General features: G+C 39.7%; 2 protein-coding genes and 1 long non-coding RNA gene across 23 annotated transcripts; 1 reads left to right on the forward strand and 2 right to left on the reverse strand.

Annotated features, from left to right (window-relative positions):
* Nucleotides 1–5,584: 5,584 nt before the first annotated feature.
* Nucleotides 5,585–107,242, reverse strand: ARFIP1 (ADP ribosylation factor interacting protein 1). 21 transcript variants are annotated; one of them, XM_021100361.2, is made up of 10 exons: nt 107,111–107,242; nt 90,168–90,247; nt 74,095–74,196; nt 59,511–59,619; nt 54,370–54,465; nt 52,796–52,908; nt 48,738–48,959; nt 40,915–41,072; nt 32,384–32,558; nt 5,585–7,453 (listed from the first exon to the last, which is right to left on the reverse strand). In XM_021100361.2, the coding sequence occupies exons 2-10, from the start codon at nt 90,243–90,245 to the stop codon at nt 7,298–7,300; spliced, it is 1,209 nt and encodes a 402-aa protein (XP_020956020.1). In that variant the 5' UTR covers nt 90,246–90,247; nt 107,111–107,242; the 3' UTR covers nt 5,585–7,297.
* On the reverse strand, nt 38,454–40,336 carry LOC146400904 (uncharacterized). The gene is made up of 2 exons (XR_014812799.1): nt 40,198–40,336; nt 38,454–39,534 (listed from the first exon to the last, which is right to left on the reverse strand). It is a non-coding gene; the product is annotated as an uncharacterized LOC146400904 (long non-coding RNA).
* Nucleotides 107,243–116,201: 8,959 nt separating the features above from the next.
* Nucleotides 116,202–118,296, forward strand: TIGD4 (tigger transposable element derived 4; the record flags this gene model as incomplete). The annotated part of the gene is given in 1 exon segment (NM_214164.1): nt 116,202–118,296. A coding segment is annotated over 1 exon segment (969 nt).
* Between the last annotated feature and the right edge of the window lie 25,883 nt (nt 118,297–144,179).

Genomic DNA, 144,179 nt, shown 5'->3' on the forward strand with positions numbered 1-144,179 from the left:
TTTTAATAACTCTTATTTTCCGTTAGAAAAGGTATCTTTAATTTTTATCATTAAAAATTTCAAAAAAGTTAAAGCTAAAAGACTAGTACAATGAGGGAGTTCCCACTGTGGCTCACGGGTAATGAACCCGGCTAGTATCCATGAGAATGCAGGTTCCATCCCTGGCCTCGCTCAGTGGGTTATGGACCCAGTGTTGCTGTGAGCTGAGGTGTAGGTCACAGACGTGGCTTGGATCCTGGTTGCTGTGGCTGTAGTGTAGGTTGGTAGCTTGGGGGCTTCCATATGCTGCAGGTACAGTCCTAAAAAGCAAAAAAAAAAAAAAAAAAAAAAAAGCAAGAAAAAAAGACCAGTGGAACGAAATCCCACACATCCACCACCTGTGAGGACTGCAAACTTATTTAACATGTCTTTCTCTCCTTCCTTTTCTCTTTTCTCCAGCTTTCTCTCAAAATATGTTTGTACGAATGGATATATTTTTGCTGAACCATTTAAAAAGATTTGCAAACATCACGCCACTTCACTTTTAGATGCTTTTTAAGCATGCATTTCCTATAAGGCTATTTCCCACAGTACTGCAATAGTAGACCTAAAAAAATTAATGAAAAGCCCCTCCTCGCATCAAATACATGAATTAATCTGTTGCTCTCAAAATGTTTTCTAAAGCTATTTTTTTAACTGTAATCTAAAGTCTCTTTTATCACAAATTTCTAAGACATTTTTTCTTCTGTGACTGATTTTTTGAAGAAGCCACACCAATTATCTTGTGGAAAGCCCCAGATTCTGGGTTGGTCTGATTAATTCCTCACGGTATCATTTAACTTGTTCTTTCTTCACCCCCCGTCCCGCGTGTGCCACAGTGTTTTCTGTTCACTGGAATTTAAGGCCAAAGGTCTGACTAGATTCAGGTGAAACAATCTCAGCAGGAAGATCTCATAAGCGCTGTTGCGTAACTTATACTGCATCATATCTGCAGGCACATGATTATCAGGCTATTAGCGATGCTAACTTTGATCACCTGACTTAGACGGTAGACACAAAAATCTTACAAATGGCACTTTTCTCCCTTTCACATTAAGATGTAGGGTAATACTTTGTATTATGGACATAATCTGTTTTCCTTCCATTTCTAATGATTTTAGCATCCACTCGTGATCTCTGTGTGAAACAAAATTTCATTAGGGGTTCCAACTGGTGATTTTTCTGTCTGCCAATATCACTACATTAAAAAAAAAAAAAAACAAAAAAAAACAAGCCATTCATCAGTAAACATCCTCCTACCGTAGGTAACACTCTGACCTTGATTTAGATTAAGTTATAAATTCCTTTACAACACAAATGAAATGGCAGTGCAATCACCAAATGCAGTGGCTCCGGTGGAGCTGTGGCTCAGGCTTGATCCCTGGCCTGGGAATTTCAACATGCTGCAGGTGCAGCAACAAACAAACAAACAAACAAACAAAAAACCCCAACAAACCAGATGCATCTTTCCAACACAGCTCCTTTGAGCTAAGAACTGCAAGGAGTTGGGATGCAGGGTGAATAAAAGCATACCCTGTGCCTTTCTCAAGAGCTGAGTCTAGCCGTAATAAGCACATCTATATTCCTCAAAGGAAAGAAGTATAATTATCTGCCTAAAACTTTAGGGAGTTTTTCATAAAAAGCTCCCTAATATAGAATTAGAAATCATTTAGGGGGCGGATCAAAGTCACATATATAAAAATATATTTATAATAAAATACATACACACACACATATATTTATTTGCTTTTTAGGGCCGCACCCAAGGCATATGGAAGTTCCCAAACTACGGGTTGAATCGGAACTACAGCTGCTGGCCTACGCCACAGCCGCAGCAATGTGGGATCTGAGCGGCGTCTGCTTCCTACACCACAGCTCATGGCAATGCTGGATCCTTAACCCACTGAGTGAGGCCAAGGATTGAAGCTGCATCCTCATGGATCCTAGTCGGGTTCATTAACCGCTGAGCCACAAAGGGAACTCCCAATTTTTATTTATAAAAAAGTTTTTATTTATAAAAATAATTTGAGTACTTAGTTCATGATTCTAAAAATTTCATAATTTTAAAACTTTTCAGCAAGCTCCACAGGGATAAAATTACCTTTCCTCTCCTTACCCTGTAATACCGTCCAGACCTTATTTTTACAGTGAGTTTGCTTTTTCTTTTAACTCCAATGACAAAACTCCAAGAAATGGTGAAGACTCATGGTTTACATTTTCCTTCCTTGTGTGCCCTTATGCCAGTGAGGTGTACGTTTCGCTCCTAAGATATTTACACAAACATACGCCTGTACCAAAAGCAAAGCAATGTGACAGTTTAAGCTATGGAAAGTTTCTTTTGTGTCTAGGATCAACAAAGTGGTATCATGTTCTTCATGCATCTTCCTTTGGACTCAGTAACTCGTGATAAACCATAGTTGCAAAAATATCAGTCTTTGACAGAGGACGCTGATGGCAAAGCCTGGCTTGGGCCCAAACCAAACTATGGTTTTATTTTAATTTAATTTTTTACGTTTCGTGTGCCCTTTTCATTCCCATATGTCTTCAACATTCACTCAGTCATTCAACAAACATTTATAGAACACCTGTTATTCTTCCGGCACTTTCCCGGGTTATGGGAATTCAACAGAGTATGAGATGCAAACTACACCCTTTAGAATCTTTTAGTCTGCTGGGGAGAAACACATTATTATTATTTTTTAATGGAAGTTTCATTTGTAAAAATGTCACTGACATTTCCAGCTCTGAAAGCATAGTAATCAATTAAGTGCACAGGACAGAGTCATGGCTGCCAGACCGGGCCTAATTTCCTTCTTCCTATGCAGTCTCCTCTTTCCATATTAGAGTTACGACCAGAATAACAAATAGTTCTCAATATACAGAAACTGCTAAGAGTTAGCCTTTATTCCAGGAAAACAAAGCTGAACTTGAGTTTTCTGTACATTAGGAGAACTTACTTGGCGATTTATTATAAAGGCCCATTTATGCCAGGAAACCTGTCAAACAGGAAACCTTCAAGTGGGAACATAGAATTTAATGAAAGTCCTCAAAAGAGGAAATTTGTTTGCATTGCCGTTCTATTTTAACAGGTTTTGCTATGCTATAAAAATAGCTAAGGACCTGTTGTCCTTGGAAAAGCTTTGAACTAATGAAAAATATACTGGCCTTTTGGTCAGAAAATAGCCTATTCATAACTGGATAGTCTTAGCCAATAAACAAATCTTTAGTCTTACAGGGGGAATACTTTTTTTCTTTTTAAATGTCTAAATTTGGTGAGAATTGAGTGATGAGGGGTCTCAGGAGGTTTCAAGTCTCCCAGGCAACTGAAAAGCTCAAGAAAAGAGCTACTGGCAAAAGATATTAAAGAATATTACTACAAAATACAGGCATTCTTAGTACTTTGCAAAAAGTGTATAAATTATATATGTGTTAACACTGAGTTATCCCATTAAATTATTTGCTTTTATTTTCCACACCTAGAGTTTTCTCCAGGGAAAAGGAGACTGGGCACACGAGATACTTACATTGCTCTTCAAATTCACAGTCCCATGATTAAAAGATTTATCTTTTGCTTTCTCAATATGCATTATTCTACTTTATATAGCCCTTTTCAGGTTCATGATTTCTTTTTCAAAATTCTTTGAAGATCAATGGGTCGTTTATACTTTGAACTCTATTAAATATGAATCCTTTTGGGTTGGGGTTGGATTTTTTTCGGCTAAGAAGACATTTATACACGTAGTACTTCAGTAGAAGAATGACACTTTTTTTTTTTTTTTGTCTTTTCTAGGGCCGCTTCCCTTGGCATATGGAGGTTCCCAGGCTAGGGGTCGAATCAGAGCTGTAGCCGCCAGCCTACGCCAGAGCCACAGCAACACCAAATCCGAGCCGCGTCTGCGACCTACACCACAGCTCACGGCAACGCCGGATCCTTAACCCATTGAGCAAGACCCGCAACCTCATGGTTCCTAGTCGGATTCCTTAACCACTGCGCCACGACAGCAACTCCAGAATGACACTTTTGACACACTGATTTAATTATGCATTTGAAGTGGCAGGATCTCAAGGGGAATTCATGCTTCGTCGCAAACACTCATCTGGCATCACATTTGGAGATGGGGCTTGGCTAAGGCAGTTTAACTTAACGTTTTTTGCGCCTTTGGGTCTTTGTTAAAAAAAGGGAGGGGCTAACCATAATCTCTAAGGAACGTGCTAGGGGATAAACTTCAGTAACCTTATCAGTGCGCTTCGAAATGTGGATAGAAGGCTTCTTCAAGTCTAGATTTTAGCTCAACTATTCCTGTGAACCCAGGTTCTTCCTGGGTTTGGGGAGCTTTGGGATTGAAATTAATTAAACAAGGAGGCCACTGGACTGTGTTGGCTTTAATGCCTTTGCAAGCTAGCTTCCGGAAGCCAACCAAAACCCAAGGCTGAAATGCCTCAAGGTTAAGAAATCAAAACCTAAGGACAACCATACACGAACAATCAACCAGGCTTTTTCCAAATAAGCAATGCTCAAGCTACAATCAAATCATTCTCCTTTGCTCCTACTTCTTCTCCATAAAAGGATCCTCCGAACCCAGCTCCCTATAATTTTCCCCTTTCTGCTTAAACATTTTTAAAAAGTGATGTTCTGCAGGTTACACACCTGATGTCCTTTCATGTTCACTCACTTAAAAAATATGCTCACCAGGCACATGCATGTAAACTGGCAAAAATCTGTCTTGAAAGCCAGTAACATAGTCTTAGAAGTATATTTTCACTTTAAGAATCTCAACTATGGGAATAACCTGCTAAGAGTGCAGGTTAAAGGATATTCAAATTAGAGCTTATGACAGAAAAAACTGATAACTAAAGTAACTTCAGCAGGAGTTAGGGGGTCGGTCTCATGTCGTATTTATTGATTTGGGAAGTTATTTCTTTTATCCTCAATTTTTTTGAGATTATCTTCAAATTTTTTTCCTACAATGAATGCGAATTATTTTCCTAAGTAAATACACCACTGGCTAATATGTTATTTGTTTTGCATATATACCCACTACTCAGAATCACTGATCTTTTTAGTTTAATCTGAAAAATCATCAATCCATGAACTATTTAATTCCTCAACTTACAACTGTTATTGAAATGTACTCAGTGGACTTGTTCGCCTGCCATGAGATTCCAACTGAGGGAAGAAGTAACTTACTAAATAAACAACTGTAAGTGACAGAAGCACCACCATTTTTATTTTTTTTAACTTTTATTTTATTTATTTTTTGTCTTTTTTAGGGCCGCACCAGTGGCATATGGAGGTTCCCAGGCTAGGGGTCGAATCAGGGCTGCAGCTGCCAGTCTACACCACAGCCACAGCAAATGTGGGATCCGAGCCACATCTGCATCCTATACCACAGCTCATGGCAATGCTGGAACCTCAACCTACTGAGACCAGGGATTGAACTCGTGCATGGGTCCTTTACTGCAGAGGCACGATGGGAACTCCTCCATTGTTTTTAAAGACCAATCCCATGTCCTCATTTTCTCCAAATAACTGCTTCTCATTTTAAATTATGAAGAGCCAAAGAAATGAGTGCTGCAGCAAACACTTTTAATAAGAATACAAAATTCACACCAGAGGCACATTCTGGGGAATGTAAATGAACTATCACAAGTAGTAATTCTGCTGGAAGAATAAAATAAGGCTCTCAGAGTACAAATATACAGGAGGGAATGATTTAAAATAGGTTTGTGATTTACAGTCACATGACACTGTGTTAAGCACTGGACACAGGCATATTAATTAAAAAGCCAGCTAAATGGCATCTGAACATATATAACAAATCTTACAGTCCACGAAGGTCATGTATAACAGTAATTTTAAGTACTTCATTTCAACACAAAAGAAATGAACAGGTACAGAGATACTTCTCAAAATAATAATTCATGTCTATGACAAAAATCAAGAGAACTTATATTGAAAAAGGATTCCATTACTGATAAAAACCACACAGCAGACAGGCCAACCACACAACACAAAACCCACAGTGCTGAGCAAATGAAGCAGTACTGGCCTCTCCAGCCCCTTTCTTCTTGCTACCCCCACATGGACACACATCACCCTTTCTTTACACAAGTGAAAAGTCCTCGTCTTCCCATTCCACGAAAGGAATGAAGAAAAACCGAAGAGCGAATTCAAAAGCTGATTTCTTCATAAACCTTAAATGTGGCTTAACGAGTACATAGAAACTCAACATTTATACACAGTGCTCCTTTCCCAGGAAGGAACAGACACGTCAAACATTATCTGAAAGGGGCTTCTTTATGGATTTATGTACATTGGTTGAATGAGAATTACTTTATCTGAGAAGGCACATATTTGTGATTTAAGGCTTAACCGGTATTGTTACACATGGAAGTCAATGAAAGGCGTCTAGGAATTCACGTCTGTCAAAATGGAATTTACCCCAAACTAGCTTTCAAAGCATAGGTTTCTACTCTAGGAACCATCAAGAATTTCTATTTCCAAGTCCACCTGTCAAAAGAATTCTTTTAAGCAGGTTTCATTACGAATCAAAAGAAATTGCTAACAGAACCGTTTCATGACTTTGGGTGACACAAATTCGTAAGCTCAAAAGCCTCACAGAAATGACAGTGTGATTTCTGTCTTTAAGAAAAAGCCTAAACAAAACTACAATGGTACAGATTCATTTTTAAAAAGGTATTTGCCACAACTCCACCAGCCCATCAGTCATTCGTCAGAGCTGCCTCCTTTATGTGGATGCTGCAGGAACACCATATAATTTTACTCTGCAAAATAGTTTCTTTTTTCCTTAAGACAATAGATGAAAATGACTCTCTTAAAGATGTTTAATATGTTCATATATAAAATATCTGATGTTGATACAAATCATGTAAACCTCCCTTGAAAAGTTACGACTGGTCCTCACCTGTGGGACCAAAAACCTCGAATTTTTATCTTGTCAGTGCAAATCTATATTAGGTGTTTTCAAACTAGAGAAATAGCCATCAACCTTCACAATACAAAAGGATTTCTCAAAATGGAGAATTATTGTGTTCAGATTATAGAAATTATGTTTAGATTAAAACACCCACCTTCCCATCAAATTTAACAGTTCAATTGTTAAAGTATGAAATAGGGAAAAATTAAAGCTGTTTGTGCAAGAATCACTATAATGGCTGTCACCCTTTCCCTCTTCTCCCATTTCCATTTAATTCTTATTAGGTTTGTTTAGAAATATAACAATATGACTTCCTTTTCTTTCTTTTCCAGGTGTGATTTTTACTGTTCTTCAAGCCAAGATGGGGCGTCCACTCCAGGGGTTTTCAATTTGATATGGAACTGTTTAAGTGTCTGTTCAAGCTGCTTCTGATTCCCAGCAAAGTAAGCGGCAATGGCATTGTGGAAAAGGACCAGCTGATTGTGCAAGACTTTAACCTGTGAACAGGGCAGAGTTACAAGACCACGCATTAACACCAGCGACAGTGAAACGTATGGTGACTGACCATGTGCCTTTAAGAGGGAGGGTATCTCTCCTCTGGAAAAGCTGTTTTGACAAAGAGCGCCACACACACACCAATGACACATAGCTCTGCCAAGCTACAGAGCCTCCGATGACTTTTTAGCTTCCCCGAAGGGAAGAGATGAGTTTAAGAAACTGCAGAGCATACCTTAATGAAAACTATCAGTAGTATGGATTATGTACTAATACATCATAAGCATATTCAAAACCAAAATTTTGAGGGGAAAACTGCACATAAGTAATTACTCTATGATATACGATCTATACCAAGTATGGACGTCGTTAAGGCCGCCCTCTGAGTGGGCAGGGTACTTTTAAACACTGCAGTTCTCTGTAGAGACTGAAGAAGCGGCACCAAGTGTTGCCCAGAAGCCAACTTACTTACAGTTCAGATGCCTCTCAGTCATTTTCAATTGCTTATCGCTTTTTATAATGATGTCAAGAGCAGTTTTTAACCAAGGAACACGACCTCTATGACTCTTAGAGAAATCAGTAAAGCATCACAAAGGTTTTATAAATAGAAAGCGTTTCCTGAGCTCTTACTTATAACTGCAAAATATTCAACGATAAAGTATAACATAAACTCTACCCATCCCGTGCAATATTCATTAAAACTACGCTTTAATTAAATGTTTTCATTAAAACATTAAGCAATAATTTTTAATGATGTAATAAACATGACTGAAATATGGTGCTAAGTGAAAAAACAGGATATAACATTTTATCCAGGATATGATAGCTGTCTTCACCAGTAACACACATCTCTTCTTCCATACACTTCTATAAGGGAAATAACACTAATATATTTATATTGGCTATTTCTGATTTGTAAAGCCTTTAAGAATTACAATATGATAAAAACAGCATATGTTCAAGATTATAAAGTAAAATCTCCTGACCCACTCTGCATTTCTTTGCCTTTCCTTGCCTGAGAGAATCACTGTTAACAGTTTATTATGCATCCTTTGAGACATGTGCTAGGTTTACAGATAATATTTAAACATGCAAATGGACTGCTCTATGCACACCGTCCGTAACAGATCTCTACTTATTTGAAGTAACTTTTTATTCCACTCATTTATTCATTCCACAGCTATTAAGTCCCTTCTAAGTGCCAGGCATTCTTCAAAGAGATGATAGAAGGAAATCCCTGCCCTCCTGAGCTGACATTCTTAGGGGGAGGAAAGGGAGGCAAGAAACCAAGTAAGTGCTGACCCCAGGGAAAGAGTATCTCAAGATTTGAGAAGAAGCTGGGTTAACATTTAGGGCATCTGAAGCTGCTTGTTCATTTCAAGTTGTTTAAAAAATAAAAGGCATTTTTTTCTCTCTTTCTGACAAAGATAAGAAAGTTACTGGCAGGGAGATAATTTAAGAGAACCAGATAGCATGAAATGACGACAATGAAAAAAATGTCTGTACGAACTAAAAAGAGTATCTTGAATTCATCTGGTCAGACATTTAAGTCCTGCAACCTTCCCAAATGAAAGCCTTAAAAGGACGACACGAAACCTTTAATGCTGTGTATCAGGGCTGGTCCTAAGGATGGAGAATACAAGGATAAGTCAGCGGGCAGTAGAAAAGAATCATTAATATGATAAGTGGGCAGTAAAAATATATCCTGTTAACTTAAAAAAAAAAAAAAGGCACTTGTGGGGGGAAGTGGGTTTTCTCAAGAAAGGGTGGAGGCGGGCACTGGAATGGGAGAAGGCGGAGTCCCCTGCCCTCTGGTTCTGAGGTAAGGGGAATATTTCAAAGGAAGATGAACTTCCACCTACAGTCAATTATTAAAGAAACAAGATAATCATAGGAAAAGCAGGTTTCTAGAAGGCAATCAGGAGGTGAGCAGAGTATACTAGTATAATGACTGTTACAATAGCGGCCCCAACCAGCCCTCTCAATCCATACCCTTGGGGAGGCTTCCGCAGTGAAAATGAGCTTGGCCTGAACCTCTGGAAAAGGAGACCTGACAGCTAGTGCTGGCCGTTGTGAGGCAGCGTGGGGAAGGAGCGCCCCAAGGGACAGAGGCCCGGTCTTCCCAGCCGCTCCCAGGGCCCAGCAGGCCTGCGGCTCAAAGTGAAACCCCAAGAACCCACCTTCCCAACATAGGCAACCGCAGGAAAGAACACATCACTGTTGTTCCGGGGGCACTAAGTTTTGGGTGCTTTGTTATGCAGCAAAAGACAAGAGAAACATCTACGAAAACAATTGAGAATGCGGTTTCCTAGGATTGAATGAGGGTTTAGAAAACACTATGAAAGGGAGAAAAATCTAAGGGAGGTGGACAGGCTCAGAAGGAGGAAAGGTAATAATACCCTGGGTGGTTGCGATAGAGAAGAGAAACTGAGAGAGAAAGTGGCTGAGGAACAGAGATTCAAACAAGCGGCAAAACTGCTCCTGAGCAGCCCAGACCTAACTCAGTGCAGTGAGGAGTACACGCGCTGCTGGATTTTTGAGAACTCTGACATCGCATTTTCTGGGAAGACTTGCATCGGGTAAGGCTTGCTCCTGGTCACAGCCTCCCTAAATCTGTACGTTTCGTTGCTCTTCTGGGTCATGAGTAAAACATCCCCATCACTAGTACTGTTCCTCTACAGAAAAGGCCGGAAAGAGCTCTGGAATCGGGAGGCCTTCCTGCCCATCTCAGCTGTACCACTTTCCGGTTTTCTTCTTCCCAGGCTCAGGGGACTTCTACCCACTGGCCACAGCCTTTATCAGTTCCTCCGGGATGCTGCTACAGAGGGAATGTGCAGGGCTGCTGTAAGGGTTAAATGAAACAAGATGCTACCTCGCACACTGTCTTGACACAGAATAAACACTCATTCCATTTCAGAGGAATCTTAGAATGACGTTGACTTTTCTTAGTAAAATCAAATTTCATTTGTTTAGAACCCACTGATGTGGAACGTGTAACAAGTAAGATTGTGACACTGTCATTTATAGTGAGAGACACATGTTTTGGTCTTCATCCCCATTCCAGGCGCAGCGCTCCTAAAACGCTTGTTAATTCCTGAGCGATAAGGGCCAAGGGAACAGCTCTTTTGGCCATGGGGCAGGGGGTTCCCCGGAACATCTTTGGTTGTTTTGTTTGGTCTCTGGTCCTGTTCCTGGAGGTGAAAGGAGGGTCTTGTGTTGTTCCTAACAAACCCTCTTCAACTGTACCTGACTCTGGGTTAGCGAGGAGATTCTGGAAAGCCCCTAGATAACCAAAGCCTGGGGGCTGGTTGCCAGGGGAACTCAATTGTGCTTAGAGGGTGGGAATTTTCAGCCTCACCCCTAACCTCTGGACAATGGTTTAATCAGCCATACCCATGTAATGAAGCCTCCATGAAAACCCCTCAAATATGGGGTTTGGAAAGCTTCTGGGCTGGCTGAGGCATTCACCACCAGACCCCATGGGGGCAGAGGCTCTGGTGTCAGGACCCTTCCAGGCCTTGCCCTGTGCACCTCTTCATCTGCATCCTTTAATATTTTTTGTAAGGAACTAATGATCTAATAAGAGCTTTGTGAGTTGCTCTAGGAAGTGACTGAACCTGAGGAGGAGGCTGAACCACTGATGTAAAACAGGTCAGTCAAAAGCGCAGGTGACAACCTGGACTTTGAATGAATGGCGTCTGCAGGTCATGGAGAGGGAGCCCACGTGTCAGGACCGAACCGAATTGTAAGATGCCAGCTAGTGTCCAGAAAATCAGAGAGCTGGTCTGTGTTGGGGGGAAAAACCTACAGATGTTAGAGTGTTTAAGAAGAGCTGTGGGTGAAAAAAGAAACAGAGAAACTGATGTGAAGTTTACCTCAGCATAAGGAAAATGAGATGTGGGCTAAGCAAATAAATTTTGTTAAGATTGCACAGGCAGCTGGTTTACCAACACCGCCTGCCTTCAATCCCAGAGCAGAGGTGCTGCAGAAGGAATTTCTCCGCCTGATGATCATCTCACAAGAAAGCTTAAGGGTCCCTTTACACCCTACAATTCTGTATTTTTAAAATCAACAAATTTTTGGAGTTCCCACTGTGGCTCAGTGGCTTAAAAACCGAACACAGTCTCTGTGAGTATGCAGGTTCAATCCCCGGCGTTGGCTTAGCAGGTTAAGGATCTGGTGTTGCCTTGAGCTGCAACATGTCGCAGATTGGATCTGGAGTTGCTGTGGCTGTGGTGTAGGCTGGCAGCTGCAGCTCCAATTTGACCCCTAGCCTGGGAACTTCCATATGCCACAGGTGTGGCCCTAAGAAGAAAAAATAAAAATAAAAAATAACATGAACAAAAAAATTTTTTTTTTTTTTTTGGTCTTTTTAGGGCTGCACCCTCGGCATACGGAGGTTCCCAGGCTAGGGGTCTAATTCGACCTGCAGCCGCCGGCCTACACCACAGCCACAGCAATGCCAGATCTGAGCCACATCTGCCACCTATACCACAGCTCATGGCAACGCCGGATCCTTAACCCACTGAGCAAAGCCAGGGATCAAACCTGTAACCTCATGGTTCCTAGTTGGATTCGTTTTCGCTGTGCCACAACGGGAACTCCACATGAATGAAATTTTTTAAGCACCAAGAAAGCACCTAATTTCTTCCAAATTCATTGTTTAGTACTATTCAAATTAACAGTATTACACTGAAAATTTGCTTAAATATTCTTAACACAGACCTTCATTAATTTATCCTGATGTCTTTTTCTGTGTCTAGACAGAAAGTTTTTGCATTGCAATCACTTTTACAACAAGCTTTAAAATAATAAACTGATTTGTGTAAGTATCTACTAAGAAAAGGTCAAATTATACTAATTAAGCAAATTATAACCAGGGTACACCTTACATGTTTGGAGTTTGATTTCAGGATCAAATCTCTTTGCTGTAAGACACTAGAGTCAATTAGAATTATGCTAGAAAAAATAAGTAAAATAAAATAAAACATTACAGGCTGGCTTTCATTTGATTTCTATACACATATACGTTTTCTCAAATTGACCTCTTCTCAGTGCCCTCTGCCAGGGTGACCGAGTTTCAGATTTCCTCTGGCAAACAGACTGTTAGGGACTGGTCAAAGGAAGGTTCCGAGGGCAGTATGTTTTAACGGAAGGGCAGTATGTTTTAACGGTTTTAAGGAAGAACCTGATAGTGAAAATACAAGTTACAAACTGGGGAAAGGGGTCTGCATTACAGGACTTGAAAATGTGAAGAACTCCCACAAACCAACAACTCAACTAAAAAAAGAAATAACCTGGATGGGCATTTTACAGAAGGGGAGACAAGAGTGGCCAATTAAATCTGAAAAAAGCACCCGGCCTCATCAGAAAACAGGAAAATGTAAATTAAAACTGATGTGGGACGCTCTGCTATACCCTCTATACTAGGACAACTTAAAACAATGAAAACTGTACACTGCTGATTGGTGTATACATTTGAATAATTACTTTTGAACACATTCTGGCATTAACTAGGAAAGTGAAAGCTGCATATACTCTAGGGAATAGCAATTTAACTAAGAAGAAGAAACTTGCACTTGCATTCCATAAGGCATGTACATAAAATCATGTTCACAGCAGCACTATCTTTAGTATCAAAAGAAATAGGAAACACCCCCAAATCTGTATTTACAGGAGAACTGATGAATGAACTGTGGTCTCTTGATGCAATAGGGATACTGGGTAAGAGAGGAAGTAAGTGACTGCAGCTCCATGCGTTAACACTGATGAGTCTCAGGAAGAACAGACAGAGCAGGATCCACTTGCATCAAGTTCAAGAACACACCTAACGAAATGAGACATTTAGATGTGGTGAAGTTATAAAGAAAACCAATAGGAACAATATTCGAAACTCAGAGGAGAGGTTATGGCGGGAGAAGAGAGCAAATGAGGTAATAAGGGAAAAGCACAGAGAGGCTTCGAAAGTACTGATGGTTTCGTTTCTTGACCTGGGTAATGGGAGCGCAGCTGCTATTAGCTGTTGTTACCCTTTATGTTTTGTCTAAATGTTAAACATTCCTTTGAAGGTGTTTAACATTTTCATTATTAAAAAAAGGAAAAGGTTCTGAAAGATAAATTCTGTCTATATCATAACTTTGCTGAGGATCTGTATTATTCATAGTGTTCTAATGAGATCCTCAGTCCTATTCAGAGAAAAAAAAATAACCACATCAAAAATGTTACTTATGTTCATTCATTCAGTAAATATTACCAGGGTCTGGTGTCAGGCACTACCCTAGGGGCTGGAATGCAAGCAATCAGCTAAAAAGACAATTCTGCTCTCAGGTGCTTACAGTCCACTGGGGAATAAATAGCAAAATATGCAGTGTGTCAGATGATGACATTTGCTACAGAGAAAAACAAAGCAGCAATGGGGATTATGAGATGTGTGTACAGGAGAGATGTCTCAATGTAAATAAGGCTAGAAGAGGTCTCACTAAGGTGACATAAGCATGCAGATGGCAAATAAGCTCATGAAAACATGACCAACATCTTTAGTTATTAGGGAAATTCCAACTTAAACCTCAGTAAGATGCCACTACATATCCGCCAGAGTAGCTAAAATTAATTTTTTTTTTTTTTTGGTCTTTTTGCCATTTCTTGGGCCACTCCGGCGGCACATGGAGGTACCCAGGCTAGGGGTCGAATCGGAGCTATAGCTGCTGGCCTATGCCACAGCCACAGCATCGCAGGACCCGAGCCAAGTCTGCAACCTACACCACAGCTCACGGCAACGCCGGATCCTTAAACCAATGAGCAAGGCCAGGGATCGAACCTGTAACCTCATGGTTCTTAGATTCGTTAACCACTGTGCCATGACAGGAACTCCCTAAAATTGAAGATTTTAAACCATACTTTATTGGTGAAGATGTGGAAAAACTGACCTCTCAAATACTACTGGTCGGAATGTCGAATGATACAACCATCTCGGAAAAGTGTGCCAGTTTCTTAAAAAGTTAAACATGTACCTACTGTTCCCATATGTATGTATACATACAATCCAGCTATTCCGCAACTAGGTACTGGCCTGGGAAGAATGAAAGCGTATGCCGCAGAGACACCTGTATATAAACCTTCACAGCAGTTTACCTGTATTAAGAGCCTCCAACTGGAAACAACCCAAATGCTTAGCAATAGGGGAACAGCTAAACCTTGCTATTCCATACAATGGAATACTACTCAGCAACAAAAGAAACCAACAATTGATAAACACAACATGGATGAATTACAAAAACACGTGCAGTGAAAGAAGCCAGAAACAGGCGTTCCTGTTGTGGCTCAGCAGGCTAAGAACCCAATATAGTGTTCGTGAGGATGCAGGTTCAATCCCTGGCCTCACTCAGTGGGTTAAGGATCCAGCATTACTGCAAACTGTGGCATGGGTGGCAGATGTGGCTCGGATCCCATGTTGCTGTGGCTGTGGTGTAGACCAGCAGCTGCAGCTCTGATTCGACCCCTAGCTTAGAAACTTCATATGCCACAGGTGTACCCTTAAAAAAAAAGAGAGAACAGAGAATAAACTATTTGATTCCATTTATATAAAATGTAGAACATGCAAACAAATCTATGGTAACAGAAAGTAAATCAGTGGTTCTCTGGTAATGAGGATTTGCATTACAAAGGGGTTTGAGGAAATTTGTTGTATGTTTCGGGTGATGAACATACATACTGTCTTGTTCTGGTGATGATTTCATGGGCATCCACATGTCAAATTGTACCTAAACATGTGCAGTTATTACATGTCAATTATCCCTCAATAAAGCTGTCGGGAAAAACAATGGTGCTGGGAAAACTGTTGATCCACTTGGGGTGAAAACTGGATCCCTAACTTACATGCTGTTGGTGCGGTTCCAGGAAACAACCCAAGTACAGACACCAAAACCCAAGGCTGTTCAAGTCCGTTGTATAAAACGGCTCAGTCAGTCCTCCGTATGCAAGGGTTCCGCATCCACATTTTCGACCAACAGAGAATTCTGATCTAGAGCTGGCTGAGCCTGTGGATGTGGACGGTGGATATGGGATCTGCAAGTAAGGAGGGCTGCTGACTGCCATGTAAAGAAAGCAGCTCCAGGTGCATTCTCAAGTGTGAAAAGAAAAAAGAAAAAAAAAAAAATCCTAAGGCTTTTACAAGAAAATACTGTATAACCAAAATCTTATAACACTGGATTGGAAAAGATTTTTTTAAAGATATACACATAGTACAAAAAGATACTAACAACTAAAGATGGATAATTTGAGTGAAATTAACAACTTCAGTTTGTCAAAAGCCATTGTAAAGAGGGTAAAATCATAAGCCACAAATGGCAGAAGATATCTGTACCAAATAAATAAGCAAAAAAGTATACACGACTTCTCACTGTGGTGCAGTGGGTTAAGGATCGAGCATTGCTGCAGCTGTGGCTTAGATTTGATCCCTCTCCTGGAAACGTCTGAATGCCATAGCTGTGGCCAAAACAAGAAAAAAAAACCAAAACAAACATGTATATATGTAAAAAGAACTCCTATAAATCATACCGCCCAGTAGAAGTATGGGCAAAGTCACAGACACATGTGGTTAATAAATAATGAGAGACACGGGGAGCTTCCTGGTGGTCTAGTGGTTAAGACTTGGTGCTTTCATTGCTGTGGCCCACGTTCAATTCCTGGTCTGGGAACTGAGATCCCACATCACTGCATGCCATGGCCAAAAAAATAGGGAAATAAAAATGAACAAAAATACATGAGTTTCTATTGTGGCTCAGCAGAAATGAATCTGACTAGTATCCATGAGGATGAGGGTTTGATCCCTGGCCTTGCTCAGTGAGTTAAGGATCCAGCGTTGCCGTTAGCTGTGGTGTAGGTTGCAGACACGGCTTGGATCCTGCATTGCTGTGGCTGTGGCATAGGCCTGAAGCTGCAGCTCTGATTTGACTCCTAGCCTGGGAACCTCCATATGCCACAGGTGCGGCCCTAAAAAAAAAAAAAAAAACCAAAAAACAGAAAAGCACAACAAAAATACCATTTAAGTCACTTCATCTGGAGAGAATGTGGATCAAGGGAATTTGCATACATTGCTACACTGCTGGTGGGGGTATAAATTGCTATATCTACACTGGAAACAATTTGTCTTAATGTACCTTATAAAGCTGAAACTCACAAAGCCTTACTGCAAGACACGGTCAGGAACACTCACAGCAAACACAGAAACAATGCAAATGTTAAGAGTAGAATGGATAAAGAAAATGTAAGCTAATGGGGAAGTGAGAAGGTGGTTTAGGGGAAGGAACATGAAGATGAAAACAAAATATTGGTAATGATCTAGTTCTTGAGATGGGTGGTGGGTCAAAGATGTTCACTGTATTATGCTCAATAACTTACATATGCATTATACACACAATATTGTGCGTACACCCAATGATAGGAATGTGATGATGCTTCATGACATTTCAAATGTCGTATTAAAAAAATGAAGACTATAGATGAGTAGAGAGATTTAAAAATGAAACTAAGAAAGTTGCAATTAGTCTTTCTAGTTTCTGATCTTCTCTAAAGCCATAAATCAATTCTGCTTATAATTAAGACCTCTGAGTGGAGAGTCTCTAGTAGTACACCTCAGAGAATTCAAGGAAAATAGCTGTCCCTAAAACATGATGCTTAGAACTGGTATGTGATGCATTCTGTATGTTTACAGAGCACACTTAAGTTCGAAAACGGCTTTTTCCGGAGTTCCTGTCTGGCGCAGCGGGTTAACGAATCGGACTAGGAACCATGAGGTTGCGGGTTTGATCCCTGGCCTGGCTCAGTGGGTTGAGGATCTGACGTTGCCGTGAGCTGTGGTGTAGACTGCAGACGTGGGCTTGGATTCCACGTTGCTGTGACTGTGGTGCAGGGCTCTGATTAGACCTCTAGCCTGGGAATCTCCATATGCCAGGGGAGCGGCCCTAGAAAAGGCAAAAGGACAAAAAAAACCCCAAAAACAAAAACTGCTTTTTCCAGATTAGGAACAAAGCACATCTACCAGAAAGAAACCATTTATCAATTTTCTATTTCCTCTGTCCATTAAGTAGTCTCTTTCTTTGCCAGTTAAGACTCTTATTAACCGCAGGAGGAGGCTGATCTAGTTAAAAGAATGAAAGATTCAGGAAAATTGGGCTCAATTCCCATTCTGCCGCAAGTTCACCGTGTGAGCTCTCCTCTCACTTGCATAATAAAAAAACTAAGAGTAAGTTCACTTTTTAAAGGTTCCTTTCTATTAACATTTTCTGAGAAACTACTTTGTAAATAGAGGTATACATATATTTGGAAGCTCAAATGGCTTTCAATAGGAAAACATTTTTCTATTTATTTTTAAGGACTGAACTGACACTTCTATCAGAGATGTATTAAATTCAGATGAAAATTTCTGTACCAGTTTATAAACACTCTTCTCTATTTTGAAATATTTTTTTAAGGCTTTCACACTAGTAACCTACTTGAGTCAAAGTAATTTTCCACCTTGCTCTACTAGTATTATTTGGCCTTTCTCGTTTCCCAATTTCAGATGATCCTTGGCTGGTATTACACAGCAACTAAAGAAAGGGCTTCTGTATTTTTAGTGTGAAACTTTAATTTTCAGAAATAGGTTCGAGCTAATTTCGGCTCTTTGGGCCATAAAAATTTTTTTGATGTGCATTTTATTTTATCCCCAATGGTTTTAGAATTAAAGGAGACAAATAAAAGAGCAGAGGATTTGGTTCATGTACTGGGACTGCAGAGAGCTGGTCTAGACGACAGTCTAGAAAGTTTAAATCAGTAGGAAAATGGGAAGAGCTTCAGACAATTCTGAGCTGACCCTACCGATGTCAACACAAGTCAGCGTCCCCGCCCCTGACAGGTGACAAACCCAACACAGACATACCTCTTCCTGCAGCTGAGGGAAGCCTGGCCGCCCACTAACTAAGCTCAAAACAGGGGCATCAGGTGAATTTAAAATGCGCCCCCCTCCCCTGCACGTGAAACTTTATCCATGGGAAATAAAGGAAAGAGGATGCGTTTTAGGACTGAACTCTAGTTTTCACAACAAAATGATACAATAACCATTTTCACAAAAACATTCTCTTGGTAATTGTGAGAAGGTTGATGTGTAAAAGCTTTTAAAAATATCCACACTTCAGAGAGGTTCCCGGTATAAAGAGAGCCTCTGGGGATTCACAGCTTTTCAATTATAATTATGGAAATAAAGTATAAAATTTCATTGTCTCTTTCATCTCTGAAGCTGTTTTATACCCAAAGATAACTTGCCTCATTTTTCTATTAGTGCTGATTATGTAAGAATTATCCTAGTACGAGTTTTAGTTCTGGTAACATATCTTCAAATTCAGATGCAAATTTAAATAAGAATGGTAAATTGACTCTTTTAGCCAATCAAACTATTACTAAATCAAAAATAAACGTAAATTAAAATAAACCAATTCTCAATATGAATATACTTTCTAAATTAAATGAATTAAAAAGTTAGATATTTTGCTTTTCTACTTATTTTTGACTAATCTTAATGTGCGCTAGGATATGTGCTTATATAATGTATTCAGTACAGCTCTTACAGGCTACAAACAATCTTCAGGACGTTTTGGTTATTAAATAAATACAAATCATTACCAAGAGAGGGAAAAATTAAGTTATATTAGAAAAGCAGTTGCAATACACTTTTACAGATAACTAATTTTTGCAGTCTTGGGAATGACTATGCTGCTGTTACTATACAAGGGTGGTTTTGACGAGACTTAAAAGTATTAAAGTTCTGTGGCTTGTCTGTCAGGTTCACTTTACTAGGCTATCTGGTCAGTCTAGGAAAGATTGTGGTTTCTCAGAATTGGCTTGGGGAAAGAGATGAAGAAAGTGAAATGGGGGAGAAGGTCAAGCCCTCTATTTTGGATGAAGGGGCACAAAGCCAAAATAGTGGAGGAAATATTTTAGGGTTATTTCACTTTTTCAATTTACTTCTATATTTATGCTGTGAAATCATGAGAAGTGATGAACATACAGAATCAGAGAGACGGCCAAGCACTTCGGGTTGACTAGTCTTTGACATGGCAGGTGGCACTGACCTTTGTGAGGCATTTTCTGTGTGACAGATAATATGTTACATCTGCTCTGGACGATCTTCTATTGTTTATAGTTTTAAAAAAAGAACACAACAGCCTCAGAAAGTTAAGTAACCTGCCCAAGTTTTGGACAGCTAAGAAGCAGAGGGGCTGGCGTTTGGGAGAACCTAGGAAAGTCTATTCCAAGACTAGTCCATGTTCTTTCACTGTTGTAACCTGCCGCTACTCATAGGGCAGTAAACATTTTAGAAAGCTTTTGAGCAAAGTTTGGGACAAACAAAAAGAAAGGTATAACAGATCACTTGGAGGAAAGGTAGAAATGTAGAAAAGATATACTTTAACCTTCCTCCTATTTTGTCTCCGGCCCTGAAGCTGCATTTAAACAGCCTCAGGACAAGGAACTAGGACAATGGTTGGAAAAGATAAAAGAAATAAAAGTTAATTCTTTCTAAAATTATGAATAATGCAATATTAAACTTTCATATCATAAAAAATTTTCATATAATCATTCCATAGTTACATAGCAAGAAAGGAGAAAAAAAATCTATGTTGAATTATTTATGAATATCTCCTAACTTAAAAAAGACTTGGAGTTTCCTGGTGGCCTAGGGGGTTAAGGATCTGGTGTTGCCACTACTGTGGCATGGGTCTGATCCCTAGCCTGGGAACATGTTTATGCTTCGAGTGCAGCCAAAAAAAAAAAAGGCACAACAGAAAAGCAGATTTAAAATGGAGCAAGAGAATACAGCATTTCTGGCCATGGGATGATGACAAATTTGAACAATTTTCAAAACCTGACATCAGAAACAATTACAGTAATTTAGAAACATACTAAATCATTGTAAACTGAATTACAAGAACTTCCATAAAGATCTGCCAAACAACGAGCAACCCAGATTAGACACAAGCAAAACCACTACAGCAACATCTGGTGAATGGTTTAAAGTATACCATATGATACTTTAACTGTTCAAGGGCAAAACAAATTTCCACACCGCCTACTAACGCAGAGACAAGCTGGGGTTTTAAACAGAAACTGGGTAAGAGAAATTTAAGAGCAGGACTGACAGGTGATGCCAAGTGGATCACACCAAAAACTCTCTCCTCATTAAAAAAAATTATTTCACACAGAGTGTCTCAATAGAACATAAACACCATTTACAGAATTACTGACTAAAAAATTTATAGTATTACTTAAGTATTACTTTTATGGCATCAAAACCATAAAAAAGTACTTTATTTCTGCCAAATGAACCTTCTTCCCAAATCCAATTTAGATTACATGACTTCTTATCAGAGACACTGAAATAATTTTTTTTAATTTAATTTATTTATTGATTTATTTTCTTTTTAGGGCCACACCTCCAGCATATGGAAGTTCCCGGGCTAGGGATCTAATTGGAGCAACAGCTGCCAGCCTTTGCCCCAGCCACAGCAATGCCAGATCCGAGCTGTATCTGCGACCTACACCACAGCTCACAGCAATGCCAGATCCTTAACCCACTGAGCGAGGCCAGGGATTGAACCTGCATCCTCATAGATACCAGTTGGGTTTCTTACCACTGAGCCACAATGGTAACTCCTGAAATAATTTTTTTTAATGAGGAAATTTCTAGTTAAAATAAGTTATTAGTTTTAATATATTTATAATTGTTAGGTTCTTCAAAGTAATTATTGGCTTTCCCAGTAGTTGTATAAAATAGGGATTTAATATTGGGGCAGTAGCTTGGTTTAAACATGTAAGGAAAAGATGGAACAAAATCATTCTTTAGTGAGCAGTCTCCAACTACTATGGGAAGTACGGACTCTGTTCTTTACTCCCAAATATTTAAAAATATGTAATGATATACTTTGCCCATCATTGATCTTTTTCCAGTAAGTAAGAAATCAGAAAAATAACAAGCAGGAAAGTATATCTGTCTTGGCCTTTTATGAGGTTTGTGAGGCATAATTCCTTTGTAATAGCTTTGGAAATGATTTGTCATGAAAGCGACTGCCCGCTGAGAGAAGCACTATCAGAAATACGGGTGTGGGCACTGGGAAGGGAGTGAGAGAGGGAAAGACAAATATGGAGGTGGGAGAAGAGAGTTTATTTTTCTGACTCACTGGGATGGGTTTCAACAAATCATTGACAAGAAGGTTAAAAAAAAAAAAGGGCATCCTATGAGAAAAAAAGGGCAGGCTTGTCTTGAAAAGAAGAAAACTGATGAAACACAAGCTATAAACTCCAGCAATGTGAAGTAACAGAACTATGCTTTGTAATTCTTTCTCCAATAGTACATGAAAATTCTCAATGCACAGGTTTTCTGCCCCGTAGCGTCAAAGTCTATTGCCCTGGTGCTTTACAGGTGGCCATGTTAGCTACCTCCCTGTCCTAACCCTTCCTCTCCAAGGGTTCCAGGTTTAGATGTGACCAATATGGCTTCATCTCCCAAGGTTAGCTCCAATCTTTTCCCTCTGCTATGGTTGGAAGAACCTTATTTGAAGCAGCATGATAGCCTCGAACTTAACTAAAAGCAGAGCTATGGAGTTAGATACAGATTTGAATCCTGGTCTGGCTGTGAGACTTTAGGCAAGTTACTTAACCTCTCTGAACCTCAGCAGCATATGACCATCTAGATCCCAGATGACAGAGGTCCCAGATTATAGATATCCAGTACACTAGCAAATGACCATCTAGATCTCAGATTATAGATATACATATTATACGAAATATTTTAGGAGCTTCCTCCATATGCAGGTTACTCCAAGATCAGTGTTCATGGACTCACTTACTGTAGGAAGGGAATGTCCTAAACATGCAGCCATAGAACCACCTCTAGGGACGAAACAGACTGGCAGGCATTTCTGGCACAGTATGATTTGTGCTTTAACTGGAAAAAGCCCTGGGCACTGTGGTAATATACAGGGGAAGAAAGAAAGAAATTCTCAAGTTTCTAGACGAAATTATTAAGTAGCATAATTCATTCCAGTTAGCATATAAGCTCCTAGTTTAAAATTAATTTAGGTTCAGAAGAGTAGTTAAGGAATTGGGTATTTCCTTTCATTAATCAGGTGACCCTGTTCTCACAGGCCTTTGGACATTGGACAACAGGAAGGAACTTATAGATAAACCAATGACCCACTCAAACTCATCTTTATACTCACAAAATAGGTTTCCTTCATAAGTATGGTTCTACATTTTATCTTGGAAAGCTATATATTTTCCTCTTATACAGCTTACAAAACTCTGATCTCATGCACCTAAAAACGGTTTATAAACTTAATCAAAAAGCTTTATCAAAATTTGTTATTATATGAGTTCCATATAGAAACCTGAATACTACAAGGATTAAGAGGAATAAGGAAAAAAAGTTAGTTATCCAATGGTTTTTAAAAATCTAACAAAGTGTAGATGAGTCATGGAAGGAATATATAATATATATATCAGAAGGAATGTCAACAGGAAAGCACTGAGTCACTACTGACAGGCCTTCAAGAAAAGGTGTAAAAGAACAATGCAAAGTCAAGTTCTTAAACACTGCTAGTATCGTCCGAGATTTTACTCAGAGATAATAATTAAAGGTTTTACTTCTAAGTAAATCACAGAGACTGTAACTACTAAGAACCAAAAAAAAAAAAAAAAAAATAGCAGTAGTACCACTCCACCCAAACCAATGCAGATTATTAGTGATCTGTTGAAATCTCACAATGATTGCTAACCTTTATCACAAAATCTGGCAAACTGACTTGGGTGATAACCAAGGCCCACAAAATAAGCAAAATGTGTATGGTACCGAGGCATACACAGGTACCAACCAGAACAGAGACACTGCAGCGGTAATAGTTAAAAATAAATGTTAAGAAATGAAAGGACTGAACCATCCCTTCCTCTCTAACATAACCCACAGAAAAATGAACTTAACTTCCGAATAGGTTGATCGCTTCTATCCAAAAAGGGTCAGAAAACATATGTACTTTAAACATAACTGCCAAAATAAAAAAAAGAACCAAGTCAAATCCATAAAAACTGCAATTCATGATTATGCAGCTATCCCCTGGAAGGCATTTCAATCTAGTATACAAAATACCTCTCCTTCGAAAGAACTGATCCGACAGAGACTGTGTGCACTGGTCAGCTGGGCATGTTCTCTCCTGCATCCACCTGCTGACAACGGCAAATACCACCTGACTCTGGACAGGTATGGCCTAGATGATGTTAACTTCAAAATCAACCCACAGCTCACAATGTTTTTGGTTACATGATTTATATAGTTAATTTCTTCTAAAGAGGAAAAGGAGGAATGCAAATCATAGGTGAAATTTTCCTGCTCCATGTGAGTTTAGAAAAAGTTTTAAAGGGACCTGGAAGTCAAACCACTAATAGCGGCAAACACAGCACTATACATGAAATTATTTTCTCAAGTATATGGAAAGCACTACACCACACCATTTCAATTTTTATTTATTTACTTTCTTGGCCACAGTGCAAGGAAATGATGTGGGATCTCAGTTCAGGACTGAACCCAGGCTACAGCAGTGAAAGTGCCCTGTCCTAACCACCAGACCACCAGGGAGCTCCCTATATTACACCATTTTTAATCTGTCACTTAAGATTGAACTGTTTTCCTATTCTTTCCAACACAGAATCTAACATACTGAAAAGTATTCCATTGTATAAAGGAACCACAGTTTCTTCAACTGGTCCTTTACTGCTGAACCATCTCTGTTGTTTCTCTTTCTCTTTCTTTTTTTTGGCTGCGCCTGTGGCATGTGGAAGTTCCCAGACCTGCAATCAAACCCACACCACAGGAGCAACTGGAGCCCTGCAGTGACAGCACCAGATCCATAAGCCAGTGCGCCAAAGGAACTCTATTAGCAGTGATACTGCGATGACTAGCCTTGTCATGTCATTTCATCCTTGTGCAGCCGCCTCTACCTGTCCAGCTTCATCCAGAGCTACTCTTCCCACTTCTCCTTCCACTCTGGCCTCACCGACCTTTAACTGGGTCTTGCATATTCTATTCCTTCCTCCACACACCTTTAGTTAACTCCTCTCCATCCCTACAGATTTCAGCCCCCATGTCACTTCCTCTACCACACCAAGCCAAGTTCCCTTTGGAATCTCACAAGACCCCTCTATTCTCTCTTCACAGCATTTACAGCTTGTATTCCTATCATTATAATTCCTGTAATTATTTGGTTAATGCCTATTTCTCTCACTTGACTATAAGCTCTATGATGGCAAGACCATTATACATCTACTACTTAACCCAGTGACTGACGTATAAAAAACAGTGAATGAATATTTGCTGAACAAAGAAATAAATGTCAAAGCTGCCAAGTATACATCAACTGCTCCTAGTGTTTCACCTGGATTTCTGCTGTACCTTTTAAGTATCTCTTGAAACCCTCAGTTCATTCTACTTCCCCTACCACAGCCCTAATCAAACTCCCATCATCTCTTGTTTAAACTCCTCTATCCACTCTCAGGTTCTATTAAGATCTATGCACCATATTTGAGACCTCTTATTTACCAAGAATTCTTTCAATGGCTCCTCTCTGATATTGAATTAAAACATTTCCCTAATGTGGCCTATAAAGCCTACATGGTCTGGCCCTTTCCTCACAACCTACTTTTTGAACAGACACCCCTTCCTGCCACAGGGCTGTTGCACATGCTGTTCCTTCTACCTGGAATACTCTTTGCTTCTCACTTTCCCTGGCTAGTGTTTACCACTACGTTCTCACGGCAGCCTTTATCCTTCTTAAAATAAGAATGTAACAAAATTAATGGGATTATAGGGGTTCTTAGTTTTTACTTATACCCTAATAAACTCCCTTGTTGAATCTTTTGATACATTCAGGTTTCTCCCCCCCTTAATATATTAGCTCTGGAAAGATATTTATTTCCACTCTCAAGCTAAATTATAGTTACCTTACAGGAAATGTCAATCTTAAATGACTTTTTTTCACATTCTATGTGCTTCTAAGCCATAAAAAAGTTTTTAAAAAGTAAACATGGGTTGCTCACACTGATTTGTTTTCCTCTGAATTCTGGCTTCCTCTTTCCACAGAAACAGTGCACAATGCAGGTAAAAGAAACACTCCTGAGAGAACATGCTCTGCCCTCACTAAGTCAAAGAGTGAGGTGATGAGGAGTCACCCTTCTGGCCTGTCCTAGCTGACTCTCATTCACCCCCATCTTCTCCCTGCCCTGCAGCATGCCTCAAATTCTGGGAAGAAATGCAAACATGCATTTGCTGAATGATTTCTAACATTTAACCCCATCGCTAGGCACCATGAGGGCTGTGAAAGAGGCCGGGTACCTAGTCCCACAAAGTTTACAAAGCACCAGAAATATCTATTTTCTTTCTCTTGATCAAAGCAGCCTATGTTTTGTTTTGAACTTTGAAAGGAATAATAAAAGGTAAATAAGTCAGCAAATTACTCAAGTTACACTGTTTAAAGGTCTAGAAAAGGAGAAACAGTGATGACAGGAGAAAGGTCAGTAGAGCCTAAATAACTGTCCTTACGGCTTTGCAGGTAGTGTTGTTCAGTAAACAAGGAAGAAACAATCAAGAGGGCTGTTTAGGTTAAAGGTAAATACACTATATTAGGGGGACGAGGGTGGTAAACACTAGAAGAATTTAAGTTTTTCCACCAGAGTAAGTGGCAAATATGGATGTGTGCACACATCTCTCAGCATGAACGTACACACATACACACCCAGGTAGGCACAGAGGTATGCTCCACACTGATTCCCTTTGTTTTGCTGGAGAGAAGGAAGGCTACACTAAGTACATATAAGCATCTCGATCTTCTAAAATACAGCAAGGAAGCTACCTCTCAACTCCTCTCAAAAGCTTTTTTTTTTTTTTTAAAGTTCTAAAAACAAAATAAAAATATTCTCACGACACTTGGCCATTACTATGTATTATGAAAGTCATAGGATGGTCTCCAGTCCTTTACTCAGTGACTATTTGCCTTTACTTCTGAACTCTTTTAGTTGTTTGGTTATTTGGCCTCTCATTTTACAAGACAGGCGTTGCTAAGAGAGGACACTCCAAAAACCAGGATACGAGAAGGAAGAGAAAGCACCCTCTCAACCACCACCATTACACAGTCCGGCAAAAACAGTTTTAGGGAAAAGGAGAAGCCTTCAGGATGTCATCAAGTTACAAAATAGCACACTCATCGATGTTTCAGATAACTTCCGTTTAAAAAAAATTCAATATATGATATTTAAGAAATTAGAAAGGGTATATATTACATTTTGTTAAATTCAAGTGCTAAGCAGATTACCTGACAACTACATATAAATGAAATACCTAAGGTACAAATTCGGTTGTAGTTTAACAAAAGAAGAAAACCCCAGACTTTAGGAATTCCCAAGTGTCAAGAAAGCAAATAGGGATGACAGGCCTAAAGGTTTGCTTTTTCCTCCCTTTGTTAGAGCTATTAAAAAGAAAAGGGCAAAAGTTGTTCAACAGCAAAAACAAAAGCTTTCTCTTGAATCTAAGTCTTAACCCAAATTATAGCTGTTTATTGCTTAAAATAACAGAGTTCAACATCATCTTTTTATAGTTTTAAAGAATTAAATACAAAAGATTAAAAGATCAGAGTTTCTCTACAGATTTTATTTTAGACATAACTGATTAATTATTACCAAGTTGAGACGGAAATTTAGCTTGATGACAAAGTAGAAAATCCAAAACAAAGAATATCTTTAGGCTTTCTAAGAACATAAAATCCTTGAGAATAAAAGCAATTTTCTTTTTTTTTTCTTTCTTTTTTTTATGGTAAGAAAGGTTGAAAGAAGAGAAGATGTGACAATGACACCATTATTCTCAAAGTAATGACTTCTAAACCTTTGTCTCTGGAACCCTGACCCTGTTCATCCAAACTGCAAACCAACATCATAAACTTCCTACCAATTGTTTCCATGTGAATATTCTGCTGTCACTTCAAACTAAACACTGGGTTAAACACAACAAATTCCCAACCTTCATCCCTCATAACCTTCAAGCCGAGCCAGCTTCCTATTTTGACTTCCCAATTCCTGCCACACAGCCTTGAAACCACTGCTCTTTCCTTTCACTGTTAAAGCAACGATCCTGGTCCAGGCTCTTACTAGTGCTTGAAGAGGTTTTTAAGTCACAATTCTCTGTTACTACTGACTTTAAAATTCTTCAATGCCAATAAGATAAAACTGGATGTTAGAGCCATCTGACTGACATGTACAATTTACTGAGATGACCCAGCTGGTCATGAGGGTGTCCTTGTCATCCCTCACAGCTCAGTGTACTTTTTTTGAAGTCACAATTCAACCTTTTGTGAGCAAGGCTCAGTAGCACCTGGCTTCCAGTTATCTTTCTGATTCTCTCTTCCTTTAAAGCACATGAAGGTCATGTCCCTGGGGCAGTCTACTTCTCTGGGTTTTTGTTTGTTTGTTTTTTGGTTTTGGGCTGTGCCCAAGGTGGAAGTTCCTAGGCCAGGGACTGAGCCACAGCTGTAACCAGAGCCACAGCAGTGACAACTCCGGATCCTTAACCTGCTGAGCCATCAGGGAACTCCTACTTGTCTACAAAACATGCACGCCCTTCTGTTCTTACACGCTGGCCATTCCCCTGACCAAGCAGGTCTCCTCTCAATTACTTCAGGCCCGTCCTGATCACTCATGGCTAGGCTGAGGCCTTCTCTCTTCCCTGGATCTTGAAAATTTCCCTGAATGGCCTGGCCCACACCACTTCTAAGTTTGTCATCTGTGTCAGTAATTTGGGACTTTGCACATTCTTCTTCAGATTACTTGTTAACAAATAACTGGTGAGTTGTACATGTCTCCTCCACAACAGAACTGAAATAAAAACATTATCACCACCAATCCCAGCAGCTATCCACTTCTCAAGTTCTTGATTTGTTATCAAGGTGTTTCCTGGGAGCTTTACACATTGTCACTACTATTCAATCAGCCTTGTAAGGCAGGTTTCCCTTTTTATTTCTTTTCTTTTCTTTTTTTTTTTTTGGTCTTTTTGCCTTTTCTAGGGCCGCACCCGCGACATATGGAGGTTCCCAGGCTAGGGGTTGAATCGGAGCTGTAGCTGCCAGCCTACACCACAGCCACAGCAACTCGGGATCCGAGCCACGTCTGTGACCTACACCACAGCTCACGGCAACACTGGATCCTTAACCCACTGAGCAAGGCCAGGGAGCGAACCCGCAACCTCATGGTTCAACCCTTTTTATTTCTAAGGAATCTGAGGCTCAGAGGGGTGAAGCAAGTTTTCTCAAAGCAGAGAAATTTTAAAAATTGGAATTTGTGCAGCCCAATATGCTAACCACTAGCAACATGGAGCTACTTAAATTCTAATTAAAATAACTTTAAATTTATTTAAATGTTAAAATAAAGATTCACTGCACTAGCAACCTTTCAAGTGACCAAGAGCCACTTGGCTAGGGGCTGCCAGGAAAAGGGCAGATACAGAGCACCTCTGTCACTGCAGAAAGTTCTACTGCGCGGCATTCCTTCAGTGCTGCTTTGGGGCCGGCAAGTGTGAATGCCGAGTGCTACCACCAATGTAGCTGAAAGCACGAGGCTTAGCTGTGTCTGGACGATAGCTATCTGCTATCATCTGCTGACTATTATGAGCAGAGAATGACAGTTATTAGAATAACTTCTCTACCTAAAAAAATAACATGTTAGATGAGGGATCCCACTAGAAGGAACATAAAGTTATCTGGAACAATGACAAAAGAGGAAGGAATTGTTATGAATTTCAAGTGTGAAATATCATGTCCAAAACAACTATTTCTGCTGTCAAACGATCAACGTATGTCTTCAGCAGCTTCTGCTGCCAATCACTTAAGGTACCTCAGGTAGGAGAGCTGGCTGGGCACACATGAGTGTACCTCAGACGATTCAGCACACTTACCTACCATGGAGAAGTACTGAGTCTGTCATGCCAAATGATATGATCTAGCATTTCAAATAAACAGTTCCTATCTCCTGTCATATCCCTCTCATGTCGATTTCTGTTTATACCAGCAAAAAAGGCAGTCAGGACACCTGGAGAAGGTGTGAAGCCATTCTGCGTTTCTGTCAGTCTCTGAGACCATAAACACTATTTATTCTTCTCCTTCGTCCCTTCCCCGAGCCAGGTGCCTGGTTCGCAGCAGAAATCCCACCAAGACTTGACAGAAGACACTGCATTTTATCCACCTGCTCATCACAAGGTATGATTTCCCCTCATTTTCCAGAGGAAAGTACAGAAGATGGGAGACTATGCATCTTGACCCAGGTCATAAAAGGATTTGGGTGTGGGAACTGGGCATGGAACCCAGGTCTTCATATTCTTATTCCAGGGGTTTTCACAAAAGACATAGTCCAACTTGTCTAAGCATCTGACCACACCACTCAACTCTGGGGCAGAGGACAACAAAGCACAAGTGAGGCAAATTAAGGGCAGAGTGGAGAGGACACAGTTTCCCCATCACCCCTGCTTCTATTTTTCACATTAGCACTACCGCTGTTCTCCAGATACAATTCAGGGCTACTCTAGGCAGTAAGGACACTTGGTTCAGATGGGCCCATCCCAGTCTTACAGGCCATGCCCACAGCTCTAATACTGACGCTGATGCTCCTAGGATCTGGGAGAATCAACTCAACCCCTGGACAGAGGAAAGGAAGAGCCTAGGGGTGCCATGCAGCTCTTCCCAGGAAGCAAGGAGCATCTTTACAGTTAGCAGATCAGGGAGACAGAGTCTCCCAAGATGAGAAGTGAAGAGCACGTACGATCACAAAAGAAGACGTAAACGTCATCCATCATCTGTAAGATGTGCACAGTCAAAGTATCTGGCTGATGAGAATGTAAGCCACGAGAGGATGGGGACTGTGTCCTTTTCATTCACTGATGTGTCTTCAGCACATAAAGTATTCAATGATTTTTACCGAAAGAAGTAAATATGAAGGTTGTTCTGAGGACTGAGGAAATGTTATGTGAAATGCCTAGTAACTAAAAGACAAATAAGTGCCTTCCCTGATTCATATCTAAATCTGAAGATCTATTGCTAAGTTTAAAAAACAGTTATAAGTAAAAGTAGCAGCAGTTACATGGCCATTATTTATCTTTGTGTAACTTCCTAGTTTTTACTCACTCTGGTAAGAACTATACAAGCACAGCTAGTTTAGGGATATACCTTCTTTCAAAATAAGTTTCCTTTTTACGAGGCACCATAAACTTTCATAGAAAATGTCTAAAATACAGAAAAACACACAGAAAACAAAATTACCCATAACCTCCCTATGCAGAGAACTGCACACAATAACATCAGATCCCCACAGAACGTAATTACCATTTTATACATTTGCTGAAATCACTTTTTCTATTATCGGAGGCTGACACCCCCCGCCCCAGATTAGATGAACTCCTTCCTTTCCCTCCAAAGGAGCTTTAGGTAGGGCTTGGAAAGTGCCAGCATACCTCATTTAGCACCACACTGTGCGGTGCTGATACATTTAAAATACATGTCTACAGCTCAGTGTGAATCTATTCCTACCCTTCAACACATGAAAACAGAATGACTGGGAGGACGGCCACCTCATGTGCTCCACTAACGAATGCTGAGGGGCTCACAGTGCTCTTGTCTCAGGGGTACTGGGCCACCTGTCTGATGACTCTGCAGAAGTTTCCTTCACTGCCACTATAATGGTTTCAGTGTACTAGAAACTGAGTACTTTGCACCCACTGTAGTATTAAAAAAAAAAAAAAAAAATAGTCTCAAGGAAGTGCATGCATCGCTATATATGGCAGCCAGAAGAGCTTCCAAGGAAATGTTAAGGAGAACAAGGAGACAGCAACAGCTCAAGGTCTATCATGACTTCAGAGGATGGGAGGAGCACGGGAAGGGGCCCACCAGTGTGCAATATGTGACCCTACCCCCAGAACTGCAATGGCCCCTCAAATCTCCAGTGCATAAAACGGAAGGAATGCTAACCACAGGACCCTACCCTGTCCTCTCCTCAAACCAAAGCTCAGGAGCCTGTTCTTAAAACGACTCCACCTCCAAGGGCAGCCACAGCACATCCCTCTCTGCGACCAATGCTCTAGTCCTTGGACGTGTTCATGTTACATGAAAATAATGTGGAACTCTGAATTCTTGGCTTATTTCTTTGACGTTATGCTAACTGCAGTCCTGAAGGGAACCTTTTGGTCAGTTCTTATTTATCAGTTACTGGGAAGAACACTGTTCCCGTCCTGAAATCTGCATCCACTGTTAATAAAAAGGTTTCAAAATATTCAGAAAAGAAGCTGTCACCATATAACTTTTTAAAGCACTGGTTACCAACACCAGTCTGCAGATCAACAGCGGACTATAAAGTATTTTTTGCTGTTACATGTGAAAGACTGGAACAGTGGAGTTGATAGCTTTTATGACAGAAAGGTAAATCTATTTTGTGTATTTCTAACAACTCAAACACTGATTATAACCGGAATTCCATTCTGTAACCACAGGTGACCCTGGAACAACATGGGTTTGAAGTGCATAGGCCCTCATATTCGTGGACTTTTCTCAACTGTAAACACCACGGCACTGCACATCCGCGGTTGGCTGAATCTGCAGATGGAGAACTGCGCACTGAGGAACCCTGGATTGGGTGACTGTCTGCAAGTTACAAGTGGATCTTCAACCGTGTGGAGGGTCGGAGCCCCTACGCCCCGCGTCATTCAAGAGTCAACTCTATGATGAAAGACGGTTAACAAAAAGAAAAAACTCCCCACTTATTTCTCTCTAGGGTGACTTTATCTTAAAGTCCACAGAGAGATCTCAGAAGGTAACAAATAAACTTACCTTATTTTCTTCAAGAAATTTCAACTTGATAGAAACATCATTGCGCATTTTATCATATTTTTCCTTATGTGCTTGGAACAGATGCTGTGATTGCTCAATCTTTGGCAGAGTGTTTGCATCACGTGGTCCAAGATTCAGTTCTTCCAAGTCAGTGCGATATGCATCGTATTCAATTCTGGAAAGAAGAGAGTAAGTGAAACAAGTTTAGGAATAAAGTGGAAATATACAACAGTAACATGTCATATATTAATATATAACAATCCTCATACATGTTTTATACTTATGCTTTTTAAATTTTTGAAAGCAAGTATTTATAAAGAGCTATTACTATAAACATGGAGTGGGAAGAGCTGCTCTTTAATCTCATTAACTATTGCGTTCCAAGTACAGTATTAATTGACAAGTAAAAATTTCCGTAATTTAAAAATCCAGTGTTGAGACTAGCAGGATCAAAGGTAGTGATCAGTCCCTCATGTGAATTGGTTGATATTGATAAGGCCAAGCAGATGAGGGTAGTAGACTTTAGAATGACATAAACTAAGTGGTAAAAGTGGTACCTTTAAGGGCCAGTACTCCTTAAAGTACAGGTCAGCAATGCACAACAGAAATATATTGCAAGCCATGTAGGCAACTTAAATTTTCTAGCAGTCACATTAAAATAATAAAAATAAACTTCACCTGTTTAACAGTATTATTTTATTTTACCCTGTACATCCAAAATATTTTCACTGTAACATATAATCAATGTAACGATTTCTTTCTTTTTGTTTTTTTAAGGGCTGCACCTGTAGCATATGTGAGTTCCCAGGCTGAGGGTCGAATTGGAGCTCAGCTACTGGCCTATGCCACAGCCACAGCAACGTGGGATCCAAGCCACCTCTGTGACCCACCCCACAGCCATAGCAGTGCTGGATTCTTACCCACTGAGTGAGGCCAGGGATCGAACCTGCATCTTCATGGATACTAGTCAGGTTCTTAACCCACTGAACTACAACAGGAACTCCTAAAACATTTTTTTTTTTTTTAATAAAACTACTTTACTTTTGGGGGGGCTACTGAGTCTCTGAAATCCATTGTGTATTTTAAGCTCTCATGTCTCAATTCAGATGAGCCCCATTTTAAGTGCTCAATAGACACCTGTGCCTCTGGCTACCATTCGGGACAGCACAACTCTAGATGGATTTCCATAGTAGTATTTATAATGTGACATGGCATCTATTACAGAACACTTACTGCCTTGTGTTCCTGAGATGCCTCCCCCAATACTTTCCCATCACCAACTGAAACAGCTACCCCACCACTGTCACTCCGTGACTCCACAGCACCTCACAATACCTCTGTCAAGAAGGTATTAAGAAGCACCTGTGTATAGTACTAGCTAGTGAATAGTGACTTAGCTATTCTGTACTCAGCTGCGAAGAAGCAAAGAGGCCTCTGATTTAGTCAAAATCAGCATCACAAAACTTATTGCCTAAAACTAAAGCTCTTCATTAAAATATCTATAGTACAATTCACATCTCCTACTCCGGAAATTAATAAACAACATAAACTATATAGTATATATGACCTGAGAAAGAACACATCAGTCCCTTGAGTTCCTGTCGTGGCTCAGTGGTTAATGAACCAGACTAGTATCCATGAGGTTGCGGGTTTGATCCCTGCCCTTGCTCAGTGGGTTAAGGATCTGGCATTGCCGTGAGCTGTGGCATAGGTCACAGATGCGGCTTGGATTCTGCATTGCTATTGCTGTGGCATAGGTGGGCAGCTGCAGCTCTGAGTCGACCCCCAGCCTGGGAACCTCCATATGCCATGGGTGTGGCCCTAAGAAGACAAAAGCCAAAAGCCAAAAAAAAAACCAACAAAAAAACACGTCAGTCCCTCGCACTGAGCCTAATTTATTCTTGACTCATACTGAATTTAATAAACTTAATCTTTTCAGGGCCAAAAGCATATCATTTGTTCATTCATTGATACACTGCTACACTAATTCATTCAACAGACATTATGTAAACACTTTCTAGTTCCAGGTTCTGTGCTGGAAACCAAAACTTTATTTGGTCATCTTCACAGCTCATCCCCAGAGGGAAAAAGCTCTTAAACAACACAACCAAGTAAGATAACGGACACTACCATAGGGGAAGGAAGATACAGTATAGAGGGAATCAAGAGGAGGAATTGCTTAATCAGGTATCTGAAAAGGCATCTCAGGAACAGAATTAAAACAATCAAATTTTAAAGGATGGGGAGTTCCCATCATGACTCAGTCGAAACGAATCTGCCTAGTATCCATGAGGACGCAGGTTCGATCCCTGGCCTCGCTCAGTGGGTTAAGGGTCCGGTGTTGCTGTGGCTGTGGTGTAGGTGGGCAGCTGCAGCTTGGATTTGACCCCTAGCCTGGGAACTTCCATATGCCGTGGGTGCAGCCCTAAAAAGAAAAGATAAACCTCACAGGAAGGCAGGACTGAGACCAAGCAGGCCACAGTAAGGGAATCAGATTTAATGCAGCAGCACAAGCGATGGAAAGCCCTGGAAGAACTCTGATCTGGAAAGTGGCATGTTCTATTTGCTCCAGTGGTGATATCAGACATGGAAATCCAAGCAAGGAAACCAATCACAAGACTGAGGGCAAAAGAGAAATGAGTCACTGAACAGGACACGGCATGAAGCTAAAGTAGAGGAGACAGTTACTAAAGATTTAGGAGGCAGGACTGACGTGGTGAGAACTAATTAAACCCCATGAGTTCTAGGGCCGAATCACATGACCACTCTACTCTGCCTTTACTGGCTCTAATGCCTTGAGCTAGTTATCTTCTTTCTGCTTCAGTTTTTCATCTCTAAATGGGAGTAATAATCTCCACAAAAAACCACATATACAAAGTACTTAGGATACCTGTTAATAATATCTTTACAGTGCTTATTTTTTCTGCCAAATTAGAAGAGGGTTGGCCAGAAGCAACATACTAAAAGTGATAAGAAATAAAGGAGAAAAAAAGTAGAACAAAATAGTAATGTGTGGCAACTTAATGTGAAGACAAATATCCTTCGATAGCCTTGGGGCACACTTAAAAAGAACAGTGATTAAGAACAAAGTTATACTGCTGACCTTACATACCTTAATTTTTATTTTTTAATTAATTTTTTAACATGGGTGTGTATTTTATTATAATGTTTTCAGATACAGATTTATTTTATTTTTAACTTTTTATTAACATATAGTTGATTTACAATGGTCTATCAATTCTGCTGTCCTCTCCCTTGACTGTGACATCCGGTTTGTAGAGGGTGTCAAAGCAAAACTTTTCCTGACTAACAGTGCTCATTACTAGCAGGAAAACAAGGACACTGAGTTTTCATCACTTCAAGGCTGCCAGTCTGAACGGGGGTCATACCAATAAAGTTAGCGATAGCTGGTTACTTTATGGCTTAGATAAAACTTCTAGAGAACAGGGTGTCCACGTCGGAAAGGAGCTGAGCACAACTGAATCCCTTGCAGGCACTGCTCTGGACAAGTGCTGAATGGGCTGTTAGAGGATTTTCCATACACGAAGCACCCGAAGGCTAGGAAAGACGTGTACAATACACAATAGGGAGCATTAAAAGGCCACCCGGACATCTGCCTAAATTGCCACGTTCTGGGCTGATCAAATAGGTGACCTTTGCCCTAAATGTCAGTAAATTCTGGTTTTGACAGAGAAGAAAATGCAGCTGAGAAACTTTTAATCTGGGATTCTTTTTGGATGTTATCCCTCACCAGGCAATATTTAATGTTACAACTGGTCAGTGCTTCAGCTACTTCATAAAGAGCACAGAAAAGTAAGTCAACCAAGCTAAGCTTAATGAATAAAATCATACACTGCAACTTCAATAAAAAAGAATAAATTATGAGGTGTGGTAATTATTGTTGTCGGTTTTAAAAGTACACACAGAGGTTGTCTAAAGGTTTCCTAATGATCAACTACATATACTTTGGCTTATAATTTTGTTCAAAAGTTTCAAGCGCATCTATATATTGGATAAAGATTTTCTATCACAGTGTACATTAAGTCAGATTCCTCATTATAAAATGTGAAAATTATTTTTTATAATTAGATGTGAAATTCTGAGATTAGTCCAACTCCTCTAGAGGCTTATTTTTCTCCTTTGCAAATCAAACATAAATTTTTTTTGTGTATGAACAGTGACATCTAATATAACTGTCTGTCTTTAATATGGACTAATATTTTAAAAGCATGTTAGAAATAAAGGCTGACGAGAAAGATACTACATGCTTCAATGAAATATATTTCTATAAATATATTTATATTAAATATAAAATATACTACACTAACATATATTTTAGTGGCTAAAATATATTTCAGTGTAGGTAGACAATAACAAGTCAAGAGACAGAAATTAGATTCACGTAGTCCTTCACTGGGAAGCGGCAGTGACTTTAGATGTCACTGTTCATACACAAAAAAATTTATGTTTGATTTGCGAAGGAGAAAAGAATTTTCATCTTCAAACCCACAAATATTAGGAGTTCCCATTGTGGCTCAGCAGGTTAAGAACTGGACATAGTGTTTGTGAGGATGAAGGTTTGATTCCTGGCCTCAATCAGTGGGTTAAGGATTCAGCGTTGCCACGAACTGCGGTGTAGGTCACAGATGCAGCTCAGATCCCACATTGCTGTGGCTGTGGTGTAGGTCAGACCCCTGGCCTGGGAACTTCCATATGTCACAAGTGTGGATGTGAAAAGAAAAAAAAAAAAAAGAAAGAAAGAAAGAAAAGGAAAGGGAAAAAAACCCCCACAAACATTAGAGGAGAAAATAAGAATGTGTAAAATGATTAAAGGGATAAAAGGAATAAGTATTTGTTATAAACAAATTAGAACACCATGAATAAGAAACAGAGATTTGGAAAAGAATCAAAGTTTACAGAAACAAAAAATATACGTAATAAATCCTTTGAAAAATACAGGGAATGCCCAGGGAAGGTTTTAAACAGAGGCTGGAGAACCAATTAATGGCAGTGTTACTGAAGGATATCTTATTGAGAGATTTCTTCAATGTCATTGAGAGAAGTCATATTAATAGATTCCTTCTGTTTCTTTTTGTCCACCTTCTGATTTTAATACTATGTTAGTAAATACTTCAAACAATAAAAAAAGTAAAAAACCAAGTACAAAACCTAAATAAGGCACACAGATCCATTTCTGTCCTTTTGCCCACCACCAGACAATCCCAGGTATTTGTCCTAATTTTCTTTCCTAAGACATTAAGAATCTGATATATTAATACTAAATGGAAAATTACAAACACAGCACAGGATAAGAGCATCTCATTCTGTGCAAAGATCAACTTAAACAAAGGGAAAAGATAGCCTACGGACTGGGGGAAAATATTTGCAAATAATGCAACCAATAAGGGCTTAATTTCCAAAATATACAAATACCTCATATAACTCAATATCAAAAATACCAAAAATTGGTCAAAAAGTGGGAGAAGACCTAAATAGACATTTCTCCAAAGAAGAATACAGATGGCCAATAAGCACGTGAAAAGATGCTCAACATTGCTAATTATTAGAGAAATGCAAATCAAAACTATAATGAGGTATCACCTCACACCAGTCAAAATGGCCATCATTAAAAAATCTACAAATAATAAATGTTGGAGAGGGTGTGGAGAAAAGGGAGCCCTCTTACACTGTTGGTGGGAATGTAAATTGGTGCAGCCACTATGGAGGACAGTATGGGGAGGTTCCTTAAAAAACTAAAAACAGAGCTACTATATGATCCAGCAATTCCACTCCTCGGCATCTATATGGAAAAGATGAAAACTAATTTGAAAAGATATAGGTACCCCAATGTCATGACAGCACTATTTATAAGACATGGAAGCAACCTAAGTGTCCATCAACAGATGAATGGATAAAGAAGATGTGGTATGTATACACACACACACACACACACACACACAGAGGAATATCACTCAAAGATAAAAAATGACACGTTACCATTTGCAGCAACACAGATGGACCTAGAGGCTATTACACTAAGTGAAATAAGTCAGAAAGAGAAAGACAAATATTATATGATATCATTTATTTGTGGAATCCAAAAAATAATACAAATGAACTTATTTACAAAATAGAAAGACTCACAGATATAGAAAACAAACTTATGATAACCAAAGGGGAAAGGGGGAGAAGGGATAAATTGGGAGTGTGGGATTAAGAGCTACACACCACTATCTATAAGGTAGATAAGCAACAAGGTCCTACTGCATAGCACAGGGAACTATAGTCAATATCCTGTAATATCTGTAATGGAGAAAATTTGGAAAAGAATATATATACACCAACTTGTACACCTGAAACTAATACAACACTGCAAATCAGCTAACGTTCAACAGAAAAAAAGAAAATTTCAGGAGAATAGAGAGGGTGTCTGTAAAAAGGCAAAGCTATATAGAGAACATGGTACAGAGAAGGTGGTAATAATTTCTTAATGCTTGAATAGGACTTATTGGTTTACAAAGTACAAAAATGTTTTGAGCAACTACCACCGATAAATTTTAAGAAAATTTCTCAAAAAGTTAATTTTCCAAGTGGCATAAAACCTAAGAATATATATACTTAAGAACAAGCAATCAATTGCAAAAAGACTAGATGAGTGTAGAGTTTTCAGAGGCATTTCTCACATTCATTAAACTAGCACGAGAGGCCAAAAAGTAAACTTTACTTTCCAAAAGGTAAAGTTTGTACTATCTTCAACTACGCTATAAAAACTTAAACAGAAAATAAGGAAATCAAGTGTTTGGAGGAAGAAAAACTCAAAGTGGACAGGAATGGTGGAGGGGGGGGCTGGGCCTGGAATCAAAGTTGAAAAATGCTCTCATAGGTCTGCAACTTTTTAGACATTTCTAAGTAACTCTTAATATGTATTTTGGCATTCCTGCTGTGGCTAAGTGGGTTAAGGCCCCAGCGTCTCTGTGAGGATGCAGGTTCGATCTCAGGCCTAGCTCAGTGGGTTAAGGATCAGGCGTTGCCTCCAGCTGCACAGTTGAAGTCGCAGGTGCAGCTGGGATGTGGTGTTGCTGTGGTGTAGGCTACAGCTGCAGCTCCAATTCAACTTTTGGCCTGGGAACTTCTATATGCTGCAGGTAGAGCTGTGAAAATGGAAAAAAAAAATTAAAAAAGAAAAAAAAAAGCATTCTATTTACCTAACAGGATGGTTATGAGATGAAGAAATCGTGTGTATTGTGTGTGTGTGCGTATAAAAATGTATGAAAACACTGCATTATAAACTCTGAAAATACAAGGCAAATAATTTATGTAAAGGTAAAATTTAAAAGAGTTTGAAGTCTTGGAGTTCCCGTCGTGACGCAGTGGTTAACGAATCCAACTAGGAACCATGAGGCTGCAGGTTCAATCCCTGGCCTTGCTCAGTGGGTTAAGGATCCAGCATTGCCGTAGGCTGTGGTGTAGCTTGCAGACGCGGCTCAGATCCCGCGTTGCTGTGGCTCTGGCGTAGGCCGGTGGCTATGGCTCCGACTGGACCCCTAGCCTGGGAACCTCCATATGCCGCGGGAGCGGCCCAAGAAATGGCAAACACACACACACACACACACACACACACACAAAGAGTTTGAAGTCTGGTTATAATCTAAGATCCAAGATAAAATGGAAGCAGAAAAGAGCTTGTATATTCAAGAGAAATTCAAATTATGAGTCTGGCTCTTGCAGAAGCTGCACAATTACTAACAGGGAAGCAGTGGTATAGGATGAAAGGGTAGGCTTAGGCCAGATGAGAGAGGCTGTCTGGCATCTACCTGGTGGAACACTATCCTTGTCCAAGGAAGCTGGAGCTGGGAGCTCCTCCACCTCCTTTTTCTCTAGCAGGCAGGTGTGGGGCATACGACCAAGGCTCCACAGGTACTCTCAAGGCGAGGAAGCAAAGTACCAGGAGCCTTTTGGAAATAATAATAATAAATTATATATATTAATAATATTAATATTAATAATATTATTATTTTTGCTTTTTAGGGCAGGACCCATGCCATATGGAAGTTCCCAAGCTAGGGGTCAAATCAGAGCTACAGCTGCTGGCCTACACCATAGCCACAGCAATGAAGAATCTGAACCGCACTGGCAACCTACACCACAGCTCACAGCAACGCTGGATTAACCCACTGAGCGAGGCCAAGGATCGAACTTGCGTCCTTATGGATGCTAGTCAGATTCATTTCCACTGAGCCACGATGGGAATCCTGTAAGTTATTATTTATGGGAGGTGTAGCAGAGGTTCCTGGGATTAGGAACCTAGTTAGATTCTTCTAAGGTATAACTTTGTCTTTAGTTCTTGTCTGTTTCTAGAATCTGTTCTCTTGCCTTTCTGTTAGCTCTGTGGGCTACCCTATAACTTCTAATACTTTCTTTTGCTGCTTATATTGGCCAGAGTTGGTTTCTCTTATTTGCAACCAAAAACTATGCCTAAAGGATTATGTACTATCTGTTACACAGACAATATAGTGAAAATTTATACCTACCTGGCACTTTCATACTGTTTCACAGTCATTAATGTATCTTCAATTGTTTTATTCACCAAAGTGTTCACACTGGCAATGAAAAAATTAATGGCTCCTAGAAGAGTCTCTCCATTTTTAGCCAGAAGCTTCTGAGTGTCTGCATTATAGCCAAATTCTTCCTAAAACAAAAAAGTCACCTTAATTTGTCTGGTTATAAATTAGTAAATGTGTCTAAAGAAAATCTCAAACATTATCACTATTGGAAAAATATTTGATTTAGATATCTAGCTACAGAAGTTTTTTCTTTCAATGTTTAAATAAATAGGAATCTAAATCACAACTAGCTATACAATTACAGAAAAAGTCTAGTAAACCAAAACTGTCATCAGCTCAGATGCATAGCTAAAATAAAATAATTTTTAAAAGTTAAACTACTTTGTACTAGAAAGAATAGTTTCATTTCTACGTTTTGTTTCTATTATCTGTAAGCACAGCTGCTAAGAAGAAAAATATAGCAGATTATTAATCAAAGAAACTAACTTTCACAACCAAATTAGGTAATAATTGGCTAAAACTTTCAGACATAAAATAGATTGTAATTTTTGTGTTTTGACTGAATGTCCTCCAAGTATAAATATTAACAATATACATTTCTTTGTAAACTTAGTGACCAGCTGACTTCCAAGCTCAGGTCTATCTAGACAAGCAGCTGAGGAAGGATCACTCAACACCAGTTTTAGTTCGTTCTCTCTGAATAAACTGAGTCTTGACTTAGCAAACATTACATAAGACTCTTTAACATGTGGGTGGCAAGAACTAACTCAATTTTTAGCAGATAAAGCTTTCAGCAGAGAGAGTCTGATTAATTAACAAATTATAGGTTACACATGTAACTAAATAAAAAATCTGATCTCATCTTATTGCAAGATATATCATTTGAGAGTTCTGAGATTGTTATAAAATACTTTTTAATTTCAGCTGAAAAAATAATGTAGTATTATGTTAACTAGAATCTTAGAAGATTCAAATTTAATGTTAGTGCTACAGCCATAATTAAATTTCTACGTGGCAGAATTTTCAATAATTAATAGCAAGAAAGTAAAATTATCTTTATTAGGCTAAAGGCATTTTCCACTTAAGAGCAGTCTGTGTAACTCAATCTTCAAAACTGTACAGATCTTGATTTGAAAAAATATTGGAAGATAAGGATTATATAAAAGGACTGTCAATCAGTAGTATGTAAAAACTAAAATGAAAGGCTAAAGAATTTTGGCACCAATTTTATAACCTAACTTCCATTACTGAAGACTACATAAATGTTACTGGAAATAGAATATAGGAGAAAACATTTTTTACAAATCTTAAAAAGAGTTCACACAACATATTACAACTGTTCTTATTGTCTTTGGTGTTAAAAGAGGTAAAAAGCAAATTTTAAAAAAAATCACCAAATAAGAGGAAGAAAGATAAAAAAAAAAATCCCTTTTCTACTCATTTTGGTATATATCACAGCATCATATGCCTGTGACATCACTCACTGCTGTAAGTTCTCAATATTCACAATTTCACATTATTAACTTTGAAAATACAAGTCCTAATTTAGTCACAGGGAGATCTACATAACCTAGAAAGCTGTGCTTTTACTAACAACAAACAAAAAAACTAGAATATAGTAAGATGAAATCACAGCAGATTGAAATGTTATAGAGCAGAATTAGGAATCCTATAATTACAGATGAGAAAACAGGCCAAAATTCAAAGCAGACAAGAGTAAATGGTCACTGTTCTCATGAACGTCAATCTCACCTATAATTCTGTGAATCAAATGTGTATAAAACTTAAGATTTTGTTGTATAATCTGAAAACTGACTAGAAGAAAAAAGCTTTTTTATAGTAAGATACAAGAGATTCAGCACAATTAAGATACAAAACAATTAAGACACTATAAAGAAATGAATATACATATGCATATGTATTATAAATACATAAATAATAATACGGGTTTTGACAATAAACATAAAACATCACTCTTAAACTTCATTTAGTTCATAAATTATTTCAATATTCTCAGCTGGATAGAGATAGTTTACACATTATTACAACAGTCAATATAAATCAAAAATAGTTCTAATCTGCCACTGAAGAGGAAAGGCCAACATAATTCCTTGATCTAAATATTTGCTGGCTTTGGAGTTCCCTTCACAGGTCAGTGGTTAACAAACCCGATTAGGATCCATGAGATGCAGGTTTGATCCCTGACCTCACTCAGTGGGTTAAGATCTAGCGTTGCGGTGAGCTGTGGTGTAGGCCGGCAACTACAGCTCTGATTTGCCTCCTAGCCTGGGAACTTCCATATGCTGTGGGCGTGGCCCTATAAAGCAAAAAAAAAAAAAAAATCTTGCTTTATATATAGACGAAGTTTCGGAACATTTGAAATTCTTTTTCTCTTTAGCAGCTCTTACACTATTTACAACATTTACCAGATGTAAATGACCACCATTTCCCATTCAATTTATATATCAGGACCAAATAATAGAAGGATCCATTTGGACCTAAAACATAGAGTTTTAGTAGTATAAATTATCATCTAATTACAACAAATGAATTATTTTACAATAATACAGAGCAGTAAAAAAAAAAAAAAAAACCTAGAATCACAAGTACTAATTGATAATTGACAGCAATATGGATTGTGAAAACTTCCCTCATCTCAATGTAGATGTAACCTCTCAACTGAGAAAAATACAATTTAATGAGATGCTGTGGTAGAGCGGAACTAGGAGTTAGAAGGTGTGTAATAAAAGGATAAAAATCAAGTTTGGGAATTCATATCTTGATTCCGCCACTGAGTGGATCTGTGTCTTTCATAAATAACTCAAATTCTTTGGGGCTCAATTTCCTTACTCATAAATTAAAGATAATTATTCCCTTACAAGTTGACAGAAGTGCCATGAGGTAACCCCTTTAAAGTTTCTGGCAGATGATGGGCATTCACTAAAAGATCATATCCTATCCCCCTCAGGAGATTTGAATTTTTTTAACTGCTGGATATTGGTTGTTTCTCTAGAAAATAAAGAAACTGGACTAATCTTTAAATTCTTCCTCAATCCCTAAATGTCACAATTTCAACGACAGCTGCATAATCATCATAATTTATTCAGTGCCTCTATGTGCCAGGTCCTGTATCATGAGTCTTCCATGAATCTTAGTTAATACGGCATAAAGCGGAAAAAAGCAGACCCCAGCTCTTCACTGCTGTACTCTATAAACTTTTCCTCAAAAAGAACCGACAGGCAAAGAAGGGTGTTATTCTGCTGGCAGTGTGACTGATCCCGATTACCAAGGAGAGTGGGGCCCGCTATGGCGCAGAGGAGGTAAGGAAGAGTGCGTCTGGAATGCTGGTGACCCCTTAGTCCTGCCACGGGTGCCCTGAGGTTAATGTGAGTGGAAAACTCCAACAACTATTACAGGAAGGACTACTAGTGGCCTGGACCTTTCAGGAATGATGGTCCAGCTCATTCCATCAGGCAAAGAACCACCACAGGCTAAGGTGCTACCTGAGAGTGAATGCAATACAGAATAGGTTATGGAAGAAGCTATAGCCATGTGACCTTTGTAGAAATGAGGACTGTAAGTATTTCTCTGTCACTTTGTTATGAGCATATGTGTGTGTGTGTGTCCGTGTGTGTGTGTGTGTGTCCGTGTGTGTAGAAAGCAGATACCTTTGTTTTCTTCCCTCTCTTATCCCCTTATCACATGACGTAAACTCTATTAACTTTACATCATAATATTTAACTATTGTTAACATCATAGTATTTAAGTTTCGGAAAATCAAAGGAAAAAGTGAACCTCACCCAAGAACTTTGCATCCTCTTCTAGGGAAAGGGTTAGCGTGTCTTTAATAATCGTACACAGGAGAGTTATATAGCATGTTAGGTGGAAGTAAGATTTTATTGTTTTGATTTGGAGATTAAGTGTGGTTTAAAGAATGTGCATAAGTGTTGCTAAGTTGATAAAGGGTGGACTGTGATGGTTAATTTTTTTCTAAATAAACCTTATTGGACTTAAGAAAGTTGTGTTAGTTTCAGATGTACAGCAAAGTAATCAGCTATATACATATCCACTCTTTTTCGGATTCTTTTCCCATATAGGTTATTACACAGTACTAAGTGGATTTCCCTGTACTATACAGTAGGTCCTTGTTACCTATTTTATATATACAACTGTGAATATGTCAATCCCAACTCCCTAACTTGTCCCTTCTTCTTTTTTTGGGGTGTGCCTGCAGCATGGAAGTTCCCAGGCCATGATGGAGCCCATGCCACAGCAGTGACCCAAGCTGCTGAAGTGACAAGGCCAGATCCTTAGCCTGCTATGTCACAAGAGAACTCCTGTGACGGTTACTTTTGTGTGCCAACTTGATCAGACTGGTGTCCAACTGTTTGGTCAAACATCAGTCTAGATGTTGCTGTGAAGGTACAGATTTTGTTGATGTGATCGACATTCATAATGATAAACACTGCAGATGTGATTTAAAGCTGAATTTAAGGAGATTATCCTCTATAATGTGGGTGGGCCTCGCATAATCAGTTGAAGGCCTTAAGAGTAAAAGATTGAGGTTTCCTAGAGAAAAAGGAATTCTCTCTTAACATAGAATTCAAGGTTTCTTTCTAACACAGAAACCCTGTCCAAGTTTTCAGCTTGCTGGTCTATCTAACAGATTTGAGACCTGTCAACCATTACAATAGTGTGAGCCAGTCCCTTAAAGTAAATCTCGTGGTATGTGTGTGTATTATGCACATATCTCTTATTGATTCTATTTCTCTGAAAAACCTGACTAATACAAAAATGTGGGAGTTCCCCTTGTGGAACAACAGAAATGAATCCAAATAGTATCCATGAGGATGCAGGTTCGATCCCTGGTCTTGCTCAGTGGGTCGGGGATCCAGCGTTGTCATGAGCTATGGTGTAGGTGCAAACTCAGCTCAGATCCAGTGTTGCTGTGGCTGTGGTGTAGGCTGGCAGCTGTAGCTCCGACATGACTCCTAGCCTGGGAACTTCCATATGCTGTGGGTTCGGCCTCAAAAACAAAAAAAAAAAAACAAACAAAACAACAACAAAAAAACAAAAATGTCTGTCCTGTAAATACTGATTGCAGTTTTCAAATTCATCTCCAATATGTTCTAGTTTATTATTATTTCTACATTTATAAATACCAGTTAGAATGTTCAATCCAATGAAATTTTTCCTACATTATTTCCTTCAAATCACTTTTGTAAACATATTTACTTTCAGCGTTTATTCACTAACAAACTATCATAATACATTTTGGTGCATACAAACCATAAAAGAAGAATACATCACATCTTTTTAGTAAAATAGGATGGTACAGATTCTTGTCAAGAAATGTTACATGATGGAGTCATTCCTGTTGAACAACTAACTAGATGAAATAACTGTACAGTTATGTGTCAACTTGGCTGGGCCATGGTGTCCAGATACTTGGTCAAACATGGCTGTGAATGTTTCTGTGAAGGTGTTTTTGGATGAGACTTATATTTAAATTGCTGCCCTGTCAGTCAGGCAGACTGCCCTCCACAGTGTGAGTGGCTTTCATGCAATCTGTTGAAGACCTTAACAGAACATAGACTGACCTCCCCTGGGCAAGAAAGGATTCTCCTCAGTGGATCAAGGATCCGGTGTTGTCTTGAGCTGTGGTGTAGGTCGCAGATGTGGCTGGGATCTTGCATGGCTGTGGCTGTGGCATAGGCCAGCAGCTGTGGCTCCAATTAGACCCCTAGCCTGGGAACCTCCATATGCCATGGGTGCAGTGGCCCTAAAAAGACAAAAAAAAAAAAAAGACTACAGAAATAGTTTTTTTCAGATTTCTTTCTGGCAGCACGAAGTATTTACCTCACTACGCTATCATTCTAGGCAATGCTGTCATTCTTTTGTTTATCATCTTAGTCATTCATAACATGGTAGGAAAAAACTGATGAGTAATAACGAAATAATTCCTAAGATGATGAAACAGTAAAGTGTTTTAAGATATAAGAAAATAAGATAATTAAGATCCCATACTGTGTCTCTGACTTGCAATGGACCCCTATGGCAGTTGCAAGATAAAAAATTTTATTCTATTGAAAAATTAAGTAAATTTTCTCAATGGAAGACTTCTAAGAAAAAAATAATTGTCAAGAAATCTCAATCTTTACAAAGCTAGAAATGCTCAAATAGGAAACTCAAAAATTATTTATTTATTTATTTTTTTTTTTGTCTTTTTGCCATTTTTTGGGCCGCTGCCGCGGCATATGGAGGTTCCCAGGCTAGGGGTCTAATCGGAGCTATAGCTGCCAGCCTACGCCAGAGCCACAGCAACACCAAATCCGAGCCGCGTCTGCGACCAACGCCACAGCTCACGGCAACGCCGGATCGTTAACCCACTGAGCTAGGCCAGGGATCGAACCCGCAACCTCATGGTTCCTAGTTGGATTCGTTAACCACTGCGCCACGACGGGAACTCCAGGAAACTCAAAAATTAAACTGGGTACAATGGACTTGAATACTGAGGATTAACCTCTCAGTTCCATTTATTTAAAAAAAAAAAAAAAAAAGGACTTCACATCTGGAAAAGAAAGATAATAAAAGTACTACTGGCTGACACAGCCTTAGATCAGCTAGTACCCTTACAAACCACTTAAGAATTGTATGTGGTATGTAGTAAGCCCTCAATCTATGTTAACCATTATAATGAACAGGGCCTAACACTTCCCCAGACCCTCCACTACTCTAGCTACCTCTTTTCATACTGTGGGGATTTTTCTCTGGGTCACAGACCCTCAAAAAAGATAGCAAGAGATCATGGAGAAAGAGAAAGGCCTGGATATATCTTAATATATTCCAGTTCTATCTTTTATTTGTTTTGTGATCATATAAAAACTTCCTAACCTCTCTTGGCCTCACTTTCCTCATGTATAAAATAGGGATAACATTTCTTGCAGTGTTGTCAGATATATTACAGGATATAATAGCTATAAAGCACCCAGGCCATTACACTGAAATTGTGGATACTAAATAACTGCAGCTGTTGTGATAATTCAGCTTCCTATTACTAGTTTCATTCTTCTCTTTCTCTAACGACTCAGTTAAAATCTCAACATTTTCCACTATCATGATGTATATTGTCATTGCTAGCCGAACTTTGTCCAAGATTTAGATATCATCAAATGATTTAATGCTCTAAATTATCTAACTCTCTTTAAGTTAGAAGTCTGCAGACAAGGAATTTCTGCACCTTTTGGCTCCAGGTGAGAAAAAAAAAAAGACACAAGAGGAGTCATATAAGAGATCATAAGAAACTATCAGAAAAACTTCACTGAATACTTATATAGGTATATACAGAAAACATTTCATTCTAAAATTCATAACTTATATTAATAATTTTAGTAAAAGTGTATCACAAAGCCAGTCATGCAAATTACTATTTGTTCAGGACACTTTAAGAGACAGGTAAGAGATGGCCAGTAGGCCTGAACTGACTTTCTACCCATGCCCAGCTCCATACAGAGCTCAGATTCTTTCTAGGCTCGGGCAGGCTGAAGGCTCTTTTTCCTTCCCTCTAACCAAGTTCCCTTCCCCCAAAACCCCCAGCTGACAACTTGAATACTACATGGAAAAAAGTCAGTTGGGCCTTGTAGAAATTACACAAAATATCTTAAAAGAAGACCTCAAGATTCCAATTTTGCTAAGAGTTCAGCAAATCAGAAACATAACAAATTACCTCTTCACTCCTATTGCCATTTTCATCCTTCTCACCCCCCAATAATTATTTCAAATAATCTTACATGGAGTTCTAGTGACTTCAAACTCAGATCAGCAAATGCATCTCCAAGTTGCCTTTGGGTATGCACCATCTGGAAAAGCTGGGTTGACAATGTCTGAGCCAGTTTTAGAATATTTTCATATTTTTTCTTGTTATCTCTTAATATATCAATCTGAGCTTCAAGCTCAAGGTCCACAGTTCTTGATCCACGGCCCAGCTTCTCAGAGATAATCTGTCGAGTGCACTAAAAGTGGAAAGATGCACTTTGTTTAGGAAGAAAAGAAAAAGAACAAAAGAAAAAAACCCAGTAATATAGCAATCCAAATTAAATATGCTGAAACATAAGGCACACACTGTTTTGGTTTCAAACGAGCTAGTCTAACAAACTGAAAATTGGCAGATTCCTTAGAAGTTCATCAGGACACAGAAGGTAAATTTACCAGACATGTTTAATAACAATCACTAATCAGAGGAAGTTTTAAAACTTATCTAGCTAATTTATATACTGCCAGAGGAGCTCTCTCACATAATCATATTTCAAGCTTGGTGCACTTGGGTAGATTATTTAAAATAACTGAGATACTTGGCATTGATTTGAGAATAATATTGGACTATTTTTTTTTCTTCTTAGGGCTGTACCTGTGGCATATGGGAGTTCCTAGGCTAGGCACTGAGTTGGAGTTGCAGCTGCCGGCCTACACCACAGCCACAGCAACATGGGATCTGCGCCGTGTCTGTGACCTACACCACAGCTCACAGCAATGCTGGATCCTTAACCTACTGAGCAAGGTCAGGGATCGAACCCACATCTTCATGGATACTAGCTGGGTTCTTAACCTGTTGAGCCACAAGAGGAACTCCATGTTGGATTATTAATGTAAGAATAATAGAAATACCAAAATTCTACTCTCCTACTGGTTTCAAATACTTTTTTTTTTCCTTCTATCTCCCCACCAAATAGTTGTGAATGTGTGTGTGTGAGTAGTTAGAATGAAGAGACAAAAGGAAGGAGAAGAGGGGGTAGGGAGGGAGGAAAGAGGGACAGAGAAAGAGGAGAAATTAAGAGATTCCTAAAATCTTCTACTTTTATCCAGATAAAATAGTATTAAATTATGTTACCTTATTCTGTCCCAGAAATAATGACATAGGAACTTACAATTTTTAAAAGTATCTAATTTCAGAGCACGTGGAAATAAGTTTTGTTAGAAATAAAAATTATAAGCAAATTCACTATTCAGCAATATATTTTAAGAGTAATCAAGAGTGTAGGGCATTAATATACTCACCATTTCAAGATAACAAAACTACTCTAAAAAGTAGCAAATAAGCAGTACAATTTTTAAAATTTGCAAATTTGTTCATCATATCTTTCAAAATTTCTGTTACAAAATTAATATCTGCTATAAGATTAAAATAATGAATGAAATAAAAGGTGAATTTCCTTTAATCCGACTAGGTAATAGAAAACTATTGGAGTGCCCATCGTGGTGCAATGGAAACAAATCAGACTAGAAACCATGAGGTTGCAGATTTGATCCCTGGCCTCGTTCAGTGGGTTAAGCATCTGGCATTGCCATAGGCTGTGGTGTATGTCGCAGACTCAACTCAGATCTGGCATTGCTGTGGCTGTGGTGTAGGCTGGCAGCTGTAGCTCCAATTCAACCCCTAGCCTGGGAACCTCCATATGCCCTAAAAAGCAAAACAAACAAACAAAAAGCAAAACAAAAAGGAAATTATTAACAGTTTGAAGGCTAGTCTAGACTCTTCTTTAAACCTATATAGTCACATATATAATATTTTTAAAGTAAACATAAGACTATGCTATGCTATACATAATATCCTGAGCATTTTTCTTTTCCTAGCATTTCTTTTCTAAGAACACATCTCTGGAGGCTTTTTCTTGTCCATACACATAAATCTATGGTTATCTTTTTAATGTTAGCATATTATATGCTACTTACATTCTTCTATTTAAAATTGAAATGAATTCCCTGACACATTTTCTATTATCATCAATTAAGGACCTTTATGAATAACTGTATTCCAATACAGATAACTGTTTTTAAAAAGTAGAGAAATTAACTATATAGAAAAAGGACAGGAAAGAGGAGAGGACAAACTCACAGAAGGGGGATAAAACTGTTTCTATGGAAAACATATAAACAAAGACTCCTGGGAAATGAAAATCCCATCAAGAGAAAAGTTTAACTGGAGACTTTGTGCTTTTAATGAGGGAAACATCAGCAAGAAATAACACCTGAAATAGTTACAAGATAAGGGAGATAAGCCACTCGTTCCCACTTTTCAGTCGCACTAGGATTTTCCCTATGCAATATAATATTATTAGAGACATTTACAAGGCTCAAAAGCCAAAGCATGTAGTACCTTCCTTAGCAACCCAGATAGAATAGTCTGTTCAAAGTCAAGAAGCCAGAATTGATTGAAGGAGCTTGGTAGACTGGGCAAAATGAAAGAACTGTCTGCTGTTGTCTGAGTGGTCATTTTTTCACAGAAATAATGGTTACAAGCAGATGGGAGGGTCAAAGGTTTAATGAGGAAATGTTTTTTGTTTCTAGGAAGCTACCACAGTGGGAAAAGAAAGGCAACAGTGAATGTGAGGCATAATAAGATAAACCTGGGCCCTTGGAACAAGTTTTGAAACTGAACTTTTAGAGAGCTTGTATTCCAATACAGATAACTAACTACTCTTAGGAGAACCTAAAGTTACCCGGAAGTGGAAGTGAGAGAGCTACGACAGCCTATGTGGAGCTGGGTGAAGAAGGTGGTAGAGAAAACATTTCCCCACTCATCAGGGTCCCAGGGCAAGTTTCTCATATGATCACTGAAAAACAGATTGTTATTTAAGTACATACTGAAATTAAAATGTACAATTTGGAGATTTGTATATACTATAAAGCAAGTTTAAAAACAGAAGAGAATTAAGAATCTCAGTTCTTTATCTTTCACCAAAGTCCCTAAAAACACAGATGGGTGAATGGCTGTGATATGAGGGAGTACAAAGGGCAAAATGATACACGGAATGAGAGACTCCTCGTCCTTGGGAACGAAAGAGGCAGTGATTAAATAGGACATCCTGAATGAGAACAGTTTTTAAGCAGGCATCAAGTTTTGATGACTGCCATTGGCATTTCTCAGTCCTACACTGACATCAGCTAAATAATTTTTGGAAAGATTTATATAGCAGTGTCAGGCCACTTTTACCATCATAAGAAAACTTGTGCTTTTGTAGAAAATGTCAGATCCTAAAAACGCTAACTGAAAAAATTAATTCACTTTATTACTCTTGAGAAGACATATTAAGAGAGTCCTGTATAAAAATACAGACAATTCCCGACTTACAAACCACCAGGCCTGCAAGCAATTCACAAGTACAGAGAGCGTTTCAGCTAGGCTCCAACCTCAACTGCTGGGGCTTTCAGCGACTTAACTACTCTACAAATTCTACTGCCCTGCCCCTGCTAAATTTCAAAAGTAGAAGGGGATTTGGGGCTTGAGCTATCTATTGGTAAGGCATCCAATATAGCATAAATACTCTGCTTATTTGTTTTGTGGAGAATATAAAAGACTAACCAACAATTATGGTGAAGCAATACAACTAACAATAAATTTCTGAAATCCAACTCATCTGCTGTCTGTATAATTAATGCCTCATTATTACAATAAGATTAGAGAATTCCAAACTTTGGAAAACTAGTATACTTCTCTTGACATTCAGTTGCTATCAAGTAACAACAAGATGGAGATTGGGACAAACATATTCATAGCAGTTCTACAGCTAATGTATGCCCAGGCAATATACTACTTCATCAAGTATGTGTTATCTGTCAGTTACTAAGAACTGTAGCAGTGTTTTTTTTTTTTAACTCTTTTGCTGATTTTTTAAACCACATTTATGCAAAGATGAACAATAAGAAAAAAATACTCCATTTTCTGATTGCATTTTTATGTTTAAATGACATTCTCTCCTATATATTCATATAATTGCAAACTAATAATGTGAATAACATATGAATAGTCTTTGAGCAAGTTAGGTGGAAACATTAAAATAAAATTACAAACCTTGTAGGTGTTTAGACTCCATTTTCTAACGAGTTCTAACTTTTCCATCGCAGGATTTTTAGCTTCATCTGCTAGAATAACTGGCCCACTTTTTGTCTGTGTTCTCTGGCCACCTGCATGATCATAATCAGATAAAAAATAAACCAGATAAAGGCAAGTAGAGAAAGAAAACAAAATAGGGACACTGTTCTAATTAAACTTCTTAAGCATTTAAAGAAATAAAAAGGTTCCCATAAAGTGATGGGCTAGAACTTTTGGGAATCATTTTGAGGATAATTTCCACACACTTCAAAAAAAAGCATTTCTTTCCATTAAACATATATGCTCTGTGGTTTGTCCATCTTCTTAAAAAAAAAAATGCTTTTCTTTTTTTAAAAAAAACTGCTGTTTATTTCAAGAAAAATAAAATGTCCACAATTAATCTTATAACCTAATGATCCTAAAAAAACCTGTCAGTAAAAATCTGAAAGGCTAGCCCTCTTCACAGTGCTCTCCTTTCACTGTGGGACACAGAACAGAGCAGCAACACAGTGTCACGGATAACAAGACCGACATTGTGCCTCATCTTTTTTCCTCAATATGCCCCCACTCCCAAAAAAGCCAGAATTAATAAAGGCAGTACAAAGCCTCGATAATGTATTGCTTCAACAATTAAGAAACTATGACATAAAAGCAACTTCACAACTATATAGTTGCTAGCAGTAAAATATTTTTCATAGAATAAAATATTTAATAAACATTCACAATGCTAATGACTTGGGACAGAAAATGTATAATAATTTTAAAAGAAAAATAATATAAAGACAAGAGAAAACGTTTTATAAAATGGTTTTAAAAGTTAGAGTCAGCAAAAATTTCTTTTCTCACTCCTACAGCCAGGCCAGCCTTTACCACAACCTAAGAATGAGAACAGTATACAAAATCAAACATGTTTAAGAATTTACAAAGTTCTTATAGAAACAAACTATAAAATACTAACATTTCATATAATAAGAAACAAAGAGTTTATTTTTTACGCAGTTTTACAGTCCAGCAATATTAAAGTGCAGAGCAAATCTAATGCAAAGAAATAGAGTTGTCTGGGCACAAATGGTAAATTACACAGTATTTCGTTGCAACCTGACAACTATTTGTAAGTCTAAATTCAAAATAAGAAGATACAACTTTTCCATGTGATCCATTCCAAATAATGAAGAAGCCAACTGTTGAAGGCTCCTTTTTGGTTTAACTGAAAACAGGGCAAACTGCAAAGCCAAGAGTACAGGATCAAATAAGTAAAACGACATCTTCTAGGGCAAAGAAAGGATGATTTAAAATGAATCCCATTTTACAGTGTTTTTAAATTTTAAAGTGAACACAATTTCACATTTGAGATAGAGCCTACAACTTTGAAAAGACAGAAAGATAGGCTATGGCTAGAAAGATTATTTCTTTTACTGTTAAAAAAATAAGAGTCAGCCATCAGAAAAGCCAGAGTAACGCACATGTAAGAATATAAGGCAAGTGGTACGAAACTGAGTGGGTTTAGCTTCAGCAGTAGCAAGAAGGGATTTATCCAACCAGGACAGTAATACCTGCAGGAGCAATTAAATCACCTCCTTGCTCAGCCAGTCGACTAGCTGCCACCCTGCTAGGAGACATAACAGATGGCAGTGGTGGTGCTGGGGAACCTGGAAAGGGCAGACATTTCACTGTGAAAATCCTTTTCTTCCTCTACATACTGTACATTTTGAATACAGGTGTACTGGCATTTCCTTTAAAGTACTTGAAAGCTAGGATTAAAAGCCGGAACGAAGATACTTGCCTTCTTGAAGGAATGGATTAATAAGAAATGGATGCTACCAGGCTGAGTTCTTGTATAAACTTTTCATTGAACTACTAAAGCCAAACAAAACACATAATCTAAGAAGAAACTTGGGAAGATCACGTCTAAACAGGACTTTACCTGGACTCTGCTATTTCCAAATCAATTAAGAGAATGTGATTAAAGTCCCAGAGCTGAATGATTTAAAGCTTAAGTAAATATTTTATAACTTACTACTCTAACATAGGGAGGAGAACTGCAAGTAGAAATCCAAAGGCATGTATATCACACTTATAATTAAAATTCAGAGAAATGTGAATGAATTGTAGCCTTCACATAAATAGTGGCTAAAATTTTCAAATCATAAATCAACTATCACAGAGTGTAGATACTGCTACGTATAGTATGAAGGCAAGGATCTCCATCAATTCTGTCATCTGGGAGCTTATTCAAAATGCAAAACTCAGGCCCTTCCCCAGACCTTCTGAACCAGAAGCTGCATTTTCACAAGATTCTCAGGTGATCTGTATGTATTTTGAAGCCTGACAAGTGCTAATACAGAGTGTTATTCTAATTAATCCTAAGAATCACTTCTGAAGCTTTTAAAATAACTCAGGGCACTCCACAATACCTACTGATCATCAGTGAAAGAGGTGTCTGAAGGGCTTTTGCGGGGGGTTGGGGGGGGGGAACAGTCTTAGTTTTTTTATTGGATTGATTTTTGGGTTTTATTTATTTATTAGACAAAATTATATATATTTAAGGTATACAAAGTGATGTTCTGATATATGTGTACATTGTGAAATGATTACATTCTTCACCTCACGTCTGTGTGTGCGTGTGTGTGTGTTGAGAAAACTTGAGATCTATTTTCTTAGACCATTTCAAGTACACAGTATTATTAACTTTAGTCACCATGCTGTTCTTTAGGCAACTGTTTTTTAAAAACCACTTAGATTATTCTCAAACACGACCAAGTCTGAAAACCAATGGAAAGAACACAATTTTTAAATGAAACACAACTGAATTTTAAACTCTTAACCGGGGTTTGAAATTCTGGCTCTACTTACCACAGAGCATCAGGAACACCCTGGCAAACTACTTAACATCTCTGAGTCTTTGCTACCTACAGAGTAAGAAAAACTGAGTTCCCAACACTGCTGCTAATGTCCAGCATTAAACAAAAGAAAACTGTACAGATTTAATTAATTTCTTTATTTTAAATTCTAAAGGCTAGCTATCTTTAGGGAGGGATAATTAAAAAAAAAGTTGAAAAAATCAACATCCTTTCACATGTGAGTATACTTTAATGTTTGCATGTTAATTTTATTTCAACTACACTCTTTCCCAGTTCTCTAGAAAACATATATCAAATTTATAACTAAAATTTTCTAGTAAGACAGGATCAATGTCAACTTTCTCATATTCCATATATACTAAGTTCTAATCAGAAACCGTCACCAAAAACTTTAATTTGGACTGGATCTAATTAAAATCCAAACATGCAATAGATCTAAACAGACTGGTGCTATCTTTCCAAGTCAGAGATACCTGTCTTTTAAAAAAATCTTGAACCATAAAATTTGAAACTAGAAGAGACCATGGAAATCAACTAGTCTGAAATTAAACTACAAGGGAAATGATGTCCAGAAAGGTTAAAAGAGCTTCTCATTAGAGACTCAGATATTCTGAATCCACACCCTAATATCTCCACTATTAAACTCAATACAGAACACACCAATCCATAAGCTATTTGTTGAGTTGGAAGGTATTTATTAACCGGTTATCCAGTCCAATCACCATTTTAAACAAAGACTTCATCTCTATTGTCCAAGGCACAAGGGTTTCTATTATACAAGGAAGCGTTAAATAAAAGATGACTACTGCAGTTCCATTTCTCGATGATCCCAGGAACAGAGCTCTATTGTTCTGGTTACGACTGCTTATTAATTGTGCCTAAGAAATAATCCCATGAAACAGATGAGATACATATAATATATGCAATAAAATGATACAGAACTTTCCACACTAAAGTAGTGAAAGACATGGTTCTGAGGTAACTGGGTGACTTCAACACTTTGCTTTAGTTTCAAGACAATTTCTCTGTGTCCTCAACCCTTTAAACCACGAGTTTAGACTAAATTAGTTACTAAAATCATTCACAATAAATAAATAAATAATTCCAACAAAAAATAACTCTTAAATCTCTAGGCTTTTGCTAACTGACAAAAGTTTAGGAAGTTAACTCCGTTTTATCTCAACAGCAGAAATCTGGGAATATGAACATGTGTGTGCAATGATCAAACCCCCACTAAAACAAAACTTAGGTGCACAGCACAATTCACTCTTAGGAGTTTTGATTATTCACAATTTCCACTATATTGATTCTACAATGTATTTTAGGGGCATATTTCAATATTTATTGTTAAGTTGCATTTAAGTATAATTTTTTCTAAATTTGTTCTAGAGATGTAAATGAGTAATGCTCTTAACTGCAGTAACCTTCAAGTAACAGAGTCATTACTATGATTCAGTCATCTTTCCAGAGGGCTAACAGAGCCCCAACATTTTTTCATAAGACCTCTTTCCTAAATTTTAATCATGATGCTTCCCCCCATGTTCTTTCCAGTTAATCTACATATATCTTAAAACAAAGGCACTTAAAACAACCACAACTTTCCAATAGATGCCCAACTAATCTGAGTGTGGCATAATGATGATCATTTTAATATACTGATCAACAATGCCGTTTGTGGTTAAAAAAATGTTTTGAAAGTCACTTCAAAGGGACATATATTACTACCATTATCATGAAACATTTTTTATTCCAATTTGAAGGATTAGGATGAATCTGCAAGCAAGTAAAGCTGACTGGTGTTTTCACGCCCATGCATCACTGATTTCAACTACTGTATACTATTATCCCATTTAAGGGTGAAAGGATACAACCAAATGTCTGCTAAATAATTTCATCAACGACACTTAAAATACCTTAAAAGTATTTTTTTAAAATTCTATGTTGATATTTAAATTTGGAAACTGGTGATGGGTTCAAAAATGCTGTCACATTATGCAAAGTAAGCCGTATCCCTTTAAGCACTCAAAATTTTAAGCAATCAGTCAACCTTTTCAAAGTTATCCACTAGATGAGAACAGCACAATGCTACACAATGACTAATGAGATGTTGACACGGACACGCCCTTTCTGTATATTTTTCTGAACATAAGCATGAAAAGGGGAAAAAAATGATGTCACTAGATAGCCCACTCATTTTATAGCTCAGAGTGGAAGGCATTATACTGGGTTATCCTAAATGCCTATATCTAAGATCCAATTCACAAAGAATATATTTCACGATATATGCTGTTTTTGACGAAAATATTGGCCACTAGTAAAATTAAAATGTAGACTACAATTATCTGCAAGAGGGCTAAGGATTACAAAGGCATGGGGATTTTTTTATTTTGTGAAATTATAGTGTAGTACTAAAATTAATATACTTCACTGAACATCAACTCCAATTGCTACTTTAACTACAGCTCTGCCAAGGAAACAATCCATTTTTACATACAAATGTTCACATGATTTTACTTTCTTTCACTTGTGTAAAAATGAAAAATACCTAATAAAGATTATTATAGGCAGGAGGGTCAACAAAGGAGGGGCTTTTCTTTATATTAGAAATAGACACATGTAGACAGGATGCATGCAGAAAAGAGCTAATATATTTGGTCTAACTACGTATCCGTCAAAAAGACCAGGTTACAAAAGACTGGCTCTTGGTTAGCATCTAAGAACTTTCATTTTGTGATAATTCCCTGCATCCTCAGAATGGTAAGACTCACGAATATGCCTAAACTTTTCATACAAACGATGTGGTTTATGCTTTCCTTCTGGGAGTCTGGAGTCTTGGCACATGCTAGGCAGCGGGTGCCTGCGTGGGCAGTCTCCAATAAAAATCCTGGACACTGAGTCTCTAATAACTTTCCCTGGTTAGCAAACACTTGACATTTGTTGTCCCAACTCTGCTGGGGGAGTTAAGCCTTGTGTGACTTGCAAGCTTCCGCCTAGTTTTCCCCAGACTTTGCCTCAGGCATCCTTTGTCTTTGCTAACTGTGCTTGGGGTACTTTTGCTTGCCTGGAGTATGATGAAATACTGAGTCCTCGGGGCCTCTTAGCAAATTATTGAATGTGAAGGTGGTCTTGGAGACCTCCTACACAGCATGGTTTTTCTTTTAATGAAAAATAAAAACTTCATTTTCCTAATTGCTTTGGAAAAAAAATAGGAAATATGTATTTATATAAATATTGGTTTACAGTTAGAAATTTTGTGGTATAGCTAAAATATTTAAATATGCATTCTTGATATAACTTTTGTTTTTATTTCAGAATTTTAAAACCAACTCTTAAGTAACAATTAGTGAAATTACACACACTATTTATATAAAAACAACTGCTAAAACAATTTCTAGGAGTTCCTGTTGAGGCGCAGTGGAAAGGAATCGGACTAGGAACCATGAGGTTAAGGGTTTGATCCCTGGCCTCGCTCAATGGGTTGAGGATCCGGCGTTGCCCTGAGCTGTGGTGTAGGTCGAAGACGCGGCTCAGATCTGGTGTGGCTGTGGCTGCGGTGTAGGCTGGCAGCTGCAGCTTGGATTTGACCCCTAGCCTAGGAATCTCCATATGCCACAGGTGCGGTCCTAAAAAGGACAAAAAGACAAACAAACAAACAAACAAACAAACCCAAACCCAATTTCTAACTTATTTAAATTGAAAAGGATGTTTATAATCAATGTCTTAAAAGGAATTAAAGGGCTCAATTCTTATACTTTATTAATAAAGGTAGTAGCATTGCATGAACTTCTCTCATCCTTCACCCCAGCCATCTTTAAAAATAGTAGGATCCTTACCTTGAAACGTTCCTGCATCAATAACCCCCTCTTTGGTACCGTCAAAGCCATGAGAAGTAATTTGGGTTTCTGAGAGACCAAGTCCAGCTGGTAAAGAACGCTTGAAATCCTTAGCAACATTTAAATAGAAGAGAAAATCTTGTAAACAATCTCACATCAAATAACAGTTCAGCCTAACTATGTCCCTTTAATCACACCTTACACTCTTTTTCTCTCTACTATGTAGTATTTATTCCCTTTTGGCTATCACAGCACCCTGTAATCAAACTCAGCAAGATTTGCTATTAAGAGGTATAGTGTATGTCAAACACAAAATACTTTCATCATTTTAGAGCTAAGCATCAGGCAGATATTAAAATTCAATCTCAAATTTCTAGTTTACTGATATATCAGGAAATCATTCTCAAAACAGAATTAAGTTGACTAAAAAATCATGTCTAATATTAAAAACTCATTGATGTCTAATATAATTATGATAAGCCTGGCTAATGTTAGCATAAACAAATCCTCCACTTGCAATATTAAATTTCCCTTTGATTTCCAGGTTAGCTAGGTAAACAGGACTTCTCTCACTTCAATTAGGGTAAGGTAAAGAAAATTTCTTGTTATTTAGACTTACATTAAACATTGATATTAGCCAACCTAATTGCAAACTTAGTGTATAAAGGTAATAAACAAAATATTTGATCTCCAGTCTTAAAGCAACAGAAAAGAGAGAAGCCATGAAACACGAATTTCCAATTTTAGAAGTCCTTTCTTTCCTCTGGCTTCAACATGAGGAACTGCCCAGTTTTCATAATCAGAATCTATGAATGGATCCCATTGGTTTTTCACAACAATGACAAGTGGGCAATGCACTAAAGATAAATGTCTTTGAAATCCTTTCTTAATACTCTATTCCACTACGCATCATGTACAGTTCTAATTTGAAAACTTAGCATTAACTTTGAGTTTTCCGATTTGCAAAGTCAAGACTTAACAGATGTAATCTTTCATAACTGACAAGTGTTGAGAAGGGTTTTTCCTGAGAAGCTCAATAATTTTGATAGGCAATTATTTGATAGGTGATGGTGGACCCAGAATTAATAACTAATGAAGTTCATTCTCACTTTCTGTGATTTAGCAAACAGCATATGACTCAGCATATGACAGCTGACTCTTCTTGTTACTCGTTTACCCTCCCACTTCAAGACACTCTTGAGTCTCCTCTTTGGTCATCTGATATGTTCTACTGTCTCCTTTGCTGATTCCTCCTCATCTTCCCAATCTCCAAATCCTGGAGTCCCTCAGACTTTTTCTCCTATACTCACTTCTTATTGATTCTGCTGGCTTTAAAAAATCACCTATACATTGACAACTCCAAAATTTATGTTTTATCTGGGCCTCTCTCTTTAACATACCTAACCACATACTCGTTATTTCCACACGGATGTCACAGAGGCATAACTTCACATATTCCAAACTGATTGACTCCACAGTAAACCCCTACTGCCAACAGACAGAACAAGATAAAATATAGCACTACTGATAGTTTCTACTCCATTCAGTTGATGGCATCTCTGTTACTAAAATCTTAACCAAAAATCGTAGGAGTTATCTTTGACTCTTCCTCTCTTACACCATATTCAAACCATCAGCAGATCCTATCAAATCTACCCTCAAAACACATCCAGGATCAAATCAATTCTCACCACCTCCACCGTGGTCTAAGTCAGTATCATATTTCACCTGGATTATTCCAAAAGACTCAACTGCCTTTCTGTTTCTATCCATGAGACACACGAAAGCTATCCTCTATACAAAACTATCCAATAGCCCCCAATCTCAGTGGAAGTAAAACCCAGACTATTAAATGTCCTCAAGGGATTACATGACTTCATCTCCTACTGGCCTCACACTTGCAGCCACACTGCTTCCTCAAAAACAAAAACCCGACCTCTGTTTCAGGGCCCCTGTACTTTCTGCTTTTCTTTCTGGAATGCCCTTCTACCAGAAATCCACAGGGTTTGTTCCTTTATTGCTTCTTTAGCCAGAGAGGCTTTCTCCTGACAATGTGAGAAACAGCAACTCTGGCAACTAGAATTCATGCTGGAATTCCCTACTTTGCTTACCCTGTTTTATTTTTCTCATAGCAGTTATCACTAAGTAACATGCCATCTTCGATAAATATTTGTTGGATGAATAAATAAATGAATTAATTGAATAAACCAAAGGACTTATGACAACACCATGCAGATTAAGAAGTTGTTACAGCAAAAGGCTTATTTTAAAATTTAATTTAATGAGTGTCTGCTTATTCTTACCATGGTAGACTTCCTGGGCAAAGAAAAAGATAACATAAGGTACAGTCCTTGCCTCAATGGAGAGACAAGATATACAAGACATACAAACATTAATATAAAAGTTGAACGTGGTACCAAAATAAGGACAATAAGTATCAGAAATTCAGAATAGGGACTAAATCCAATGAGAACCAAATAGGAAAGGAGAAAGTACTGCTTGAGCTCTAGAACACAAAGGATTTATTTTATTCATTGAATCAACACTGAATGAGGAGTTCCCGCTGTGGCACAGTGGCTTAAGGATCTGGCATTGCTGCAACTGTGGTGTAGGTGAGAGCCGAGGCTTGGATTCCATCCCTGGCCTGGGAATTTCCATATGCCGTGGGTGCAGCCAAAAACAAAACAAAAAACAAAACCAAAAAAAACAATGAATGAGCACCAAGTTCATGACAGCCACTGTTCTAGACGCTACAGATACAGCAGTGTGGTAAAGAGGTAAAGTCTCTGCCCATCAGATTCACACGAGGTGTGAGGGAGAAGGAGACTGATAGTAAAGAAATGGATCTCAGGTAAGAGGAAGTGCAGTAACAAGCACAGGTGACCCTTGAAAACTTTTATGCCATTTTACTTATTTCCTAATGTCACTTAAGAAACCTCTTGTTATAGGACAACATCCTTTTCATCTGTGTATTATCTTGGAGAGCACTTAGAATTAAGAAGAAAACATTCTTTATACTTAGTTTTACTTCCTTTTTTTTGTCTTTTTAGGGCCGCACCCGGGGCATGTGGAGGTTCCCAGGCTAAGGGTCAAGTTGGAGCTGCAGCCACCGGCCTACACCACAGCCACAGCAACGCAGGATCCGAGCTTTGTCTTCCATCTACATCACAGCTCAGGGCAATGCCAGATCATTAACCCACTGAGCAAGGCCAGGGATCGAATCCGAGTCCTCATGGGTACTCGTTAACTGCTGAGCCACCACAGGAATTCCTACTTCCTATTTTTAAACCAAGTCTCTGAGTCTGTTCATTTTGCTGAATAAATGACCTTTACCTTTCTAGTTGATTTTTTAATATACTAATGTACTAAATCAATGGTTTCCAGTTTTAAATATTAGTGATCCTTTTATTCACATTGACATTAAAAGCAATTAATCTTTTAACTCTAAAAGATAAAAACATCTCCTACAAAAGAAATGTCAAAGCACCAATGTTTCTTAAACTTGGCAAATTTGATTATTAAGGTCAATTATTTACAGAATAGTTTCCCTGGATACTGCCTTGCTCCAAGTTTTGACAGCTTCTCAGTTTTCCTTAAGAAAAAAGTACCAAAGACTTCTCTCAAAATATGAGGGATAAAAAACCACAAAAACATACAAATGGCAGAGAGGTCCAGAAGAACTGTGCTTGCTGTATTCTCAGAACTTATCTGAAAGAACATTACTCCTCTGAATCATCTGTTCTGTCACAAAATACCCCAGGGAAGAGATATAGTAGCAGTGGTTGGGAAGAGGGGAGCGAGTAGTAGGTTAACTAGGAAACATGATGGATGTCCTTATTGCAACGTTTTCAAGAAGTGAAGGGATGGTTCCAACTTGTCATGCATGGCCTCAGGGAGAAACAATTTCTAGCTGTCTGAGGGTGTTACATTTCACTCAAACCCCTCCCAATGGTCTCCCCCAAGGGTCCTTTACTCAACAATCAAAAGTTGTTCCAGAAAAAACCTCCTGTCCTTTATGTAAAACAGCTGTAAAATCTGAAAAGCACGGAGGCCTTCCTTGGCTTAAACTGTTCCTAACAGAAGTTTAACCCAAAGTGGTACAAATAAATAGGACCATGCAGATCCTGAAGAGAATTATCATTGTGCTAGCGGGCTGGAAGGTAAACTGCTGCAAGACAAAAATGATATGGGCTATGTGAGAAGAATGCATGACTTGGGAGAAAACACTCAGTATTTTATGAGCTTGTTGACTGTTTTTGGTAAAATACACATTCTCTAAGAAATATAATTTAGCTTCATAGTTCACAAAAATCTTAAAAATCACAAAAATCTTAACATAACCCTTAAATTTTTAAAGTATCTGTTTTATGGCGGTGCCTAGCCTAGTAACTTCTAAAATATCTGCATTTACTCTTATAGTTTCCAGAATATATTTGAGAGACAATGAGCCCATTTATAACAACATAAAATCTCTAATTTGCATTTTTATGTCACTGACATTCGCCTCAACTTTTGAGACTCTGTAAAGTCCTGCTTATCAGTTTTACAACAAAATGGAATAAACCTGAAGTTAACTTTTCATTCAAGCTACTAGGATAGTGCTGGAGTATGCAATAGTTTTAAAAAATAACTCTTCAGACAAGTAAAATAAAACAAAATGTACTGCTTCTAGCAAAAAATTTCATGTACAGTTCAAGTTCTTTTCAAAAGATACAGAATATATGTGTAGTTACAGCTTCCATAAAGCTGAGAAGGGGTGCTCATTTTCCCAAAATAACTTGCCTCCATTTGCACATTTTGACAGAAGAATAAGAATGAAGTTAAAAATGTAACTTTATAGTTTAGCATAGTAATCTACATTTGAACTAAAGTTAGTGCAGATTAACACTTAACACAAAATGTTCAGCAAATTTGCTTTTTAATACAAATGCACACCACCACTATACTAAGCAGAACTAGAGATTAATGAATTCTCCCCTTTAACTCAGAGAGAGGAGGAGAAATCTTTTTTAAAAAGGAGAGATTCTCGGAGTTCCCATCATGGCTCAGTGGTTAACAAATCCAACTAGGAACCATGAGGTTGCAGGTTCAAGCCCAGGCCTCACTCAGTGGGTTAAGGATCCGGGGTTGCTGTGAGCTGCGGTGTTGCCGTGAGCTGTGGTGTAAGTCAAAGATGAGGCTCGGATCCCCTGCTGCTGTGGCTCTGGTGTAGGCCAGCAGCTGTAGCTCCGATTAGACCCCCTAGCCTGGGAACCTCCATGTGCCGAGGGAGTGGCCCCAGAAAAGGCAAAAAGACAAAAAAAAAAAAAGGAGAGATTCTCAAAGCATCATTACAACCATCACCAATCTGTGAGAACTCTTCAGGTTCTCTATAAACTACACCAAGATAGTGATGCTATAAACTCTTGTTAATTATTTGTCGAATGAATGAGAGGGAAGTGTGGAGAGAGAAATGAGACTGCGACTGTGTCTGTGTCTGTATGTGTATGTGCTGATAAAATGGAAAAAAAAAGTAAGTCCAATTTGCTGTCTTGATCAAATGGAGTAACAGATATGGGAGGAGATTGTGATCATAAAATGAGTTGTTACACTTAAGATTTCAGAAGTGCTGTTTCTTGAGCAATGACAAGGTTGAAAGTAGCCATGGGAGTTCCCATTGCTTAGGTAGAATTGGGCATGACAGATGAAAGGCATTAGAGAGGAAGATGCTGATGAAATCTGAGACTAAAGTACAGGTTGGGTTGTACTATAGGTGAATACATCTTCTGTCTGCCTTCACACTTTTTTGGTCCCTTGTCCAACTACAAATTACCAAGTGTGAATCAAACTACCAACTTTAGGTTTCCTACAGACTTACTCAGGGCAAAAAATGATACATCTTTCCATGTTGTTTTTACTACAGCCCATCATCTGCATCAACACAGGCAGGCAATAGATTTTATTTCACTTTCAGTATTTTTAAAAAATAAAGCAGGATACTATATACTGTGCCATTAGTGGGCTGTGTTTTTGATAAGCCATGCAAACAGCTCAGACACCTTATATAGCACTTTGGAAGAAGTTGCAAACTGAACTTTCCCTGAAAGTGTGCCCGATGGCCTGCGAAACCCTGGGACATCAAGGATAATGGTAGAAGTTGGGGATAGAGCAGAAGGCCTGGAGAGACCAGAACCCTCCATAGTTTGAGGCTGATTGAGAGGGTAGATGACAAGGTTAAGAGGGCAGTGGAGGTGGGGGGGCACAGACTGCAAAGAGCTGGGGATGGGGGTCAGTGTCAGCAGTGCACGAGGACAGGAAGCAGTTCTCTACAGCAGAGAGCCTCGCAGTGTAGACAAAGGATAACCTGAGTCCGAATCACCTAGTTCACGTGTCTGAAATTCTGGCTCCTGAGCTTCACACTCTATCTTAGTGAGGCTTACAAGAAGCAGCTAAAAAGAATCGGCGTTTTTTAGTACCCACATTAAGTTTGAGAACTGGTAGTTTAAAAGTGGAGAGGTGAGAAAATGCTGACCCTCCCTCTACCCAATTGATAAACACAATGTTGGGGAATAATCAGCTTTGACTCAAGATAATTGCAGAGTGGTAGAGGCCCCCATGAGGAGGTTACGGAGGTGGAAATATGTTTACAGTTGAGTTGGAATGTGGAGCTCTGTTTGAGTAACAGCTTTGCTTTGGCAGATATTCTTTATAAACAGTTAAATGTTTAAAACAACAAGGGGATTTTAGATTACCAAAATTTATAGAACATTGAACATAAAATTTGCAATTTGTCTCTTAAAATTATATTATGTATGAGTACCTGTTGTGGCTCAGCAGAAACAAATCTGACTAGCATCCATGAGGACGCAGGATCAATCCCTGGACTACTCAGTGGGTTAAGGATCGGAGTTGCTGTGAGCTGTGGTATAAGCTGCAGAAGCGGCTCGGATCTGGTGTTGCTGTAGCTGTGGTATAGGGCAGTGGCTACAGCTCCAGCTCGACCCCTAGCCTGGGAAATGCCATATGCCGCAGGTGCAGCCCTAAAAAGACAAAAACAAAATTAAATTAAATTAAATTATGTAAATGCTATGGCAGGTTTTATCCATTTTGAAGAAGGAGATAAGGTGTTTAAATTGAGAAAAATAAGTGAACTATAGTACTGTATCTGCTCGATGCTAGGAATACCACCAACTCTTCTCTCCCCCTTTCCTTACACGACATGCTTCCGGTTTTCTTCCAATCTGCATCTTCAGAAATGGCTTGGTGTTCTTTACTAGCTCAAGTTTGTCTACAAGAACCAAGTCTGAAATCTCACTTGCTTTTTCCCATGGTGAACCACCGATCTGTCTGCCTTGTCTCCAGTCTTGTCAGCCCTGAAATTCATTCTCTGAATGGCAGGCAGAGACAACTGTCTAAAAGGCGAATGTGATGACTCTCCCTATCTTCTGGCAGTTTGCGGTGTACTCTCTTGGCCTCGTCCCCACCCCTCCACCTAGACTAGGGTCTAGGTTCTAAGTAGCACTGACGTTTGATAAGAATGAACTCATTCTTAATTTGGTAAACTTGCATCAAAGAACTGCTGAATTTCATTCAAAGATAATCACTGTAGAAATATCTGTATGTTACCTACCTTCAAAACAATTTCTCCTAGATATTTAAATGATTATCCATGACCGCGTTTATTTATAAATAAAAGCAGAATCTATAAATCAAAATACATAGGCCTTCAGCCTTTCATTAAAAACTGATTTATTCAAAATTTTCAACAGGACTCCCAATGCAGAGTTAATAATAATAATAAACATATATTTTAAAATAATTTGTGGTAATAGTGCTAAGAATATATTCTATACTTGGAAAGTGAACATTAAAATGAATCTAGATTTGCATGGATTAAACAACCCTTGAAAAATAGGTGCCATACCTTTAAAAGAGTGCAAGATATACACCTGGTAAACAGTGGCCTTAGGAAAAAGCTCCCATCAAATCAATGCGCCACTGATTGAGCTACTGACTTTTTCAGATAATGCCGAAACACTACATTGTATCACCATAGGGGAGCGGGGCGGGGGGAATGGGATGACCATGGCTGTCATCACATGCTACTCAAATTCTAGGGCAGAATGGCTGAAGTAGAAAATATGGTAAATGTAAGTCATAGTAAAATTCATTCTTTTACTGAACAGCTGCTGTGAACTGTAAGCTGTGCAGTGTATATACATGGCCTCTGCCCTTAATGTGATTCCATCTCTCAAGAAAAGCAGAGAAATAAATGGACCATTACAACATGAAGGTGAGCGGAGGAAATATGTCAAAAGCAGTGTTCTTACAATTTCTATTCTTACATTCTTTCCCAAGTCTTCCTCAGACTGCAAAAGTATATTATCCAGACTGGTACATACAAAAGAATGGAGAAACTACTTAGTTTGACAAAAAGCATTAAGGAGTAAAAGAAAAATAACAATAAAAACTTCCAAAACAATAAAATCTCCAACAACAACTACAACAACGATGAGCATGATGCATGCTGGGAAATCAAGGACAAAGATGTGTCAAGTCCAAGAATACAATATCCCCTCCTGTTGTCCCAGAGTAGTCTAGAATCCGTGTTTCGACTCCTTATTCTAGCATCTGTTCATTCATTCACCAAACATTTCATCAAAGACTAAGTATCTATTACGTGCAGCACTACTGCCAGGCCCAGGTGATAAGTAAGGAAATGAATGAGTGTTCCTGCCCTCACTGTACTTACAGTCACATAAGCTTTGGGGTAATCCCACCACAACCTCAGAGGCCCTTCTCCTCGGCTGAAAAATAAAGTTAGTGAGACTCAGGGATCTTTAAAGTATTCTTACTGAACTAAAATCCTGTTACTGAACTCAAAACTTCAAGACTAGGAGGATTTAAGACACAGGAATTATAAGGATCCACAGGCAGGGTTCAAGGGATCCTAAATTCCTTCAAACTGAATGTAAGATTGGTATATATATGTTTTTCGAGAGAAAAGATCCATAGGTGGAAAAATCTAAATTAGGAATTTTAGTTGTGGGTCTACCACAAGAAAAGTTCTCTTTTAGCTATATCTACTAAGGTCATTTCTCTAAATCTGCCACATATAATTCACAAAAAGCTTCAACTTACTTCAACTTAATATTTAACTAATGGCACAAATTGCATATTTCTAATCTAATATTTTGACCAGCACCATAACAGAAAAAATTATAAATAATATGCAGTTTATAAGTAAAAGAGTAATTTGTATTCTTTAGAAATTAAACTTGGATTTTCTTTGTGGCACAGCAGATTAAGTATCTGGTGTTGTCACTGCAGCAGTTTGGGTCGCTGCTGTGGTGTGGCTTTGATCCCTGGCTCAGGAACTGCCACATGCCTGCTGCAGGTGCAGGTGCCCCACCCTCCCCCCCCCCAAAAAAAGAAATGAAACTTAAATATTTTTTAAAAGATAATAATTACTTTTCATTTAGACTTAAAAATATTTTTGCTGTAAAGAATTACAACAATACTAAGATTGTTTTTCTATCCTCTCTACGTACTGCTGTTGCCCTCATCTTAATAAAAAGAGTAACAAGCCTCAAAACATTAACAGTATGTTAAGCTGCTCTGAAGGAATTTCTAGGGCAAATCATCCCATTATAGTCTCTAATTCAATGTGAATATTAAGTTAGAGTTCATCAGGGCCTCTCCTAGCAGGACAGACTAAGAAGGAAAATCAAATGAAAAATCAGATATCAGCAATGAGACAGAAAAACAAGAACAGAATCATTTACAATTTCACTGCCTGGGTCATAGTGACACCATCCGGCCAGACGAGTTATGACAACTTAATAAACCACCATTTCAATTTTATAAAGGACCTTATACTTTTTTAAAGTGCACTATGCACTGGGTAGTAAATAAAAGCCATTATATGATTTTAAACATCAAATACATATAAAAGGAAAATGTATATTAGTAAAGTACTTCAGAAAACTTTAAAAGCTAGCTTTACATGAAATCTATTTACTAGTACAGTCTAATGAATTTTTATCTATATTAAAATAGAAACATGAATTAGAGGTTGAATACAATTTCTCTTTTATTGCTCAGGAAAATAAAGGAGTGTGCCAAAATGTACATAAATATATGCCTAACGGACCTTGAATGTAATTTATTTAAAATAGTCAAAAGACGCTTTTGAAAAACTGTTTTCACTCACGATAAAAGGAATTACATAGCCAATTTTTATTTACAAGAATACTGAATATGTAAGAGACTCTCAGGACAAATACATTTTTCATTAGAGCAAGTACAAAGAGAAGCAAGTCTTATGATGTTGAATTTCTTAAGGGAAGTGGAGTGAGGTGTACTGGCTGAAGTGGAGTCCTACCTACTGGTGAAGTTCGCATCCAGTAAGAGGAGACCTCCAGAAGAACACCTCCTTTCCTTCTACGACCCTCGACAGAAAAGGAAGTAACATCACACGGGAATCTCCAAAAAGAGAATCAGACATCGAACAACACATAAACTTACAAAGCAGAAAGTCAACTGGCTTTGACTGCATTAGCAAAGAACTCATACAGCTATACAAGGATTTAACTCATTTCGCTTTAATAAGGCTCTTTAGGCGTTCCCTTCGTGGCGCAGCAGAAACGAAACCAACTAGGAACCATGAGGTTAAGGGTTTGATCCCTGGCCTTGCTCAGTGGGTTGAGGAACTGGCGTTGCTGTGAGCTGTGGTGTAGGTCGCAGATGCGGCTTGGATCTGGCGTTGCTGTGGCCGTGGTGTAGGCCAGCAGATGTAGCTCCGATTTGACCCCTAGCCTGGGAACCTCCATATGCCGCAGGTGCAACCCTATAAAGCAAAAAAATAAAAAATAAAAAAAATAAGTCTCTTTATTCTAAAGTTAAAATTTGAAAAGATTAAAAAAGTCCTTTTTTCAGTGCTACTTGAAGGCAAATAAAATTTCTTAACTAGAGACTCATGAATAAGTTTAAGGCACGAGGACACCCTGAAGAACAAAGCTGGAGGAATTAACCACCAGGTATCAAGATGGAAACTAGTATTTGTTCCAGACTGAACTACCCTAATAAGTAAGTAAACAGAATAGGGTAGTATTATTCCAAGGATAGCAAAAAGACCAAGAAATAAAACAATAAACCCAGGAGCAGACCCACACATGTAAGACCACCTGTGTGGAGACAGGATCATCTCTTCAATAAACGATGACAATGACATGATATTCGTGATTAAAAAAATGAACCTTAGCCTGTACATCGCTGCCATACACAAGATTCAAGATGAATCACAGACCTACATATGAGAAGTAAGACATTAAAGAGTTTTAGAAGAAAATGGAGTAACTCCACGATATTGGGATGGGCAAAGATGTCTTAGAAGGGTCACAAACATCACTAAAGGGAAAGAAACACTAACAAACTGGACTTCATTAAAATCAGCTTTTGCTCATCTAAAGATACCATTAGTGGAGTGCAAAAGAAGCTACAGACGAAGAATACTTCTGCAATACACACATCCAAATGACTTAGAATATATAAAGAACAAATGAATTAGAAAAAAGCATATACTAATAGAAATTTCAATGAGCAAAGGACTTAAAAAGGCATTTCATAAAAGATAATATTCAAATGGTCAATAAGAATATGAAAATATGCTAAATATCATTCATCATTAGGGAGAAGCATATTAAAACCACAATGAGATATCATGATTCCATCAGAAGGACTAAAACTACAAAGTATGACAATACCAAAAATTGGTTATGATATGGAACAACTGAAACACTCAATCATTGCTGGCAGGATTGTTAACTGGTTTGATCACTTTGGGAAACTAGCTGACAATATCTCCCAAAGCCAAACATCACATACCCAAGACTTGGCAATTCCACTCCAGCGTATCTATGATTATATGATTATGTATACCAAAAGGCCTGTACAAGAATGGTCACAGCAGCTTTATTCATAATAGCCCTGGCCTGGAAACAACCTAGGTATCCATGAACTGAAGAATGGATACATAGGAGTTTCTGTCTATCGTGGTATATAAGGAATGAATCTGCCTAGGAACCATGAGGTTGCGGGTTTGATCCCTGGCCTCACTCAGTGGGTTAAAGATCTGGCATTGTCGTGAGCTGTGGTGTAGGTTGCAGATGTGGCTTGGATCCTGTGTTGCTGTGGCTGTGGCGTAGCCCAGCAGTTGTAGCTCCAATTTGACCCCTAGCCTGGGAACCTCCACATGTTTCGAGGGTGGCCCTAGAAAGCAAAAAAAAAAAAAGAGAAAAGAATGGATATACAGATAATGTATAGTAACACAATAGAGAACTATATTACAATGAAAAGGAATTAAATATTGCCAAAGTAACAGTATGAATGAATTCCACAGATATGTTGAGTGAAAGCCGGTCAGAAAAGAGTGCATACTCTTTCACATGCAGTTGAAGAAGTCAAAAGCAATCAGCAACGACAGAATTATGGCAGTAGTGGTTACCCTGGAAGGGAGGGAGGTGTCCTGCCTAGAGGAGGGCAAGAGGGAGCTAGGTAAGGACTTGGAAATGTTCCTCATCTTACATGGATGGTGGCTCCACTGAGCTTTACACTTAAACTTGTGCTTTTTATGCATAAGCTATAGCAAAAAAAGGAAAAAGAAGAACAAGAACAGGCTTAAGATGGCAGGTCCATCTCCAAACCAATGCAGCATTTTGTATATAATGCATTTTTTTTAGATGAAAGTTTCCTTAGACTATTAGAATATCAACTCCATGATGGCAGGTATTTTTTGTTCACTGTGATCCCCAGTACCTGGTAAACAGCAGACACTCAGTAGGCATTCACAGAATAAATTCACAAAAAGGAGCTGTTACCGAAAATAAGGTGAAGCAACAATCATTAACTAAAATCCTGGTATACTGTGTTATTTGAATTAAGTTTATAAAGTAACTGGTAGAGCACCTAATGATGGCAACTTGAGTTTCTTTAATGCACATGTGTCTTAGTGTTTTCAAATACCAGAAAGACTAAAACCTGAGGTGCAAATTTTCTTTGAGTGCTCAGAATTTAAAAAGTCGTTTTCTTCTGTCAGTCACTCTATATTGGGCCATGGGTGCTTAGAAACCAAGTTAAAATACCTGCAATTAAAATATACACATCCTAGAGTTCCCGCTGCGGCTCAGCAGTAACAAACCTGACTAGTAACCATGAGGATGCAGGTTTGATCCCCAGCCTCACTTGGTGGGTTCCGCATTGCCATGAGCTGTGGTGTAGGTTGCAGACATGGCTCGGATTGGGCATTGCTGTGGCTGTGGTGTAGGCCGGCAGCAACAGCTCTGATTCGACCCCTAGCCTGGGAACTTACATATGCCACAGGTGTGGCCCTAAACACACACACACAAATACACATCCCAAGCTTGAAGACATATCTGTTTCTTCCAAAGGACTGCTGAGACAAAAATCAGTGAAATTCAGTGGAATTTTCTAAAACGTCATTAAATGCACTCTTCTCTGACTGGCTTCATTATAAAAAAAAGAGATTAGGAAAAAAAAAACTAAAAGAGATTAAATATCTGCTCAAGGTTACACTGCTTGAAATGACAGGTGAAATTTGAACCCACATTCTCCTTAAACTCAGTGCTTACATTAAAATACATAAATGAATTTCAATTTCAAATGAGAGGCAGATCAAAATTAAACACATCCCAAGTTTCATTTTCCACTCAATCAAGTTTGCCATTTTGGAAAGTGATCAGCAAAGTCAAGAGAAGCCTACTTAGGAATTATGTATTAAGGACACACAGAAAAAGAGATCAGACAGTACCAATTTTTTAAAGGATAATCTACAGTTAATATTATCCCCCTTGTTGCAACATGGACAGAACTGGAGACCCTCATACCAAGTGGAGTAAGTCAGAAAAAGAAAGACAAATACCATATGACATCATTTATATCCAGAATCTAATAAATGGCACAAATGAACCTATCTACAGAAAAGAAACAAACTCATGGACTTGGAGAACAGGCTTGTGGTTGCCAAGGGGGAGGGGAGGGAATGGGATGGACTGGGAGTCTAGGGTTAATAGACGCAAACGATTGCATTTGGAGTGGATAAGCAAGGAGATCCTGCTGTACAGCACAGGGAACTATATCCAGTCACTTATGACGGAGCATGATAGAGGATAATGTGAGAAAAAGAATGTATACATAACTAGGTCACTTTGCTGCACAGCAGAAATTGACAGAAAACTGTAAATCAACTATAATAAAATTTTTTAAATATTGTTTATCGCAAATAAGATGAAGTTTTTTTTTTTTTTTTATAAAGTTATATGCCAAAGTCATCAGACACACTCTTGTCCTGGTCATATAATAAAAGTACAGGTAATAACATCACAGCCTAAATGCTTTACTGGCCTGGAGCTTATTCCTAACAAATCACTAACATGACCCACCTAGTCATCTAGGCATAATAACATTAGATTCCTGGCATTTCAGCCAATTTGAAAAAACACTCCTATATTAAACTCAACTACTTTCATCTCGACATTTAAGGGCTTATCCTGATTCTCTGCATTAAGAGAAAGAAAGGAGTTCTTACCCTGTTAAAGCCATGATCATGAGGGTCATCAACTTCTCCATTACTAGTCACTGGAATTTCTGCTGCTGAATTTTTTGGAGATTCTTGAGCCATGGTAGACTCCTAAAAAAGAAAAAGAAAAAGAAATAGTCATAAATAACACCAAATCATAAAAGGCAAATATTCAAAAGACTACATTCATGTTTCTTGCACTTTTAAGCCACCATTATAGTCCTTTTTAAAAATAACTACAACCTGCCTAATCCTTATGTAATAATCATGATACTAATATAATAAAACATACATCTGTATTTTAAAACTGCATTCAACTTAGATTTCTAGATTATGTTGTAGGTGCCAGCAGACAAAATCCTTACCTTGTAAATAAGCAAATGACGCAAAAATCAAAGATGCAAATAATGTCTTAGTATTATTGAACACGGTTTTTACCTTGTAGACTCCCTGAGTCTTGGGCCTACAGACCACACTTTGAAAAACACTAGTACAGACAAAGTTAACCAACACTTGTGAAACTTGCCACGTGCAAGGCACTCTACTAGAAGCTACAGAAGAGAAAAAAAACAAACAAGTCAGTTATTGCTCTGGGGGGAAGTACCGATGACTCCGCCGATTGGGAGATCGACTGGGTGCCTCAGTAAATACCTCGGACTGAGGGTCTGCCCTGTTTTCTTTAGGACTCTCTAAAACCAAACCTTTTAGAATAGCTACAAACTGCATAAACCCTAGGGTCTCCTGAGGCCAGATTTCTATTTCTTGGCAGCACTAGAAATGTTCCATTTCCCATTGATCCTCATTTATATTTTATTCCTTCTGTGCACCTCTTTTGCTTTACCATGACAAATTTTATAAATAATAATGTTTTTGTTCTCTGACAAAAAAATGAAGAGACAATCTCTACATCTTTGTATCCCCAGGGCAACAGAATGAGGGTCTAAGCAGGTAATTTAGTAAAGATGTAAATAAAGGCTGTGGAATAGAAAAGGGTGAATTCTAGAGTTATTTAGGAGTATAGAGACTTACAAGAGTGACTCACTATGGGAGATTAAAAAGGAGCAGGAATGAAGAATGACTGACTCATGCCCCCTCCCTGCCCCTTACCCAATTTTGGGCTTGGGTAACTAGAAAGACAAATGTGTCACTCACCAAAGGGTACAGCAAAATCCTGAGAGGCACGGAATGTTTCATTCATAAATGCCAATGATTTTCTACCTTCTCTGCATCTTAGAACTACCTGGAGAACTTAAAGTTTTAAAAATAGTTTTAGGAGTTCCCATTGTGGCTCACAGAATTAAGAACCCAATTCAGTGTCCGTGAGGATGGAAGTACAATCCCTGGTCTCGCTCAGTGGGTTCAGGATCCAGCATTGTGACAAGCTGCAGTGTAGGTCGCAGAGGCAGCTCAGATTCAGCATTGCTACAGATGTCGAGTAGGCAGTTGCAGTTGAATTTGCAGCTCCAATTCAATCCCTAGCCTAGGAACTTCCGTATGCCACAGGATCAACCTTAGGAAAAAAAAAAAAAAAAGTTTTAAAAGCTCGCCAGGTGATTCCAACGTGCAGTCAGCTGAGAGCCACTGCTATAAGAGCGCCCTAGACTCTTCAAACAAACATAAAAACTTAGTACTGGGAATATCTACAAGTCACTTAGTTCAACTTGTCATGCAGATTAAAACTATACTCTTATACACCCATTAGAATAGCCACATTTAGAAAGAATGTCCAAACCAAGTGTTAGCAAGTATGCAGACTCATACACTGCTTGGTGCCAAGTAAAAACTGATAATATAACTTTGGAAAACTTTTTGGCAGTACTATTAGAGTTAAACATGTCTACGCTATGAACCAACAGTTCCACTCCTAGGAATATACCCAAGAAATATAGTGCATATGTCCATCATAAAACAAGGACAAGAATATTCATAGCAGCTTTACTCATAATAGCTAAAAACACCTATTATCTGTGTATTATTAAAAGATTACAGGACAACAACAACAAAAATAACAGCTAAAAACTGGAAACAACCCAAATGCCCACTGACAATAGAACAAATAAAGAAATTTTAGCGTAGTCATATAATGGAGCACCACACAGCAATAAAACAGAATTACTGTTATAAAAAACAGAAAAAAACTCACAACGTTATGCAAATAAAGGTAGACCCAAAGAGTACACACTTTATGATTCAACACAAAAAAGAAAAGCAGTAAGCCGTGATGCTGTAAGCAGAACAGCGTTACATGGGGTGGGGCAGGACTTCCAATTTCTGTCCCTGCAAGTAGGGAGCTTGGGAGCCACCACTCCATCCGCAAAACAAGCAAAAAGCCAAGCAGCTGAAAAATCAACAACTCTTCTTGGATTCGTGAGGGAGGGGAGGCCACAGGGCACACTGCTACTCCCCAACTGGAAAGACAGCAAATGAGGGGTGTCTGTGGCTTAACCAGAGCCAAACCCAGTGGAAACTACCTAAGGAACAAGTGCTGGGGTAAGAAAACCTGAACTGCTGCGGGCTCAGCGTGGACAACTGAGAGTTAACAACTCCAGGTGACTCCAGTCACAAGCAGGGCCCCACCACTGACTCTGACCTCCAAGACCTGGACCAGGTTACCCCAGTAAATACTGCAGGAAAATCCCCTCATCCTTCCAGCAGGGGGAGGAGACATGGAATCATTCTGAAACATACCCGAGAGCTCTGTTCCTAACAAGGCCTGCCCTCAGGAGAACCAGAACCTGAGCACCTAACTGACCCGCAGAAGGCAAATACTCAAACCCAGCACACTAACCTCCAGCCACCCTGTCCCACTTGCAGGCAGGAGAGAAGATCTGAGATAATGCCACCAACAGGTTAATGGAAAAACAAACTGTAGTATACACATATGGAATATTTCTCAGCAATAAAAAGGAATGAATTACTGATGCGTGCAGTAACTGTTGATTAATCTCAAGAGATTATGCTAACCCCAAACAGGCAGACACAAAAAGAATACATCTTATATGATTCCATTTATGCTGAAATCTACAACATACAAAACTAATCTATCATGACAGACCAGCTGTTGCCTGGAGGGAAGGCAGAAAGGGAGGATTAGCTGCAAAAGGGGCGCAAGAAACTTTATCTTCATTGTGATGATGCTTTCTCAAATTTATACATTTTTCAAAACTCTCTGAACTATACATTTAAAATGCATGCATGTTTTATCATATGTCAAGAATTTACCTCAATAAGCTGTTGATTTTTTTTTTTTAAAGGGTAAAATCCCATCCTACCATGTCTAATGGCAGAGGATTTATTTTTCCTGAGGGCCCCAAATCCACCCACGTGGAAAGTGTACCAGTCTGGTGGGGGTAGGCATGCAGCCCTGATCACAGTGCCCACCAATAAGGAAGGATGGACTTTTGGCTCTCCGACCAAGTAGCAAATAAGGTTTGTCATTTTCCAAATTATGCCTCCATGACAAAAATAAATTAGGCCATGGAATTCCCACTGTGGCACAGTGGGTTAACGATCCAACTGCAGTGGCTCAGGTCGCTGCAGAGGTGCAGGTTTGATCCCCAGCACAGCGCAGTGGGTTAAAAATCCAGTGTTGCCACAGCTGTGGTGCAGGTTGCAGCTATGGCTCAGATTCGACCCCTGGCCTGGGAACTTCCATATGCCACGGGTGCTGCCAAATAAATAAGCTCAGTACTCTGTCATTATAAAAATAACTGCAGAATCTTAAGTGTTATTTAGAGAGATATATTCCCTGTTTGATCCAGAGCCTGAAAACACACAAGAACTTGACTCTAAAAGAGTATCTAAAAAATGGCAGCGCATTAAAAAAAAAAAAAAAAAAATCCCTATTTCTCAGATCTAGTATCCCTCATCCTAGATCTCTTAAAATAGCCAAAGAAGCAAGGAGTGGTTGGCCAACTCTGACTTTCACCAAGTACTGGATCTATCTTATTCTTCTGGCTGCCCAGCCACAGCCTACTGCCAATGTTGGGGAAAGCCTTCACATAAGGCTGGGGATAGGCAGAGACTGCTTATTATACAAAAGCTCAAAATACTAGATAATCAAGCAAATATCCAGAGCCAGATGACTTGGGTTCGGACCCTGCTCCTCCACATACTAGCTATGTAAACTTAACACAAGTTCATAAATTCTCGTCCCTCATTAGTAAAATGAGAATAGTACCTACCTTATAACACTGCTGTGATAATAAAATAAAATAAAAAATATATACAGTACTTAGAAAAGTATCTGGCATGTAATAAATGCTATATAAGTTACATTATTATTATTTGTTTCTCAAGCCCTGGGGGCATTGCCATATGACCCAGGCTCTGCCAAATCAAAGGCAATGCCTGAGACCTGGAATCAGAAACTAGTGAAAACAAGAAAGAGGAAAGGAAAGGAACTCACTCTGGGGCAGTAACAACTGCGGTGAGAGCAAATGCCTTCAGCAGTGGCCATAGCGCTGGGGGCAGCACCCAGTCACAAGGGCTAGTCACCAGCAGTGTGAGCTAAGCATCTGGGGCTAAGCAATGGCTGAAACAGTGCCCTCACTGAAATAGGGCTCGACACACTCCTAGATATGTAGCCTGGATTCTGCTTTCCCAACCTTCCTGTAAGCTACCTCACAGCCTCTTAGCAAATGATTTTCTTTTCTTTTTTTGGGGGGAGGGGGGGATTGCACCCATGGCATGCAGAAGTTCCAGGGCCAGGGATTAACTCCATGCCACAGCAGCAACCCGAGCCCCAGCAGTGAAAATGCCAGGTCCTTAACCTACTGGGCCACCTGGGAACTCCATAAACACCTTTTTTATATAAGTGAGCTGAAGCTGGTTTCACTTGCTTGCACGTAAGACCCAAACAGCAGACCTGCAAGAAGTGGATAAATGGCAAAAGGTTTCGAAATACCTTTATGAGTCCTTTTGAATGTCAGTGATAACCATGAAATGGTCTACAGACTTTTCAGAATGCTAGTGAACAAGTTAGCTCATGGTCCCCTAATCTAATATGCCGACAATAACTCTTAACTTTACCTTTATTAACTGCCCTCTACATGCCAGGCACTGTGCTAATAATAAGCACATTACACAAAATATTGCATTTAACCTCCCAAGTGCCCTGTGAGGTAGATAAGATCTTCCCGGTTTTACAGATGAGCAAACTGAGGGCTAGGAAGGCTAAAGAATATGAAGAATTTAAGTAATGTGCGCTCTTGCAAATGGAGCCCTATAATAATGAGAGCTAATAATAAGTATGTGTCAGGCACTGTTCTATGTGTTATTCACATATTAACTGATGTAATTCTAACTGCTCTATGTGCATTATCTCATTCAAACCCCCAACTCTTGAACATAGGTACATTATTCCTGTTTTACAGGTAAGAAAATCAAAAGATTAAGAAATGTGTTTAATGACATACAGCTAGCAAATGGATGAACAAACCTGGCTGTCTGGCTTCAGAGACCTTAATTTTTTTTTTAATAAACTGTACTGGAGTGTAGGTGATTTACAATGTTGTGTTAGTTTCAGGTTTACAGCAAAGTACACCTGAAACTGTACACAGAACAGTACAAAGTACATAGTAGTGTATATAAGCCAAGCTCAACCTCCCAATCCATCCCTTCCCCTAGCACTGCCCCTCTGGTAACCCTAAGCTTGGTTCTGAAATTGAATGCAAATAAAAACAAAAATAAACAAATAGGGACCTAATTAAACCTAAAAGCTTTTGCATAACAGAGGAAATTATAAAAACGAAAAGACAACCACAGACTGGCAGAAAATCTTCGCAAACAAAGCGACAGACAAGGGATTAATCTCCAAAATACACAAATATCTCATACAGCTTTTGATATATCAAAAAATGGCAGAAGATCTAAATAGACATTTTCCCAAAGAAGACAGAAGGCCAAAAAACACACGAAAAATTGTTCAACATCACTAATTATTAGAAAAATGCAAATCAAAACAACGTAATGAGATATCACCTTACACCAATCAGAATGGCCATCATCATAAAGTCTACAAACAGGAATTTCCGTTGTGGCTCAGCAGGTTAAGAACCCGACTAGTATCCATGAGGATATGGGTTCGATTCCTGGCCTCGCTCAGTGGGTTAAGGATCCAGCAGCTTAGATCCTGAGTTCTGTGGCTGTGGTGTAGGCTGGCAGCTACAGCTCTGATTCAACCCCTAGCCTGGGAACTTCCATATGCTGTAGGTGCACCCCTTAAAAAAAAAAAAAAAAATCTACAAACAATAAATACCGGAGAGGGTGTGGAGAAAAGGGAACCTTCCTACTCCACTGGTGGGGATGTAGGTTGGTTCAACCACTATGGAGAGCTCTGTGAAGGTACTTTAAAAAACTATAGGACTATCATTTGATCTAGCAATCCCACTTCTGGGGATATACCCAGAAAACTATTAATTTGAAAGGATACACTTGCTCCAATGTTCACTGCAGCACCATTTACAATAGCCAATACAGGGAAGCAATCCAAATGTCCATCAACAGAGGATTGAATAAAGAAAATGTGGTACATATATACAATGGAATATTATTTGGCCATAAAAAAGAATAAAACAATGCCATTTGCAGCAACATAGGTGGACTTAGAGATGTGATTAATAGTGAAATAAATCAGATAAAGACAAATATGAGATCAATAATCATGTGGAATCTAATAAAAGTGATATAAAGGAATTTATTCAGAGAACTTATTTTTAACTCAACATTACACTGCCTTTGCAAAGGTGACTGAAATACATCAATGGGCCATGCCAAAAAATATATATGCATTCAGATATTCATATGAGTTAAACGTACTGCTTTCTTGATGGTGACAACTTGTACTATTGTTTCTTTTGTTTCCATATCATCCTGCACTTGTCATAATCTGACTTCACTTCCAACAATTCTAGACTGAAGCATTAGCCTCCACTGATATCATTAGTACTGTCTTTGACTAATAGCAAAGCCCTAGAGACAGCTGCATCAAGGAACTTCCTACTGCTAGCTGTGGGAGGTTGCAGAATTAAACGAGCACATCTAGGAATTAGAAGTGTCACGATATACACTAAGCCTGTTACTGCTAATGGCATCAGCTGCCAGTAAATAGGCATTTGTTATTATTGATCCTGATGACTCAGTGGTTATCAACTGAGGTCTATTTTAGCATCCAGCCCCCACTCCTTCAGCAATGTCTACAGACATCTCCGGTTGTTAGGGCTGGGGATGGCATGCTGCTGGCATCTCGAAGGCAGGAATGTCGCCAGATGGCCTACAATGCACAGGATAATTCCCCACAATAAAAAATCATACAGCCCAATACGTCAAAGTGTCAAGGCTGAAAGACCCCTGTAAAGAGCCTGATGGGTCTTAATACTTACTTTAATGGCATGAAGGAAACCCATTTCAAAGCATAGGACCAACTGTATTGGGGTGAAAACCTCCCCCATGTCCTCCTTTGGTAAACCACTTACCACTATCCATCACTCACTCCAATGAACTTTCTCAACAGGACAACAGCTATTGCATGGCTCATAAAGCTGCTCACAGTTTGACCCCTACCCGCTTCTCCAGCCACTCTGCAGACCGTATTCTGCCCTAACTTTCTCCAAACTGGCCACCTAAATGTCTACTTACTTCATCCTCACCCTCACAGTGCAAAGTAACTCTTCTTCCTGTAAATTCAACTCCTAGTCTACAGCCTTTTCTCCAGCTGCCCAAGACCAAGGCTAAAAGAAAAAAGCTCATGTAATTTTTTCTGGCATAACTTATGTTTTTCAAATCCTGACATTAACATTATAAAAAGCTTTACATTTGATGATCAGCATTTATGGGTGAACACCTCAAGGAAAATAAAAGATGCAACATAAACAAAAGTTGATCCAGGAGTTCCCATCATGGCACAGTGGAAACGAATCCGACTAGGAAACATGAGGTTGTGGGTTTGATCCCTGGCCTCGCTCAATGGGTTAAGGATCTGGCATTTCTGTGAGCTGTGGTGTAGTTCGCAGACATGAATTGGATCTTGCGTTGCTGTGGCTGTGGTGCAGGCCAGCAGCTACAGCTCCAATTTGACCCCTAGCCTGGAAACCTCCATATGCTGCGGGTGTGGCCATAAAAAGAAAAAACAAAAAAAATTCATCCAAAGACAAAAAATCTATCTTAATAATGCAAGAGAACACATACTGAAAATAAGCTTCTTCTTTTTTTTTTTTTTTTTTTTTTTTTTGTCTTTTTGCCTTTTCTAGGGCCCCTCCTGTGGCATATGGAGGTTCCCAGGCTAGGGGTCTAATCGGAGCTGTAGCCACCGGCCTGCACCACAACTTCAGCAATGCAAGATCCAATTCATGTCTGCGAACTACACCACAGCTCACAGCAACGCTGGATCCTTAACCCACTGAGCAAGGCCAGGGATTGAACCCGCAACCTCATGGTTCCTAGTCGGATTCGTTAACCACTGCGCCACGACGGGAACTCTGAAAATAAGTTTCTTGATGTTATCTACATATTACATGATTAATGACAGAACCTAATTTCTAAAACGCCTTTAGAACAAGATAAAAACTTTTAAAGGAAGTAAAAGGAAGTCTTAGCCTTAATCAGACTTCTGGAATAATACAAGGCATTATATCTTCTAAAATACATGCACTTAACATTGTTCTTTAATTTACCACCAAGCAGGCAAAAATAAAGTGGTATAATAATAAATGTAAAGTTGTTCCAACTGTTTCTTAACATCTACCATTTTTTAAAAAGTTATTTGAAAATTCATTAAAAGGTACTGTGAAGGAGTTCCTGTTGTGGCTTAGTGGGTTAAGGACCCAACACGGTCTCTGTGAGGATGTCGGTTTGATCTCTGGCGGGCTTGGCAGGTTGAGGATTTGGCGTTGTGCAAGCTGCGGCGTAAGTCCCAGGTGCTGGTGGGATCCGGCCTTGCTGTGGCTGTGGTGTAGGCTCCGGGTGCAGCTCTAATTTGACCCCTGGCCCAGGAACTTCCATATGCCACAGGCGCAGCTACAAAAAAAAAAAAAAAAAGGCACTGTGAAATGTTTCCAATGCTCAGTAGGCATTCTGTTCTGCTATCAAGCAGTTATATTTTCTTCATTTAAAGGACTGCATTCTCAATTTCAGTCTAACCTAGACAAAAGAGCACTGAATAAATAGTGTGAAAACAGAAAAAGAGAACCCACAAATATTCAACTCTAATTGTTCTAGCTGTGACTTCAGACAGTGAAGGTCACAGTGCTTAGTGCACGAATTATGCATGTCAACAGAGACCATATTTTGTTCCAATATCAAAAAGCACAAATGCCTTTTGTATGATATGAAATTATTTACATTTTTGTTTGCCTACAAAAAGAGAAAGAAATTTCATTAAGCCCATAATTCAAAAGTCTTTGAAATTTCCTTCTGTATTAGTAAAAATATGATCTTTAAAAAAAAGTTAATGTATGATAAAGTTAATTTAACATAGTTCAAAACTATTAGGTGACTAAGCCTATGCATGAGGTCTCAGAACTAACCAAAGTATCAGAAGACACAGATTTAAGGATCAGCTCTGCTCCTTTTTATAACTTTACGGAAGTCACTGTACTTCTGAAGTTTCCATTTCCTCATTTATAAAATACGATTATTAACCTCACCTAACATATAGTCATGATAAGACTCAAATGTGAAACTGCTTTGAAAACAGAGAATGCTATATAAAGATGTTAAAATTATAGCACACTGATTTCAGCCAAGGACCAACAGGACTGCCATAGTCCCATCAACACTGGCATTTCCTAGCACAGCTCCTCCTAGCTTTCTAACTATGGGAATCCAATTACATTCCTCTAATACAGACCAGTATCAAGACAGAGGTGAATTCTGGTTACAAATGTCACTGTCTGTAGCCAAGTGTTTTTTTCTTTTTTATCTTGGTAATGTCACAGTTTTAAAAGGAGGATGATCATCATTACATTAGGATGGATAAAGCAAATATGGTCGAGTCCAATTACTGAATGTGGATGCTGAGTGGGGAATTCACTCATCATCCATATTCACCTTTATTTCATATGCTACAACTTTTTCTTAACAAATGGTTTAATCTACTTGTATCAACACCTATTTGTCATGTATTTTCAACCACTTTGTACTTGAACAGTGCATTTCAGATCTCCCAAGTTTCTCCTCTTCCGTGTCTCATTCTCATTCCTGGGTCAGGCCAAACCTAGCCACTCGTGACCACTTGAACGGCATTTCCTCCCACCCTTTCCTCACTGACTCAGTTCCAGCTGGAGCCCTCAACCGCTGTTCCTCAAACATACAGATCTTTTTTTTGTCTTTTGTCTTTTCAGGGTCACACCCATGGCATATGGAAGTTCCCAGGCTAGGAGTCAAATGGGAGCTACAGCAGCCAGCCTATGCCACAGCCACAGCAACGTGGGATCCAAGCCGAGTCTGCAACCTACATCACAGCTCACGGCAATGCCGGATCCTTAACCCACTGAGCAAGGCCAGGGATGGAACCCGCAACCTCATGGTTCCTAGTCAGATTCATTTCCGCTGCGCCACGACGGGAACTCCTCAAACATACAGGTCTTATTCTGCTGTTTCCTCTTTCTCCCAGATTTTCATAGGACTCTCCCACCTCATTCAGGTTTCTGCTTAAACAGCATGTAAGAGCAGCCTGCCCTGACCAAGTGATGTAAACAGCATTTCATGTCACTCTTCAGCTGCTTACCCTGCTTTATAGCAGTAAAGACTACATCATACATTGAACAGATTCAGCTTGGATCCTGCCTTGCTATGGCTGTGGTGTAGGCCGGCAGCTTCAACTCCGATTGGACCCCTAGCCTGGGAACCTCCAAATGCCATGGGTGTGCCCCCCTCCAAAAGACTCCATTATATTATACAATAATTTCTGGATATGTTTAACATATCTGTCTCCTTCTCCTTTTACAACATAAAAGCCACCTCCTGACACAATCCTGCCATGATCTAAACTCTCTTCTTTCCACCAATCATGCATCTTCAGATACCCTATGAAATCAAACCGAATCCCTCACACTCCTCCATACACGTCTCTCAGTTTCCTTTCTGTGACTCTGCCCAGGCAGTGACCATCATCATCCACGTGCTCAATTCTACCCACACTCTAAGAGTCAGTTCAAACACCACCTTCACTCATGTTCCTGGCTGATCCTCCTCTGACCTGCCCCAGTCCTTCATCTGTCCTACTCCAAAGGCATTATTATCCTACATTTTATTTATTTAAATTTTCCTCTACTAGTCAACAGGCAGCTTGAGTGCAGGATCTGAACTAATTCAATTTTAGACTGCTGAGTTACTTACATAAAAGGGAATGCAAATATCTGTTTATTTTTCTTGGCTATTAGAAATTAGTATGTGTATTACTGTGACTACATCATAGGGCAGAGAGATAAGAAGAATTCATGCAATAATTCTAGGATACACTAATAAATACCTAATACAACTACTCTGGTTTTTTGCTGTTGTTAAAAATGCATGTTTTCCCAACTTCCCTGCTTCTATCTTTAAATAATTCTTCCCTAGTAAGTTTCTTAAATTTAGTCATCCTTCCCACTTTACCTTGGGTTCAAATCACAGTTCTTTTTCTCATTAGCTACAGTAACTCTTCCAGGTCTCTGCTGCCTAATCTATAAAATGAGGGAGAAAAACCTCAACCACAAACAGGTTATTATAGTATTAAGTCAGATGATATATGTAAAAGCCCAGTATAATGCCTGGCACCAAGTAGGCTCTCAGTGAATAGTGCCTATTAGGTGATTACTTCTTCTATAGATATAGAAGCAGCGGGTTTTAAACACATTTCAAGGTGTAAGGTTTGAATATTAAAAATACACAAACAAAATCCATCTTTATCTACTCAAGACCAGAATAGAGTACAAAGCAAGCAAAGCTCATGTTGTCTCCTTTCTTAATTCAAAAGAAAAAACCAACAACTGATGTCATTTAAAAAACAAAACAAAAAACCAGGAGTTCCCATTGTGGCTAAACAGGTTAAGAGCCTAACTAGTATATCCATGAAGATGGGGGTTCAATCCCTCCACTCAGTGGGTTAAGGATCCAACATTGCCGTGAGTTATGGGGTAGGTTGCAGACCCGCCTTGGATCCTGTGTTGCTGTGGCTGTGGTGTAGACTGGCAGCTGCAGCTCCGATTCAGCCCCTAGCCTGGAAACTTCCATATGCAGCAGGTGCAGCCCTAAAAAAAAAAAAAAAAAAAAACCATGAGAAGAAGAAAGCATGATGGACCCTATTGGGATAGACATCTTAATGAAATCACTTGATTGAGAGGAAATAACATGAGTTTTGCAATTAACTACCTGAGTGATGATAAGCAAAGGCAATTTATAGAATCTACATGAACTTTAAGTCTCTTCTTATTCAGAGGTGATAAATGTTTATGACTCAGTTCAAAATGCTCAAGTTTTTTTTGTTTTTGTTGTTGTTTTGTTTTGTTTTTAAAGAAATGAAAAGTATCACTCAGGTCATTGTATTCTATTCCTAAGAAACCAATGTCCCTATATCATTTACATTAGTGGAGTCAGGATTAATTCATTCACCAAATTGATCATCACTGATGTGCCAGGCTCTTCTAGGATTAGTCTGAATTATTGAAAAGTCTAATGTACAGAACATTTAATTAAGAGTTAAAGTGGTCCTGCTGTGTAGCACTGGGAACTATGTCTGGTCACTTATGATGGAGCATGATAATATATACAAGTATGTGTAACTGGGTCACCCTGCTGTAGAGTAGAAAACTGACAGAACACTGTAAACCAGCTATAATGGAAAAAATAAAAATCACTATATAAAAACAAAACAAAGAAAAGAAACTATATTTAAAAAAGAAAAAGAAAAAAAAAAAAAAGATTTCAATTGGTACAACCACTATGGAAAAGAGCATGGAGGTAGTACCTCAGAAAACTAAATACAGAAATGTCATATGATCCAGCATCCCACTCCTGAGCATATATGCAGACAAAACTTTCATTCAAAAAGATACATGGGAGTTCCAGTCGTGGCTCAGTGGAAACGAATCCAACTAGGAACCATGAAGTTGCGGGTTCGATCCCCAGCCTTGCTTAGTGGGTTAAGGCTCCAGTGTTGCTGTAAGCTGTGGTGTAGGTTGAAGACGCAGCTCAGATCCTGCGTTGCTGTGGCTGTGACGTAGGTCAGCAGCTGTAGCTCCGATCTGACCCCTAGCCTGGGAACCTCCATATGCCATGGGTATGGCCCTAAAAAGCAAAAAACAAACAAAAAAAAAACCCATGCATCCCTATGTTCACTGCAGCACTATTCACAACAGCCAAGACATGGAAACAACCTAAATGTCCATCAAGAGGTGAACAGATTAAGAAGACGTAGTACATATATACAAGGAATACTACACAGCCACAAAAAGAACAAAATAATGCCATCTGCAGCAACATGGACAGAACTAGAGACACTCAGGCTAAGTGAACTAAGTCAGAAAGAGAAAGACAAATACCATATGATATCACTTACATGTGGAATCTAAAATATGGCACAAAAGAATCTACAGAACAAAAACAAACTCATGGACACAGAGAACAGACTTGTGGTTGCCAAGGCAGGGGACAGGGAGTAGGATGGACTGGGAGTTTGGGGTTAGTAGATGCAAACTACATCTGGAATGGATAAGCAATGAGGTCCTGCTGTAGAGCACAGGGAATTATATCCAATCACTTGTGATGGAACACGATGGAAGATATTACAAGAAAAAGAATGTGTGTATATATATATATACACACACACACATATATATTACTGGGTCACTTTCCTGTACAGCAGAAATTGACAGAACACTGTAAATCAACTATAATAAAATGTTTTTAATGAAAAAAAAAGTTAACGCCCATGGAATTCCCATTGTGGCTCAGCAGATTAAGAATCCAACATAATGGTCATGAGGATACAGGTTCAATCCCTGGCCTCGTTCAGAGGGTTAATGATCCAGGACTGCCATAAGCTGCTGTGTAGGCCACAGATGCGGCTCAGATCTGGTGTTGCTGTGGTTGTGGTGTAGGCCGGCAGCTGCAGCTCCAATTCAACCCCTAGCCTGAGAACTTGTATATGCCACAGGTGTGGCCATGAAAAGAAAGGAAAAAAAAAAAGTTAATGGCCAAATACATATAGAGTTATAATCTATTAAAAGAGGAATTCTTATAAAGTAAATCTGATCCCCAAAATGTTTTCATTAAGGATACTGAAAAAAGAGGATTTAAGTTAGTAGAATACTAATAAATGGGAAACTTTAAAGCCACAAAATATTCCTAAATCCTACTATGGTTAACTGTAAACTCAATACAATGCTTTTAAATTTGGATATAAACTTAGATTATACTCACACACCTGGCCTTTTTCTAAGTACAATATTCCTTATGGATGCCGCATATTTGCGCATGGCTAAAAACACAGGCAATGTCTAACATAAATTGTAATGTTAATTTACACACAAATTTGAATAATCAATTACTCAGCAGTGAATTCCTTCAGATCACTGACATCCAGGCCTACCTCTCTATCGAGCAGGAAATTTCTAGTTTAGCGTCTATCCAAGTGACGTTCATGTATATGAAACTCACAGTGGTAAACCACAAAGAGAATACTTTCATTTATTATTATGAGTCAGTTCCTTCCTGTAATTCACAAACTTTCTTTGATGATCTCTCAAAAGTATAGATCATAAAAAGTCAAATCCACTAGTTAAGACAAATATAGTATAATTCCCAAGTTCTCAGAACTAAATATAACCAAAATGCTGCTTTGACAAATGGCAAAAAGCCAAACTATTTTAAATCACAAAGAATCCTGAATCCTCCACAGATAATACATATTTTGCCAATCAGAACTCATTTTTGACTTTGGGGCCCAAATTATCTAGCTCTGAATCCTACGTGAAAGCTCATCATACAGACTCAGTATCTTGGCTTGATGATGAAACACTGTGGCTAGCACTGTGCCACACACACAGATGGCAAACTGGTTCAGAAACACTGCACCTGCAGCTGAAAGAACCCATGCTGCATTCCAGTCTTGCAGTTACTTTAAGTCAGTCACTACCTCTCTGAAAGTTAAATATGTTCGACAAATAAATGGGGGAAATAATCATTGTTCTAGTTACCTATCTGAATTGTGTCACATCAGATCAGATCGAGGTGGGACAATATGAACGTGCTCTGTAAATCTTTAAGCACTATAAATTTCAGAGCGGTTACAGGATTAGGTGTTCAAAAATATATCTGATGACTTGAATTCAGTATCAAATTTATTTCTTAATCTCTCTCTAGTCTAATGAACTACAACAGTGGCTCTTCAGTGGAATATATTAGAATCACCTGTAAACCTCCAAAAAAAAAAAAAAAAATACACACAGCCCACTAGTGAAGTCCAGAACTCAGTATTTTTTAAAATGCTATACTTGGATTCTGATGAATAACTAACTATAGGGAGTACATGGAAGTAGATGAGCTCAAATGTGAACCAGCTACTACTATTATTGCAATAGAAACTTCATTTCATATTTCAACTTAAAATTATAGTTGACCCAATTTTATGTTCTTTTTTTTTTTTTTTTTTTTTTCTTTTTCTTTTTGTCTTTTTAGGGCAGTATCCATGGCATATGGAGGTTCGCAGGCCAGGGGTTGAATCGGAGTTGTAGCTGCCATAGCTGCCGGCCTACACCACAGTTCAGGGCAATGCCAGATCCTTAACCCACTGAGCGAGGCCAGGGATCAAACCTGCATCCTCATGGATGCTAGTCGTTAACCACTGAGCCCGGAACTCCGTATGTTCATTTTTACGGGACAGGTATTTTCTAGAATTTCATATGCCCAAAGGCAAATGGTAACTTACTTCTAATCATAAAGAAATATCTTTTATCTCAGCCCTTTCCTGTGCCTATGTGTGTGGGAGAGTTTATTCAGAATGGCACATGCTTAGACAAAGTCAATTTGGACAGTCTAAATTTGATTGAGATGGGTTTGATATAGATATATTTTAAAAAAATATATAAATACCACCCAATCACCTCAGAATTAGACTTGACCTCTTCTGTGGCTGGTTTAGATGTGCCAAGAGTTGTAGTATCATTGCTGCAGTCAGACATACCTAAAAGTAAAATGTGTTAAGCACACATTAAATTGATTGTCAAAAGAGCTGTATCATTTCACCAATATTCTTACAAATACTCCACAACCTAAATCATTCATCTGCAGTCAGAATTTGCTTTGCAAATATATAATCATGAGTATCTATTGACCGTAATAAGTAAACAATTCTAAAAACAAAAATTCAGGAAAAGTTTTTATGCAGAATGTAAAAATGCATACCTTAATGACTAAAAAATAATTTTATAAAATCATTTTAGATATGAACCGATTTAAAAGATCAGCGTGTCAACTTGACTTGATAGATGAAAAAACTGAGATCCAAAGACGTCTGAAGTCTAAATATTAGTGAGGTAATGGCTTCTATAAAATCAAAATTTTAGACCAGAACTCGTCTTCCACCTCCCTGGCCAGTGCTCTTAAGTACTGATAGCAGATATGACTGTTCATTGTCAAAGTAAAACATCGTACTCAGATTTCATTCAATAAAACTTTAACAAGCTATCTCTGTTTCTAACTTATTCAACAACATTTAGACAATGTCAACTGCATGTGAAGAATTCTGCTAGCACTAGGAGAAAGAAAAGTAAAATCTAACTCAGGTTATAAGAATATAGTCAACCTTCCATATCCACGGGTCCAAATGAAGATCAAAAATACTTGAAAAAATTCCAGAAAGTTCCAAAAAGCGAAACTTGAATTTGCCATGTACCAGCAACTATTTACACAGCACTTACATTATACTATGTATTATAAGCAATCTAGAAATGGTTTAAAGTATATGGGAGAGGAGTTCCCGTTGTGGCGCAGTGGTTAATGAATCCGACTAGGAACAATGAGGTTGCGGGTTCCATCCCTGGTCTTGCTCAGTGGGTTAAGGATCTGGCGTGGCCATGAGCTGTGGTGTAGCTTGCAGACGCGGCTCGGATCCCGAGTTGCTGGGCTCTGGCGTAGGCTGGTGGCTACAGCTCTGATTAGACCCCTAGCCTGAGAACCTCCATACGCCACGGGAAGCGGCCCTAGAAAAGGCAAAAAGACAAAAAAAAAAATAAAAATAAAAATAAAGTATATGGGAGAATGTGCACATGTCATATGCAAATACTATGCTGTTTTATATAAGAGACTTGAGCATGCTGCAGATTTTGTTATTTGCGGGGTACTAGAATTAATCCCCCTGTAGTTACCTAGGGAGACTATACTCTGAATCTAATAAGAGACAGATAAACAAATAATCATAAGATGCCATATTAGGTACTCTAATGCAGAGAAACACATTTTTACTCAAGAAATATAATGGAAGAAACAATTTTACCATTTGTAAATTGAATCTAATACATACACTAAGAAAATATTACTACATGAACAAGTGGGATTCATCCCAGGAGTACAGGCTGTTCAATTAAGGAATCTATTAATATACAATATAGTCATAAATCTAAGCGGAAAAACCACAGTTTTCTCCATAGACACTGAGAAATCTCTTGACAAAAGCCAACACCCATTAATAAGTCAATACTCAAGGAAAAAGCAAATGGTATCTTAAGAAATAATTAAGAGATAATTTAATAGGAGTCTACACTATGATTTAAATATATATATACAAATATATATACACTTTAATCCTACAACCATTATTTTATTTAACAAAGAAATAACAGAGGCATTTCCGCTAAGAAGAGAAACAATGCAGACACCCAACATTTCTGCTTCTATTCAACCCTCAATGATCAACCAACCCAAGTCAATAGGAGAAATCAATTAGGAGAGTAATAGGTAAAGAAGTAAACCTATTCCTATTTGCAGGTGATGTGATAGTATACCTGAAAACCTTCAAAGAATCAGTAGTAAGACTAACTAAAAGGTGAAAGAATTTAGTGAAAAAAATAGGATACAAAATTAACATACAAAATTCAACAATTTTTAACTATTCTTGGAAAGTAATAATCAGGACATAATGGCAAAGAAAATCCCATTTACAACAACAAAGATTAAATACTTAGGAATAAATTAAATAATGTGTAAAATCTACATGAGAAAAATGTTTAAACACAACTGAGAGACACTAAAGACAGAGCCACTCTCTTGCCTTCTGAGACAGACTGGACTGAGCACATTCTGTCTAAAAAGTGGCCACTCTTGGCTTATGAGATGGCTCACACTCTATCTCAATAAACCTTCTTAGCTATCAAGAAAAAAAAAAAAAGACTAATCAAAATATCCAGGAAAACACTGAAAAAGGAAACTCACAAGGGGACTAGTTTTGTCAGATGTTAAAACATAACCGAAAGCAGCTATACTTTTAAAGCTCTATGGTCATGGCACATGAATAAACAAGGAGACCAGAATTAAAACTCTTGAGCTAGACCAAATATATACGGAAATTTAATATATAATGAAGGCGGCATCTCAGATCACTTAATTAAAGATAGACCTCTCAATAAATAGTGCCAGGAAAACTAGGTAGCCATTGGGAGAAAGACAAAATTAGACCCATATCTTACACCATAGACAAGAATAAACTTCAAACGGATTAGATATAAAAAAAGTGAAACCATAGAAAGTACTAAAAGAAAACAGATGAACTGTGCTTTAAACTTGGTACATGGGAGTTCCCGTCGTGGCGCAGTGGTTAACGAATCCGACTAGGAACCATGAGGTTGCGGGTTCGGTCCCTGCCCTTGCTCAGTGGGTAAACGATCCGGCGTTGCCGCGAGCTGTGGTGTAGGTTGCAGACGCGGCTCGGATCCTGCGTTGTTGTGCCTATGGCGAAGGCCGGTGGCTACAGCTCCGATTCAACCCCTAGCCTGGGAACCTCCATATGCCGTGGGAGCGGCCCAAGAAATAGCAACAACAACAACAACAAAAAGACAAAAAGACAAAAGACAAAAAAAAAAAAAAATAAAAAAATAAACTTGGTACATGGAAAGCCATTCTAATTTTAAGAATCTAAAGACAATTTAAAAAATTGATAAATCTGCGTAAATAAGGTTTTTAAAATTGTATAAACATCAGCACTATAAACAAAGATAGACAACTGAAAAACTAGGATAAAATATTCACAACGTATGCCTCAACAGGTTAGTATTCCCAATCTATAAAGAACTCTTAAAAACAAAGGGAAAAAAGACTAAACTCAGAGAGAAAGCAGGAAAAAGACATGAATAGATAATTCACTTTCAGATTAAAAGGGCCTCCAAAATATAAAAAATGATCAAATTCACTCATAATTAGAGAAACGCAAGTTAAAATAACACCGGGACACCATTTCTCATCTATCAGACTGGCAAAAAAAAAAATTTTACATATAACAAAACGTTGCCACTAAGGATGTAAGGAAATAGGCACTCATGTACATGGCTGATGGGAATACAAATCCATATGTGCATTCTGGAGGGAACTTTGGTAATGCCTAACAAAGTCACACATGCACTTACCTTTGGGGCCAGCAGTCCCATTTCTAGGAATCTATCCTGGGAATACATCTCCAACAAGACAAAAATATCTACACACTGCAGCACTCTTCATAACTGTAAAATACTGGAAGCGGCCTAAATATTTGTACATAGGAAAATGACTGAACAAACTATGATACACACAAACAATGAAGTACTGCACAACCTTAAAAAAAAAAAAAAAAGATTTCTATGATATGGAGACATTTCCAGGAACAGTGATAAGTGAAAAAAGCAAAGTCCAAAAACACCTATAGGTATGCTGTCTCCATATAAGAACAAAGAGGATACGTGAGAATACATGTTTCTACTCACTGGAACAAAAGAACTACAAGAAGAATAAACCAGAAACTAAGGAGATAGATTACCTACAGGGGACAGGTGGGAAAGAAGTGGAAAATAGTAGGAAATGGGAACAAGGTAGCAGGAATAAGGGAGTGACACTTCTCTGAATATACAGTCTTAAATAATTCTCTTAGAACCACTGTAATTTTTACATATCCTTTATAAAAATAATTAAAAGAGAAATTTGAATGGTATAAAATCACTAACAAATGAAACCAAGTGCATTGAAATGACTAATCCGGGAAAGGGGATGAAGGGAAGGAGGGGAAGGAGGGGAAGCGAGGGAAGGGGGAGGAAGAGGGAAAGGAAGGGCAAGAGAATAGAGTATCTTGACTGGACACTCTAACACTAAAGACAAAAAGAATTATATACAAACTCTATCAAAATAGCCAAGTATTTCTCACGGGGCTATGGGTTAATAATTCTGAAATTATGTGCGTAATAGAACAACACAAATATGTAAACAGAATGCAGATACTGAGAACCTGGTTTCTCCCTGGTTGGAGAAAATCGTTATAAACAAAGGAAAAATGCTAAATATAACCTGTGGTATTGGACTGGAATCAGAGTTATCTGTGTAAACACATGGTTTTTAATACATGCATGTGTTAGTATATTATCTGTACACACACACACACAAGCATGTCTATGTAGAGGTTTCCTAGCTTTGTGCACCGAGAAGACCTAAACATAGAAAAGAAAGAGAAAAACAGAACTGCCATCAGGTAAACATCAGAGCATGCTACGTAAAGATGCCCTGACGAATGCTGAAATCAGAGGGCAAGAAGTCTGAGGAGAAACAGGATTTACATCATCTCCAAGTATCTCCCACAAGCTTCCTAACTAAAAAAGGGAAAGACAGTAAGTGGAGAAACTCACAGTTCACAATGAAGAAAGTCAGCAGATCTAATCTAACCACGTGATTAAGTAAACACCAGCAGTAAGACATACTGACAGCACAGTCCCTAGACACACCACACTGAGAAAGACACAAGATCGTTTTTGGGGTATTCTTGCCCCAAATCCAAAAGCTCAGTCTAGTAGTGAGAAAACACTGAACGAACCCCAAAAGAGGAGCATTCTACAAAATAATTGACCAGTACTCTTCAAAACTGTCATGGTCATGAAAGACAATGAAAGTGTGAGAAATGTACAGATTGAGAGATACTACAGGGAAATAACTAAATTCAGTGTAGGTTCCCAGACAGGATCCTATAACAGAAAAATGGCAGTTAGTTGAAAATTTGGTGAAATTCTAATAAGGACTGTGGCTTAGTTAATAATATTATACCAATGTTACCTTCCTATTCTTGATTATATTATGGTCATGTCTGATGTTAGCATTAAGGGAAGGAGGGTAAGAAATATAAGGAAACTCTCTGTATCACTTTTGCAAGTCTAAAATTAGATCAAAATAAGTTTTTTAAAAACAAAAAGGAATTCTGAGCAAAGGCAGATGGAAGAAAATCTCCTCCACTGAGGGAAGAGTGAAAGGAGGGAACCCATGGGGATAGTGAAGAATGGAAAACAGAAGAAAGTTAAGGCAGTTCACTTTTGCTGTCTTCTACTGTCCTGTGAAATAGGAGTTATCACCTGCTCTCCTGTAGCAAACAGCAGCACCAATTAGGAAATTATCACACAGCTCAAGACAAGACCAAATAATAGCTTCAGAATGGGGGCTGGTCACCAGAAAGACCAAGCCATGAGAAGAAGTTTGGAACTTTTAGAGATGAAGAGGGGGTAGAGACTGAGTTAATAATTGATAACACCTTGGTGAAGAAGCCTCCACCAAAAAACCCTAAACTATGGAATCTGGAAAAATTCTATGGTGAACACATCCATGTTCTGGGATCAGGAAATACCCCAACTCACAGGGACAGAATCTCCTGCACTCAAAAGCCCATGTAGCTCCTCATTTGACAGCCACCTGTCTCCTTTATTCCATAATAAACCTATATAATAAATATATAGGTCTTTCCAATATATAATATAGTACCACATATATAGGAAAGACCACACAACCTCAGACAGATCGGGAAACAGGGAATCATATTTCTGAGAATTAGGTACTAAGTCTGTGTTTTGTTCATGTGAGTTAAATGCTCTGACCTCCACATTTTTTAAAGTCTGTTTGTCTATAACTTTAATAATATACCCAGTAATGGCAAGATTTAAAGTTAATGACTTGTTCACTAAACTTATGGTGATACTCACTTCATGATGTATGTAAATCAATTATGCTGTACACCTTAAACTTACACAGTGCTGTACTGCAATTATATCTCAATAAAACTGGAAGAAAAAAATACAACTTATGGTGACAGGAAAATGAAAAAGTCAAAGATTTCAATTTGAGCCATTAAGATATATGTTTTCTGATCTTTACGTGAATTTAAAGTTATCTCTAAAAGTTGTCTTCAAAATAAAATAAGTTATTATTAGAAAACGACCATCAATGTTGAGGCTTCACAGGTTTGGTTTATACTGGAGGCCAAAAATGCCTTCTATAAGTCAGTCAGAGGTATTCATTAACTAATGAGTGTAAGAACCAATGACCTATAAAGTGAATTACTAATTAGCATTAGGAAAAAAATGCCTAATTAATATTACCTGAAGTTTATAATTCACCCAACTGTTTGGAGTTGTTTTTGATTTATTACCAAAATCACATTTTGCTATCTATAAATTGAATAGACTAGATCTATCCAGAGGAAACTATCTAAGAACTTTAAATGAGGAAGAATTCTATACCCTATAACTGTTAAGTGCATTTAGGGTTGTCCCATGGCCCAAGGAAGAGAGGGGCAGGAGGTAAGAGATTTGCCAGGATCCTGGAAGCAACAAAAGACTATGGATAGCAGAAAAGAAAAAAATTGCCTTTACAATCTTCATAATGCCAGTGAGTTAAAGATCAGAAGTCTAATACTAAAGGACCTATGTATGGGATGAGTGCTGAATAGAAATTATAACATGAGTATTTCAAATTAAGGCTCTCACATACCACAGGAGGCTCAAGACATAGGAAAGCAGATATAAACAGGGCAGACATAAACATAGCACATCACACTGGAATGAGAATTTATATTTTTTAATGAAAATAAGTATGCTATTATGGAATCTAAAACAAAATTTACTTGGATAAAATATACATAAGCCTTCTAAAAATTTTCTTGAATTTTTATGATGAAAAGAAACATCTAAAGAGTTATTCCTTCTGGGGGTACTTTAGCTTAAAAAGTTGGAGAAGTACTATAAATAATTATGATATATGGGACCGAGGAGTTGGAAAATATACCCAAAATACGTTAGTTTTGTTTTAGTCAAAACCATTCAAAACAGTGGTTTTTTTTAATGAGGAAAGTTTCCTTAACATGGGGAAAAAACTCCTTTCCCTACTGTCAAGGCAAATGATATTGAACTGAGAAGGGTCTGCCACACAACATGTTCAAACTTTTCTTCCACAAGCATAATCAAATAAGAAGAAATAAGATAAAGAATCATTTACATTATGCTGCTGTCTTTATGTCAACAACTATCTGATATCTGTAAAAGCTATTTGGTCAGACACTTCTAAGTCCTTTTAGATAGTGATAAATTAAGTTCAGGTTGCTCATTAAGATAAACACATCAGTGTAGATAATTCAAAAGTAGAAAGCTTTGACAAAATCTGGTTAATTCTCAAGTATACGCAGTAATGAGAAACAACTTAAAAATCAATTTATCAGATACTCAACCATTCTCATCCTGACCATTGTTATCAACTTCTAACCAAGTCACAAAATTAACAGTTTGAAGAAGTCTTTTTATTTTCCCCATTAGGATTGTGTTACTGAGAAACTAATGAGAAGTAAAACGATAAGACTCTCAAAACTAAAGGACTACCTGAAAAGAAAACTAGCTGTAAATAAATTGAATTATTCAGTGTACTGTGGCCTCATTCTTCATACATAGCTAGCTAAGTTCCAAAACATTAGCAGTGAAGCCAATCAAGAGAACTGGAGTGACCTTAATTCTGCTACTAAATAATCCTCTCAATATTCACAGATAATTTTTTTTCAATGGGAAAAAGCTCAGAGTAAATAATCTAAGAATACAGCTTAATATAGATTCAGATAGTTACATATAGAAATATTTACACATGTGTGTACATACATGAGTTAGTGTATATTTTCTAGAAGCAATCTCAGCAATGAGTACTCATAGTGCCCAGGTCTTAGTTTGTGCTACCATTCTCCAGTAAAGGGAACCAGCCTCCTTGGAGAAATGGGCAGTTTAGGACTGACGCTGGATATATACAAGGTGAGCATGGAGCATCTCGTAGTGCTAGAGAGTAAGAAATTGCTTTAAAAAACAAACAAAAAACTTATGACAAAACAACAACAAATCTCAAAAACCCCAATGGCCAACGCTGGAACAATCTGAACAGCAAAATAAAATAAAGGAGTTCCCATTGTGGCTCAGCAGTAATGAACCCAACTAGTATCCATGAGGATGCTGGTTTGATCCCTGGCCTTGCTCAGTGGGTTAAGGATCTGGCATTTCCATGAGCTGTGGTATCGGTTGCAGATGTGGCTCAGATCCTGCGTGGCTGTGGCTGTGGTGTAGGCCAGCAGCTGTGGCTTTGATTTGAAACCTAATCTGGGGACCTCCATATGCCACAGGCAGCCTTAAAAAAGCCAAAAACTAAAAAAATAAAGTAATACTGGCTTATAACACAAAGTATAAAATAAATAGCCATGAATCAATCCTGATATAAATAAGTGACTGAATAAATTAATAAACGGGAGAGACAAGGCAAATCTCCTTTGCGGAAGAATTCCAAAAAATGTGTGGACATACTCTACTGTTAAAAGGTAGAACACAACCCCTTACATGTTAAATGCGTACTTCACATAACGACTTTTTTTCTCAAAAGTACAACAGGCAGAGGGAGGGAGGAAAAAGTAACTTTAGAGTGAACAAACCTGACACTGTCGAAAACCAGCTGCTTAAGGTTCCATCAACGATGGTAGGGCACACTGATAGGATTTACTCTTGATATGACAGGAGACTGGCACTTTACTTCGGTGCTCTTTCTCCCTAAGACACATTACCCACCCTAACCATGAGAAAAGAATCAGACAAATCCCAACTGAGGGAGCATCTACAAAACACCTGACCGGTAATCCTCGAAACTAGCAATGTGTCACTAAAAAAGACGAATCTGAGAAACTGACATATGACAACTAAATTTTGGATTTATTCCTGGATGGAATCCTGGAATAGAAAATCCTGGGATAGAAAAAAAGATATCAAGAGAAAACTGAGGCAATCAGAGCACATTAGGTAATAATGTACGAAAACTGGTTCATCAATTGTGACAAATGTAGCATACTAATGTAATACAGTAATAATGTGGGGAACTGGAAATGCTGTACATAGGAAATGCTGTACAGTATCTCCACAGTAATTCTATAAATCTGACACTATTCTAAAATAAGAGTTTACAGGAGTTCCCACCGTGGCACAGAGGGTTAAAGATCTGACACTGTCTCTATGGTGGTACAGGTTTGAGCCCTGGCCTGGCATAGTAGGTTACGGATGCCACATTGCTAGGGCAGTGGCTCAGATTCAATCCCTGGCTGGGAACTTCCATATGCCATGGGTGTGGCAAAAAAATAACATAAAGAAATAAAAGAAAATAAGTTTCTTGAAAAATAACCCAAAAAACACTGCGCTATGTTTTAAATTATTATTGTTTTTAATAATATAAATTTATATTAAATTATTTTCATGCATTTGGAAAAAAAGTATAACTGACAACTATTATATTTAGAAATATTTATATTCAAAATCCTCTATTACAAAACTCCATGAACTGAAATCTCTGAAACCATCAACTTGGAAATTCAATCGATATTTAGGTGTCAGGCACTGAGCTAGGTCCTAGGAGTCAATAATAAGCCAAAAAAGGGAGTTCCCGTCGTGGCTCAGTGGTTAACGAATCCCACTAGGAACCATGAAGTTGTGGGTTCGATCCATGGCCTTGCTCAGTGGGTTAAGGATCCAGCATTGCCGAGAGCTATGGTGTAGGTCACAAATGAGGCTCAGATCTGGCGTTGCTGTGGCTCTGGTGTAGGCCAGCATCTACAGCTCTGATTAGACCCCTAGCCTGGGAACCTCCATATGCTGCGGCTGTGGCCCTAGGAAAGAAAAAAAAAAAAAAGCCAAAAAAGAAAATTAAGATGCGTACCTGTCTTCATGGAGCATGGAGGTAGTGGAAGATAAAATCCTATAATCACACATATAAATGTAAATCACGACTGCAAGAAATGTACAATGTTACTACCTAGTCTGGGAGGTTAGAATGTTTCCTAAGGAAGCAAAACTTTAGTTGAGGTGTGAAGGAGAGCTAGGAGCCAACAAGTGAAATCAAAATAAAGAGTGGTCCAGACAGGGAGAAAGGCACATGCAAAGACCTTGTAATGCCACCAGCAAGACAAGTACAAAGGACTAAGGAAGGCCTACATGGGTGAAATGGAGAGTGAAGCAGAACATGGTAAAAGATAAGGCTGGAGAGCTAAGCACTGTTAAGGAGTTTTGTTTTTAATCATAAAAGCAATGAGAAGCCATAAAAAGACTGGGGGGTAGGGAAGAGTGACAATCAGATGTGTGTTTCAAAATAAATCACTGCCTTCAGGATGGATAATGGATTAGAGAAGGGCTGAAACAGAAGTGGGCAGACAAGAATGAAGGCTACTATAGAAATTTCAGGCAAGATGATGGTAACAAACTAAAGCAGTGACAGTAGCAGACAGATTCAAGAGATATTTAGAAAGAAAGGAAGATTAATAAAACTTGTTGAAGGGAGTTATTAAGACTCACTCCTACTTTGCTGGATTTTCCAACTGGAAAGATAAAGAAGTCATTCACTGAAATAAAAAACAAAGAAAGAGGACCAACATTTTGGAGGGTTTTGGGAGTGAGGGAGAAATCAGTTTAGTTTCGACCTTATATTTGAGATATTTTTAATATATTCAATAGAGGAGCCAACTAGAAAGCAAGATACACAGAGCTGGAACTCAGAGGAGACAGAAAACACTCATGTCCTTAGAAGAACTGACATCTTTATCCCAGAAAAGCGGCTAACTATAATCCCCAAACATCCAAGAACAACATTAGACTACGACCATCTGGATTTAGTTAAAACATAAAGCTGAGAACGTGGCAATAATATTTCATTAGCTAAAACAAAAACTGAGAGGCACCATGGGGGGACAGAGAGATTTTTCAATCTTGGTTCAATAGTATATATATTATGTCACTAATCATACAGTACTTAGCAGGGCTGGCCAACATCGTTGGAAATACTCAATACCTGTGCTGGCCAATAAAGTAGCCACTAGCCACATGTGGCTGCTGAGCACTTGCTATATGACTGGTTTGACTAAGGAACTCAATTTTTATCCTATTTCATCTTAACTTAAATAGCCACATGTGGCTAGTGGCTACTTTACTGGACATCAGCGGTTTAGAGCTTCCTCATATATATTTAGAGCTTGAAAGTTGGGTGTGGGGAACAGAGGGGTTAGAAATGTAGAAACTTTTATTTCCTCTGATTATTATATTATCTGATTTTTATTTCAAGAGTATATTACTTGTATAACTTTAAACTTTTTTAATTTTAAAAGTAATTAATATGCTATATAGAAAAATTGGGATACAAGAGGAAAATAAAAATAATCTGTAAAACTACCTTTAAGAAATAATCTACAATTAACGTTTAGCCATATGCCAAGTGGCTCAATGAAGTACCTGGAGCATCAGTGACCCAAGTTACTCTCTGAGTTTGATCACCTTTCTCTTCTACCCCATCCCCATCCCAAACACCTTGGAAATCCTTTAGAAAGCCATCATCTCTAGAACTCTCCCTCAAGACTGCCCAAAATAAACACTGAGTAATCTTCTTGCTTACCTCCCTTCCACCACAGTCACAATCAACCTCTGCCACCAGTGTCCCAAACTTTAACTGAAACCCAATCGCTATCCCACAACGTCATGAAATCATTTAATCACTATAGTGAAAAAGAGCACAAGAGTCAAGCAACTTTGGTAATGAGTCTTGTGGTTCTCCTTTCACTGTCTGATGACCTTGGACTAATTACTTCTGCTGGTTTCTACACCTGTTTCTTCATTTGTTAATAGAAAAGAATACCTAATGCATAGACAGCATCTCTAAGGCATTAGGACTAGCTAGAGTAGCACTCAATAAATGACAACTATTACGAACATCTATGTGCCTGGCACTGCCCTAGATGCTGAAGGTAGAGCTCTGAAACAAAGCAGAGTCCAGCCATCCTAGAGGTAACATTCCACTGGCTTAACCCCCAGGGACTCTTTCCACCTGGGGTGTAAATTCCTGATCCATCCCTTAATAGATGTGTGACTATACAAAGCACTTTATCTAAAAATCTCAATTTCTTTATTTCTAATATGGCAATGTCATTTGCTCTTACCTACTTGAGATGGCTGGAATAAAAATAAAATGAGAATCTATGTGAGGAGTGCCCATCGTGGTACAATGGAAACAAATCTGACTAGTATCCATGAGAACACAGGTTTGACCCCTGGCCTCAGTCAGTGAGTTAAGGATCCAGCATTTCCATGAGCAGTGGGGTAGTCACAGATGTGGCTTGGATCCTGCGTGGCTGTAGCTGTGGCGTGGGATGGGGGCTACAGCTCCAATTTGACCCTTAGCTGGGGGACATCCATATGCCACAGGTGTGGCCCTAAAAGGACAAAAAAAAAAAAAAGAATATATGTGAAATGGCTTTGTAGATTATTGTATGCTAAATAAACAGAAGACATTAAAGAGTATCATATTCCTCATCTCTTGTTCAAAGATTTCCAACCAATGTGCTAAAATACTGACTGTCCCTTTCCCTGGCCCCCTCAGCCTTCAGAGGGCCAAGGAGCCTGACAAACAAATATAACCATTTTTATGTGTGCCGTGATGCAGAAAAATTTGGAAACCTTGCTCTAAAACACTACCTCATGTTAGCTGAAACGGGTTGGCCAACCAACTCCCTCCTCTGGATGATTTAGGCCTCACCACCCACTCTGTTATTCTTATGATCCTGATTCAAAGATAGTGTGTCACAGTTCCCCAAAGGATCAAAAAGGATCAAGCCTGAAGATCAAGGAGCTGCCACCACAAATATACAAAAAAAAAAAAAGAAACAAAATAAAAACTCTTAGGCGACAGCATGGCAAAGTATTTCCAGTAATTTCCAGTAATATCTGTCTATAAGCATCTTACGACATCTTAAAAGTTTAGAATAAAGAGGGAAAGAAAGGATGGAGGGAAGAAGAAAAAGAGAACAAAGGGAAGAGAAAAAGAAAATATATACTTTTGCCTTGTAGAGAAAAGCTGAGAATCCGCAAGAGCTTCCAAGACTACCTAAGATGAGTAGAGACTAAAGATTACTCTTATGTTCCTTTGGTTTACAGTCTTTTCCCTATTTCCCAGAACTAATGTTGGTGGATATCTGACTTTTAGACTGTCATGGTTCCTAAGTCATCATCATCCACATATTGTGGAACTACTCTTTCCGGTCGTAGATATATTGTTAGTTTTTCATCCATAGCCGTGTAATCTTCAATTCCTGATTAAATTTACTCCTTCCTCCATCCTGAATTTATTCCTTATTCCATCCTAAATTAATCATTCTGACCCCAGACTCTAACAATGCCAACCCTTATTTTTGCATCATCCACCCCTCATACTTCATACGCACACATGAACACATATCTACAGGTTTATATTCACCTTGTGGGAAAGCTAAGGCCTCCTCCAAACTTATTTCTTTTTGTCATATGTTTTGGGATGATATTCAACCAGCTGGTTAGGTACTTAAGATTAATAAAGAAAGAGACCTTCTAATGTCTGACAGAAAATCAGGTGAGATATCCCCACCTCGGGCCAAGAAAGGCGTAAAGAAAATGTGGTAGAAGCAGCCTAGGTAGTGCTTAAGAGCTCACAGCCTGGATTCAGATAACCTAGGCTCAATCCTGGCTCCACCAGTGTAATTCTGAGCACATTACTTTAGCTTCAGTTGATTGTTTAGTTTCCATTACTTCAGCTAAAAAAAAAAAAAAGAAAATTTTAGCCACATCATAAGGTTGTTGTGAGGATTAGATGAATAAACATGTAAAGCACTTAGCATGAGGCCTGGCACACAATAGGTGAACAAATGCTAATTTGTGTTATGGTGTCAGATATAATCTATCTTCTGTCTTTCTCATTGCTATAAAAGAAAACTAATTTAGCATAATTGACTCTTTTTAAAGTTATGTTTTCCTGCCCCCCAAAGTGAGGCTGCTAGATAGAGGGAAAATTATTTCGTGAGCAGAAGCTGGTTACTCTAATAAGGACTATGATGAGCTGCACAGGTCTCTTCAAGTTCTAACATTCTATGAAACAGGTGTCAAACATTTAGAACATCAACCCTTAATCAACAAACACTTCACCATCAAATCAGTAAGTTCGAATATGCACTCTAAACTTACATAAACTTTGGAAGGCCACTAACTTATTCTCAAAAGAGAATGCCCAATAAATACTTAATACAGAGGTGATATGGAGGGAAAAGAGATGTCAAGATGGGCAGCAACATAACAGAGGCTTATGGACCACGCCATGGGAACATCTTATTTGCCCTTCCTAACCATGCCAAATCCCAAAGCAGACGCCTCAAATGAAAGACAAGAAAAGGAAAACAAAGTACACCAGAAATTTAAACTTTTTACTCAACTGTACCCAGTGGGTGGGTGATCTTTAACATGTATTAAATAAGAATAAACTTATCCATTTCTAAATCCAGTGGATTGCCACAACACTGGCCACACACAGCTATCCCTATAAAGAAACCTCAATACCACAAAACAGGAACTAAATAAGTAGGTAGTCTTACTTCCTTCTCTAGGTCTAGGAAGGAATTTAGAAACACCGAAGTTTTGAAGTAGCTGGAGATTTCATCAGTATGAAGCTAGAATCTCTGCATTCTACTCTCCTCAGTGCCCAAAACTAGCTGTGTACAGTTTAAAAAAATAATAGCTCCACACAAAAAGTTACATTAACTTCTGGAGTTCCCGTCGTGGCGCAGTGGTTAACGAATCGGACTAGGAACCATGAGGTTGAGGGTTCGGTCCCTGCCCTTGCTCAGTGGGTTAAGGATCCGGCGTTGCCATGAGCTGTGGTGTAGGTTGCAGACGCGGCTCGGATCCCGCGTTGCTGTGGCTCTGACGTAGGCTGGTGGCTGCAGCTCCGATTCAACCCCTAGCCTGGGAGCCTCCATATGCCGCGGGAGCGGCCCAAGAAATAGCAACAACAACAACAACAACAAAAAGACAAAAGACAAAAAAAAAAAAAAAAAAAAAAGTTTCATTAACTTCAAAAAGACACTACCTAAGGAGTGCCTTTTAGTCTATCTGAAGGTTATATACCTCTTTTGAGAATTTGATAAAAAAAAATGGACATTCTCCCCAGCGGGGTTGAAAACGCACTCAAACAAAACTTTTCAACCATAATTGGGGGGGGGGTGAAGGGGTGAGGAAACACCCTGAAAGTCACTGACCCCTAGACCATGGAACCCCAAAGCACAACCCAGGATTAAGGCAAACTAATTTATCAATCTGAAAAGATGAAAGTAACTGAGGCAGAGATTTTAACCCAGAAAATAAAATAAAATGAGACATATTTTCTCAGCTAATGGAGTGTTAGATGTAGTGGTTGGGAGAAAGTGTTGGCCATGTTAGCAAGGAAAGCAAAAAAAAAAAAAGAAAGAAAGAAAGAAAAGAAAGGAAAAACAAACAAACCAAAAAACCCCACAGGACTAACAAAAGAAAAGTGAATTTAAAACAATAGTGACGTAGAATCTGTTGTATTCACTCTGAGACAGCAGCGATAAAATAGCCAATCCCTGCAGACTTGACACAGGAATGATTTAACGTAACCAATTCCGGCGCACGTTCCCATGCCAAAAAAGCTAATTAAATTGCAATGTGAACACACACCTGCCACACTTGCAAGTGAAAACACAAGTTCACGAGAAGTCCTGCAACTCTTCCATTTTTTCCCTTTAGAACAGAGTTAGAGAAATGACATGCTTTAATCTAGGAAAAAATGAAGGGAGGGGGACAGAAATCCTAAAAGGGGGCGGCTAAAGGATCTGCAGGAAGTGCAGACTACAAACTTTTTTGAGATCAAAGGGTTCGAGAGGGAGATAAGAAAAAAACAAAGGAAGTAATAAGTAAAAGGGAAAAGCGTCTAGAAACAGTTCTTTAAAACAAAACAAAAAAAATCCTTTTTCCTAGACACGTAAACAGTAGTAACTTGGCAAAGAGGAACGGACGAGACGCCAGCACAACTTCCTTCCCAACTCCAGCATTCCTTGGCGGTCCGCGTAAGCTGAGCAAGGCTCAGGACCTTTCACAGGCGGGGCGCCTCCCTGCACCACTGCCCGAAGAGCCTCTCGCAGGGACTACCGCGTCTCCCTCCCTCCCACTGCGGAGGAGAGAAGTGCGGGATGCGGGGAAAGGCAGAGAACCGTAAAGGCTGGACCCCCAAACCTGACGGTGGCCCACTCCGAGTGGACCCACTCCTGGATCCTGCCACCCCTTTTCCCACTCGATGCGTGCAAAACCGGGAGGGCGCCGCCCCAGGAGGGCCGGTCCTACCTCTTCACCCGGCACACGCAGGTGGGACAGAAGGGAGGAAGGGGCAGAGATCCAAGGCCGAATACCTGAGCAGAGACAGATGGCACGGACTAAGGACAGAAGTGCCCAGTGAAAGTCCGGAACTGAGAGCCCCAGCGGCAACGTGTCCCGCCCCGTCAACCCCTCCCAGCCGCCTTCCCCCGCCTCTTCCCCGCCGGCCATCTCCGCCTTCACCTGTCCGCGGAGAAGCCAGCGGTTCTCACGTCGAGTATCAGCCCTGCCTTCTGCTCTCCAGAGTTGCCTCAGCCCTGGCCCCAAGTGAGCGGAAACGCGACCTGAGCCTCCTCCTTCCTACCCTCCCCCCCACGCACCTCGGCTCCGCGGGGGCGGGGAGCAAGTGCAGCTGTCACAGCCTCACCCTGACCGACGGCCGAGGACACGCAGAGCCGCGGCCTCCCAACCCGGCCTGCAACCCCCGAGCCGAGAGCAGCGGAGCCGGAAGTGAGGGGACCGGAAGTAGCGTTGTCCGTGGCTCTGGACGGCCTCTCTCTCCCTCGATCTGGCCGGCCCAGCCGCGTCTCGATGGTGCCGGCGCACCTCCCCCAAGGCCCCCTCCACCGCCCTCCGGGAGGCGGGCCCCGCCCCTCCCTCTGCGGCCCTAGCAACCACATCCGGGACTCAGCCGGCGCCGTTGCCCGGGTAATTTTCTAGCTGCGGTGGGATCACCATGGGGTGTGAGCGCGGGTAAAGAAGCACTTGCCAGAGTTGCAAGCTCGCGGGGAGACTCGTAGGCTGGTCTTGAGTGGTCGGAGGTCCAGAAGCCTTCAGCATCCTTTCTTTCTCACTCACACACCCCAGCCTCGGACGTTAGGCGCGCCCCCCCCCGCCCCCTCCGCGCCCCGCGCCCGGCAACAGACGGTGAGCCGGTGGCGGGAGGGTTGGAGGTTGAAGGTAGCTCACCGCCTGGCCCTCCTAGGAGAGCCAAAGCTTATTTCTCAGCTGCCGGAGAGCATATAGAAGGTTATTCCAGCCCCTTGGGGGGGGGCGGGGAGAGAATGCAGAATTTATGGAGTATAGGGGATGCGGGCGCCTGACTCTTCCTTCTTCCCCAGTGCTTGGAAGGACCCACTCTGGCCACGTCACTCACGCCCACCCCCTTCAGGAAGACCAGAACCCCTTGCCCTGCGTCCCTGAGTTCTTACGACCTGTTCTGTTTTGTGATCATTTCTGCTCTGCTCGCTCGCAGGCAGTGGATCCATGATACTTTGCTTTCCTGCTTCCCTTTCTTCATCCAGGTGACCAGTTTCTGCTAGCTTTGCTCGCCCCGTTACTTAAACAGATTACTGCCCTGCCTACAGAAACCGCTGAACAACCTTTCTTTCAGAGCCCTTTGTAGTTTCCTAAGAGGAGGCTCCAACCTGTACCTCGGATGTTCTCCCTGTCCCCAGCGCTGTATGCAGAGAAACCTGAAGCTCATTTACACACAATACAGACCCGTGATCCACCCCGCGCACATCTCCCTTCAAAGTTCTGGACTGCTTTTCCTTTGACAGCTCTTGGGTGCTCGTTTTCACCGCCATTTCACTTGCAGAAATGCTAAAGGTAACAGTACTCTCTGTGGGATCTCCCTCTCTTTAGACTTGTACTACTCACCTGCCTTGCTGCATTAATCAACAAGCCATTTTTATTGACTAAGCGCCCAAAGGCAGAACTCTGCTTCTCCAAATTGAGGGGGAGAGTTTCAGCGTAGTGAATGGTACATCCCTGTAGATATCGTCCGCATATCTGTGAACAGTAAAAACCCATGACACCACAAATGTTTCAAAAGTAAATAACAATATTTATTATCCGAGCTCTCCAGGACACCTCTGCAAAACCATAATGAAATCCTAAAACATTAATCTGTGGTTAAAGGGTCCTTATCTTAAATGGCTCTGTCCTTAACCAAAAAAAGAAAAAGAAAGAGTGAATATATATAAAAGTAATGCATAGAGTTCTAACAGTTTACTGTGGATATTCCTTTTCCAGGCCATCTGGTTAGTCTTCTCAATTGTAAGGAAAGGACCCCAATCTAAAATAAGTACTGCTCTGCTCTTGTTAAATAGGAACTTAAGAATGGAACTTAGTAGCCAAGTACAAGTGTTCTTCTTAGAGTTTCAGAGGAGTGATTAGGAAGATGTTCATAGCTGTGTACAGTGATACTTGAATGATGCTTAACTGTTTGATCTGGCTGGTGCCCTAAGGACTCCTGCCAGATGTCTCTTGAGACTGGGGACTCTTGACTTCGCTGAAGAAATCTATTAAACTTTTAGGCTCAGAGGTGTTTCTTTTATTAGAATGGTGGACACTTGCTTTGATTATTTGTCCTTAGCTGAATAGTTTTCTTGGCAGCTGCTGGTTTTGATAGAGCTTCTGATGGACTTGAGACTAATGCTAACTTCTGCTTGGTGAAGGTGCTGTCAGTCATTTTAGGTGCTCTTTGGTCTGCTGCAATTCTGGTATTTTGCATTAATAGTCCTTATACGTGGTGTTATGCTGTGCAAGGCTGTACACAAGATTAATCGTCCTATGAGTTCTGCTTCCCCAAGGGAAATTAGAAAGTAGGCTGACTGGAACGGATACACTGCAAGCTACTTCAGCTGGTGATGGAAAACAGTGAAATTCTAGGCACTTACTTTGGGAAAAAGAAGCAGTAGCCAGTATTCTTTGGATCGGGGGAAATTTTTTCATTCTAACTCAAAAACTTTATTTTAAAGCTGACCCTGTTGAGATGAGGTTTTGTTTTATTTTTTCGCTCGCTCTCTCGTGCTCTCGCTCTCTTGCTGTCTCCCTTCCCCCCTTTTCTCTTTCTCCTACAGCTTGAGGAATTCTGCCTGCCCATTCTCTTTAGGAAGAATATAGATTACTGTTTTGCTTTTATTAGTGTTATGTTTGGAGGGGTAAGAAAAAAATGGAATAACTTCCTGTCATAATATACTCACTACATGGGGCTTATTTATTCATTTACCTTTGCTCTGTTTTGGCTATTATTCAGCTTTAGAAAAATCAGGTACTGGAATTCCAGATGTGGCTCAGCAGTAGCAAATCCGACTAATATCCATAAGGATGCAGGTTCTATCCCTGGCCTCGCTCTGTGGGTTATGGATCTGGCATTGCCATGAGCTGTGGTGTAGGTCGCAGATGCGGCTTGGATCTGGCATTGCTGTGGCTGTGGCAAAGGCTGGCAGCTACAGATCAGATTCGACCCCTTGCCTGAGAACTTCCATGTGCTGCTGGTGCAGCCCTAAAAAGACAAAAAAAATTTAAATAATAAAGAGAAAAAAGAAAAATCAAGTACTGTTTATTCACTTGGCTTGTGGGGAACCCTGGCAGCTTATCTCTTATTTATTGACAAGGAAGGAAAGAAGACAACAGGTTGAAGGATGTTAATTTTCCTTTCTGAATGAATTAAGTGCACGTGCCACCTTTTTGCTTTAGATGTTGTATACTGTATGCTACTTATCAATATTATTTCCTCAAAAAGAAAGAAGGTACTACCTTCCGATCTTTTCTAGGGGAATTCTCATAGTATCACAATAATTTCATCAGTCTTTATCTACAGCTTCCTTTTCATTAAGAGATATTTAGTTAGCTTGGAGTTCCCTTCGTGGCTCAGTGGTTAACGAACCCAACTAAAATCCATGAGGATGTGCGTTCGATCCCTGGCCTCCCTCAGTGGGGTAAGGATGAGGCATTGCCGTGAGCTGTGGTGTAGGTGGCAGATGAGGCTTGGATCTGGCGTTGCTGTGGCTGTGGTGCAGGCCAGCAGCTCTAGCTCTGATTGGAACCCTAGCCTGGGAACCTCCATATGCTGTGCAGGTGTGGCCCTAAAAAGCAAAAAAAAAAAAAAAAAAAAAGAGAGAGAGCGATATTTAGTTACTGATTGCACAGTATAGTTCTCTGGAGGCAAACCCTTTGTTAGAGGATACTGATTAATGGTTCTGGAATGACCAGATCATATGGTAGTTCTGTCTTTAGTTTGAGGAACCTCCATACTATTTTCCATAGCGGCTGCCCCAATTTACATTCCCAACAACAGTGTACAAGGGTTCCCTTCTCTCCACATCCTCACCAACATTTGTTAGTATTTGTAGACATTTTGATGACATTCTGACAGATGTGATATCTCATTATGATTTTAATTTGCACTTCTCTGATGGCTAGTAATTCTGAGCATCTTTTCATGTGCCTGTTGGCCATCTGTGTATCTTCTTTGGAAAAAGATCCAACCACGTCTTCTCCCCATTTTTAAATGGGTTGTTTTTTGATATTAAGTTGTGTAAGCTGCTTATATATTTTGGATATTAACCCCTTCTCCATCGTATCATTGGCAAATATTTCTTCCTATTCCAAAATGGCTACCTACCTACCATACCAAAATGGCTTTTCATTTTGTCAGTGTTTTCCTTTGCTGTCCAAAAGTTTTTAAGTTTAATTAGGTTACGTGAACCATTTCTCCTGCTGGAGGAGGCTCTGCTCACAGCCAACAAAAAACCCCGAGACCTGAGTTCAACAACCATAGAAATTGAATTCTGAAAATAACCTGGATGAACTTGGAGATAGATACTTCCTCAACCTCTAGATAAGCGCCCATCCTGACTGATGTCCTGATTTCTGCCCTGGAAAACCCAAAGCAGAGGACTCAGTTCAGCCCTCCTGGACTTCTGGCTACCGAACTGTGAGATAATAAATGGGTATTGTTTTAAGCCACCAAATGTATGTTCATTTGTTGCACAGTAATAGAAGATGAATATATTTGTAAAATAGATTATTTTTACATTTATAATTTTGGGGGGCAGGGATGTAAATCCCTCAGTGTGGACTTGATAAAAGTTATACGCATTTTTAAGATTTTCGTGTTTTATTACTAATTTGCCCTCCATGAGTTTTGTACCAATTTATGTACCTCCTAACAACCTATATTACTGCATCCTGGCAAATGCTAGATACTGTTGTTTTGGTAAGCAAAAACAAAAACAAAAACATATCTCCTGTTTTGAAGGGAGATTGACATTTCTCTTATTGCCAATAGAATTGACCATTTTTTTAAGAAAATAAACACTTTGTTTTTTCAAGTTTATAAGATAGTTCCCATTACATATAACATTATGGTCAAGGACTCTACAGCCACAAATGCCCGCAGTCACATAAATACGTCCAGTCAATGCCTTTTCCTGCTAAATGAGGCATCTCAAGCCCAGCGCATCAGGTATTTTAAGTAGAAGTCATCTGTAATGGGGTGGGGATGGGGGAGGGACACCCATCAGTGCATTGGGAACCTTTGTTTTGTTTATTTGGAGTTCAGTTGGTAAGTCTTTTTTAGTGAATTGCCTGTTCTTATTCTTTGGTTAGCTTTACTGCTGACATGTAGAAAGTTGTTCCTGACATGTTATACAGCATTTTTCTGCTGCAGTATTATCAAAGGGTAGAATGATTGAGAGAATGAATACTTCTAAGAAATATTAGCTTCTGCCCTTACTCCCTGCAAAAAAACATCCCAGCTATCATACTGTGGGAGAATGAAAAATGTCAGCTTCATTGATTAGGCAATATTGGTGCCTTATCCTTTGCCAGGGAAAAAGTCTAGCTTTTCCATTTTAGCACTAGAAATGTGGTTGTTTCAGGAATAAAGATATATCACATCTTACCAGGGGAAATTGTAGCTTTGACTACTCTGGCATTTTTAATTAATTTTTTTTTTCTGCTTTTTAGGACCACACTTGCAGCATATGGAGGTTCCCAGGCTAGGGGTCAAATCAGAGCTGCAGCTGCCAGCCTACACCACAGCCACAGCAATGCGGGATCCAAACCACATTTGTGACCTACACCACAGCTATGGCAACACCACATCTTTAACCTACTGAGTGAGGCCAGGGATCGAACCTGCATCCTCATGGATCCTAGTCGGGTTTTAACTGCTGAGTCACAAAAGGAGCTCCACTTTGACTACTCTTTTAGAAGGAAATATATACTGTAAGCTCTCAGAAAAAAATTAAACATAGCACTGTTTTCAATTTGATCAAAATAATCAATAATCAAAAAAAAAAAGTTGGAGTTCCCATCGTGGCACCGTGGTTAACGAATTCGACTAGGAGCCATGAGGTTGTGGGTTCAATCCCTGGCCTTGCTCAGTGGGCGAAGGATCTGGCGTTTCCTTGAGCTGTGGTATAGGTTGCAGACGTGGCTCGGATCCCGCATTTTTGTGGCTGTGGTGAAGGCCGGTGGCTACAGCTCCAATTCAACCCCTAGCCTGGGACCCTCCATGTGCCACAGGTGGGACCCTCAAAAGACCAAAAAAAAAAAAAAAAAAAAAAAAAAAAAAGAGATAATCAATAATCTCTGATTGTGTATATTATATTGCTTTATTAGGGATAGGGTGGGGAGAAAATTCAAGTTACTTTTTCTGTAATCTTTATTATGTGAGATGGTAGGGTTTATTTCTGACAAATTAAATAAGGCAGAGGATAAAAGGAAAGGAAGAAAAAAGGAAGAAAGGAAAGAAAAAAAGAAAAGATTCCCTTTTTCTCTTGGAGAGTAGTTTTTCTTGGTTTTGACTTTTCTTAAAAAATTGGTTCTTGCTACCTGAATGTCTGAAGGTTGGTATCTTCCTAACAAGAGCAAGATAATTTTTATTTTTTATTTTGAAATAATGGTAGGTTTATAGGCAATTGCAGAAAAATGTATAGGGAGATCTCATATATGAACTAGATTTATTATTTTTTTAGTTGAATGGTCAAATATTATTTACTGAGAAAGGTCAGCCCACCCTAACAATTGGATGTGGAATATGGTTGCTATTTGTGTCCACAGAATTCGTCATAGCTATTCTCCTATGGAGGCATTATATTGCTTTTTGCCAGGGTGAGCTGTGTGTGTGTGTGTGTGTGTTAGGTTTGCAAAGGCATTGGAAATGCTGAGTTGGCTTGGTGCTGTGAGCATAGAATGTGTAACTTAGTGGAGCCACACCATGTGATTCAAGGACACTGTCATATAGTGAAAAGAATGTAGATTTGACATTGGAAAGCCTGGATTCTGCACTGCATTCAGCCACACTGTAACAGTATGAACTTTGAAATCCAGTTTTACCTTCCTCCCGAGTTGTTTGGAAAAGAGAAAGTAAAGCAGTTTGGAAACTAACACCCTGGGCTCTCATAATTATTATTAAGATTTTTTTTTTTTTTTGCAGTAACAGCAATAACAACAAAAAACGGCTTTACTAGTTGTATTTCCTATATTGAAAATTACTTCTTTGATTTGGACGACAAAGGCAGAGAGATTCTGACAAAATTTTGTGGAAAAAAAAAAAGCGTGTGTCATCTTGAAACATGAGAGGACAGAGAGAAAAACTAGAAGGTGGAGGCAAGCTCACCTGGGGCCCTGTGACTGTTCTCACAGTACTGTTTGGCTTAAGAAGAGCTCTGCTTTCAGTATACGTTTAAGGTGGGATTCTTCTGTTTGAAGTAGAATTTCATTAAATCTCTTAATTTTATAGATTTTCTTTTTTTTTTTTTTTTTTTAGGGCCTCACCCACAGCATATGGAAGTTCCCAGGCTAGGAGTCCAATCACAGCTGCACCCGCCAGCCTACACCACAGCCACAGCAACACCAGCTCTGAGCCTTGTGTTTGACCTACACCGCAGTTCATGGCAATGCTGGATCCTTAACCCACTGAGCGAGGCCAGGGATCAAACCAGCATCCTCATGGATCCTAGTCAGATTCGTTTATGCTGAACCACAACGGGAACTGCAGTCTAGCTCTTTTTCTGCATTATATCTTCTTAGTAATTTCTTTATTCCTATGCATTTTGTCAAATATCTCTGACCTCTGTGCATTCAGCTAATGTGTCAAATTGATAAAAAGTCACTAGATTTTTAAGCATTTAGATAGAATCATATTTTGACTTTTTAAAATTCATAATGGACTCACTTGATTTGATTTTGATCGAAGCCTTTTCTACCAGACTCCTATAAAGGAGACACTGTCTCCAATGTGCTATTAAAAGTCGGACCTTGTGACTGCTGTCTGACTATGTTTTTTCTTTTAGAAGAAGTCAAAGGGGGCAAGTCTGTGTCTTCGTGTAAAAAATAGCCTCCAAAGAGCTACCCGGCATCATTTTTAGTTCTTTAATTTTGGTATGCCCACATTTTCAAAACAGATTAAATTTGTCTGATTTATTTCAGCAGTATATATTACAAAGCACTCAAAGGCAAGCGAGAATTCCAAAGCTCAGAGCAGAGCCAGAGAGCTTGGTACAGAGACGCCCTTTAGGAGGTAAGCATTTCTCCTGGAAGCTTTAGTTACTGTATTTTCAGAAACGTGTTCCCATTATTTTCATTCGTTTTAAAAGCATAACTAATTGGTATAATTTTTGGATATTCAGTTGACATATCATCATTAAAATTGCTTTTTTTTTTTTTCAAACGCTTCAAGAAACAGAAGCTACACTGTCAAGTCCTAGAAGAGTTCTGCCTTTTTCTCCTCCATCCTCAAGAGACTTGGAAATTAATGGGTAATATTTTGCATGAAATTACTAGACGCTTTTCTTCTTATCTCTGAGGCCTTCTGTGGAGAATTACTAGCAGGGTTGAATGCGTGCATGGATAAAATGGATCATCTTAAAGGATTGAAGTTCCAAAAATACATCAGCAGGACTGGACAGGTTTGCCATAATGAGATTTCTATTTTAGCCTGACTTCTGGAACTCCGAATAAACTATAAACTGAGCTACACAAGGTCCCAGGGAGGAAGTTTCTCTTCTAAAATATTCTAGCGGCAGATACCATTTTTCTTATTCAAATCTTTTGAAGAATATTTACTCATCCATTTCCTGAGGGATAAGACTGTTAGACACTTACCAACTTTGAATATATGAAGTGGGATAGAACGTGGCAATCCGTATCATACTAAAAAAATAAATTGTATTAAAGAAAAGACCCAGAAGGAGAAGAAATCTCAACATAAGCACATGAGATGGCAGAAGCTCCTGTGGATACCTCAACCCTGCCCATAACTGTGAAGAAAAAGAAAAGTCTATCCATTGAAGAAAAGATTGACATCATAAACGCAGTAGAAAGTGGCAAGAAAAAAGCAGAAATCGCAGCTGAATATGGAATAAAGAAAAATTCCCTGTCTTCTATTATGAAAAATAAAGACAAAGTTCTAGAAGCCTTTGAATCTCTGAGATTTGATCCAAAGAGAAAACGACTGAGGACTGCCTTTTACACGGATCTGGAGGAGGCCCTAATGAGGTGGTATCGAATTGCTCAGTGTCTGAACGTGCCCGTTAATGGTCCAATGCTGCGTCTAAAAGCGAATGATTTTGCCCAGAAACTGGGACATAATGATTTCAAGTGCAGTAATGGTTGGCTGGATCGCTTTAAATCCAGGTATGGCTTAGTATTCAGAGCTCAACCTGTAGAAGCCACAGGTGTCGCAGTAGACCCTTCAACTGTCTGGCAGCAAAACATACTTCCTTACTATTTAAATGATTATCATCCCAAGAATGTTTTTAATGTCAAAGAGACTGGGCTGCTTTATCGAATGCTACCGACAAATACGTTTGCATTTAAAGGAGAAACGTGCTCAGTTGGAAAGTTATGCAAAGACAGAATAACTCTGGTGGTGGGGGCAAACATGGACGGCTCAGAGAAACTTCCTTTGCTTGTCATTGGAAAAAACAGGAACCCACATTGTTTCAAAGGCATAAAATCACTGCCTGTGTGTTATGAAGCTAACAAAATGGCATGCATGACCTCTGATGTATTTGAACAATGGATGCAGAAGCTGGATGAGAAATTTCAAGCCCAGCAAAGAAGAGTGGTGATTTTTGTTGAGTCTTTTCCTGCACATCCAGAGGTAAAAAACCTCAAGTCCATTGAGTTAGCGTTCTTTCCATCATGTTTATCTCCCAAATTTGTAGCTATGAAACAAGGTGTTATTAAAAGCCTTAAAATCAAATATCGGCATTGTCTTATTAAGAAATTTTTAAGCTCCGTTGAAGGCAGCAAAGAATTTACATTTTCCCTGTTCGATGCCATTGATACATTACATGTCTGTTGGAGGGCTGTGACCCAAGAGACTATTGTTAAGAGCTATGAGGAGGCAGGATTTAAATCTCAAAAGGAAGAAAGTGACGAGACAAATGTTGAGACAGACACTGGTCTGGATTTGGTTGCTCATGCCCAGGCAGCAGGAGTGGAATTTCCCGAAGGCTTGTCTATAGAAGAGTACGCTGCCCTGGACGACGATTTAGAGACATGTGAAGCAGGACCAAGTGGTGATGCTGTATGGACCAAGGAAAGTGAATCAGATGAAACTGGATTTTATGCTTCTGATGAAGAGGATGACGGTGATTCTCTGGGAACTGAACTCCCTTTGCCGTCAAAAAATGAGGCAAGAACCGCTTTAGATACTCTGAAACGTTTTCTTAGACGTCAAGATATAAATGATGGGCTTCATAATTCTTTAGCAGACCTTGAAATTTTTATCAACTCTTCAGTATCTAAGTAATCATTTACTGAACAACATCTGAAGATAATAGTTTTTTCTAATGTATTTTACTAAAAAGGTATGTAAAGGGGAAATACCACTTAAACATAAAAAACAAAAAAACTAATCATCTTTGGTTTAATTGCAGATGTTTTTAGTCTGAAGAGGAAAGTTCCCTAGGTAGATTAAATAATGAGTAAGTAAGTGAAAAATATAAATTTCAATTTAGCAAGGCTTTGGGGAGTAGAAAATGAAATAGAGTCCTTGTACTTGAAACATATGGCATAAATGTCAAAAATAAAAAGTACTCTCCAGCCATTTGATTCATACAGGTTGAATTGGTGATTGCTATTTTCTGTTTTTTAAGTTAAGATCATGTTCTAAGATAGTTTATCTACCTCATCTAAGAAACAAAATATCTATTGCTTAGACATTTATTTTTATAAACATACTCAAACTAGACTCTTAAGTATCAAGTGTTAATTTTAAATTATTTTTCTTATAACTAATCATCATAATAAAAACTATGAAAAACTGCTGAAAATAAAATCTTATCCAGTTATATACCAGGATTGAAAATGTATATCTAACTTTCCAGTTATTTCTGTAAAAGGTCGAATGAAAGACTAGGACCTTATCAGATTTTTAAAATCATTTCTAACCAGAAGATGATGTAGACTCTTCCTAAATATTTGTATTTATATGTGTGTGTTTAAAAAGTATATTATTGCAACATGTATTAAACTCATGATATTTTTATTTTAATAAGATTAATCTTAAAAAGTAAATATGGGAGATCCTATTGTAGCTCAGTGGAAACAAACTCAACTAGTATCCACGAAGATTCAGCTTCGGTCCCTTGCTTCACTCAGTGGGTTAAGGATCTGGCATTGCCATGAGTTGTGGTGTAGGTCGCAGATGAGGCTGGGATCTGAGTTGCTGTGGCTGTGGCGGAGGCCAGGGGCCACAGTTCTGGTTCAACCCCTAGTCTGGGAACTTCCATATGCCACAGGTGTGGCCATAAAAAGCAAACCAAAAAAAAAAAAAAGAAAAAAAGTAACTATGAAGATACATATGCAGTTACTAAAAAAGAAAATTTGTAGTTCTCAGTTTTCTGATTTTAATAGCTGAAACTTTTAATCTATAATATTGAACTATTTTTTATTTTACTGAATTTTATTTTCAGGAAAAACTGTTCTTTCAGCATATTTTGATGTATTTACTTTTTGTCGAATTCAGTGAGTAATGTTTTGGATTAAATTTCTGTTTGAGGAAGTTTTGTCTTCAGAATGTTTTAAAATATTGTATGAGATTATTTACACTCTATCCATAAAATAGTCTTTAACCAGTAGAAAAATATAACAGTGTGTCAGCCTTTTCTGTTGTTAAATTTTAAATACCATGTTTATTTAATTTACTACATCTAATTTAGTGTCCCCTTTGGAAAGTATTTTGAAAAATATACAACACATTGTACAGATTATTTTTATTCTGAGCTATTATTAATCTGCCAACACAAGACATATTTGGAAGGAAATATTTATGGAAAGCATTTATATTTTCCACTGTCGATTTACTTTGCTTTTGAAATTTAGTAATAGTAAGCCTTAAAATGTATTAATATTAAGAAAGTTTATTTTAGAGTGAAATATGGATTATTTAATTAAAAGCATGTTTTAATGATTTGATTTAAAATTTTAATGTGATAGAACCATGGACCTAAATCATGGACCTTGATCTCTCTTAAGAGCCCCACCTGGAGTTCCCGTTGTGGCTCAGTGGTTAATGAACCCAACCAGTATCCAAGAGGACGCAGATTCAATCCCTGGCCTTGCTCAGTGGATTAAGGATCCGGCGTTGCTATGAGCTGTGGTGTAGGTCGCAGACGAGGATCAATCCCAAGTTGCTGTGGCTGTGGTGTACGCTAGCAGCTACAGCTCCGATTCGACCCCTCCCCTGGGAACCTCCGTAACTGCGCGTGCGGCCCTAAAAAGACAAAAGTGAAAAAAAAAAAAAGAGCCCCACCTGTACTTAAAGGACTTGATGTGTACTGAGCCTTCAATAAATTTTTGTCTTTCTTTCTCCACTTCATGCCATTTTGATAGCAGATGTTTTAATTTAATCCTTCCAAATACTCTACGACAGAATTATTATCTCCGTTTTTTACAGATGAGGAAATTAAAACCTGGAAAGATGATTTGGTTAAAATCTCAGGACCAAAACTAAAATGCTGTAGTTTCCTGTCACCTAGATCTGTGTTCTTCTAATTACATACCACAATACTTCTTTTCTATACTTTATAAAAGAAAATTCTGTCGTTTTTTTTCCCCCTTGAATTTAGGACCCTGAGGTCAAAGCATTGCAGAGACTCTCCCTGATCTAAGCTAATAGCTTCATTCACCACATCTCTCCTGAGCTTTTCCTCTCTTGCTTTTTCTCTCTGTGTCTCTTTCTCTCTCCTTTTCCACCCCCGCCCCAGCCTGCCTGTGCCTGTATTTTCTCTGCACCTATCTTCTCTCTCTTCTCTCTTCAAATAAACATTAAGTGCCTCACTTAAAAAAAAAAAAAAAAAAGTTCTCTCCTGAGAGCATTGCTGCTAATGAAACACTTTCTGATATGGTAATTCTGCACCATTTTAAACAGAGGTTCCAGTGGAGTCCTAAGGAAAATATTTAAAACAACTGTAATATTCCCAAAGTGTTGAAAAGTACCTACTCTTTTTCCCTTTATATGACATGATCCATTTTTTACTTCTGGGGTATAATAAATCTAAAGGTGATAAAATAAGACATGGCCCTTACAAAGAATAAGAAAGAGATGCCTGCAGATTTAAACTCAAAAATAAATTTTAAGTTGTTAACAATGCTCACACTTTCACGTAGTTTACAAGGGGTATAAATAAGCATTTTCAGCACAAAAATTTAAAAATTCACTTTTCTTGAGGCAATCACTACTACATACCTCACTCCCTTCGTGGCTCAGAAGTTAATGAACCTGACTAGGATCCACAAGGATGCAGGTTTGATCCCTTGCCTCACTCACTCAGTGGGTTAAGGGTCCTGCATTGATGTAGCTGTGGTGTAGGCTAGCAGCTATAGTGCTGATTCAACCCGTAGCCTGGGAACTTCAGTATGCTGTGGGTGCAGTTCTAAAAAGCTAAAAACAAACCAACAAAAAAATGATTTACAAGTCATTTGTTTTTCCATTACATGTGGCACTATTTTCATTATTCTTGCTTATGAATTCCTACTGTTGCAACAGTGTTTTTGCTTCTTTCCACTTCATCAAGCAACAAATCTTCTACTGAATTTGGGACATTGTTTCACTCCACAAATGAAAGGTTTGGTTCAGGATCAAGTAGGACAATGAGTAAATCAAGGCCTGTGGGTTTCCTGTTACCTGTCTAACTTCTTATTTGGACCTACGATCAAATGTGAAACCTCCCTTTCAGTGTATGCGAAGTAGAATAATTGGAAGGGGGAGAAAGAGTGGAAGGAGAGCTTGTCAGACAAATACCTTCCTCAGATGTCAGGAGAAGCCTTTTCAACCATTGGCCCGGTAAGGGCTCAGTAGAGCCTGGCAGAGAGCAGTTTGCCCCTCGGAAAGACAGCACCTCACTGCCCATAGTTTCTGACTCCAGGGGCGAGCTGGATCTTTGGGGGCACCAGAAGCGACCTAAGCTAAGGACCACATGGGACAAGGCAGCCAGGCCATGACACCAGTTGCTGGGAAGACCTAGACAGAAAAGCCTAGGTGAGGGGCCGTGATGGGCATACGACTAAGTTCTCAAAAGAAATGTCATTTGATGGGATAAGTTAAATCTAGCCCCAGTTCTATGCTACCTTGCAAAAGACCTATCATTTCTCTGAATCCCATAAAATGAGACTGACACTTCATCTGAATTTATTTTGAGGATGAAAGAAAAATCTGCATGTAAATGCATTTAGCAGACTCTAAAGTGTTCTACAACTATAAGGAATGACGGAAAGGTGCCTCTGTGTTACTCCTCCCAGATATGCTCATGTATTAACATCAAGGGCACTAAACACCAATGACAATTTTCTCATTGAGAAGCCAGCATTTCTAGAAATAGGCAATTTACTTGTAGGGATGAAAACTATCTCCATTTTGAATGAGGAAATAAGGTGACTTAGAAACCTTCATTGTTCCTGAATTGATCCTCATGGAAAGCTATTCAATAAAATAACTATTCATCAGGAAGTAATCCTTTCTGTCACCACACTAACTCCTTCGACTGTATTATTTGCTTGGGATGTGATTAACTTGTGTAGCGAGGCTAACCCAGAGATTGGGGAAAGATTAATATGCACACTGCTGTTGCCTTGTTTGCACTGTGTCTGGTTGGGCTGCCATAACAAAACACCATTGACTGGGTAGCTTCAACAACAGGAATTTACTCTCTCACAGTTCTGGAGGCTGGAAGTCTTGAAAGCAGGGTGCCAGCCTGGTCAGCTTGTGATGAGGGCTCTGGCCTTCGGCTGCAGACAGTTACTTTCTTGCTGATGCTCACGTGACCTCTTCTTTACACCACCACAAGGAGAGAGAGACAGAGAGAGCAAGGGCTTCTCAAATCCCATCTCCAAAGAGCATCACACTGGGGAACTGGCGATTCAAAATGTGAATTCTGAGTCAGTCATTCAATCCATCACAACTACCTTGTACCTATAAAGGCAGAGTCGACCCTTGAAAAACATGGATTTGAATTGAGTGGGTCCACTTGGAGGTGGATTTCTTTAACTAAATACATACTACGTGGGAGTTCCCATTGTGGCTCAGCGGAAGTGAATATGACTAGTATCCATGAGGATGCAGTTTCAATCCCTGGCCTTGCTCAGTGGGTTAAGGATCCAGGGTTGCCATGAGCTGTGGTGTAGGTCACAGACACGGCTCAGATCTGGCATTGCTATGGCTGTGGTGTAGGCCGGCAGCTGCAGCTCCGATTTAACCCCTCGCCTGGGAATCTCCATATGCCTCGGGCATGGCCCTAAAAAGACAAAAAAATAAATAAAAAAATAAAACTGTGGGGTTTCCAAATTCAGAATTTCTCAGATTTGAAAAAGATAATAAATGCATATACTTCATATTATATAACATCCCTGGGAATACTAGGCCAACATTCCATAACCAAACATTAATAACTTTTCAGTGAAATATATTCATGTGAATTTACATAGTAAAGATTATAAATAGCTTAGCAGCTTCAGTTTTTAATCTCCAAATAGGTCCATGTCAGGTCAGCTTTTACTACCACAGAGATAACAACAAGGTTTTCAGAGCTTTTCGTGCAGAGCCAACTGCAGTCCTAGAGTAGTTTAAAACAGAAACTAAATGATTTGGAGTTCCTGCTATGGCTCAGTGGTTAATGAACCAGACTAGTATCCATGAGGACTTGGGTTCAATCCCTTGCCTTGTTCAGTGGGTTAAGGATCTGGCACTGCCGTGAGCTGTGGTGTAGGCTCAGATCCCATGTTGCTGTGGCTGTGGTGTAGGCCAGCAGCTGTGGCTCTGACTGGACCCCTAGCCTGGGAACCTCTATATGCTGAGGGTGAGGCCCTAAAAAGACAAAAACAAAAACAAAATCACACAACAACACAACAACAAAACAACTGAGTGTCTTCAATAGAGATTCGATTATATAAATATGTGGATGTTTATGGAACATCAAGGTCCAGACTTTTCAACTTCTTTCACTTGTGTGTGTGTGCAAATTTACTTGCTGGAACTGAAGCAGATGCTTTTTAACTTGCAAATTCTGGAACTAAAATCTCCTCCTGATTCTCCTTGTTGTGCATCTTACCATCACCACAAAGCTAGGAAATTCCTTGCCAAGTCATACAGAAACTGTATAGTAGTATTGAAATGGTGAAAAACTAGACTTGCTGGTTTAGCTTACAATAAATTCCATGTTCATCTTCATGCATGAACACAATATAAGTCCAAAGAAGTCTGCTCTTTTGATCAGCAAACTCTTAGCCGATGTGTCAGGGGGAAAAAATATCAGAATATAGGCCCCATTTCACTCCACTTTTACTTATTTTTTCTCAGTCATCCAATCCCAACCAGATCATGTTTTGTTTTTTAAAGGGGGACTGCTATATCATCCCTTTATATCCCCTCAGTAGTACCTATTAAATATAAACAGGCTGTTGATATGATTAAATATTCGCTCAGCTAGAGAAATCAATGAAGTTACCGATAGTCTTATTTCCTGGATTAGGAATAAAGAGCAGGCTTTGTTTTGTTTTGTTTTCCCCCTTGTATACCACTAAACTCTCCTGCTGTTAATGCACAGTCACACCCCTTTATGGGCTGAGCCACGCCTTATTTTCTAGATTGCAAAACAGATAATTTAGCCTGGAGATAAAAGTCATTTTCATGTTACTACCTGCCCCATTGAGCAACCACTCCCCCCAGAATCCAGAATTTCACCCCTCAACACTTGGAGTGCTTTGCAGAAACATATTTGCCCCAGCTCTCCTATATGCTATATATCTAGGAGAATTCCATACTGTTCATGCAATGAAGAGTTAATAACTAACTTAAATGAAACCAAACAAATTAATTACCAAAAAGTAAGAAAGCAAAATAAAGCAAACAATAACAGAAATGCTCAGACCTGTGCACTGCAACTCTTGTAAAGCCAGCCAACAATAACTTGGTAAAAGAAGACTCTCATACAATATCACAAAGGAATAATCATTAATTTGACACATTCCAATTTTTAACTTAAAAGAATGGAAAGTCAGAAGTTCCCTTGTGGCAGTGGGTTAAGGATCTGGTGGTGTCACTGCTGTGGTGCAGGTCCCATCCCTGGCCTGGGAACTTCCACATGCCGTGGGTGCAGCCTAAATAAATAAATAAAAATAAAAGTATGGGAAAGTATATACAATATAAATATCAACCAATTTCTGTAATTCATATGATGTTTGTTTCAGATCACCATATATATCCTTTATTTTCTTAATGTATTTCTAAATATTCTATAGTTTGGTTGCTACTGTGAATAGAGTATATTTTTCCCTTTTTAATTTTCTGATTACTACTACTTTAGAGAATAGTGAATGATTTTGACTAATTTTTATATCTAGTCACATCACCAAAGTTTCTTCTTAACTCAAGTATGTTTTCTAGTCAGGTCATTTCATTATCATTTAAAATTGAGATCACTTAATCTCTGTATTTCTTTTATTTATACTAATTATTTTATTTTTCTTATCCCTACTTGAAGGCCTTGAAATAGTCCGTTGTATTTTCTTCTATTAGCTTCCAAGCTTTGTTTTCATATTTGGATTTATTCCATGTGTGGTAGAGGCAAGAATCTAATCTTATTTTTCCTAAAGGGAAAGTTATCACCATATGTTGTCTAGTTTACTCTTTTGTCTTTTTTTTTTTTTTTTTAGGGCAGAACCTGAGGCATATGGAGGAGGTTCCCAGGCTAGAAATCGAATCAGAGCTATAGCTGCTGGCCTATGCCACAGCCAGATACGAGCCACATCTCTGACCTACACCATAGCTCATGGCAATGCTGGATCCTTAACCCACTTAGCAAGGCCAGGGATCCAACCTGTGTCCTCATGGATACTAATCAAATTCATTTACACTGAGCCACGATGGACACTCCTAGTTTACTCTTTCATAATGCCTTTTCTATTTATAACAAGTTCCTGCACCTTCACTGAGAGGTTATGCCAGGGAAGTTACTTCTAAAGTGAAATTAAATTTTAAACCGGAAGACAGTTAATATTTAAGTGGGAAGATTATTGTTTTTTCTGCAACTGAATGGAAATGGGGGCTTATGGACAAGTAAAGTTTAATTTTATTTAAAAATTTTTGTTTTTCCATTCTCGGATGGTAGTTGCACAATCTACTAAAAGCTCATAACCTTCTACAACATCCACTTATACTTAGGGTGTGGAATTTCAACTTTGAGTCTTCCCCCCTCTGCCCCCGACCAAATGTGACCATTACCTGCCATATTCAATTATTCTGTTAGAGAGATCATACAAAATCCTAGGAAGTCCAGATGGATACTGGACTTATTTAGTTACTCAGAGAGTTTTCGAAATAGATTTGACTCAAGCCTAGTAATTGTAAAAGATTATAATGTGGAAAAAAAATGACCATTTCAGAAGAGCCTACCACACTTATTAATTATGCTGGGCACTGTGGGTTTATCAGTGAAAGTGAAAAAAAAAATCCCTGCCATCGTGGAATTGGCAGACGAGTAGGAGAAGCAGAGTCCTCAATAATGACACAAACAAATATGAAACTACAACTATGCTAAATACTTTGAAGGAGTAGCAGCTGCTTCTATAAAATCATAGAATATGGGAGCTTGACCTAATCTCAAGGTCAGGAAGAAAGTCACTGAGAAGTGTCAGAAGATTTGACTGATACATAAGGGCCATTAAGGTGAAGGAGATGAAAGAAGACATTCTGAGCAAAAGCTCTGGGAGGCAAAGAGCTGGATGGGTTAAAGAATCGGAGGGAAGCATCTCACGTGAGGAAAGGTATGATGAGGCAGGTAGAGGCCAGGCCTTGCAAGGATGAGTCTACAGTCGGGCCCGGGGAAGCATTAGCTCTCTTATTTACTGGGGGGTGGGGGGGGTGGGGGGGAGGAGGAAAAGAAGTCTTCCCATCTTGGTTTTCCAAAGCCTGAACCATGCAGAATAATGGGACTCAAAACACTGGCAAAAATATTAGAGAGAAAGGAGAGCTTGAGGAATGCTCAAGTCTCCAGATGAAAAAAAAAAACTTCCTCCAGGCACAGGGAGAAAAGAAAGGCCCTGACGATTACAGCCAAGGCCACTGAGAGGGACATTGTTTGGAGGTCGAGGAGCTCCGGGAGCTGAGTTGGCTCTGCAGATGGCCCGGTGGCCCTGAAACGGGCAGTGGCCATTGCCTGAGCCTGAGCCGTGCGTCATCGACCCTCTGTCCTCAGAGCGTCCAGGGACGTCTTCCTTTCACAGCAGCCAGTGCTGTGGTGAGCACCTTGCTGAAATCATGCCGGTCTCAGCCCCCAGCACTCAGCAGAGCTTGTCCTCTTCCCCGGGTGAGCAACTTACCTTTCAATGGCCCAAGGTGGGGTGGGTGAGCCTTGAACACCTCTGAGATGGTGGCGGCAGCGAGGGAGAAAAATCTCCCCATTTCTGAAATCAGACCTAAACTGAGCTCATTGAAGATCCCTATCAACTGTCACCCTCCTCCCAACATGCTCTCCCCACAGTGATGAAAGCATTTCCTTTTTTTTTTTTTTTTTTTTTTTTCTTTTTTTTTTTTGCCATTTCTTGGGCCGCTCCCGCTGGCATATGGAGGTTCCCAGGCTAGGGGTCTAATCAGAGCTGCAGCCGCCGGCCTACACCAGAGCTACAGCAACACGGGATCCGAGCTATGTCTGCGACCTACACCACAGCTCATGGCAACGCCAGATCCTTAACCCACTGAGCAAGGCCAGGGATTGAACCCACAACCTCATGGTTCCTAGTCAGATTCGTTAACCACTGAGCCGTGACAGGAACTCTGAAAGCATTTCCTTTACACTAATGTAAAGCATAACCTGGAAGGAAAGAACATGCTTGTGGAACAAGCAGAAAAGATCATCCTGTAAGATACAAGTCTGCAAAACGAGAGAGTACATTTCAGAGCCCTCTGGTGTCCTAGTGGGTTAAGGAGCCGGTGTTGTCACTGCTGTGGCTTCGGTCACTGCTGTGGCACAGGTTCGATTCCTGGGCCTGGGAACTTCCGCATGCGTGGCTTCGGCTACCAAAAAAAAAGAAAAGAAAAGTAAATAGATTTCGACAATCTCATATTAACATTCCTTTTTTATTTTTAAAAATTGTATTATAGTTGATTTATAATGCTGTATTAATTTCTGCTTTATAACAATGTGATTCAGTTATATCTACATACACAGATCCATTCTGTTTCAGATTCTCTCCCATGTAGGTTACTGAAGAATCATATTAACATTCTTTTTCGTGTGTGTCTTTTTAGGGCCAAACCCATGGCATATGGAGGTTCCCAGGCTAAGGAGTGAATCGGAGCCACAGCTGCAGGCCTACACCACAGCCACAGCAACTCCAGATTCAAGCCACATCTGCGACCTATACCACAGCTCATGGAAATGCTGGATCCTTAACCTTCTGAGTAAGACTAGGGGCTGAACCTGAGTCCTCATGTATCCTGGCCAGGTTCATCAACTGCTGAGCCACGAAGGGAACTCCCCACGTTAACATCCTTGATTCCCTCCCTGATGCTTCTCTACAAATATTCTGACTACTGTAAGGAAGCACAATAATTGAGTAATAACCAGGGTTCTCCTCATGCTTTGTTTTGAGGTGTGGTTTTTTTCGGGGGCAGCTTGAATTATGTTAGTTCAATGCTCTCAAATGTCTTCATTGGAAATTACCATCCTCCTTGGAATAAAACATTTTCAATATTATTGGGAAAAGGTGGATAATCCACGTGAATGCTATGTATTGAAAGGGTCAAGCCTCAAAAGGAGGATTTGAAAACACCTTTTGGAAGGAAAAAAACATGACAAAAAGGCAAAATAAATGTTTAAAAACAAATGACTGTCTAATAAAAAATATCCCCCTCTTTTTTTTCCCCCCTTGATCTGATATAGTAACAAGCCGTGTTGTTCTTTGTCAAAGGCCGGGGCTCGAGAAGGAAGAGGAAAATATATTTTAGGACACGTAAAGCACAGCAGATAAAATTCGTTCTCTAATTTTTTTTATCTTGGATCATTTCTTTGGTGTTTTAATCACATTCTGCAGCTATCCTTAGAACAGAAGACAGAATATATATTTTTAGAACTGTTCACTGTCCCCTCCAAATTCTGTTGGCACTTAAGTTGACCACTGTTCGCAGCTGGAGTGTCTTTCACTGCTTTGTGATAAAGTCATTAACGGGAGCAGAAGTCTTTAAAATTATTCACTGAAAACCTGTTTTTCTTCTCCACCTCCGCCTTATCTAATTAAAGAGAAGCCAGACTTCTTAAAAACGAACTTTATCTCACTTAATGCCGCTAGTTAGAAAATGATGCCTTTGATTTTTATTTTCTGTAAGAGCCTTTCCCACAAGCTCAGGCAACTGTTTTTTTTTTTTTTTTTAATTTCAATAATGTGTGTACTGTGCTCATCAGTTCAAAAACTTCTGCATCTAGGAAAGGCAGGGCTCCTAATTAACTGCCCAGAGAATGGTTTCACTGTGTGGGAACTGGGCAAGGAATTGTAGAGGGTTTTGTGAGACCTCAGGGAGATGATACTGTGTTGCTAATCAGGCAAATGAAAAAGGGAACACTTTTTAATGACTTAGCAGCCCACTCCTGTGAGGGCTCCAGATGTTCAAAGCTCTCAAGAGCAGCTCTAGAAATCCTTGTCAAGTTCCACAGGGCAATGGGATCTTTATATAAGCCAGCCGTACTACCGGTGGGTTTTGGGTTTTCTTCTCTCAATTTTGAAATTGTTAAAGGCACATTTTTTTGGAGTTGTTTATTTTGAAATTAGTGAAAAATGCATTGAAATATGAGACATACTTCAAATAATAGTAATTTGAAAGAATCTACATCTCTCCTATTACATGTGTGTGCTTGGATTTTTTAGCTTTTTTTATTTTTTATTTTTGTCTTTTTAGGGCCGCTCCCACAACATATGGAAGTTCCCAGACTAGGGGTCAAATCGGAGCTGCAGCTGCCAGGCTACACCACAGCCACAGCAATGCGGGATCTGAGCTGCATCTGTGACCTACACCAGAGCTCACAGCAACGCTGGATCCTTAACCCACTGAGCGAGGACAGGGATGGAACCCAAGTCCTCACGGATACTAGTCGGGTTCGTTACTGCTGAGCCATAACGGGAACTTGATCTTCTATTAAATTTAAAAGTAGTGGGTAACAAGATTACCTGTGTTTTTAAATCTCTTTTGATTAACAACCCCTTCTGAGAATCCAAATAAAGCTTTCGATTTTCTCCAGAAAAAAAGACATGCATATAAAATTTGCTTAAGATTTTTGGAGATTCACTATTAAGAAACCCTGCTTTGGAGTTCCCTGGTGACTCCAAAGGTTAAGGATCTGGCATTGTCACTGCAGTGGCTTGGATTCAATCCCTGGCCAGGGAACCAACTTCTGCATGCAGTGGGCTTGGCAAAAAAAAAAAAAAAAAAAAAAAAAAAAAAAAAAAGAAAAGAAAAGAAAAAGAAACCCTGCTTCATCTTTCCACCATATATAAAGTCTTCATTATTAAAAGCTATACAAAATGTTAAAAAAAACTTAGTCTCTGAGGAGATTAAGCTAATATCCCTAATATCCCTCTTCTTCTGCAAGCACATCGAATAAATACTTAAAGTCATTTTACCGATAAATACTTAGAAAAATTTTAATAGAATTATTTTTCTAAACTTGTGTTTGAGTTGAGCGATTTGGACTTTTCACATTTTTTTTAACTTTCTTCTTTAAATGTTATTTTTACTAGCTTGCTTGTGTATTTTTATAAGGAATTAACTCCCCTTGACAAATCCAATTAATAAATAGAACTGTCTGAAGGTTTGGCTCTCTAGAAGCCAAACAGAGTCTGGAATTAGTCCCAGGATGAATCTCTGTCACCAGGACTTGCTCATGTGACACTCCCTGGTAGTGTCATCTAGTGAAGCATCTGAAACACAACGTTTAAAAACTGAACACTTCTGACCCCAAGCTGACCTCCTAGGAATGATGTCTCTTCTGTTTTCAGAGCAAAGAAAATAACGATTCAATCACAGAACATAATTAGTTGAGCTGTTTTGGAACTGGAAGGAACACTGTCACACAGGGGTAAAATATTATTACCAGCGCCTTCTGTGCCAGTGCATTATGTTAGACAGTGCAAGGGGAGAAAGAGGAGCTCAAGACCTCCTCCTGGAGTTCCCACTGTGGCGCAGTGGGTTAAGGATCCGGCATTGCTGCAATAGCAGCTGGAATTTGATCCCTGACCCAGGAATTCCCTCATGCCTTGGGTGCAGCCAAAAAAAAAAAAAAAAATCTCTTGAGTTTCCATTGTGTCTTGGCAGTAATGAAACCGACTTGTATCCATGAGGAGGAAGGGTTGATTCCCTGACCCCACGTAGCGGGTTAAGGATCTGGCGATGTCGTGAGCTGTGGTGAAGGTCGCAGATGTGGCTCGGATCTAGCGTTGCTGTGGCTGTGGTGAAGGCGGGCAGCTACAACTCCGATTCGACTCCTAACCTGGGAACTTCCATATGCTGCAGGTGCAGCCCTAAAAAGACCAAAAAAAAAACCCCCCAAAAAACGAAAAACCAAATCTCGTCCCTACTTTAGATTTTGCCATCTGTCAAAGACAGAATAAACACACTGGGTGATAAAACCCATTGTGTGCTCTTTCAAATCAGTGTGGCAAAAGAATTCCTAGAGTACAGGGCGTGAGCTTGGTGTGAGCTGCTATAGCCAGGAAGCTTTCCTGCAGAGGGTCCCAGGCCTAGGCAGGTGAAGTGCTGGGCAGTAAATCCAGACTGGAAGAATCCAGAGAGTTTTTTTGCAGAGGTGGGGTGGGGTGCATTGTTTTGTTTTGGCTATGCCTGTGGCCTGCAAAATTTCCTGGGCCAGGGATCGAGCACATGACACAGCAGCGACAACTTAGAATTGTTAACCAGGGAACTCCTGGAAGTTTTTTTGGTTTTTGTTTGTTTGGTTTTTGTCTTTTGCCTTGTCTTTTTTTTTTTTTTTTTAAATATGGTCACAGCAGCAGCATGTGGAGGTTCCCAGGCTAGGGGTTAATTGGAGCTGTTGCCACCGGCCTATGCCACAGCCACAGCAACACAGGACCCGAGCCACGTCTGTGACCTACACCACAGCTCCACAGCAAGGCCAGATCCTTAACCCACTGAGCGAGGCCAGGGATCGAACCTCACAGTTCCTAGTCGGATTCGCTTCCGCTGTGCCACGATGGGAACTCCCCTCCTGGAGGTTTTTAATTTGCTATTTTCTGTGCTGTATATCAGGAAGAAAAAGTGTACATTTACAGAGTCTCCGAATGTTGGAAAGGACAAGTCCTGTAAGTCACCGGGGCTTTGGACAGGTTGTAGAACATCCACACAAGTCCACCCCTGAGCGCTTAGAGCTCCGATGAGAAAATGTCCTTCTGGTCTATGTGTACTTGGAATCCTCGCAAGGACACTGAAAAGAGAGTAGTTCCTGCCATAGATAAGGAAAAGTTAGACTGGCCTAAGGTCGGCACGTCTGTTAAGATCACTGGGTAGGGCTGGATGGAAGATCAAGTAGAGAATAAAAGCGCTGAGGTCAGGAGAATTATTTTGGGAGCTAGAAGTTCGGATCAGGCATGTTAAGGAGTGGCTGGAAAGGCATCCAGCTCGTGTTACCTTTTTCTGCTCCATCGGCAGCAGCAAGACGACTTACTTACCCGGAGCACAACTCTGCCCGCCTGCCAGGGTGTGAAGGAAGGACAAATCACACAGTCCCCTCCCCATACACACCCGCCCACACCCCCTCTAAACTTACTGTTTGGTTTACTTTCTGATGGTTCAGTTTCTTAGTAACTTTAACCTTAACCAATTTAAGGATGAAAGTTACTCTAGTCTATTCAAAATCAAGTCCCACTCCTCACCCCACCCCCGATTCCAAGCCATTAATACTTAAGGCACCACCTCAACCAGATTTGTGCTACTAATAAGGTCTTATGTAGGTGGAAAAAAAACCGCTAGGTTTTATTTATTTATTTCATTTATTTGTTTTTTGCTTTTGGCCATGTCTGTGGCATGCTGAAGTTCCTGGGCTAGGGATCAGCCAGGGATTGAACCTGCAACAAAGCAGTAACAATGGCAGATCCTTAACCTTCTGTGCTACCAAGGAATTCCCCGTGTGTTTTTTTTAAATTGAAGTACAGTTGATTTACAATGTTGTATTAGCTTCTGTTGTAGAGCAAAATGATTCAGTTGTACACATATACATTCTTTTCCTGATTCTTTTCCATTATAGGTTGTTACAAGATATTGAATATAGCTCCTATGCTGTAAGTAGGTCCTTGTTGTTTATCTATTTTATACATAGTAATTCATATCTGCTAATCCCACACTCCTAATTTATCCCTTCTTTTCTTTTCCCCTTTGGGAAACAAGTTGGTTTTCTATGTCTGTGAGTCTGTTTCTGTTTTATAAGTAAGTTCATTTGTATCATATATTTAGGTTCCACACATAAGTGATATCATATTTGTCTTTTTCCGTCTGACTTCACTTAGTATGAGAATCTCTAGGTCTAGCCATGTTGCTGTAAATGGCATCATTTCATTCTTTTTTATGGCTGAGTAGTAGTCCATTGTCTATATATACCACATCTTCTTTATCTATTTCTCTGTTAATGGACATTTAGGTTGCTTCCATGTCTTAGCTATTGTGAATAGTGCTGCTATTGCAGTGCATGTATCTTTTAGAACTAGGGTTTTCTCCAGATATGTCCAGAGGAGTGGGATTGCTGGGTCAGATGATAACTCTAAAAAAAAAAATCACTGAGTTAATGATATAATCTGGGGAGCTGTGGCTAGCTCAGCTGCTACATGGGAGTGGTTAGTTTCTTCATCGTCTCACAAACTTCTCTTTCCGCCCTTTTATTTCTTCCATGATAATGGCAATACTAGCCACCTATAATGGATGCTTAGCATGTGCCTGGCCCTGTACTGAGAATTTTATGTTCATTATTTCATATCATACCCAAATAGCAATAACCCTGTGAGGCAGAGAGTAACCTGATTTCCCACATGGGGAAACTAGTAACTGATCAAGCTGGAATTCAAAGTGCGTTCTCTTGTGGCACTGTGGGTTAAAGATCTGGTGTTTTCACTGAAGTGGCTCAGGTTGCTGCTGTGGCTGGGGTTTGATCCCTGGCCAGGGAACGTCCACATGCTGTAATTAAGGCCAATAAGACCTCAATAAATAGTTGTGTGAAAAAGTGATTCTGGAGTTCCTATTGTGGTTCAGCAGTAACCAACCCGACTAGTATCCATGAGGATGCAGGTTCGATCCCTGGCCTTGTTCAGTGGGTTAAGGATCCGGCGTTGCTCTGAGCTGTGGGGTAGGTCACAGATGCGGCTCAGATCTGGTGTTGCTGTGGCTGTGGTTTAGGCTGGCAGCTGCAGCTCCAATTGGACCCCTAGCCTGGGGACTTCCATAGGTCACATGTGTGGACCTTAAAAAAAAAAAAGTGATTCTGTATCTGGACTGAAGAGATGGGAAGACATTAAATCCCTAGAATATTTACAGGGAACTTCTGGAAAGTCGCTACACTAGGAATATGGATCTTTTCTTGTTATCATAAAGCATAGTGATCATGTGCTCCTAAGATGACTCTGAGACCAACAGCCAAGGTCACACTGTAATGGCTCAGAAAATATCTATTGATTTCTGATTCCTGGATGGCCTTTGCCCGCTAGTCATTAAAGACCTTCATGTGACAGCTTATCCTGGAGGGCAGGTGGCTAAAATGAAGGCTTACATTGAGTCTGGGGAGTTGATCACAGGTGGAAGAGGTACTCCTTTTTCTGCACTCAGCCTCTGCAGTGTAGATGAGCTTGGAAGAAACTGGAAAGGAAGCCAAGCAGTGCTGTATTACTGGACGTGTTTCCAATGAGTCTCCTTGTCAGCTTCAGAAGGGTCAGTGAGCATGCTCACTGAAAACCTTCCTACTTTCAAGGAGATGCAACGGTATTGAGAATGAAATGAAATGTCATCCACAGTGAAACGAAATGTCTAAGGGAAGGAAAAGGAGGCTGACAAGGATGATAGAGTTGACAGTCACGGGCAGACAGCCATTTAGCATAAGCTAATTTACCGGCCAGCTCAATGCAAAAGGATACTTATATCTGTCTCATACCATGCTATATTAGACTCTGGCATGATGGTAGGAGAGGGGGAGGGAGGGGAAAAAAGGGCATTTTCAAGGGCATTATGCTTTTTAGGTATGACTTGCAAAAGCACAAGAAAGAGTTCCCGTTGTGGCTCAGTGGTTAACCAATCCAACTAGGAACCATGAGGTTGCGGGTTTGATCCCTGGCCTCGTTCAGTGTGGCAATGCTGGATCCTTAACCCAATGTGCCTGGCCGGGGATGGAACCCACATCCCAGTGCTCCCAAGATGCCACAGACCTCATTGCGCCACAGCAGGAGTTCCATGAATAGATCTTCTTTCCAAGAGGTTGCGGGTTCGATACATGGCGTTGCCGTGGCTGTGGTGTAGGCCAGCAGCTGTAGCTCTGATTCAACCCCTAGCCTGGAAACTTCCATATGCCACAAGTGCAGGCCTGAAAAAAAAGGGAAAATAGGAAAAGACACAAGGGACCCACAAGGAAGAAGGCCAGGTAAAGACAGAGGCGGAGATTGAAGTGTCACAAGCCACACAACACCAGGGGCTGCCAGACGCTGGAAGACACAAGGAAAGTTGGTTCCTTAGATCCTCCAGCAGGAGCACGGCCCTGCTGACAGCTCCATTTTGGACTCTGGCTTCTGGAACTGGAGGAGAATAGATTTTTGTTGCTGTAAGTCACTGAGTGAGCAGCCTCAGGAAAATACTCAAACATCTTGTGCTTTTTACGACCCAGTTCTCTTTCTTCTATACCCTTGCAAGAATGAGGTTATTCAACTCAATAAGCGAATCTGGGTGCAATCTCTTCATTGAGTAAGTAACACTTGTTCACACACCCCTTGCTAGTGTTCAGGCTCCATGCGTTGGTCATCCATCATCACCTTCTCATCCAGTGCCATTTATCCTGATTTTGCTTCTGTTTGCTTCCTTGTGCCCTGAGAGTATATCTGTAAGATGGATGGATGCCTTGTCTGCTGTCCTTTTTTTCCACGTCATGCTTGAGGAGCTTTGGAACTAACTCAGAGGATTTCCACCTGCAAGAATTAATTATGCTCAGGTCTCTTCTAAGATAGTCTTGCTTCTGGAGTTCCCTTGTGGCTCAGAGGGTTAAGGATCTGGCATTGTCACTGCAGTGACTTGGGCCACTGCTGTGGCATGGGTTTGATCCCTGGGCCAGGAACTTCCACCAGTCTTGGTTGTGGTCAAAAACAAAAAACAAACAAACAAAAAAAACACGGTCCAGCTTTTACCATTCATCTCTTACATCAGCCTATAGGCACTGATATTTATAACTACTGGCCCATTTCAGAGACTCTCTTTTTTAGCAAAACAACACCTCCTTATTTGGTAACCCCTCCCCAGCTGCCTCCACTTGTCTGTTTTGGAGCCATGGTAATCCCCTACGAAATTCAAGGCAAGATGCGACTCCCTGATCTTTTATAAACAACTCAACATCATAACTTAGTCAAGCAAGTAGACAGACGCCACTCAAAGCCCCCTGCTTGGGCTGCCCCCCTCTAGCCTCTCCCCTACCTTCAGTCCCCCTCCTATCTTCCTGACTCCAGCTCCCAAAGGGAGCCTGCCAGAGCCAAGAAAAAAACCATCACTGGAGAAGGGAGCCCTGGAGTTGCCAGACTGTAGGGAGCTTGGGAGGGCTTGCAGGGGAGAACACTGGGCAGCTGGGGTGATGGAGATTCTTGGGGGGCGAGGAGGACTTGAGGCAACAGCATTGCCAACCTGTATGTAAAAATTTACCACTGTAGCAACTGGAATGACCATTAGAGGATGACAGTGGGTACCAGCCTTGCCTTGCTGTGTGACCAACACTAAATGACTTCACCTCACTTAGACCCAAATTCCTCAAGCATCAAAGGAAGCATATCGTCCTGCCTCCACTGCATCATAATGGGTCATAGCCTGTGATGGATTCTTACTGCTTAAAAGCAGGATTTAGATAGACTTGACTTGCATTTTACCTTTCTCTTGACCAGGACTATCTTCAAAACTTTGAGCAAATTATTGAATGTATTTGTGCCCTTTCCTCATCTGAAAGAATGGGAGAGAGAACTAGCCCGCATCTCACAGGGTGGTTGTGGAGATCGCATGTGTTGACAAGGGGAAGGGGGTTGGAACAGTACCCAGCACCATAATCATAGTTAGGTGACACTGAGTTGGCAGCTAAGTCCCATAAGTTGAAGGAGAGGCTCTGGGCTCCAGCTATGAAAATGAAAGCCCGGAAAGGGAGGCTGTGCTTTTGTTTGGTTCGCTAGATATTTCTATTGCTAAATACTGATAGCTACCAAAACAAACAGAAGAGGCAAAATGGGGGTTATTTTCCAACCCTTACATGCCTTCTAAAAAAATGCTTCTGATGTTCTGAGTCATCAGATAACACGCAGCCTCTTTTCTTGTCAACCTTGTTATTTTTCCGCTCTTCCCTTATGGGACCTTAGGCAAATTGCTTCACTTCCCAGAGCCTCACTTTCTTTTCTGTGAAACAGGGACACATGAGACGCACGCAAAATAAAGTTTATGGAAGTCCTTTGAAAATGTGAAATATTGTGTAAATATTATGAAGGAAGGCTTCTTATGATTTATTAATTACAGAAACACAAAACTGCTCTTTAGGATTGAAAATGCTCCCATAAAATGCATTAAAGCCTCAAGACAGACAACAGACCTATGGCGAGAATTGAAAGGATGGGGACTCTGGAGTCAGACGCGCTACTGTTGCATCACGAAGTCCTTGGATGGGGGAACGATGAAGGCTGGTAGACCAGAAGGCTGGAGAGTGACTTAGGGATAGTGTTCCACCTGTTTTCTACCTTCACTGATGACAGAATAAAAGAAAATGCTCATCAACAGGAAGGATTTCGATTAGACATGAAGAATTTTTCTGCTAGTGAGGATTTCAAAAAATTGAAAGACATGGCTCCATCTGCAGAGGGTTTCTTCTCTGAAGGTACATGGATCTGGGGTTCGCTAGCACAGAGGAGCACTGGGTGAGAAATGAAAGGAACCAGCCACGCCTGGAACATCCCTGTCGTTCCCAGACTGCCGTGTCCACAGCCACACTTTTCATGAACAAATTTATACATTTATCCTTTACCGATTTCCCGATTCCCATGCACTCCAAGTTAGCATTCCGGATTACTCCAGGGCTGCTTGTCTATAACCAAGTTAGGAGTGCAGACTTGGCAGTCAGGAAGTCCGGTTCCAATCCTGACTGTGTCCCCTTTCAGCCGTGTCACCTTGGTTAATTAATTGATTGCGGGACCTCGGTTTCCTTATCTCCAAAATGGAGATAATAATGGTAGTTCTTAAGTTCCCATCGTGGCTCAGTGGAAACGAATCTGACTAGCATCTATGAAGACACAGGTTTGATCCCTGGGTTCACTCAGTGGGTTAAGGATCCGGCGTTGCTGTGAGCTGTGATGTAGATCACAGATGCAGCTCAGATCTGGCGTTGCTGTGGCTGTGGTGTAGGCTGAGAACCTCCATGTGCCCAGGTGTGGCCCTAAAAAGACAAAACAACAACAACAACAGTGGTTCTTACCTTAAGGGTGGTTGTACCCATACCTGGAGCAGATATTCAAAAGTGACAAGTACTATTATTACACAAAGCCCTCTCTTCTAGGTTTCAAAAAGATCTCACACTTGGAGATTGATTCTACTAGCTCGGTGTTTCCTACATGTCAGCTTTCTAGTCTGCAGGGTATTTTTCTTCATCTTAAAAAAAAAAAAAAAAAAAACTCTTCTCCCAGGAAAGTGCATTTTTCTCCTTATTTACCCGAGTTGTCATTCTCTGCGCTTTCCCAAGCTCCATTACATCTTCCTTGAAGGGAAGTGACCTGGAATTGTTCGAGCGATGTCCTACCTAAAGGGAGAGAGATAGACTGAATAATTTATTAAAGCATCTTCCGGCACAATGAATCTCTGCAATGACTCTTGGGGTAAGGGAATTTCCATTTTTCAGACTGGCTGGTCTGTTCGCAGAGATCTCTTTGTAACACTAGAGGTCACTGTTAAAGCAATCTTTCAAAAGCACATGCTTTCCACCCACAATAAAATTGAACGAGGATCCTTCAGAGCATGCCAAGTGAAAAGGTATTATATGGGTGGTTGGAGGGCAACAGCCGGGGGTTTATCAAGTTCCTAAATTGAAATCCACTTCTCATCTCCTCTTGTTTCTCACCCCTAAAAAACAATTCCATTTTCCCGGTGGTGGGAAGATCTCTACCCGGGGAAGTTCTGTGATGGAAAGATCTGCTCTGGCTGGGACTGCTGACTTCCAGATCACACTCTCCTGCTCTCTCGCCTAAGCCAAGCCTACTTCCATACCCCCGATCATCCTCAACCCATGCCCACGTGTCAGTATCCTCTGCCGGCACCTTCGGCCTGTCCAGTAGGAACCCACTTCCCAGTCCCTTCTTCCCACTTTCACACCCAAAGAGCCTCCCTCAGGGCCCTTACCGGAGATTCAGACATGATTTAGGAGCTCCCACAGTGGCTCAGCAGAAACAAATCTGACCAGCATCCATGAGGATGCAGGTTTGATCCCTGGCCTCACTCAGTGGGTTAAGGATCTGTCATTGCCATGAGCTGTGGTGTAGGCTGCAGACGTGCCTCGTATCCTGCGTTGCTGTGGCTGTGGTGTAGGCTGGCAGCTACAGCTCCGATTTGATCCCTAGCCTGAGAACCACCATATGCTGTGGGTGCAGCCCTAAAAAGACATGATTCAACCTGCAATTTAAGGCCTTCATTCAGCAAGTCCCGTTGCTTTTACATCTTCACTGCTTTCGTTCCGGGGCCAGGGATCAAACCCCAGCCACAGCAGTGACCCAAGCTGGATCCTTAACCACCTGAGCCACCAGGGAACTCCTCATTGCTCTTTGAATATATCTCCTTTTTTTTTTGGCCGTCCTGTAGCATATGGAGTTCCTAGGCCAGGGATCAGGTCTGAGCCATGGCCATGAACTAAACTGCAGCTGTGGCAATGCTGGATCCTTAACCCAGTGTGCCTGGCTGGGAATTGAACCCACATCCCAGTGTTCCCAAGACGCTGCAGATCTCATTGTACCACAGCAGGAGTTCCATGAATATATCTTCTTTTGTAAAAGCAGAGTAACAACAGTACTCCCTTCACCACGGTGTTGTTGGGATTAAATAAGGCCCAGTTCAGAGTAAGACCCGCCCCCCTACTCCAGAATCCACACCTCTCCCAGCAGCCATGGGACAGAGGAGCCCCAGAACCCATCCAGCTCTTGTTAAGACTCCCACATCTGGAGTTCCCGTCGTGGTGCAGTGGTTAACGAATCCGACTAGGAACCATGAGGTTGAGGGTTCGGTCCCTGCCCCTTGCTCAGTGGGTTAACGATCCGGCGTTGCCGTGAGCTGTGGTGTAGGTTGCAGACGCGGCTCGGATCCCGCGTTGCTGTGGCTCTGGCGTAGGCTGGTGGCTGCAGCTCCAATTGGACCCCTAGCCTGGGAACTTCCATATGCCGCGGGAGCGGCCCAAGAAATAACAACAACAACAAAAGGACAAGAAAGCCAAAAAAAAAAAAAAGACTCCCAGATCCTTTGCTCTCTGCCTTAGGACCAGCAGGCCTAACCCCATCATGTCCTTTATTCCATCTGATGTCCATCCACAAGACCTGGAACTTGCAGGTCATCATTCACCCCTGGGAGTCCAACTCCATCCCCTTTTCTAACCTCAGCTGCACCCCTCCCCATCTCCTGTAACCCTTTGACCCACCCTCTGGAACAGGGGGCAATCATCAGCAAAACCCTCCTTCCCCAAGCCTCTCTGAAGCGTTCCCTTCCCCTCCAGACCTGAATCTTAGCTCTGTCCCCTGGGGACACAGCCCCCACTCCCCTCCCCCCCCTTTGCCCTGGGGGCCCCATGGGGCTTGGGGGTGGGCAGGGCTCTTTTCCTCCCTGCCTTTGCCTCGGCTGTGAGGATCTTGTCCTTGGACTGGAACACTTAGCCTCCAGTCATCCTTATCACCTTTTGATTATTTTAATACCTGTCTCACCTTCTCCGGCTCACCTACCCCTGTCTTAAGTCTTAGCAATTTCAAGGTACACGCGGATAATCTTCCAGCACCTTCCTCCTGGACACGCTTTCTTCACTTGGCTTGTGGGACAGCACGCTTCCGGGTTTTCCTCCCACATTTCTGGCTGCTTCGTCTCCTGTAATAGTTTCTCCTTCCTCAACTCCTCAGCCTCTGCCTGTCTGTCTTGGAGCTCTTCTTTTTTTCTACGTATTCACTCCCTAGTGGATCTCAGAGTTTTAAACACCACCTATCATCATTCTTAGATTTTTATCTCCAGTGCAGACCACTCCCCAGGAGTTCCAACCCACTATCCAACAATTAATTGATATCACTAATTTAACGGGTCCCAACTGAGCTGCCAAATCCACCTCCCTGCTGTCTTCCCCGTCAAGATCCTTCCTTTTTTTTTCCAGCTGCTCAGCCAAAATGCTTAGACGTAGGCTTGGTTTCTCTCTCCTTGCCCTTTCTCTCTTTCCACCTTCTCTTCTCTCTCTTTCTCTCTCTCTCTCTCACACACACAGACACTGTAATGGATCCACCAGCAAATTTTATGGACCCTACCATCAAATTCTACTCAGAAACAGATCACTTCTCACCACCCCCATTGCAACCCTTTTGTTCGGAGCCCCTGTCATTTCTTTCCCAGATTACAACACGACATCAGTTTCCCTGCGTCTGCCCTTGTCTCTGAAATCTATTCTCAAAAATTAGCCCGAGTGACCCTGTTCAATTTTAAGTCCCATCACGTCCCTCTTCGGCTCCGCGATGGGCAGTTCCTGTATCACTTGAGTAAAAGCCTGAGTCCTTATTATGACTTTCAAGGCCCAGCGTGAAGGGGATCCCATTACTGCTTTTAGCTTATCTCCTGTTTCTCTTCCCCTCATTCTCTAAGACTAACTGACCTTCCTGCTCTTACTGGAACTGACAGGGACGTTCCTGCCTCCACGTTGCACATGCGTTCACTCTGCATGGAGTGCCCGTCCCCCAGGGATCTCGGTGGCTGGTTCCCTCATTTCTTTCTTTTCTTCTATTTCTTTCTTTCTTTCTTTCTTTCTTTCTTTCTTTCTTTCTTTCTTTCTTTCTTTCTTTCTTTCTTTCTTTCTTTCTTTCTTTCTTTCTTTCTTTTGTCCTTTGTCCTTTTAGGGCCGCACCCAAGGCATATGGAATGTTCCAGTCCAGCAGTCCAATCGAAGCTACAGCCGCTGGTCTACACCACAGCCACAGCAATGTGAGATCCAAGCTGGATCTTCGACCTACACCACAGCTCACGATCACGCCGATCCTTAATCCACTGAGCGAAGCCAGGGATCAAACCCACATTCTCACGGATACTAATCGGGTTCATTAACTGCTAAGCCATGACAGGAACTTCTCTGCCCACTTTCTGAGTCTAATTTTCTTCTCTTCCTGTCTGTCTCTCCTACTTGATAGAAACTCTTTGGCTCTCCAAGGCCTAGAATTTGTCGAGTTGAGGTTGACTCTGTGGTCTGCCCCATCCGTATTTCTCTAGCCGCATTGGTCACAGCCCTTTAGGACTCATGCTCCTGTGACTGGCCCACGACTTGGACCATCACTCCACGCGGGAAGGGGCCTCACTTGTTACCACTCACTTCTGTGCACCTAGCATCTGGCTCACAGGAGGCACTTAACCAACATTTGATGAATGAATGCCTGAAAATGTGCATATCCCCCCTAGAGAGGACAAAGCCACTTTGAGTGGGGATGTATGAAGTCATGCAGATAAAATATATTTTTCTGTAACATCCATTTTACTTAAACCTAAAGATTTGAAGGGAAAAATTAAACAGTGTAGTACAGAGAACCTAAATCAGATTATATATTAAAATGAACAGGAGTTCCCATCGTGGCCCAGCAAAAATGAATCTGACTAGCATCCGTGAGGACGCAGATTCAATCCCTGGCCTCATTCAGTGAGTTAAGGATCCAACATTGCCATGAGCTGTGGTGTAGGTCACAGACATGGCTCAGATCTGGTGTTGCTGTGGCTGTGGTTAGGTAGACAGTTGCAGTTCCAATCCGACCCCTACCCTGGGGACTTCCATATGCTGTGAGTGTGGCCCTAAAACGACAAAAAAAAAAAAAAAAAAAAAAAAAGAACATATTATGAACCAGAATAGTACAATAAATCACAGTAATTTTAAAGACCCTTAGCCCGGGAACTTCTGCATGCTGCAGGTGCGGCCATTAAAAAACAAAGCAAAACAACAAACAAACAAAAAAAAAACCAAGCAAAAACAAAAACAAACTTTAAAGACCAAATAGGGCATTTGAGTTTGTGGCAGGTGACTTTGGGCTGCTCCTGCTGGCCCTTCAGAGGTAAGAGTTCATTTTCCTCTCCCTGCTGGTGAAGCTGCTTCAGGGGAAGAATTAGAAATCCTGCCTTCCCTTCCACTCATGCCTCCTTTCATTTTCCTGGTCTTATAATCTTAACTGGAATTTCATTTATTATTCTTTTGGCTGCACCCACCGCATACAGAAGTTCCCAGGCCAGGATCCGTAATCGGCTGAGCCACAATGGGAACGCCTAACTGGAATTTTATTTTAGTTTATTTTTTTGTTTTTTTAGGGCCGCACCCGTGGCATATGGAAGTTCCCAGCCCAGGGGTCAAATCGGAGCTGTAGCGACCAGCCTACACCACAGCCACAGCAACGCAGGATCCGAGCCACGTCTGCGACCTACACCACGGCTCATGGCAACATGGGATCCTTAACCTGCTGAGCGAGGTCAGGGAATGAACCCGCATCCTCATGGATACTAGTCGGGTTCATTAACCGCTGAGCCACGATGGGAACTCCTAACTGGAATTTTAGATTCACCAGGTTTCATCTGTATTCTGACTCTGTGCCCATTGAATACATGAGGCTTTCCTCCTATTATCCCTCACTGTCAAATGCATGAAATCCACTCTGACTCCCCCAAACATAGCACCCATGTTAGCAGGTATTTGATAATCAAGGAGCTCCCCAACATTTCGTCCCCTTCCTATTTGGGGGACATCCTCCTTGTGTGAGTCTTGGTGGGAGACAGGACTTAGTCATTTTAGTGACCCCGCTGCCCTTGCCCTCTTCTTCTGTTGCAGCTTTTTTTTTTTTGAATGGGGCCACGCTTATGGCATATGAAAGTTCACAGGCTAGGGGTTGAATCAGAGCTGCAGCTTGTGGCAATGTTGGATCCTTAACCCACTGAGTGAGGCCAGGGAATGAACCCTCATCCTCATGTATAATAGTTGGCTTCCTTACCACTGAGCCACAATGGGAACTCCCCACTCTTGGCTTCTTCTTCTTCTTCTTCTTCTTCTTTTTTTGGTCTCTTTAGGGCCACACCTGCAGTGTACGGAAGTTCTCAGACCAGGGCTGCACCACAGCCACAGCAACACAGGATGTGAGCTGCATCTTCAAACTGCACCACAGCTCACGACAACACTGAATCCTTAACCCACTGAGTGAGGCCATGTATGGAACCAGTATGCATTGTCATGGATACTAGTCGTGTTCCTTACCACTGAGCCACGATGGGAACTCCATGCCCTTGGCTTTATTTATTTATTTATCTTTTTAGAGCCATACCTGCGGTATATGGAAGTTCCCAGCTAGGGTTTGAATCAGAGCTACAGCTGCACCCTACACCACAGTCACAGCAATGCTGGATCCTTAACCAACTGAACAAGGCCAAGGAGCAAAGCTGCAGCCTCATGGTTCCTATTCAGATTCACTTCTGCTTCGCCATGACGGGAACTCCTGCCCTTGGCTTCTTGATTCAGGTTTCCTGCCCTTTTGAAGCTACCTTATAGCCTTCCAGCAAAATATCTCCTACTTAAGTAACTAGTTTTCTGTTCCTTCCAAATAAGAACATCTGCTGACATCACACACTCAAACACATATACGCACATGCACACACGCACACACACACACAGCCTGCCTTTTTTTTTAAGCTAACACTCAGTGGGC

Source organism: Sus scrofa, chromosome 8 (genome assembly GCF_054392235.1).
Source record: "Sus scrofa isolate SSC_HxYL_T2T_F1_AM1 chromosome 8, Sscrofa_HxYL_maternal_Yorkshire_Landrace_v2.0, whole genome shotgun sequence".
Classification (NCBI taxonomy): domain Eukaryota; kingdom Metazoa; phylum Chordata; class Mammalia; order Artiodactyla; family Suidae; genus Sus; species Sus scrofa.

Bases quoted from the DNA above. Each gene is read 5' to 3' on its own strand.
- ARFIP1 (XM_021100361.2), bottom strand. From the start codon at position 90,245: ATGTCTGACTGCAGCAATGATACTACAACTCTTGGCACATCTAAACCA. The intron at 52,909-54,369 runs GTATTACTGTCC...ATGATCATGCAG, and splicing joins TGATTTAATTGCTCCTGCAG to GTGGCCAGAGAACACAGACA. The intron at 41,073-48,737 runs GTAAGATTATTT...TTTTTGTTTTAG, and splicing joins TGAAGTCACTAGAACTCCAT to GAAGAATTTGGCTATAATGC.